Genomic DNA, 144,179 nt, shown 5'->3' on the forward strand with positions numbered 1-144,179 from the left:
ATTGCAGTAATCATTGCTCTTAAAACAAATGGTGGCTTAATGCTCACAATCAGTCTAATATCACTGAGTTGCCATGATATTTACGATATAAATGTCACATGTCTTTGCCGGAAGCTACATTAGGAGAGAAGCCACATTAGGAGAGAATGTTTTAATAAAAAGCAGTTTGAGATGGAGGGAGTAAACACTAGCCATCTGGAAGCATGACCCAATGTTCAATGGTACTCTCATTTTGTTTGTTGTATTGATTTTTTTGTTACTCTGGAAAAGGTGTACATCCGACACACACACAGAGATACACAAAGCAGCATCAAAATTGTTAGTACTATTAGCAGACGCATCAACAACTATTTTTAACATACATCATTAGTGATTAGGAAAGACTTTAGCATCATAGAAACAGACTAACCCTGCTTAAATATTATATAAATCTGTTTATTTCGAACCAGGTCTGCTAAATCTCACCTCTTGACGTCATAATCTTCACAGTCCTTATCACTTACAAAGTGCCGCAGTACTATTGAGCTGGTAGCCTGATATAGGATCATAAACACACAGGATGGGAAGGCTGTACAGGTGCTTTTGACGTAGAATTTAAAAAAAATGTATGAACTACTGTTGAAGTAAATTCTGTCTAATACTTAAAAATCTAAACCACCCTGGTCACAATCTGTTGTGTTTGGCAGAAGAATGAAAATGTAAACCATCCAAATCAAAAATATATATTTTTTCAGTCATCTGCACGAACAGCATTGACCCTATGCACCTGAGTTTATATGATTATCTACAACACATAACAGATTATACAGCTCTGTTAATGCTTTGTGCATTACATGCCATTCTTTTTCACTCGTGCTAAGCATTTTGGAATATATGGAATACTTTGCTATTTTGTAACTGAACATTGTGACCATTGTGCCTTGTATTTTTTATTTTTTTAAACATTAGGGCTGTCCATTTAATGCTATTTTAGTGCAATTAATTATAAAAATAAATAAAACAATAAAAAAATAACACATTTGATCATGCCTCCTGACCCATGCAAAACATATTTTTTCAAGTCCACAGTCGGCCCAGCATCAACTGCTTACTTACAGGCAATGTGACTCATCAAATCACACTTAATAAGAGCAGGCAACACAGAATGAGTAAAACACCAGTCACACAAAATGCATTCTTGCATTCAAAATATGGACTGCAACAGAACACAGAGGTCCCAAGACTAACGTCCTGGTTACTTTCATAACCTCCATTCCCTGATGGAGGGAACGAGATGTTGTGTCGATGTAATGACACTAGGGGTCACTCTTGGGAGCCCCAAACACCTCTGCTTTTTTGAAAAAAGGCCAATGAGAATTGGCGAGTGGAATTTGCATGCCACTCCCCCGGACATACGGGTATAAAAGGAGCTGGTATGCAAACACTCATTCAGGTTTTGTGCTGAGGAGCCGAGACCAGGTCCCGGCCATTTCAGAGGGTAGTTCAGCATTGTGGCGAGGGGGACACAACATCTCGTTCCCTCCATCAGGGAACAGAGGTTACGAAAGTAACCAGGACGTTCCCTATCTGTCACTCACTCGACGTTGTGTCAATGTAATGACACTAGGGGTCCCTATACAAAACACCACAACTATCTGAACTGTGTTACATGATCTGGTGGTGTGTGACAGGTAGACCACTGTGTGCCTCGTGGCTAGCACACCAGGCTGTCACGTAACCTCCCCCAATGCTCTTATGAGCGTTGAACTGTCCATCAGGAACAAGTCAACTGTCCAACTATAGGGACAGGCTAGCCCAGCCGAGGCCTCTTTCCCTCTCTTTTCTCTCCAAAAAGAGTGGAATTTGTTAACTGACTGGGAGCCATAAGTGTCTGCATCAGGGGTGTCCCTCCTAAGGGGAAGACACCGTGGAGACCACACCCCACCCAAAAAGGGGGGGGGGGGTATTTTGAGTGGAATACTTCACATGGTCTTACCGAGTCTTGTCGGAAGTATGTCATGTGGAGAGTTCCCATGGTCCTACCCAAAGGGGGAGGAGTTTCTACAGAGCATGGCAACTGGGGGCAGAGGGGCCTCTTCCCAAGGAAGACGCAGTTTGCCGACAGCGAAACGATTTTGTGGAAAATATCACATGGGGTCGCCTTCGGGGAACCAGCACATGTGGAGCAGCTACCTCAGTACAGGGGCTCATTAGTGCACGTAATGGGCCGGTCAGCGAATTCCTCCGCAAACTCAACTGCCAGAGGGCTAAGGAGGATAGTCATCCAGGGTTCACAGTCTGTGAACACAACTGGGAGTCAAGAGCACATGTCTTAACCTCAAGGGAGGGGAAAGGCGCTATGCGCAAGCGGTACACCCGGCCAGCTGTCCCGGAACTTACCTGCTCGTGCCTGCCAATACACGGGACGAGACCGGCTCAACCCAGAGATTGTAGAACCTCGCAAAGGTGTTGGGTGTTGCCCAGCCTGCTGCTCTGCAGATGTCTGCCAAAGAGGCACCACTGGCCAGGGCCTGTGGCGCCGATGGCATCAATGACCCAGTGGGCGATCCTCTGTTTGGAGACAGCGCTTCCTTTCCGCTGTCCACCAAAGCAGACAAAGTGCTGCTCGGAGCATCTAAGGCTCTGCGTGCGATCCAAATAGATGCGTAAAGCTCGCACCGGACATAGCAACGCCAAGGCTGGGTCTGCCTCCTCCTGGGGCAGCGCTTGCAGGTTCAACACCTGATCCCTAAAAGGGGTCGTGGGAACCTTGGGCGCATAGCCCGGTCAGGGTCTCAGGATCACTTGAGAGTAACCCGGACCGAACTCCAGGCACGATTCACTGACAGAGAACGCCTGCAGGTCCCCTACCCTTTTGATGGAAGTGAGAGCATTCAGGAGGGCAGTCTTCAAAGAGAGTGCCTTAAGCTCAGCTGACTCCAAGGGCTCAAAGGGAGCTCCCTGTAGACCCCGAAGGACTACAGAGAGGTCCCACAAGGGGACGAGGCGTGGTCTGGAGGGATTTAACCTTTTAGCGCCTCTCAGGAACCTGATGATCAAGTCGTGCTTCCCCAAGTACTTACCATCTACTGCATCATGATGAGCCGAAATAGCGGCTACATACAGCTTCAAGGTGGAGGTGGACAGCCACTCCTCCAGCCTCTCCTGCAAGAAGGAAAGCACTGATCTGACTGCGCATCTCTGGGGGTCTTCGCATCGGGAAGAACACCACTTAACGAACAGACGCCACTTTAAGGCATACAGGCACCTCGTAGAGGGAGCCCTAGCCTGAGTGATCGTGTCTACCACCGCGGGTGGTAGGCCACTTAGGTCTTCCACGTCCCGTCCAAGGGCCAGATGTGGAGATTCCAGAGGTCTGGTCACGGGTGCCAGATGGTGCCCCGTCCCTGAGAAAGAAGGTCCTTCCTCAGGGGAATTCTTTGGGGGAGGGGGCTGTCGCGAGGAGCGTGAGATCCGAGAACCACGTCTGGGTGGGCCAGTAGGTTGCTACTAGGACAACCTGCTCCTCGTCCTCCCTGACCTTGCACAGGGTCTGTGCAAGTAGGCTCACTCACTCATAGTCCAGGGCGCGAGCTGTGTGCCAGCGCATCTATACCGAGGGATGCCTCGGTCAGGAGGCACCAAAGCAGGCAGTGGGAGGATTCCAATGAAGCAAACAGGTCTACCTGTGCTCGACCGAACTGACTCCAAATCAGCTAGACCACCTGAGGGTGGAGTCTCCACTCTCCCCTGAGGGCAACCTGAAGTGACAGCGTGTCCGCTGTGGTGTTGAGGTTGCCCGGGATGTGAGTGGCTCGTAGCGACTTGAGGCACTGCTGACTCCAAATGAGGAGACGGCAGGCGAGTTATGACATGCAACAGGAGTGTAGACCACCTTGACGGTTGATGTACGCTACCGTCATTGTGTTGTCCATCCGGACCAACACGTGATTGCCCTGGTTCAATGGCCGGAACCTCCACAGGGTGGGCAGTACTGCCAACAACTCTCGTAACCACGATGCGCCTGGAGACCTGCTCTAGGGGAACCCCTGCCCGTAGAAATGCAAGGTCGGTCCAAGGGCTGAAGAGGCGGTGACAGATCGGTGTGATGGTCATGCGATGTGTCCCATGGTGCCATGCCCATCTCGGGACTCGAGTCTGAAGCCAGTGCTGAAGCGGTCTCATATACATCAACCTGAGCAGTGTGGCCGCCGCTGAGGATGCCATATGCCCCAGGAGCCTCTGAAAAAGTTTCAGGGGAACCGCTGTCCTCCGTCTTAACGTCTTCAGACAGTTCAGCACCGACTGCGCGCTCTTGTTCGTGAGGCGTGCTCTCATCGAGACTGAGTCCAACTCCAAACCGAGAAAAGAGATGCTCTGAACCGGGGAGAGCTTGCTTTTCTCCCAGTTGACCCGAAGCCCCAGTCAGCTGAGGTGCCGGAGCACGAGGTCCCTGTGTGCGCACAGCAACTCTTGAGAGTGAGCTAGGATTAGCCAGTCATCGAGATGCGAGGATATGGATGCCTACTTCCCTTAGCGGGGCAAGGGCTGCCTCTGCGACCTTGTACTGGTACGCCTGGCCTTCGAAGGCAAACCGCAGGAAGGGTCTGTGTCGAGGTAAGACCAAGACGTGGAAGTACGCATCCTTCAGGTCTACCACCGCGAACCAATCTTGATGCCGGATGCTCGTTAGAGTGCGTTTTTGCATCAGCATCTTGGACGGGAGTCTGTGCAAAGCCCGGTTCAGTACTCGCAGGTCCAGGATTGGTCGCAACCCACTGCCTTTCTTTGGTACGATGAAGTAAGGGCTGTAGAACCCTTTCTTCATCTCAACTGGAGGGACAGGCTCTATCGCGCCCTTGCACAGAAGGGTAGTGATTTCTGCATGCAAAGTAGCAGCGTTCTCGTCCTTCACCGAGGTGAAGCGGACGCTGCTGAACCTGGGCGGGCACCTGGCGAACTGAATCGCGTAGCCGAGTCAGACGGTCCGGGTCAGCCATTGCGACAGGTTGGAAAGTGCGAGCCATGCGCCCAAACTCCAGGCGAGGGGGACCAAGGGAATGATCACATCAGACATACCGGCGGGTGGGGCCTCGCGGCGGGGCAGAGCTCGAGGTGCCATGTCGAGGGGACTTGAGCCCCGTGGCTGTGCTGAGTCCAGGGACATCAAAGCACTTATCTGGCTGCTGCCGTCCACCATAAGATTGGCCGAGGAGGGGGGAGGAGGAATCTCATCCCCGTAGTCCACTGGAACCAATCCCGTGTGGGCGTGTTTGTGCCACAGCTGGGCGCACAGGGGCAGGGGGTCCGCCGCTGGAGCGCCATACCTGCCAAAATGGGATGGTGGACGGTGGTCGTGACGACAGTTCAGGGGAGAGTGGAGGGTTCCACTCTAGCCCGATGCTCGCGGCCGCCAAGGAAAGCATGTCCATCATTTCCGCATCGGTGTGAGACTGGGCGACCGTTCCCAAAGGAGGAAGCCCAGCTGAAGCCTCTGCATCAGACTGGACAAGCCCGCTCTCCGATGCTGCGCTTGATAACTCATTGTCTTCCCGAGCTCCAAACGAGAAGTCGAATTCGCGCTGAGACAAACTGACGGTCTCATGCGAGAGCCCGATCAGGGCAAGCGAGCGTGCTGGGGAATGAGAGGTCCATGGGGGGATACCTGGCGGAGGTGGTCCCATTGATGTCCCCAAATCGCCCCCAGTGCTAACCGATGCAACCTCATACCCGTAGGTAGAAGGACCGGTGCGGGGAGCCACTGGGGTGGCTTGCTTTCTTACAAAAGCATGCCGCGACCACAACGTTGCCATGGTCATGTTCTCGCACTGAGGACATGACTCTTCCACAAATTATGTCTCCACGTGGGCAGTGCCCAGACACGTAAGACAGCGATCGTATCCATCAGAAGCGGAGAGATAACGACCGCAACCAGGAATAACACAAAAACGGAAAGGCATCTTTAAAAAGACGTTCCGTGTGTGTGCCACTCTTTTTGTGAATGAAAATATACTCTTTTAGAATATACTCTCTTATTTTCATTCTGAGGGGGAGAAGCCGCTGAAATGCGCCATAAATCCAGCAGTTTTGAGGTGCGTCTTTAGAGGGAATTGAATTCAGTGCACTGAATACAACCGCTTGGCTCTGAAGAGAAAATCTGAATGAGTGGTTGCATACCAGCTCCTTTTATACCCGTATGTCCAGGGGAGTGGCATGCAAATTCCACTTGCCAATTCTCATTGGCCTTTTTAAAAAAAAGCAGAGGTGTTTGGGGCTCCCAAGTGTGATCCCTAGTGTCACTACATCGACACAATGTCGAGTGAGTGACGGATAAGGAACTTCTTCTTTTTTTTTTTTTTATAATTATTTTTATTGAATTTTCAATGTAATACAAAAATAACAAGACATCGCCCAAACAAAACACAAATAGCTCAGATTTTTAGATAAAACAGGACTACCCCATATATAACAGATCAGGGAGAGAGGGGGGGAAAAAATGAGTAGAGCCGAAAAGTTAAATGTCCAGATAGTAACACAATTACAATATTCCTTGTAGTATAATAGGGCGAAAATGAGGTTCCATATAGTCCAAATATGGAGTCCAGACTTTATAAAACTGGCCTGTTTTTTGGTGTAATACATAGGTAAGACGCTCCAGGGGAATCAGCTCAAACATTATCTTATGCCAACCTTTAAGTGATGGAGATTTATCACTAATCCAATTAAGTAAAAAAAAAATTTCTGGCAGCAAAGGAGAGAATATTATACAATTTATTGTTAGCAGATGAAACAATGCATTTATTTGGTATACCCAGTACCAATGAGACTGGGTCAAAATCCAATTGCATATTAAAGATCTTTTCCATTTCCCCCAGCACCAAAAACCAATACCTTTGCAGTCTGTTACATGACCACAGACAATGTGTTAAAGTACCTACTTCAGTTTTACATTTTAAACACATAGGCGATATAGAGGGGTTAAAAAAATGCCTGCGGTTAGGAGAAATATGGAGTCTATGTATGATTTTAAATTGTATTTCTCTTGTACATGAACAAACAGATATTTTCTTAGCATAAGACCAAATGTCATCCCATGTTTCATCATCAATATCAGTAGCTAACTCTTCCTCCCATTTAGTTTTAATTCTCTTCTGTATCAGTAGAAGAAATTGAACACATAGCACCATAAAATCTACCCAAAGACATTTTTCCCGATGATAAAAATAATAACCTCTCAATAGAAGATATCTCACAATTTCTAACAAGTGTTGTGTTATTAGTAATACAATGTCTCAATTGGAGGAATCGAAAAATGTCATGTCTGAACAACTGGTACTTCTGAGTTAACTCCACAAATGACATTAATTTATTATCTGAAAACATATCCCCAAACATAATAATTCCCAAATTACACCAACGTTTAAAACCATCATCCAAAATTCCTGAGGTGAAATCAGGATTGTTTAATATTGGGGTAAAGAAAGAAGTCAATTTAAATCTACCTTCAAGCCTACAGACTGATCTCCATGCTTTCAGAGTATTAACTATAATTGGATTATCATATATCTCGTTTATGTTTTGAAAGCTCTTAACAAAAAGAAGAGCTCTTAAAGGAAATTGTGAAAAGGAGGATTCAATATCTAACCAAGTAGAGGAAGAATCATTCCTAACCCACTCTGCAATGTATCTCAGGTGGGAACTTAACTGATACATCTTAATATTTGGAAAATCCAGCCCCCCCCCCATAGAACTTGGCAGATAAATTACTGATAATTTTAATCTAGGTTTGCATTTATTCCATATAAAAGAAGTCAGCCAGCTATTCAGGCCCTTTAATGCCCTATTTGAGAACAGTATAGGAACCATTCGAATAGGATATAACAATTTGGGTAACACAATCATCTTTACAAGTGCTATCCGGCCCAACAAAGATACTGGCAAGGAATTCCAACGTTCTAAATCCTGCCGTATTATCTCAAATAAAGGAACAAAATTAGATTCATACATTTGCTTCAAAGATGTAGAGATAGAAATACCTAAATAGACGAAACCTAGAGGTGACCACTTAAAAGGAAAACAGGGCACAATGTTAGGTTTAGAAATAAAAGTACCTAAAGGCATAGCTTCAGATTTAGTTAAATTAACTTTATAACCAGAAAAGGTACTGAACCAGTTAATCAACTCAATTAGAGCGGAAACTGACTTCTCAGGCTCAGATAAAAAAAGCAATACATCATCGGCATACAGTGCAATCTTATGATGTATATGTCCTATCTGTAAACCTGAAATAGATGTTGCTGATCTGATTGCTTCAGCTAGAGGCTCTATAGCCATCGCAAATAAAAGAGGTGACGGGGGCAACCCTGCCTGGTGCCTCTATGCATAGGAAAATAATCTGATCTAAAGCCATTCATCAATACAGCAGAACATGGGTCTGTATACAGCACTCTGATCCACTGTACAACATTTTCACCTAGCCCAAATTTATCCAAAACAAAGAAAAGATAGGACCATTCAATCTGATCAAACGCCTTCTCCACATCCAAAGACAGTACTAGCCCATCTATGGATTTCACTTTAAAGGTGTAAATAACATTTAAAAGGTGTCTAATATTATCAGGTGAATTTCTACCCTGTATAAATCCTGTTTGATCAGTCCCAATTATCGTAGGCAGAATTTTTTCAAGGCGCATTGCTAAAATTTTAGAAAGCAATTTCCGGTCAACATTCAGTAATGCAACTGGCCTGTAAGAAGAACATATGTCAGGACTTTTACCTTTCTTTAATATAAGCGAGATATAAGCTTCTCCAAGGCTCTTTGGTAATTCTTAACCACAAACGAATAATTAAACATATTAAGCAATGGGTCTGCTAGTAACTCTTGAAACTCTTTAAAGAACTCTCCACAAAACCCATCTGGCCCTGGTGATTTACCATTCTTTAGAGCATTAATAGCATTAATAACCTCCTGTGTAGTAATAGGGCTATTGAGAAATTATTTTTGTGTAACTGAAATTGTTGGGAGATTAATCTCACAAAAAAAGTCAACCATTTGTCCACAGTATCTTATTTTCTTCTCTGCGTCCACAGTGAGAAGACAATCTAGAGCCGCTCTAACTGCTTGTAATTCTTTCAGTAAATCTGCTGAAGGAGATCTATTTTACATTTTTTCTTTAACCAATAACTGAGCTTCCAAGGCCCTTTGATTCGCCATTCTTTGACGTTTTTTGGAGGAAGTATATGACATAATTAGCCCCCTTGCATAAACTTTACAGGTTTCCCATAATAAATAATAAATGTGGATTATCTGTGGATAAAGAATTAATAGATAAAAAAGATTTAAATTCAGAAGAAAAGTAAGCTGAAAATGCACTGTCTCTAAGGGTTGCAATATTAAGTCTCCTCTGTATAGAATAGTCCACAGTATTCCTAAATTGAAGCTCCATAGGGACACTGGCATGATCTGACAGTAAAATACTTTCTATATTACAAGATAGTACTAAATGCAAATCTGTTTTTGGCATAAAAAAGTAATCTAATCTTGACTGACAATGATAGGAAGTAGAAAAAAATGTATATTCCTTATCAGCAGGGTGAAGAGTTCTCCAGACATCTACAAAACCAAGATCTTTACAAATATTCTGAAGAGATTCTGAGCAGTTAGAGATGCAGAGCTATGTGGGTACCTATCTACAAGAGGATTCATTACACAATTAAAATCTCCCCCAACAATTGTTAAATCTGCTGGCCTGGCAATCATGTCCAAAAACACTTTAGTAACAAAGTCAGATGGATGAGCTGGAGGATAATACATGTTTAGTATGAGAATAGTTTTACCTTGCCACACACCTTCAATAATAACATAGCGACCGTCTCTATCTTTAATACAGTTTAAAACTTTGAATGGTAAATTACGTTTAATGAGAATAGCAACACCTCTACTTCTAGATGTAAAAGATGAAAAATATATCTGCCCAAAAACACCCTGTTGTAATTTTAAATGTTCTACATCACTCAAATGAGTCTCTTGTAAAAGAGCAATTTCGATATTTCCTTTTTTTAAAAAAGTAAGTATCTTTCTTCGTTTTACAGGATTATGGATACCTCGAATATTCCAAGTACAAATCCTAAGCACACTAGACATTAAATACTGTACAGACAATCAGTGGATACAGATAATCACAAAATATATTCTTGTCAGTGTACCCCTCAGAAATCTGAGCTTTAAACAAAAATAAAATAAAATACCAATAAAACACAAAAAACAAGGGAACAAACCTGCCAAACATGCAGGAAGGACTATTCTTACTCTTTTCTTCTGCAGGCAACTGCCTACCCCCCCAAACACCACTCACATCCTTGAACATAGGGTAAACACAGACCTCACCAAGCTCACAGCAACATGATACAACTTCTTCACTCAGTGAATTATTTTGTTCATGTACCACATAACTACCCGCGAAAGTTTGTCATGGTCGAATTCTCCACACCGGCGATCCGCTCCTCCGCTCGCTCGACCAAGGCCTGGAACTGAACTGTTTGATCGTTTATCACGGATAGGACAGTATTCACTTTCTCATCTATTACCTTCGTAATGTTTTCGGTTAATTTGTCCAAAGCTTGAGGAAAGTTGGTGTTGGAGCTTTCCTCCTCATGACTATTCATGCTCGCATCGTCCATATTAACATCCTGCTCGATGCTGCTGATAGTAGAACTTTTCGGCGCAATCTTCCTAGCTTTGGGCATTCTGTCAAATCCTTTTAAAAAATATTGATCTAAAGACATGGCACAGTAACCCTCCAACTAACTAGAATGATTTCACTGAGTGAAAGTATACATTAACCGAATATTTGAACTAATGTCACGGGAGCTCGCCAAAATGCGTGTTTGCTCTACGACGCCATCTTCCTCCTGGGAACTTCTTTTAACTTGACACATAAGGTGCATCCCAAACCGCACACTTCTGCACTATTCTATGCAATTTTTTAGTGTAAGTAGTGCAAGTAGTATGTTAATACTGAAAATGCAACAAAAAGAAGTGCATTACAAGTACCCAAATGATAGTAACCATCAAAACGGAGTTTGGAATGTTGAACATTTCATGCTCTTGGCGCTCGCGGCTTGCCATACATAGTGGAAGGGGCAGAGTTACCTGGCCACAATGCTGGCCTGACAAAACATTGCAGCCTGAACTCATGAAATTTACATGAACATATCAACATTTACGCAATTCAAAATTTATGTGTTGTATAACACTTTTGGCTTCTGGTTTCCAGTTAAATGTCCAGTTGGGGGAGCCAAAAGCGAGTAAAATGGTGTCGTATTCCGATGAGGTTTTAAGGTGAATTTCAGATGGATGTTTGCAGAACATACTGTACCTCCCTAATGTAAAACATTTGCCTAAACCTAACCATTGGTGTTTTGAAATATAAATGAGACGTTAAAAAAGACATCCTTACCAAATCAACGCCTAAACCTAACCAATATTGTTTTAATATATAAACGAGATGTTAATAAAAGACATCCTTACCTTATAAATGCTTAAACCTAACCATTATTGTTTTAAAATGCATAAGAAAAATGAAAAATCACATTTTCTGAACCAACTACATCATTCCACACCACTTCTATGACTCTTGTTAGCTTGAAGTTATGGCTGGACTTGAACTGCAGTCCTCCAACTCCAAGTCCAATGCCCTATCAGGTGAGCTACCACACAAGCTAATCATATTGGAATAAGTGTCTATATGTATGTGGGTCTGTAATACAAGCAGGGGCAGAGCCATTTTAATAATTTTTTGTCTTGGGCACAATTTAGTTAGTCTTTCTACACCAACAACCACCAAATATATCGTTTTTCAAAAGATGCGTTAAAGTGGGTCAATATCATAAAATAGCAGGGTCTGAGTAATAGAGAGATATTTATAGTATTTATAAGTATTTATAAAGTCATAATCAGCCATTAAAGTCATGATTTGAGTGAAAGTGAATAAAACATAGTTGTTGTAACACCTCTAGTGTTCATTTCACCTGGAAACTGCAGGGAATTGTACCTGGAGACACATAACAAGTTTTGCAAAAAATTATATAGAGTCACAGGATAAGACTGTTGATGTTTTAAAATCTTACATGGACTTGACACCCACACACATGCACACACATACACTGATTTATGCCGGCACTCAACATCTCAGTATATCAGAAATGTGTTTTGTTGTTTGTGTGGTGTTTTTGTCCAAAGTAAGAGGTTATTGTGTTTATTGTTTATTTGTTTCTTGTATGTATTTTCTGTTAAAAATGTCTGTTTGATATCATCTTACATTTTCAAATAATTCCACAACACATCATAATTTCAGTCAAATTACCTTTATTTCTTGAACATGCCACCAAACCTTCCATTTTGTTGTTACATTTCCAGTTCACATGCTGCACAACCAAATATAGCATGTGGTCTCAACCGTTCCTAAAGCAACACACACACACACACACACACACACACACACACACACACACACACACACACACACACACACACACACACACACACACACACACACACACACACACACACACACACACACACACACCCACCTCAAATTGGACTGCACCATTTGTTAATGCTGTCAGAGGGGGGAAGTTAATAACAGCAGGTTTTTGTCTTTAGTTTTGCTGTTAAGTACTTTCTGTTAACTAATCATATATTGCCTGTGTGCGTACTGGTTGTTTTGTCATTCTTTGTGCTTTATTGTGTATATTTGATTGTTTTGTTTGTTTTCATTCCTCCTTGTGGGAACTGGTTCATTCGGAGGGAGGAGCTAGACCCTTTAAAAGAGGCAGCTTTAGAGCTGATGTTAGTTCAATCTGATTGACTCATGGTATGAAGGTGTATGTTAACAATGTTGTGAATTTGGGCTGTTTGCTGTTTAGTCATTTTTGTACATTGTTGCATTTTTTTATTATTTCTTTATTTTTTTGTGCAGTTTTGTTTCTATATATTTTCACTGTATATATTTTTGGCACCTTAATAAACACCATTTTGGGATCCACTTAATCACTGTCTGGCACATCATTTTTGACACTAACCGTTGGGCCACTTTACAGTCACTATGAGACCAGGTTGAAACATTTGTAAATGGAGAATGTAGCAACTAGTGAAACTTCAGTGAAGACGGCACCTTACAAATATAAGTTGAATGCTTTACCATCACTTCCGTCAGCTGTTAAACGGCGAATGCTTCTGTATAGTAAAAAAAAAAACATTTAAGTGTTCCATTTGGGTTGATACTACAGTACACTTTGAAATTTCATACACTATGTGGCTGAGTGCATAGTGTATTTTATAAGTGGATAGTGCATCATTTGGAACAAGGCAAGAGTCTTTAAAAACATGGCTCTCATGGTGCAATATGCTAAAAATAATAGTGAGACCTGATGCAACAGCCAAAGACCATCTGACACATTTGTACATAGATCAACAATTAAAAAAAAAAATTGCACAGATGGCCCATGGGTGAACAGTCCCTAAGACACATTGACAAACTCGATTGGAATATAAATATGGAGACTATGGAAATATGGAAATATTGGCTTCTAAAGCCACTTTTTGTAAATATTATTCAATGCTTTACTAGCCTGCCAAAATAATGTTATCTAAATCTAAAGGGCTAAATCATCATTTGGGGGCTTTTATCAGCAAATCTTGATATGCGATTATTTGCAGTTAACTTTATTAATTTTATTATAATGTTTTTAATCGATTGACAGCCCTAATTAATATGATTTTTTTTATTATTATTATTATCCCAAAGTGTTTTGCAATTGTTTAAGTACATGCAAAACATTTTAATCATGTGTCTGCTGCACTTTTCATGCTATGTACATAGATATCTGCTGCTGTTGTACCATTTGTACTGTTTTTCTGTTTGTTTCTTCTCCTGAGTGAAGCATAGTTATATGGACCTTCTATTGCTCTGCTTATACATGGCATCAAGGACATGATATCTTACATTTAAAGGTACATCAGACCAAAACACACTAACAGTCTTCTTTGCTCTCAGTGAGCTGCAGTGGAGAGTATTTCTAAATTGATCTCTCCCCCATGGCTTGTTCATTAAAATGCAGTCAAAGCAATTGTTCTGCATTCGTGTATGATGTTGATTGAACTTGAAGGCAAATGTACCTGCGGACAGACTGAAGACATGGTACAGTGATTTGTATCTTTAGTCATGGTTGCCAGACCGATTTGCTGCAAATTAAATCGCATACTTTATTTATCCTGTTTGCCCATCCCTGGATACTTTGGTCAGCAAGTGTCTAATCTGGTTAATACAGAGTTTCAGCCAGTACTGTTTTTGTCTTTAAAAGAGGAACACTTTATTTAAAGTCTTTGAATATCAGAAAGACAACATTTAGTTTACTTGCTCTTTTGATAGTAGTTTAATGCAAATCATGGTAACTTTACAGTAAGGTTGTTTCTGTCAACATTAGTTAACTACACTATATTGCCAAAAGTATTCGCTCACCCATCCAAATAATTGAATTCAGGTGTTCCAATTACTTCCATGGCCACAGGTGTATAAAATGAAGCACCTAGCCATGCAGACTGCTTCTACAAACATTTGTGAAAGAATGGGCCGCTCTCAGGAGCTCAGTGAATTCCAGCGTGGTACTGTGATAGGATGCCACCTGTGCAACAAGTCCAGTCGTGAAATTTCCTCGCTACTAAATATTCCACAGTCAACTGTCAGTGGTATTATAACAAAGTGGAAGCGATTGGGAATGACAGCAACTCAGCCACGAAGTGGTAGGCCACGTAAAATGACAGAGCGGGGTCAGCGGATGCTGAGGCGCATAGTGCGCAGAGGTCGCCAACTTCAATCGCTACAGACCTCCAAAGTTCATGTGGCCTTCAGATTAGCTCAAGAACAGTGCGTAAAGAGCTTCATGGAATGGGTTTCCATGGCCGAGCAGCTGCATCCAAGTCATACATCACCAAGTGCAATGCAAAGCGTCGGATGCAGTGGTGTAAAGCACGCCGTCACTGGACTCTAGAGCAGTGGAGACGCATTCTCTGGAGTGACGAATTACGCTTCTCCATCTGGCAATCTGATGGACGAGTCTGGGTTTGGCGGTTGCCAGGAGAACGGTACTTGTCTGACTGCATTGTGCCAACTGTGAAGTTTGGTGGAGGGGGGATTATGGTATGGGGTTGTTTTTCAGGAGCTGGGCTTGGCCCCTTAGTTCCAGTGAAAGGAACTCTGAATGCTTCAGCATACCAAGAGATTTTGGACAATTCCATGCTCCCAACTTTGTGGGAACAGTTTGGGGATGGCCCCTTCCTGTTCCAACATGACTGCGCACCAGTGCACAAGCAAGGTCCATAAAGACATGGATGAGCGAGTTCGGTGTGGAAGAACTTGACTGGCCTGCACAGAGTCCTGACCTCAACCCGATAGAGCACCTTTGGGATGAATTAGAGCGAAGACTGCGAGCCAGGCCTTCTCCTCCAACATCAGTGTCTGACCTCACAAATGCGCTTCTGGAAGAATGGTCAAAAATTCCCATAAACACACTCCTAAACCTTGTGGAAAGCCTTCCCAGAAGAGTTGAAGCTGTTATAGCTGCAAAGGGTGGGCCGACGTCATATTAAACCCTATGGATTAAGAATGGGATGTCACTTAAATTCATATGCGTCTAAAGGCAGATGAGCGAATACTTTTGGCAATATAGTGTACATTAGTAAACATAAACAAACAATGAACAATGCTTTTTCAAAACGTATTAGGTCTGTGTTAATTTTAACATATACAAATACATTTTTTAAATGAAATGTTGTAAATGTTAGTTAATGCATTATGAACCAACATTGTATTTTTATAAATTAACATTAACCAAGATTTATTAATGCTGTAAAAATATATTGTACATTATTAACATTCTCGCTTGATTAATATGCCTATAATGGTATGATTAAAAATGAATCATATGAAGTGTGATTAGAGAATTGTTTGCAGTTGTTGAGCATTTGGCTAATTACCTCAATAAAAGCAAGCTTTATCATTCTATTGTGTGGTCTCTGCTAGCATTAACCTTTATATATACAGTGTTTTGATTTACAAAAAACACAGAGATATGCCAAACCTGTGTGGGCGTGCAGTGTATTTATACAAAATTCTGGGTTATGTAGCTACACTGCCATTTTCATTTATTTATAATGTGGGATGTGCTTATCTCAGTAAGGGTTTGTTTAAAAAGCTTAGCTTTTCAGCCAATTGAGACAAAACAGGTTTGGAGGGTAGGAGTGACATGAAACAGAATATGATGGATTTAGGATGATTAAAAATACAGCTTTTAGCACTGGTTAATTTAGCTCAGCTATACTTTCTTTTGCAGTTTGTATTAAATAATTAGTACCCAAAAATGACATTAAATATTAGTATACTATTATACTACTAGTAATAGAATAAAAGTAGAATAGTGTATTTTAGAAGACTTGTGATATTGAACGATTATGTTAGAATGGATACAGTACTTCTAGCAATGATGAAGCCTGGTCACACAACACTTCGTGCTTCATTCACTCCCATTCAAATACACCTGGAAGCAGGAGTCCAATTTTTGCATTCTACTGCTAGGCAAAGTTCAAGTTTGGTGCACACTGAATTGTGAATCTGGATGATGAGAAGACTTGTGATCAGTAGAAGATTAAAACTTCACACAGGACCCTTGGCTCGATACAAAAAATACATATTTGAAAGCTGTTTTATTTTTTTTTTAATTATTTTTTGCAGGAAAGTGAGTAGACATGCAGTGCATTTTAACATTTTGTCATTTGTAATTAATTTTTTATTTATTTATAAAAAATAAAAAAAATGTTTTATTGTTTGCTATTTGTAATGTATTATTTATTGAAAACAAAAGTCCTCACGTGTGACATGATATCCTGGTTCATTGTGGCCTGATATCCTGGTCCGAAATAATTTTGCATGCTCAAAGTAGTGACCACGGCTTAATAAAGATAGGGTACAATGGGGCTAAAGGCACACCTTAAGGAAAATTTAGCTTTTTTCTGGTCATAAAATGTATCAAGATTCAAGAAATACTTTTTTATTGAATATTGATGGAGCAACATAATTTGTGTTTTAACTTAAAAAAAAAAATTGTTTGTTTTTTTACCCCACACCTGGGGTGAAAGGCTCCCTCACTTGGGGTAAAGGGCCCCCAAGGGGGGTTATATTGATATAGTGTTGATGCTCAGGCGCTAGTTATAGGGCACAACTGGTCAACTTATGCAAATACTTTTAAGACAGCAAGATGTTTTTTTTTTTTAGTAACAAATTAAGATAAAGCTTATTCAAAATAACCACTTCAGAAAAGGGTGCATCATTTCTTGTTCATTTCATCACATTTGACATTTCATTACATCTAAAGTATTCTATGAACAAATGAATCTCCATTGTGATTGGATCAGTTAATGTGAGCCCACTTTGAACATTTTTCATAACAAATTTATTTGCACCACTTAAGTAAACCAATGTGTTTTATAGGGGCATTTTTTTACCCCAAATACTATCCTTTCATTAATTGGACAGTTATTGAAATTGTTTTGATATAATCACCTTGAACAAAATTGAAAATGACAAATAAGTATTTTGTCTCAAAATAAATGTGATAATTTCCAGGATATTCATTAAATCAGCAAAATATTAAAAATGTATAAATATTAGATGAAACTGTCTCAAAATCAACCTTTAGACATTACACGCAATGTTCTTATGGATCAGGAAAATTTTGCAGTGTTTAGTGACAAACAGGTGTTTAGAAAAGTACTGTGGTAGTTTTTGTCACTATTTACTGTAGAGTTTTGGGAGAAAATCAAATCAAAGGGGCCTTTTACCCCATGGAGCCTTTAGCCCTGTTGTACCTAAGTGCATGTACTTATGATGTATAATGTAAAACAACTGGTTAATATTATTAATGCCTCAACAATACATATACAGTACACAACAGTAACATTATTACGTTTTAAACAACAATAAAAAATGTCTAAACTGTGCCTACATACAAGGTCCTTGGGTTGGGACCCTCAGTGTGACCACTAGTTAGAGTTTATAATTTGTTTGGTACATAATTGCACCCTTAAGAGGAAAAAAGGTACTATGCAGGTAATTTTTTCCCCCAGAGGAACAAAACATATAATTTACCTTTTAATGGACACAGTAGGTCCTTAGGGTACAGTTATGTACCCAAAACAAGTTAGCTCTAAATAGATAAAGGTCCCCTTGATGGTGATCGTAAACATTTTAATGTTTGAGAGCTAAATTTTGAAATCAACATAGGCTTAAGCATTTTATGTTTAAGGTTAATTTATATTTAATATTCGAAGGTCAGTATACATAATTAGATAATTAAATAAAGCAATAATTTCCTTCAAATAAAATATTAATTATCAAGTCTTGTTATTCAATTTATAAGTTGATTTGATTTTAGTTTTTTATTGCTACATGTACAGTATTTAGATCTAACCTTTAAAAAATAAAACTAATAATAAAAAAAAAATAAAAAAAACATCCAAATCTTGTCTCATTTTCTCTTTATATATTCCATTTTCATATATCATTTTATCATTTATTCAGATGCATGAAATTTGACCACAGCACTGAATTTGCTATTGATCTTCCTTTGTTGCCAGTGACCTTTTCATCCAGTGGTGGGGTGATAATCTTTCTGTTCATTGTACTGGAGAGGATGACACATTTTAGCAAGAAGGCCCTAAACCTCCTGTGATTCAGCCACTTGATCCGGCTTAATGCCATTGGCACTCACACTCAAATTTGGAGATTAAGACTATTCTGATTAAAAAGGACAGATGATGTAAACAAAAGCCTCCGCCAAAACATTTGAGTTTCAGAACAGTTCATCTTCCATTTTGGAAGAGGCAGCAGGATTTTTTCTGTGAAAGTTTCATTTGAATGGCATCGATTAACAATACATTGTATTACAGTAACACAACCAACACGATTTATATTCAGTAATATCTCAACATAGCCTATGTATTTTATATAACCACTTACACAAGTGAAGTGTTTGTGTTTATATGTTCTCTTCAATGTAAGAGAATATAGTTCAATGTAACAATAGTTTGTACACTATGGGCCATTTTGGTCACATTATGCCATTTCATTGCGTTTCCCATTGTGCCTGTTTCAAAACACATTCTCTAACATTCATTTTTGTGAAATCATCAGCTTTACCCTTTAATTTTCCTCTTTCTTTTTGTTCTCTCTCTCTCTCTTTCTCTCTGTCTCTCTTTATTGGAAGAAAGCTGTATGTAATGAAATATGAGAGAACAGTAGAGGTTAGTAATGTCAACTGACATTACAAGGAATAGTTCACCCAAAAATGACTTTCAAACAGCCGCCTTATTGTCTCCTAAGAGTTCTTCTCTTCTTTTTGGCATTTCGCATTCTTCGTGCACATCACCACCTAGGAGGAGAATTTAGTACAAATTAAGCATTTAAATATTGACATAGTTTAAATTCGGTTTTCCTCCCTCTGTGCTTGTTTCATTACAATTGAGTCATTTTCTCTGTTCAAATGAGTCTAATTACCCATTGTTCTCAGTAGTGATATTCTGTCCCACCAGCTAACATACATGAAGTCTGAAACAAGAGTGCATTTGAAAAACAAAGGGATAATTATAGAGCAATCAATTCCACAAACAGATGACAATACCATAATTTATCACAGTTGCAAAAAACTCAATTGCTTATTGTCATGAGCAGTTGCAAAGGCAAGCACAAATGAATATTGCTGGGTTGGAATTATGGGCTTTTCTTCAGGGCATGTCAACACATTTCACTCTTAGCATGCTGGTTCACCAAGCAGGGATGTAGAAACACCATTTGAAAAGCGATTTTTAATTGAAGGCCAGGTTGACTTATTTGATTTGGCAACATTTTCATTGTTTGGGGATGTTGAAAGTTCTGCCTAACCAGCTAATGTTCAGCTCCAAACAGATGGATGCTTATAGGGTTGCTATCAATCAGCAAATGTTTCCTAAATATACAAAACAAGTTTAACAGACAAAAATAACCATTTTGCTGCTCTCTGTGGGTAAGAGAAGGGTTTAGTGAACAGATGATAAATAACAGAAATAACACAATACAGACTAAATTTTGCAGCACTACTCTTGGCTAGCCTTATGCCCAGATGGAATCTGGACTTTTTTGCATTTTCTGCGCTGATTTTTTTGGGAAAATCTGTGGAATTCTGTGGAAGGGGTTTAAACATAGCAGAATTTATTAAATGGGCCTGAGAGTACTACACTCTTATTGGAAGCTAAAGGAATCATGAAATTAGCCAAAATATTTCATAAACAAACATGCACGAGATGGGGAATGCGTAGAAATTTTATGAATGACAGATGTCACAATTCTGCTGAGTTTTCTGTGGAGTTCTGTGCGCACAGGTTCCGTCTGGGCATGAGATTCAGTATAGCGATCATCACAAGCCATCAATCAAAACAGACTGATCACACTGTGAATACAGCAAGAGTTGGTCTAAAGTTTTGCTGCTGAAATCAGTCTGTGCTTACCAAAATTTTATTCACTGCCCCAGTGGCTGAAGCTGGAAGTGTTTTTGAATGTATGTCCCTGTGTGAGCTCCAGTTACTGGGTGAAATGTCCACAAAAGCCAGTTTTGTATTTAGTTGTAAATTATGTAATGCAGTCAACAGGAATGCTTATTTTATAAACTCTCCCCACTCTTATTCCATATGTAACACCTGAAATACTCAAGGTAAAAGTAAACCAGGTAAATAGTACTACACTGGAAACATGTACAGTACCTATGGGCCATTAGAAGATTAGGTACCGAAGGAGGCAGCAGCAAACACACACACTCAATTAGGAAAATAAACCTTTGTTTATGTTGAATATTTTCATAAAGATGAATTGGTATTAACAGGAGAGTCAGTGTTAACCAAAATTACAGAATATTTATCTGTTCAGTTTTCCAATGAAATACAAGAAATGGATAAAAATAAAATAAAATAAAATAAAAAATAACAAATAACAAAAACAATTGATTATAAGAAATAACCCCTTTTGGTATTTAAACCTTTTTTCACTCCTATTTAGGTTCCTTTTTAGTTGTAACTATTATTAGGTTTAGTTCCTATTTAGTTTAATTGCAAATTAGGTTTTAAATTTAATTTAACTAAGCTCTAATTTGTGTTTTTTGTATCTCTAATTTTAAACAACTATATTTTGAACCAGTTTCTACATTTTGTTTATTTTTTATTTTTTTATTTTTTTACCTTGTTACAACCAAATTTAGGCAAATACCATACAATGCAATCAACAGGAATGAACCATGAACATTGATTTAACACATTCACATTAAGAACAATAGTACAGGATTATACACTCAAATATAAGTCTCTGTTCTGGTAAATTTATAAATCACTGGAAAAGCTAAAGTACTCATCAAAATCCTTTTTTAGATCCTCTGTCCATTTAGTTTAAGTTTAACTCTTTTACCAAGAGGAAAAAAACTCTCAAAATTATCCAAACCATTCATGCAAGGACAATGCAAGAGATTGGATCCATGTTCTGTCCCGTGGGTGGCTCGCCATCTTCCTCTCATGTGTGCGAAATGGATGGTTTCACAGCAAACGATTTTGGTCCAGAGTGAAATCCATAAACGAAAAAAAATAAAATAAAAAAAAATACCTGACCTGCACTGCACATGACAGGACATTACACTCAGTTCATGTTTGCTTAAATTATTTTTAACTCAACTCAGCACAGCTTATTTAAATCAGTTTACAATCACAAGGCTTTTAATTAAAATAGACAACATACAACATTATTAATCATGTAAGCAGTGAAAATACATCGTTAAACTTTCAACTAACACAGTAGTTCAGACGTATAATTCAAAATATCACTCAATATGAACATAAAACTCACCAATTCCCTTTTGAAACAATGACAGTTTGTGTGTTGATTCTCTCATGTGTGTCTGTAATTTATTAGGTTTTTACTCCGGTTTTCTCAGACTTTTCCACCTTAAATAAATGTTTGGATCACTCATCGAAGTTAAGTTTATAAGTAATAAACTTTCTAAGGGTCTTTAAGTCTTGATTTAAGGCTGATTTCTCTCCTTTCTTCCACAGGCCTCACTCTGATGCTGTTCCAGCAAGTTCTGTGAACAATCTAACTTTTTTCTGAAATGAGTGGGGCAGGTTAGGATTAAACTGGATCAGGATTAACCTGACTGGTCATTTAACATCTGCAGTACAATTCTTCATTTTTTTTTTTTTTTTTTTTTTTTTGCTGCAGTATTTTACAAGTTAAATTTATTTGAATAACATTTATTTATTCAATTTCACTAACCTGGGTTACACCCTCCCCCTTTAAACCTATACAAGTCCCTTTGAATACTGCTAGAGGTTGCACTAGTGTGGGCTCTGGGGTGTTCCATATGAGTGAAATCTTGAAGAGACTGCAAGTGCCACATTGAGGCCCTGGAGGAGAAACTGGACTATTGTTACTAGAGGGTTTCCTAGTTCAGAGTAGGTCAATATTTTAGGCCTTTATTTTACAACCGTACTGGTTGTATTTGGCTGAGTTGTACTTTGTTCAGCAGCTACATCTTCTTTATAAGGTGGTTCTACACATGGTTTTTGGGACAGAAAGAACTCATCAACAACATCAAATGTGGGCCTAATGCAATAAACCTCATCCTCATCAGAATCAAGCAACTCTTCTTCCTCTTCCTCAGAGGTTTCACATGTTTTATTCCCACAAGTTCTTGGTTTAATAATTGGATCTGGAGACACCTGCTCATCTACCTCAGAAGAAGGAAACCCACTAGGGAGTAACAGATCCCTGTGCAGTGTTTTATATATATATATATATATATATATATATATATATATATATATATATATATATATATATATATATATATATAGATAGATAGATAGATAGATAGATAGATAGATAGATATATTGTCTTATTGTGTATTTCTACATATACTTATATTTTCTATTTACATTTTATTTTTATTCTATTTTTTTATTTTTATTTTTTTATTATTTTCTCTGTCTTGTTGTTGTATTGTCTGTGCAGTGGAAGCTTCTGTCACCAAGACAAATTCCTTGTATGGGTAAGCATACTTGGCAATAAAGCTCATTCTGATATTATATATATATATATATATATATATATATATATATATATATATATATATATATATATATATATATATATATATATGTAAGCTCAGTGGGGTTAAGATCCATAACACTCTTTTCTAATTATCTGTTTTCCAATGTCTGTGTTTTTTTGCCCACTCTAACCTTTTATTTTTGTTTTTCTGTTTCAAAAGTGGCTTTTTCTTTGCAATTCTTCCCATAAGGCCTGCACCCCTGAGTCTTTTCTTTACTGTTGTACATGAAACTGGTGTTGAGCAGGTAGAATTCAATGAAGCTGTCAGCTGAGAACATGTGAGGCATCTATTTCTCAAACTAGAGACTCTGATGTACTTATCCTCTTGTTTAGTTGTACATCTGGCCTTCCACATCTCTTTCTGTCCTTGTTAGAGCCTGTTGTCCTTTGACTTTGAAGACTTTAGTGTACACCTTTGTATGAAATCTTCAGTTTTTTGGCAATTTTAAGCACTGTATAACCTTCATTCCTCAAAACAATGATTGGCTGACCAGTTTCTAGAGAAAGCTGTTTCTTTTTTGCCATTTTTGGCCTAATATTGACCTTAAGACATGCCAGTCTATTGCATATGTGGCAACTCATAAACAAACACAAAGACAATTTTAAGCTTCATTTAACAAACCAAATAGCTTTCAGCAGTGTTTGATATAATGGCAAGTGATTTTCTAGTACCAAATTAGCAATTTATATATATAATATATATATATATATATATATATATATATATATATATATCAGAATCAGAATCAGCTTTATTTCCAAGTATGCTTACACATACAAGGAATTTGTCTTGGTGACAGGAGCTTCCAGTGCCAAAAATATTGCACCCTTGGTAAATATGAGCAAAGAGGGCTGTGAAAACAAAATCTAAATTGTTTATCCTTTTGATCTTTCATTCAAAAAATTCACAAAATTCTAACCTTTAATTGAAGTAAAACAATTGAAAGAGGGGAAATATCTCATTGTTAAATAAATATTTTTCTCCAAAACACGTTGGCCACAATTATTGGCACCCCTAGAAATTTTTATGCATAAAATATATCTGAAGTATATTCCCATTCATATTTTACATTGTTTAGAGCACTGGGTAACTAGAAACATGACTTCCTGTTTCACAGAGGTATAAATATGAGGTAACACACAGGCTAATTTCCCTTAATCATCAGTCACAATGGGTAAGACCAAAGAATATAGTTCTGATGTGCGGCAAAAGGTTGTTGAGCTTCACAAAATGGGAAGTGGCTATGAGAAAATAGCCAAAGCATTGAAATACCCATTTCCGTGGCAACGTGCTCAACAAGCCATGTGATAAGATATGCAGGTTGATGGACTCAAACGCGGAGGCAACTGGGATTTGTCCTCCGCCACCCGGAGTTAGGCGAATCACTACGTGACCACAAGGATTTAAAAGCACATTGGGAATTGGGCATTCCAAATTGGGAGATAAAAAAAAGTTCCAATTAACTGGAGATGTTAAGAACTGGCCTGGAAAAGGACGTGTGTCTATATTGTCTCCACTTACAGTGATGAGGATGGTTCAAGTGGCCAAAGAATCTACAAGGATCACAGCCGGAGAATTGCAGAAATTAGTTGGGTCTTGGGGTCAGAAAGTAAAAAAAATAAAAAAAATAAAAATCAGACATCACCTACATCACCACAAGTTGTTTGGGAGGGATTCAAGAAAAAAAAGCCAGTGCTCTCATCCAACAACAACCTCAAGCATCTAAAGTTTGCCAGACACTACTGGAACTTAAAATGCAACCGGGTTCTATGGTCAGATGAAACAAAAAAGAGCTTTTTGGCAGCAAACACCAGAGATGGGTACACAGAGATGAAGTACCCAATGCCCACGGTCAAATGTGGTGCTGCATCTCTGCAAGAAAGCTTACAAACATCGGCCCTGGTTGGATCTTCCTGCAGGACAATGATCCAAAACAAACATAAAAATCAACACAAAAATGGTTCACTGACCACAAAATCAAGGTTCTGCCATGGCCATCCCAGTCCCCTGACCTGAACCCCATAGAAAATTTGTGGGGTGAACTGAAGAGGAGAGTCCACCAACATAGACCTCTGAATTTAAAGGATCTGTAGAGATTCTGTATGGATGAATGGTCTCAGATCCCTTGCCAGGTTTTCTCCAACCTCATTAGGCATTATAAATGAAGACTCAGAACTGTTATCTTGGCAAAGGGAGGTTGCAAAAAATATTGAATAAAAGGGTGCCAATAATTGTGGCCAATGCGTTTTGGAGAAAAATATTTATTTAATAATGAGATATTTCCCCTGTTTCAATTGTTTTACTTCAATTAAAGGTTAGATTTTTGTGAATTTTATGAATTAAAGATCAAAAGGCTAAACAATGCAGATCTTTTTCACAGCCTACTTTGTGCAAATTTACCAAAGGGTGCCAATATTTTTGGCCACTACTGTATATACGTATGTACAATATACAAATACAATCTGTTATATACAGAAGCAAGGGAATGTAATGGCAGAAGAGGTATGGTATGTTGGATAAATATAAATAGACTAAGCTGTGTATTGCACATTAATTATTGCTCAATGGGGCAATTTTAACTGTTCATGAGATGGATAGCCTGAGGGAAAAAAACTGTTCCTGTGCCTGACGGTTCTGGTGCTCAGTGCTCTGTAGCACCTGCCAGAAGGCAACAGTTCAAAAAGGTAGTGGGCAGGGTGAGTGGGGTCCAGAGTGATTTTTTTCAGCCTTTTTCCTCACTCTGGAAGTGTACAGTTCTTGAAGGGAGGGCAGGGGGCAACCAATAATACTCTCAGCAGTCTGAACTGTCCTTTGTAGTCTTCTGATATCCGATTTCGTAGCTGCACCAAACCAGACAGTTACTGAAGTGCAGAGGACAGACTCAATGACAGCTGAGTAGAATTGTATCAGCAGCGCCTGTGGCAGGTTGAACTTCCTCAACTGGAAGTACAACCTCTGCTGGGCCTTTTTCGTAATGGAATCAATGTGGGTCTCCCACTTCAGGTCCTGTGAGATGGTAGTGCCCAGGAACCTGAATGACTCCACTGCTGCCACAGTGCTGTTTAGAATGGTGAGGGGGTTAATGTTGGGGTGTTTCTTCTAAAGTCCACAATCATCTCCACTGTTTTGAATGTGTTTAGCTCCAGGTTGTTTTGACTACACCAGTGAGCCAGCCGTTCAACCTCCCTTGTGTATACACTCTTATCATCTTCGATGAGGCCGATGACAGTAGTGTCATCTGCAAATTCAGGAGCTTGACAGAGGGGTCCTTGGCAGTGCAGTCATTCGTATACAGGGAGAAGACTAGTGGGGAGAGCACACATCCCTGGGGGGCACCAGTGCTGATCGTACAGGTGCTGGAAGTGAATTTCCCCTGTTTAATTAGCTGCTGCCTATCTGTCAGAAAGCTGGTGATCTACTGATAGATAGACGTTGGGACAGAGAGTTGGTGTAATTTAGTCTGGAGAATAGCTGGGATGATGGTGTTGAAAGCCAAACTGAAGTCCACAAAAAGGATCCTTGCATATGCCCCTGGTCAGTCCAGATGTTGCAGCATATGATGCAATCCCATGCTGCTGCATCATCCACAGACCTGTTTGCTCGACAAGCAAATTGAAGGGGATCTAGAAAAGGTCCAGTGATGTCCTTCAGGTGGGCCAGCACCAGTCTCTCAAATGATTTCATGACCACAGACATCAGAGCGATGGGTCTGTAGTCATTAAGTCCTGTGATTTTGGGTTTCTTTGGGACAGGAATGATGATTGAGCATTTGAAGCAGCATGGGACTTCACACTGCTCCAGTGATCTATTGAAGATCAGTGTGAAGATGGGGGCCAACTGGTTAGTACAAGATTTTAGACAAGCGGTTGAAACGCCGTCTGGTCCCTGTGATTTCCTTGTCGTTTGTTATCGGAAGACATGGCACACCTCTTCTTCACAGATCTTAAGTGCTGGTTGAGTAGCAGGAGGGGGGAGGATGGGGGGTTGCAGGAGGTGTTGATGTTTGTGTGAAGTGAAGGTCAGAGCGGGTGTGAGGTGTGAGATTGGGCCTTTCAAATCTACAGTATAACACATTCAGGTCATCAGCCAGTTGCTGGTTCCCTACAGTGTTAAGAGAAAGTCTCTTGTAGTTAATAATGTCTTTCAGGCCACTCCACACTGATGCAGGGTCATTAGCTGAAAACTTGTTTTTTCAGCTTATCAGAATAGCTCCTTTTAGCCACTCTAATTTCCTTATTCAGTGTGTTCCTGGCCTGATTGTACAAGACTTTATCCCCACCTCTGTAAGCATCCTCTTTGGCCTGACGAAGCTGCCTGAGTTCTGCTGTAAACCATGGTTTGTCATTGTTGTATGTTAAATAAGTCCTTGTAGGAATGCACATATCCTCACAGAAACTGATATATGATGTCACAGTATATATGAGCTCATCCAGATTATGTCTGCAGCCTCAAAAACACTCCAATTAGTGCAGTCAAAGCAGGCTTGTAGTTCCAGCTCTGCTTCATTGGTCCATCCTTTACAGTAGTTACTACAGGTTTAGCTGATTTTAGTTTCTGCCTATAGGTTGAAAGAAGATGAACCAAACAGTGATCAGAGAGTCCCAAAGCTGCTCTAGGGACAGAACGATCTGCATCCTTTATTGTTGTGTAGCAATGATCCAGTATATTTCTCTCTCTGGTTGGGCATGTAATGTGCTGTTTGTATTTGGGCAGTTTACGTGTGAGGTTTACTTTGTTAAAATCCCCAAGAATAATAATAACTGAGTCTGGGTATTGTTGTTCCGTGTCTGTGATTTGATCAGCCAGCTGTTGCAGCGCTGCGTTCACATGCGTGTGGCGGGATATAAACACTCACCAGAATAAACTAGGAAAACTCAGAGTTGAAAGGCTTACAGTTAATAAAGAGCGCTTCCAAATTAGGACAGCACATCTTCATTAATGTTGTTACATCTGTACACCAACTTTCATTGATGTAAATGCATGTTCTACCGCCTCTCGTTTTCCCCGTTAAATCCGTGATGCGATCCGCTCTGAACAGCTGAAAGCCTAGCAGATGTAACGCGCTGTCCGGAATGGCTTCACTCAGCCAGGTTTCTGTGAAGCACAAGGCAGCAGAGTTTTAAAAGTCCTTGTTTGTATGGGTAAGGAGATGTAGTTTGTCCGTTTTGTTAGGAAGAAAGCGGAGATTCGCTAGATGAATACTCGGCTGTGCTGTTCGAAAGCCACACTGACAGAGCCTGACCAGTGCACTGGCTCGTTTCCCTCGCCTGCTTTTCTTAAACAACACAGCTGCGCCTCTGACTAAAATGTCCAGCAAAGTGTCCGAATAGTCAAAAACCTGGAAAAGGTCATTTTCAAATGTTCATAAACTTGGCAAATAATTCATCACAGTCTTCCATGGTGGCTAAAGCTGAGTCAAGTAACTGAATGTCAGCTATAGGTGAAGCTACAGGGCTAACAGACCTGACAATTTCAGCAGCTGGTGGAAGAAGGCTTTCACATATTTTACCTATTCTATGGAAATCAGACACCATTGGTTCTTGAAAGAGCAGTTCAACACTAATGTGCCAAGTTTCATAGTCAACATCATTTGGAGGACAAAGCATTCTTCCAGAGATAATTTGGAGCCTTACTGGTGAATTGCCATGCGTTACAAGGTCATTACTGTGCACAATGTGCTCCACTACAACCCTTTGGATTTCAGGTGGGTTAAGATCATTCCAGTTGCTGGTATCAATGGAACAGATTTACTCTGTTAAATCTCCTGTTAAACTGCAGTAGCTGATGCTATTTGAGCCTGCTTAGGGAAGATGGGATCAGCCATAGAGTGGACTAGAGTCTCAGCATGTGCGTTGTCAAGGGTTACAGCAATAGCTGACTCAGGATTCTGCATTGGAGTTACAGTTTCACAAATCTGGGTTAAAATCTCTTTGAAATTTATGCATTATCTTTTCCACTGCACTTTGCCAAGGCTTATAACTCATTAAGGTAAGTCTCATTTGTGTCTTTTCCCACTTTGTGAGTGAAGATATCTGACAGGGCTGCTACATGAAAGGAAATTTCAGGATCATTGCTTGCTTTTTGAGTGTATATGCAACAGTGGTTGGAGATTCTGCACAGCCTGACTAGAGTTGTGCTCCACTATCACAGACTTCTGAGACTCCATGTGAAAGGAATGTGATCAGTGAAAGGAATAATTCTAGCAAATGAACCATATTCCTTCACAAAATCTGTTATTTCTTTATCCGTTATACCATTAATTAGGATTGCATTAGGAATTTTGACACATTTTGCCTCTAATATTTCCATCCTTTTCCACTTAGATTTTGTTGCGCTTAACAAATTTTCAGTATTTTTGGGTAATAATCAGAGTGTGGAATTATCTTAAGTGCTTATCTGCCTCCTGGCTGGTGACTCACCAAATTTTATGTAACACCTGTGTGTCATTAAAAATACTCAAGGTAAAAGTAAACCAGATAAATAGTACTACACTGGAAACATGTACCTATGGGCCATCAGAAGATTAGGTACCAAAGGAGGTGGCAGCAAACACAAACACTCAATTAGGAAAATAAAACTTTGATTATGTTGAATGTTTTTGTAAAGATGAGTTGGTATTTATAGGACATTCAATGTTAACCAAAATTACATATTTCTCTCTTCAGTTTTCCAGTGAATTTCAAGAAATGGATTACAAAAAAGAAAAAAATGAAAACAATTGATGAGAAATAACCTCTTTTGGTTTTTAAACCTTTTTCACTACTATTTAGGTTCCTTTTTAGTTGTAACTATTTTTAGGTTTAGTTCCTATTTAGTTTAATTGCAAATTAGGTTTTAATTTTAATTTAACTAAGCTATAATTTTGTTTGTTGCATCTCTAATTTTAAACAGCTACATTTTGAACCAGTTTCTAAGTTGTTTTCTTTTTTTTATTTTTTTTTTTTTACTTTTTACTTTGGTACAACCAAATTTAGGCAAATACCATACAATCAATAGGAATTAACCATGAACATGAATTTAACACATTCACATTAAGAACAATGATTAAGTACATGATTATTACTATGACACTCAAATATCAGTTTCTGTTCTGGTAAATTTATAAATCACTGGAAGAGTTAAAACACTCATCAAAATCCTTTTTTAGATCTTCTGTCTGTTTAGTATAAATTTAACTCTTATACAGTACCATGAGGAAACCATTCATGCAAGGACAATGCAAGAGATCGGATCCATTTTCTGTCTCGTGGGTGGCTTGCCATCTTCCTTTCACGTGTGCGAAATGGATGGTTTCACAGCAAGCGATTTTAGTCCAGAGTGAAATCCATAAACAAAAAAACAAAAAAACCTGATCTGCACATGACAGGACATTACTGTCAGCATGAACAAGGAGAGAGATGTTAGTGAATCCAATAGCAGTTTTTTATTTATTTTTTTATTTTATTTTGTAAATACAATTTTTTATTGATTCAAAAATACACAACAGAGAAAAACACAACACATACACATCGAATTAACATTTAACCCCCACTAATATCCCTCCCCAATCACCAACCCCACCCTAACCCCCAACGAACACCCCTATGTTCACATATAACAATACACACACAAACAAAAAAACTAAAAAATGTTTTTTTTTTTTTTAAATATATAATAAAGACACAATTAAACTAGACTTCTCTCTCCCCATCCCCTCCCTGAGAGTCCACAAAAAACACTAAATAATTACCCCATTTCCTGACAAACAAGTCCCCAAACCCCAGACTTCTACTTGCCACCTCCTTGAAAGCTGCCACCCTCCCCATATCTGCTCACCACTCCGGAAATGATGGCGCTCCGTCCGACTTCCAACCTCTTAAAATAATTTGTCTGCCAATCATGATACTGGTCAAAACCCAATTTTTTGTATGTTTATCCCCCAAATTTATGACAAAGTTACATTTGAGTGCCCAAAACGTCACACAAACAACTATGAACCTTCAACCAAAATTCTTGGATATTAACACACCCCCAAAAGACATGGGTTGCGTCTCCAACTTCTGATTGGCATTGCCAGCAGGTGGGTGTGTCTTTAAGACCAAGCCTATACAATCTAGAGGGGGTCCAATAGAATCTATGTAAAATCTTGAATTGCATAAGGTGAACCCTTGCATCTCTAGATGAAGACTTGACATTTTTTAGAATCCTAGCCCACACTCCCTCCTCCAATACCAAATTTAAATCTTTCTCCCATGATCTCTTGAGGGAAGTTGAAGCTCTGTCCCCCAGACTCTGAATTAGCAGGGAGTAATACACTGATGCCTCATGACCCTTTCCAAAAGCAGTAATCACCTCTCCCAGAGTATCTGCCATTTTAGGGGGGTGTGTGCTACTCCCAAAAACAATACAGAGCAGGTGGCGCAGCTGTAAATATCTATAAAACTTAGATCTGGGAATCCCAAAATGTTGAACCAAATTCTCAAAAGATCTCAACACTCCGCTCTCATACAGGTCACCAATTGTAGTAACCCCCCCCACAAACCACTCTGACCAGCAGAAAGGGGACTTATTAATACATAATTTAGGGTTCAGCCATATGCTTGAGGCAACATTTAAATAAATGTCCGAATTAAGCACACTGGACACTTTTGTCCATACTGAGTGCAAATGCGAGATAACGGGGTGTAACTTAACTTCTCCGATTAGTTTAATAGAAAGGCTTTGCGATGGCAAAATAGGGGCAAGAACTTCCTGTTCAATACAAAACCAGGGAGGGGCTCTTTCAGGTGGAAGCGACCAATGAGCCAAATGTCTGAGACCGAATGCATAATAATAAAACAAAATCTTGGGCAGGCCTAACCCACCTTTGACAATCAGCCTAAATTACTTATTAAAATGCAATCTAGGATGCTTACCATTCCAAATGAAGGACTTCACTATGCTTTCAAATTGCTACAGGGAGATATTGTAGCAGGTAGTTGAATTTTGGAATACAATTCATTTTAATAACATTAACCTTCCCAATCATAGAAAAATGTAATGAAGCCCATTTACCCACATCGCTCGAAAAACTTTTTATTAAGGGGTCAAAATTAACTCTAACTAAATCAGACAAATTTGCTGGGAATAAAATGCCCAAATACTTAATGCCCTGTTTGGGCCACTGGAAGGCGCCTGGCTGGAAAGCCGTTACTGGGCAATATGCTGTCAGAGCCAAAGCTTCAGATTTAGTCCAACTGACTCTGTATCCTGAGAACTTAGAAAAGGAATTAATAATTCTATGGAGGCAAGGCATAGATCTAACGGGGTCAGAGATGAATAATAAAATAACATATGCATAAAACAAAAGCTTATGCACCATACCTCCCACCACCACCCCTGGAAAATCATCTTCCCTTCTAATCGTGGCTGGTAATGGTTCCAGGGCAAGACAGAACAATAATGGGCAAAGAGGGAAACCCTGCCGGGTGCGCCTTTCCAGAGTAAAACAATCTGAAATGAATCCATTTGTTTGTACCACCGCTACCTGGTGTCTATAAAGTAACTTAATCCATCCAATATAAGTATTCCCGAAACCGTATATATAGAAAATCTTAAAAAGATAATCCCATTCTACCATATCAAACGCCTTTTCGGCGTCAAGTGAGATGGCAGTGACCGGAGTCTGATCATTCACCACTGACCACATAATATTGATGAAACACCTAATGTTATCAGAAGAGCTGCGGCCCCGAATAAACCCCACCTGATCTATATGTATAAGGGATGTCATAACTTTACTAATCGGTTAGCCAGAATTTTTGACAATATTTTTACGTCTAGCTGGTTCGGGGAAATTGGATGGTAACTCTTACACTCGCTTGGATCTTTGTCCTTTTTAAGAATCAGACTGATCCGGGCTTGTGTCATGGTTGGCAGAAGCTTTCCATTCTTTAATTATTCCGTATAAACTTCTAACAAAAGTGGAGCCAATTCTGAAGCATAAGATCTAAAAAATTCAGTGGCAAAACCATCTGGCCCCGGAGCCTTGCCTGTAGGCAAGGCCTTAATTACCTTGTAAAAAAGAGAAAAGGGAATCTATATAAATAATTTTCATATCCGTTCCGGAGCGGAACTTCAATAAATTGCCCTTGAAGGTCTCTGCGTTGTTCTGTCTTTTCTGAGCACTGAAGTAAATCAATTATTGTTAATTCACACATTTAATTCCGTTATTCATTTTATCTGACTCCAATTTTATATTAATCTGACTCCAATTTTAAGTTGACCTCTAATTTATATTTAAGCTCAAATTAATTTCTGATCATTCTTTTAATTTAACATTTTTAGGTTATTGATTACTCTAAATCCTCTTCTATTCATTGTCCTTTTGATCTTTGGAGACTTACGCCGGCCATTATTAAATTACGTAAACCTCCCGAAAATGGATAGCCAGTTCCGTTCTTAGTCAGTGGTTGTAGGGTTAACTAATACCGTCTGGTTTGGCTTTTCTCATAACCAGATGATATTGCCGCTTAGTCACGTACATACAACTTGCTAAGACGGGCGGTGAGCAGTGACAGAGTCTTTAAATGGCTTTCTCCTACCCGGTTGTCCTGAGTGGTTTCTCCTATATTAAAGCTCCAGTTTGGTCTACCCTGGTCTATTGAAATTCAAATCCTACCCGGCTGTCCTAGGTGGTTGTCCTACCTGGTTGTCCTAGGTGGTTGTCCTACCTGGTTGTCCTGAGTGGTTTAAATTCAAACTGAGAGTCTTTAAATGGCTTCCTCCTATATTAAAGCTCCAGTAATGATTTCAGAGGAATTCCGAATAAATCAAATAATAACAATTTATTTGTCAGGTAGGATATAAAACATTGTTGCAGAAATTCAAATCAAAGCCAATTTCACATGATCAGAATAAACAAGCATTACTAAAAATAAAAGACAAGTCAAAGAAACATACCTGACAAAACTACATGCAGCGGTACAGCATGGGAGATCTGTATACAGATTCCAAGAGCTTCATGCCAACTTTCCTTAAATATCCAGACAGAATAAACATTGTGTACCAAATGGTATTATCCTTTGAACAATGAGGATTTGGGGGTGAATGGGTTCTTGACTTCCTGGGGTTTAACCTTGTTAACATACAGGAGATAATTTCAATTGTAGGTCAAGGAGGGGGAGCCACCTCCAGAATTATGCAGTATTTGGCAAAGACCTTATAACTTTGTTACCATTAGTTTTATCAACATGGGAAAGAGACCACTATACCAGTCGCACAGAGACCTCTTAAATGATATCAAACGCATACAGTTGCATTCTTTGTTTTCATGTTATTTGTTATATTTTTTTACATATAAATCTTATGTCTTTGTGTTGGTCCAGAGCTGTTGAAGGGGAGAAGGGGAGAGAGAAGGGGGGGCAGCAAGGTGATTTGCAATTTATCACACTGTGGTGATATTCAGGTGTAGATTTCAGCAAAAGGCGATTTGCACTTTATCACACGTGGTGATATTCAGGTGTAGATTTCAGCTTTTGTGAGAGAGTTCTATGACGTTGATTCTCGCAGAGTTCTTTGACTTTTACCGGAAATGGCGCCTTTTGGTTGTAGACATTCTGGTGCCAGCCTTACAACCTCGCCAAGCTCTTCCAAGGTTATCTCAGAATCAAAATAATTTTTTTGCTCATTCGTCAATTTAGGGAGTTCTAATGTTTCCACAAAGTTTCTAATGTCTTCGTCAGTAGACAAAGACATGGAACTATAGAGATCAAGATAATAATGCTTTTAAAGAATTCTAATATCAATGGTCGATGTAAATATTTCACCATCAGCAGCTTTCACTGAGGGAATGGTAGAAAAATACTCTCTCTGCTTTATCTAGCCAAAAGCTTCCCTGCTTTGTCCCCGACTCAAAATATGACTGTCTTGCCCTGAATAGCCAAAACTCCACCTTCCGCAACAAAATAGTATTAATATGTATTTCAATTGGGTCAATTCTCTGAGGCCATCAGAGGACATTCGGCGCTTCAGCTCTGCCTCGGCACTTTTAATATTCCCTTCCAACTCCACGATTTCCCGTGCATTGGATTTTTTGATGAATGAGGTATACTGTATGATCCGACCCCTAAGAACTGCCTTAAGTGCCTCCCAAGCCACAGAGGATACTGAGGACCAGTTGGTCTCCATATAGACATTGATTTCAGCCTTTAGCATTTGTTGGAATTCAGGATTTTGCAAAAGGGATACATTAAAGTGGCAACTATATGATTTCTTTTTCTCCATATGTGGCAACACCTCTAAACTCACCAGGACATGATCTGAGACTAAAATGTTTCCAATTGAGCAATCAACAACAGTTAAAATGAGGGACTTAGATAAAAAATAAAAAAATAAAAAAATATTTTAGAATATATCTTATGGAGTGATGAAAAAAAATTATAGTCCCTACCAGATGGGTTCAAAATTCTCCAAATATCTGTAAGACCAAGATTTTTACACATCCTATGAAGCGTCACTGTTGCTCTAGGGGGCTTACACAAATTTTTGCTTCACTATGATCAAGGACTGAGTGCATCAATAAATTAAAGTCTCCTCCCAATAATATATCATGAGGGGTGCCAGCGGCTTGCAACATCCCTTCAAGATCTATAAAAAAGCCCTGATCATCAGCGTTAGGTACGTAAATATTAGCCAAAATCAACATTTGCCCCTGAATTTCTGCTAAAACAATAATGACTCTTCCTAATTTATTTTTAATCTGTTTGAGACATTTGAATTGTAGATGTTTACTTATCAATGTAATGACTCCCCTGCTCTTACGTGAGCCGGCACTAAAAAAAACATGTCCACCCCCAAATTTTAAGATGCGTTTTTTGAAGAAACACTATATCATATTTCTTACGTTTAAGAAAATAAATAACCTTCCTTCTTTTTATGGGGTGCCCCAACCCATTCACATTCCATGTGAAGAGAGACAATCCACTCATATTAACATATGACATTTTGACATATTGGAAAAAATAGATTGTGTCAAAAAAAAAAAACATTATAAAGGCCACATTCCACATTGGTGCAACATTCAACCCCCGAACTTTCCCCAGAACAAAAAAAAAAAAAAAAACAGAAAAAGAAAAACATGCGCATTAACCCCATGCATGACAGCACCAGCCGGCGTCCATCCCTCTTAACTCAAATAGTCCATGTACGCCTACGAAAGCCCCCGCGACAACTTTGCCATCAGATTGCTCAAGTCCGGAGTTTCTATACAAAAATTTGTAAAACAGAATTATACAACAGAAGATAATTTATAAAACAAACTCCAGCCATTAGGCGGGATAAACACAAGGAACATGTAGATTCATCCACATAACTGTCCTGAAGGTGTGTTCCTCCACAAAACAAACTCCAGCCTCTAGCGGAACCAGCACACACACACAAAAAAATATATATATATATATATATATATATATATATATATATATATATATATATATATATATATATATATATACAGTGCATCTGGATAGTATTCACAGCGCTTCACTTTTTCCACATTTTGTTATGTTACAACCTTATTCCAAAATGGATTAAATTCATTATTTTCCTCAAAATTCTACAAACAATACCCCATAATGACAACGTGAAAGAAGTTTTATTAAAAATAAAAAACGGAAAAAAAAATCACATGTACATAAGTATTCACAGCCTTTGCTCAATACTTTGTTGAAGCACCTTTGGCACCAATTACAGCCTCAAGTCTTTTTGAGTATGATGCTACAAGCTTGGCAAAACCTATTTTTGGGCAGTTTCTCCCATTCTTCTTTGCAGGACCTCTCAAGCTCCATCAGGTTGGATGGGAAGCGTCGGTGCACAGCCACTTTCAGATCTCTCCAGAGATGTTCAATCGGGTTCAAGTCTGGGCTCTGGCTGGGCCACTCAAGGACATTCACAGAGTTGTCCCAGAGCCACTCCTTTGTTATCTTGGCTGTGTGCTTAGGGTCGTTGTCCTGTTGGAAGATGAACCTTCACCCCAGTCTGAGGTCCAGAGCGCTCTGGAGCAGGTTTTCATCAAGGATGTCTCTGTACATTGCTGCCTTCATCTTTCCCTCGATCCTGACTAGTCTCCCAGTTCCTGCCACCGAAAAACATCCCCATAGCATGATGCTGCCACCACCATGCTTCACTGTAGGGATGGTATTGGCCAGGTGATGAGCGGTGCCTGGTTTCCTCCAGACATAACGCTTGTCATTCAGGCCAAAGAGTTCAATCTTTGTTTCTCATGGTCTGAGAGTCCTTCAGGTGCCTTTTGGCAAACTCCAGGCGGGCTGTCATGTGCCTTTTTACTGAGGAGTGGCTTCCGTCTGGCCACTCTACCATACTGGCCTGATTGGTGGAGTGCTGCAGAGATGGTTGTTCTTCTGGAAGTTTCTCCTCTCTCCAGAGAGAAATGCTGGAGCTCTGTCAGATTGACCATCAGGTTCTTGGTCACCTCCCTGACTAAGGCCCTTCTCCCCTGATCACTCAGTTTGGCCGGGCGGCCAGCTCTAGGAAGAGTCCTGGTGGTTCCAAACTTCTTCCATTTACGGATGATGGAGGCCACTGTGCTCATTGGGACCTTCAATGCTGCAGAACTTTTTATGTACCCTTCCCCAGATCTGTGCCTTGATGCAATCCTGTCTCGGAGGTCTACAGACAATTCCTTGGACTTCATGGCTTGATTTGTGCTCTGACATGCACTGTTAACTGTGGGACCTTATATAGACAGGTGTGTGTCCAATCAACTGAATTTACCATAGGTGGACTCCAATCAAGTTGTAGAAACATCTCAAGGATGATCAGTGGAAACAGAATTCACCTGAGCTCAATTTTGAGTGTCATGGCAAAGGCTGTGAAAACTTATGTACATGTGATTTTTTTCATTTTTTATTTTGTAATAAATTTGCATATATTTCAAACAAACTTCTTTCACGTTGTGATTATGGGGTATTGTTTGTAGAATTTTGAGGAAAATAATGAATTTAATCCATTTTGGAATAAGGCCTTAACATAACAAAATGTGGAAAAAGTGAAGTGCTGTGAATACTTTCCGGATGCACTGTATATATATATATATATATATATATATATATATATATAATTAAAAAAAAGGGCCGCTCAGTTTCCTCGGACAGTCAGACGAATGTTCAGCGAGCCGGCCAATTCGGCCGTTACATGAGTGGAACAAATGCGCTAATCACTCTAATGATTTGCAAGAAATATTCCACAAAACAAACTCCATCCAATAGGAGGCATAAGTACAAAGAACGTGCAGATATCTCCACAAGTAATGTTACTTCACAAAACAAACTCCAGCTGCTAGGCGGAACCAACACAAAAAGAAACAAAGAAGACGATCAGCTTCCTCGGACGGTCAAGTGAATGTTCAATGAGTCAGGTCCACTCAGCTGTATCAAGAGCATCACACAATAGCTTCCTCATTCCATTGACTTTATGAAGGACAATGCTTGTTGTGGGCATGTAAATGATTTGCAGCCATCGTTAGTATCTATTCTCAATTTGGCCGGGAACATCAGTGCAAAAGCGACCTTTCGTTGATGTAAGAGTTTCTTGCATTCCTTGAATCAATCATGTTGAGGGGCAGTGGTAGCTCAGCGGTTAAGGCTCTGGGTTACTGATCAGAAGGTCAGGGGTTCAGGCCCCAGCACCGCCAAGATGCCACTGTTGGGCCCTTGAGCAAGGCCCTCGACCCTATCTGCTCCAGGGGCGCCGTATCATGGCTGACCCTGCACTCTGACCCCAGCCTAGCTGGGATATGTGAAAAAGAAGAATTTCACTGTATATGTGCAAATGTATAATGTGTGATAAATAAAGAAAATTATTAAATTATATTAAATTATGTTTCTCTCTTGTCAAATTCGCAAAGTCTGGGAACAAGAAAATGTTGTGGTTCTTCCAAGAAAGCCTTCCTTTACTCCTCGCCACGCGTAACACAAGATCTTTATTCTTTATTCGATTCTCAAGGTCTTTCAGTTTTTCCAAACGTGTTACAAGTCTGTCTTGGTCGCTAACAGATTAGCAACTAATTCCCTCTCCAATGACTCCAGATAATTGATCCATTTCTCAACATACCCCATTCTTGTAACCAACTCAGAGAATTTTGTCTCCATGGCTGTGATCGATCGACGTATTACAACAAGATCCTCCAAATCTGCAACGACCTTCGCCAGCATTGCCGACATGCTCGACAGTTGACGCTGAATCTCTCCCGCCGCACCGTCCAAATTTAGTCCCTGGCCTGCGGCCCTGTCAGCGGGACAGCTTGAGCACGTATGTGTCTTTTAATGTCTCCAGAGCCCAATGATTTTGAATTCTTTGACATATTGTCTTCATAGAACAGTTATGGATCAGTGTGAATCGAATCTCACCGGTTTATGATACAAAAATTATTAAAAACTAGCAAAGTGCACAGAGCTCTCTGTTCACACGTCCAACCCTCGCATGGCGCCACGTGACTCCTCCAATAGCAGTTTTTAATTATGAAGAGAATATACAAATAGTAATAGCACAAGGCTTAATAAACAAAAGAACAACTTAGCTCAATGCCACTATAGACAAGACTAGACCACGAGTGAGGAAACACGAGGGAATATATACAGACATGGGAATAACAACGCAAGGAACAGCTGGGAACACTGATGGGAAATGTAATGATGACAGTGCCTGCTGGGAAATGTAGTGTGGGGGAATAACTACCTCATACAAGTCCATGAAAGTGTCAAACTAAGAGTCTGTGAACATGAAGGGATGTGACAATTTACACTCAGTTTATGTTTGCTCAAATTATTTTTAACTCAACTCAGCACTGCTTATTTAAGTCAGTTTACAATCACAAGGCTTTTAATTAAAATAGACAACGTACAACAGTATTAATCATGTAAATAATGAAAATACATTGTTAAACTTTCAACTAACACAGTAGTTCAGACATATAATTCAAAATATCACTCAATATGAACATAAAACTCACCAATTCCCTTTTGAAACAATGACAGTTTGTGTATTGATTCTCCCGTGTGTGTTTGTAATTAATTAGGTTTTCACTCCGGTTTTCTCAGACTTCTCCAGCTTAGAAGAAGAAAGAAAGTAATACGAGTTTGGAACAACATGAGGGTGACTAAATGTTGACATATTTTTTTTATTTTTGGGTGAACTATCCCTTTCAAGGAATATTCCTGGTTTAAAAAATTAGAGAGCGGTGGATTAAGACAGTCAGATGGGAGAAGATGACAAATGTACTGTCACTCTCTCAGCAGTTGTAATCGAAACCCCCTTGCAGCTGTGGTAATTCTTTTTTTTTTTTTTTACTAATTCCAGGGTAATATAACACAAAGAATAATTTTGTAAACTTACACTCAATATTTTATCAAATTAACATATAAAAAAGTTTGCTAGATTTTTGCTGCTAAATAAGGCAGAAATGCGTCATCACATGTTTATGGTAAAAAAGTACTTAAATATTGATCTGTTTCTCACCCACACCTATCATATTGCTTCTGAAGATACTGTATGGATTTAACCACCAGAGACATCTGGAGTACTTTTATTTTGCCCATATGTGGATTTTGGAGCTTCAAAATTTTGTCACCCATTCACTTATATTGTATGGACCTACAGAGCTGAGACATTCTTCTAAAAATCTTTGATTGTGTTCAGCAGAAGAAAGAAAGTCATACACATCTGGGATGGCATGAGGGTGAGTAAATTATGAGAGAATTTTCATTTTTAGGTGAACTTACCCTTTAACCATGTAAAGCCTGATTTTCTGCCAAAGAATTGTCAGAAAATTCTAATTTTTTTAATAAACTGTTCCCATACATGCTACAGAGGTAAATCTTGGGGTATTATCAGAGGACTCCCTGGGCTTTTCATAAAAATGGATTGAAATGTATCACAGTTCAATTCAGCACATCAAATACAATATGAATAAAATATTTGTTTTTTCAATAAAAATTTTTATCATATGTATTTTATGCACCAAATATTATATTGACATTTAAAAAAGCAAAATTGTAAAACTTTTTTTTCCCTGGGTCTCAGGAACTTATGGTAAGATGACATCATCATAGCTTGTAATGTAAAATAATAAGATCATTATAATGGCAGAGCAGGCTGCATATATGAAAATACACATAAATATTAGTTCTCACTTTAAGTATATATTAAAAAAAGGGATATGTCAGAATTGTTAAAGCTTTGTGATTTTATATATATATATATAGTGGGCATGAATGGAATGGAATGTGATTGAGAGATATACCTCAAAAGCTTGTTGTATCATATTTGATACATGCAATTTCAACATGCTTTTTCAATAAAATAATATAAAAAAGATTAACCAAGTATAAGTTACTTATATTCAGCAAGTACTCATTTTAAAATATCAGTAACAATATAATAATTACTGTCACTTTTACTTTATTAAAATAAGCTGTCATTTATCCCAACATAAGAGTAACTTTTTATGCGGAAGTCCACCGCCATTTAAAATAAATCAATATAAACATTGAAACCACTTCTTTCACAAATAACCAGTAGATGGTGCAATGTAAACAATATGCATGTTAACATGATTTTAGTGTTATAAAATCACTAATCTTTTTCTGTGTAAATTTATAACTTACAGTGCTGTGGAAAAGTATTTTCCCCATCCTGATTTCTTTTCTTTTTGTGTATTTCACATACTAAATTGTTTCAAAAATTAAAACATAAGCTAACATAAAACAAAGGCAATTTGAGTAAACAAAAAGTACAGTTTTTAAATGATAATGTTATTTATTGAAGCAAAAAATTAATCCAATACCAACTGGGCCTATGTGAAAAAGTGTTTGCCCCTTAGTTACTCAATCCCCAAATCTATGAAACTGCATTCATAATGGGGTTTAGCTGGACTAGACACACCCAGACCTGATTACTGCCAACCCTTTTCAATCAAATCAACACCTAAATAGAAATTTTTCAGCAGCATGTAGTTGGCTAAAAGGTCTCACCCAGTAGCACAATATACCAAGTTCGAAAGAAATTCCAGCAATGGTGAGGAAATAGGTGATTGAAATACATCAGTCTGGGAAGGGTTACAAAGCTATTTCAAAAGCTCTGGGACTCCAAAAAACCACAGTGTGAGCCATTATCTCCAATTGGAGAAAACTTGGCACAGTAGTGAACCTTCCCAGAAGTGACCGACCAAACTTCTTCCAATGTGAGCACATTGACAACACATCCAGGAAATCACAAAAAAAGCCAAGGACAACATCCAAGGAACTACAGGCCTCTCTCGCATCAATAAAGGTCACTGTTCATGACTTCACAGTCAGAGAGACACTGGTCAAAAATGCCATCCATGGAAAAGTGGTGAGGCGAAAACCACTGCTAACACCTGATGATCCTCAAGGCTTTTGAGACAATGTTCTGTGGACCAATGAGTCGAAAGTGGAACTGTTTGGAAGACAAGGGTCCCGTTACATCTGGCGTAAATAAAACAAAGATTTCTACAAAAAGAACATCATACCTACGGTCAAGCATGGTGGTGGTAGTGTGATGGTGTGGGGATGCTTTGCTGCCAAAATTCCACCACAGCATTGTGAAAGACTAATCTCCAGTTATCGGAAGCATTTGGTTGCAGTTGTTGCTGCTAAAGGTGGCACAAACAGCTATTAAGTTTAAGGGGGCAGTTCGTTTTTCACATGGGTGATATAGTTGTTTGAAAACATTTTTTGCTTCAATAATATATATATATATATATATATATATATATATATATATATATATATATATATATATATATAATTTGATATTTGAAAACTGTATTTTGTGTTTACTCAGGTTGCCTTTGTGTTATGTTATATCTCGTTTGAATATCTAAAACAATTTAGTATGAAACATACACAAAAATAGAAGAAATCAGGAAAACATACTTTTTCACAGCACTGCATTTTACAACTTCGTTGCCATGACAACCTAAAGCTCTAAACACTAAAACCCTAAAACGACAGTAAAAATTACGATTTAAAGAAATGTACAGCTCAAATAATACACAAGTTTTAACAGAAGAAATAATGTGTGCTTTGTAAAATTATAAGCTTCACATTTCTGCCTGGAAACCCTCCAAAAATGGCCTATATTGACTTCCGTTGTACAGTAAGTGCCTTACTATAACGTCAGTTTTTGCTTTCTTTAAAGAAAAAGAGGGACAAAATTTATATTTGTGATCATCAACATTATGCCACAAATGCTGTCGATTGAGCTTAACTTGAATTGAGCCCGAAATATTAACACACATTCTTTTCACACCATCTCTCTTTCTCTCTCACACACATGTAAATACGCTAAAAAGTCACGGTACCTTACCATGACATCAAATCAGTGTTAAATGAATGAATGAATAAACAGACACTGTGGGGAATTGTGTTCTGTTTGTGACTCATTCCCATCTTTCCTCTGTAGCCATCTGCTAAACACCAATAACTGTGTTCTCCCTAGAGCTATGTTTATTCAAAAGCCTCTATTTGCATCTCTTAAGACATGCTTTGTTTTCTGCACACTTCAATAATATGAAGACTTGAGGCTTTACATAAGTAAATCCATGCTTGTTCCATGTTTAATTATTTCATTGAATTATTTTAATATTTAAATAAAATTACGTAAAATTAGATAACAACTCTTCATCTGCTCTCAGATATGCAGTTAATGAAACGTTGTGATTTCACAGCCACTTGTAAATGCATTTAATTCTGAGCTGAGTGGCGATGTGCGAGCAGACACGCTGGTCCAGCTCTGTCTTCTCCTGCAGCTGTGTCCTGATGCATGCACTTCACTTAGAGGCTGATCAGCAGTCCACCTCTGCTTCTTTTCCATTCCATTAACATTTAATGCTGTCATCCCCATCCACCGATAAGCACGTCTCCCCACACAAAGATGATGAAGGCCTCTCATCCACCACACTTACTGATACTCTTTTATTTGATCATATGAATGCACAATTAGGTGATCAAGATAGAGGGGGGAGCGAAAATGGGGTTGGAGGTGAAATTAAAATGGATTAAGTTAAATGAGTTCCCATAATGATCTTTATACAACCGACCAAGTTACACACAGCATATGTTATATATTTTTTTACAATATAAAGATGTGATTAAATAATTACAGCATGGCAACCCATGGCATCACGTTCACCATAATGTGTTTTTTATTTTTTTTTTATCTCTTTTTGCTCTCTTTTTTTCTTTTCAACAGATATGAGGTCAAAATCTTTTCAGTTGGCATCACCTTACAATAAGGTTGGACTTGTTAACATTAGTCAACACAATCATTAACGTGAACCAGCTATGAACATTGCATTTACAGCCTTTATTGATCTCATGTTAATTTCTACATGTACTAATATTTTTTTATATTAAACTAGCTACAACCGGCTAACCATCTTAAGCTGGTGTTAGCTGTATATGTAAACAGCATACCCTCATGCGACCCCATGTCCACAATGCATTGACATTGTATTTTGGCTTTGATACATGCAATGCATAATTTAAATTAAATTCAGTTGACTGAATACTGTTTACAACACTGTAGACTGTCATTTAAGGGTTAAAATTATGACGCACTGAGTCATGTGACACAACAAAAAATATAAATTTTGTTTCCTATCTGTCACTCACTCGATGTTGTGTCGATGTAGTGACACTAGGGGTCACTCTTTGGAGCCTGAGACACTTCTGGTCTTTGATAAAAGGCCAATGAAAACTGGTGAGTGGTATTTGCATGGCACTCCCCCAGTCATACGGGTATAAAAGGAGCTGGTATGCAACCACTCATTCAGATTTTCTCTTCGGAGCCGAACGGTCATGCTCATTGAGCTGAATCCTACTGTTCATTCACCTCTGCTGGATCTGACGGCGCATTTCAGCGGCTTCTCCCTCCTCTGCACTGGTGCACTGCAGAGAACGCCCCTGGGCGCTTCAACAGAAAAACAAGAGAGTATATTTTTTGAAAGAGCTTTTTTCTCCTCTAAAAGACTATTTATTTCTCTAAAAGAGCGCACACATGGAACGTCTTTTTAAAGACGCGTCTTTTTTAAAGATGCCTTTCCGATTGTGTGTTATTCCTGGTTGCGGTCATTATCTCTCAACTTCGGATGGTCATGATCACTGTCTTTCGTATCTGGGCGCGACCCACACAGAGGCAGCGTTTGTGGATGGTTCATGTTCTCATTGCAAGAACATGACCATGGCAACGTTGCGGTCGCGGCTTGCTTTCGTAAGTAGGTTCACGTCATCCCTGACAGCCAAAGCCTACAGCGCTGCTGGACAAGCCACCTCTGCCCTGCACGCCACGGCTCAAGATCCTGCACCTCTCGCCAAGGGCGTCCCCCTGCGGTGACTGCACCGGCTCTGCCGCAGCCCGCCCCTTCGGCCCGGCCCCGGCGTGGAGCCCACCGCAGGAAGTAGATGCCACCTATCTCACAGCCGGTGCCTAAGAACCCACGGATGTCCACAAAGCACCCCTGAGACAGGTGACCCAGGGATGAGGGAACCCACTCACTTGGAGCTGGTAAAAAGACCACTCCATCCCCTGGTGGAGGGCCAGGCTTGCCCAAGTGGTCAAGAGCGAAAACGCTGCTACCTTGCGTGCGGCGATCGCTACCCTCCTACGGAAGGGCGCGATAGAACCTGTCCCTCCAGCCGAGATGAAGAAAGGGTTTTACAGCCCCTACTTCATCGTACCGAAAAAAGGCGGTGGGTTGCGGCCAATCTTGGACCTGCGAGTACTGAACCGGGCCTTACACAGACTCCCGTTCAAGATGCTGACGCAAAAACACATTCTGGCGAGCATCCGGCATCAAGATTGGTTTGTGGCGGTAGACCTGAAGGATGCGTACTTCCATGTCTTGATCCTTCCTCGACACAGACCCTTCCTGTGGTTTGCATTCGAGGATCAGGCGTATCAGTACAAATTCCTCCCTTTCGGCCTGTCCCTGTCTCCTCGCATCTTCACGAAGGTCACAGAGGCTTCCCTTGCCCCGTTAAGGGAGGTGGGCATTCGCATTCTCAACTATCTCGACGACTGGCTAATCCTAGCTCACTCTCGGGACATGTTGTGCGCACACAGGGACCTGGTGCTCTCGCACCTCAGCCGACTAGGACTTCAGGTCAACAGGGAAAAGAGCAAGCTCCTCCCGGTTCAGAGCATCTCTTTTCTCAGTTTGGAGTTGGACTCAGTCTCCTTGATGGCACGCCTTACGAGCGAGCAAGCCCAGTCGGTGCTGGCCTGTTTGAAGGCATTCAAACAGAAAACAGCGGTTCCACTGAAACTTTTTCAGAGGCTCCTGGGGCATATGGCATCCTTGGCGGTGGCCACCCCGCTCGGGTTGATGCATATGAGGCCGCTTCAGCACTGGCTCCAGACTTGAGTCCTGAGATGGGCATGGCACACGGGACAAATCGCATGGTTATCATGCTGGTCTGTCACCATCTTTTCAGCCCTTGGACCGACCTCTCGTTTCTATGGGCAGGTGTTCCTCTAGAACTGGTCTCCAGGCTCGTTGTGGTCATGACAGATGCCTCCAAAACGGGCTGGGGCACTGTTTGCAATGGGCACGCAGCCGCCGGCCTCTGGACGGGTCCGCGACTGCATTGGCACATCAACTGCATTGAGTTGTTGGCAATTCTGCTCGCCCTGCGGAGGTTCTGGCCATTGATCCAGGGCAAGCACGTGTTAGTTCGGACAGACAACACGGCAATGGTAGCATATGTCAACCGCTAAGGTGGTCTGCGCTCTCGTTGTATGTGACAACTCGCCTGCTGTCTCCTTCTCTGGAGTCAGCAGCACTTCAAGTCGCTGCAAGCCACTCACATCCCGGGCAACCTCAACACTACAGTGGACGCGCTGTCATGGCAGGTTAGCCTCTGGGGAGAGTGGAGACTCCACCCTCAGGCGGTCCAGCTGATTTGGAGTCGATTCGGACGGGCACAGGTGGACCTGTTCGCCTCCCAAGAATCCTCCCACTGCCCACTCTGGTATAGCCTCACCGAGCCTCCCCTCGGCCACTGGCACACAGCTGGCCTCCTGGCCTATGCAAATATGTGTTTCCCCCAGTGAGCTTACTTGCACAGACCCTGTGCAAGGTCAGGGAGGATGAGGAACAGGTCGTCCTGGTAGCACCCTACTGGCCCACCCAGACGTGGTTCTCGGACCTCATGCTCCTCGTGACAGCTCCCCCTGGTGAATTCCTCTGAGGAAGGACCTTCTTTCTCAGGGACGGGGCACCCTCTGGCACCCGCGCCCAGACCTCTGGAATCTCCATGTCTGGCCCCTGGATGGGACCACAGACCTGTGGTGGTAGACACGATCACTCAGGCTAGGGCCCCCTCTACGAGGTGCCTGTATGCCTTTAAGTGCCGTCTGTTCGCTAAGTGGTGTTCTTCCCGACGCGAAGACCCCCAGAGATGCACAGTCAGATCAGTGCTTTCCTTCCTGCAGGAGAGGTTGGAAGGGAGGCTGTCCCCTTCCACCTTGAAGGTGTGCATTGCCGCCATAGCAGCACACCACGACGCAGTCGATGGTAAGTCCTTAGGGAAGCACGACCTGATCATCAGGTTCCTGAGAGGTGCCAGGAGGCTGAATCCCTCCAGACCGTGTCTCGTTCCCTCATGGGACCTCTCTGTAGTTCTTTAGAGTCTACAGAGAGCCCCCTTTGAGCCTTTGCAGTCAGCCGAGCTTAAGGCACTCTATCTTGAAGACCACCCTCCTGACTGCGCTCACTTCCATCAAGAGGGTAGGTGACCTGCAAGCTTTCTCTGTCAGCAAAACGTGCCTGGAGTTCGGTCCGGGTTACTCTCACGTGATCCTGAGACCCCGACTGGGCTATGTGTCCAAGGTTCCCACCACCCCTTTTAGGGACCAGGTGGTTAACCTGCAAGCGCTGCCCCAGGAAGAGGCAGACCCAGCCCTGTCATTGCTGTTTCAGGTGCGTGCTTTACGCATCTATTTAGATCGCATGCAGAGCTTTAGAATCTCTGAGCAGCTCTTTGTCTGCTTTGGTGCACAGTGGAAAGGAAGCACTGTCTCCAAGCAGAGGATCGCCCACTGGTTCATTGACACCATAACTATGGCATATCTTGCCCAGGACATGCCGCCCCGGTAGGGCTATGAGCCCATTCTACCAGGGGTGTAGTGGCATCCTGGGCCCTGGCCAGAGGTGCCTCTCTAACAGACATTTGCAGAGCAGCGTGCTGGGCAACACCCAACACCTTCGCAAGGTTCTACAACCTCTGGGTGGAACTGGTTTCGTCCCAGGTAGTGGCACGCAACACAAGCGGATAAGCCTGGGATAGCCGGCCGGGTATATCGCTTGCACATAGCGCCTTCCACCTCCTTTTGAGCTGAAGACATGCGCCATTAATTCCCAGTAGTGTTCACAAACTTTGTTCCCTGGCTGACTTCCTCCGAGCCCTGTGGCAGTCAAGTTTTCAGAGAGACTCACTGATGGCCCAGTACACGTGCTAACTAAGAGTCCTGTTCTGGGGTAGGTTCTTCGCATGTGGTTGTTCCCTTTAAGGCTAACCCCATGCGATATATATCTTCTGCTAATTCGTTTCCCTGTTGGCAAACTGCGTCTTCCTTGGGCAGAGCCCCTCTGCCCCAGTCTCCATGTTTGTAGTAACTCCTCCCCCGTTGGGTAGGATCTACCTTGAAGACTCTCCACATGGTTGGAAAGACCATGTGACATATTTTTCCACTTAAATATCCCCCCCTCTCTTTGGGCGAGGTGTGGTCTCCGCTGTGTCTTCCCCTTGGGAGAGACACCCCCCGACTAGACCTGGCGGCCCAGTCGGATAATCCCCCTTCTTTTTTAGGGAGTGGAAAAAAGAGAAGGGAAAAGAGGCCACGACTGGGTTAAGCCTGTCTCTATCTCTTGGGTAGTCGACTTGTCCCCAAAGGGCCGTTTGACACTCATAAATATGTTGGGGGAGGTTACGTGTCGACCTGGTGTGCTGGCTATTAGGCACACAGTAGTCTGCCCACCACACACCACCAGTTCAAGTAACACAGTTCAGCCAATTGTGGCGTTTCGTATAGGGACCCCTAGTGTCACTACATTGACACAACATCGAGTGAGTGACAGATAGGGAACGTCATGGTTACTTGTGTAACCTCCGTTCCCTGATGGAGGGCACGAGACGTTGTGTCCCTCCTGCCACAATGCTGAACTACCCGCTGAAATGGCCGGACCTTATATCAGCTCCTCAGCATAAAACCTGAATGAGTGGTTGCATACCAGCTCCTTTTATACCCGTATGTCCGGGTGAGTGGCATGCAAATACCACTCTCCAATTTTCTTTGGCCTTTTATCAAAGACCAGAGGTGTCTCTGGCTCCCAAGAGTGACCCCTAATGTCACTACATCAACACAACGTCTCATTCCCTCCATCAGGGAACGGAGGTTACACAAGTAACCATGATGTTATCACTGTACAATATGGTTCTATTCATTAACATTAGTAAATGTATTCCTTTATTTACTGTGCAGTATCACTTTGAGAATCAATGGGTATGTCCAAAAGCTGAAAATGTTGCTTTAAGAGGCTTTATATGGAGTTAGGATGAAAATAAGGTGAATTTCGAACTGTTCTGAGACCAGTGCAGACAGACAGCACACTGGATGTTAAGTCATTCACTAAATAAGGAGCAAGGGAGCAAGGAGACATCCAATAGCTTTCTATGCAGCTAAGTGCATCCACTCCTAAAATCCTTTTCAGGCTGCAGATGGTGTTTGGCAGACATGGGACAATGGTAATCGTACTTAGATTCAGAATTTATAATGCAATATTTTATTTTAACATGGTTGGCAGTGATTGGATGATGCTGACCATTATTTTGAATAAGAATTATTTATTCAGCTTTACAGAAAATCAGCTGTAATGTCTGTAACATCTCAAAAACATGAATAACCAACCAAACATAATAAACAAATTGATGAAATTTTTTTACATTTCACATCTTTGTCCCGCTGTCCACATATGTGGACATACATTTTTAGGAAATCTATTTACTCTAGAAATTATTATTTTTTGTGCTTGTTTATTAGGTGCTATTAGTTACAAATCAAAAAGGGAAATGGAAAATGCACACAGAAGTCACACTTGGGTCTCAGGAGGTTAAAGTAGGCTATACATTTAGTTGTATACACAACTGTGGTGATGTGGGCATGGCCGAGCGACGTCTGTGGAGAGCGAGGCCGGGAGAAGGAGAATGGTAAGAATTGACACCTGTGGGAAATTATCTCTAACAGCTGTTCTGTGTTTCAGTGAGAGCTGGAGGGGGATAAAAAGGGTGTCTAGACTGCCAATGGAGAGGGAGAGACGCACAATGCTGACTGTGTGCGCTCATGCATTTTATGTTGTGCTGAAAAACAGTTTTTTGATTGACACTGAAAAGAGTAGAAATAAAACTCACGTTGGATTGCTCACCCAGCTCCCGCATTCTCCTTCAAGAAAGACATAGATTTGTCACAACAACTTATTTTAAAATGTAAAATTTATATTTATATATGTATACATCAAACCAGTTACAGCCTTCTAAAACCAGCTAAGACCAACCAGCCATCTTAGGCTGGTTTTAGCTGTATATATGAACAGGATATAGTATAGGCTTATAAACTCAGCAAAAAAAGAAACATCCCTTTTTAAGGACACTGTATTTTAAAGATAATTTTGTAAATATCCAAATAACTTTACACATCTTTATTGTAAAGGGTTTAAACAGTGTTTTCCATGCTTGTTCAATGTACCATAAACAATTAATGAACATGCACCTGTGGAACGGTTGTTAAGACACTAACAGCTTACAGACGGTAGGCAATTAAGATCTCAGTTATAAAAACTTAGGACACTAAAGAGACCTTTCTACTGACTTTGAAAAACACCAGAAGAAAGATGCCCAGGGTCTCTGCTCATCTATGTGAACGTGCCTTAGGCATGCTGCATGGAGGCATGAGGACTGCAGATGTGGCCAGGGCAATAAATTGCAATGTCCATACTGTGAGACGCCTAAGACAGCACTACAGGGAGAGAGGAAGGACAGCTGATCATCCTCGCAGTGGCAGACCACGTGTAACTACACCTGCACAGGATCAGTACATCCGAATATCACACCTGCGGGACAGGTACGGGATGGCAACAACAACTGCCTGAGTTACACCAGGAACGCGTAATCCCTCCATCAGTGATCAGACTGTCTGCAATAGGCTGAGAGAGGCTGGACTGAAGGCTTGTAGGCCTGTTGTAAGGCAGGTCCTTACCAGACATCACCGGCAACAATGTTGCCTATGGGCACAAACCCACCTTCGCTGGATGAGATAGGACTGGCAAAAAGTGCTCTTCACTGACGAGTTGCAGTTTTGTCTCACCAGGGGTGATGGTCGGACTCGTGATTATCGTCGAAGGAATGAGCGTTACACCGAGGCCTGTACTCTGGGGTGGGATCGATTTGGAGGTGGAGGGTCTGTCATGGTCTGGGGCGGTGTGTCACAGCATCATCGGACTGAGCTTGTTGTCATTGTAGGCAATCTCAACACTGTGCAATACAGGGAAGACATCCTCCTCCCTCATGTGGTACCCTTCCTGCAGGCTCATCCTGACATGACCCTCCAGCATGACAGTGCCACCAGCCACACTGCTCGTTCTGAGCGTGATTTCCTGCAAGACAGGAATGTCAGTGTTCTGCCATGGCCAGTGAAGAGCCTGGATCTCAATCCCATTGAACACGTCTGGGACCTGTTGTATCGGAGGGTGAGGGCTAGGTCCATTCCCCCAGAAATGTCTGGGAACTTGCAAGTGCCTTGGTGGAAGAGTGGGGTAACATCTCACAGCAAGAACGGGCAAATCTGGTGCAGTCCATGAGGAGGAGATTCACTGCAGTACTTAATGCAGCTGGTGGCCACACCAGATACTGACTGTTACTTTTGATTTTGACCCCCCCTTTGTTCAGGGACACATTATTCCATTTCTATTAGTCACATGTCTGTGAAACTTGTTCAGTTTATGTCTTAGTTGTTGAATATTTTTATGTTCATACTAATATTTACACATGTAAAGTTTGCTGAAAATAAAAGCAGTTGAAAGTGAGAGGACGTTTCTTTTTTTGCTGAGTTTAGTATACACAAAATATAGGTTTAAACCATTACACCTGTAAAAAAAAAAAAAAAGTTAAAGCTGGTTTAAGCTGGTTATATTTGGTTGAATAGAATAGAATAGAATAGAATAGAATAGAATAGAATAGAACTGGAAATTGTTGTAGGTACAGCGATGTAGCATTCATGGAACAAAGTGCACATGTGTAAATGTGTGACTATACAACAATGCAGTAAATGAAATACAAAAAGACTACAATACAATGACAATAAAATATACATTCCATTCAAACACAAGGAAAGACAATACAGTATACCACCACATATACTATACAGACCACTTAACACTATACAGTATATTAAAGTGCAAGATGCAATGATAAACAATATCCATTATACAGAAACAATACTGTAGTATACATACAGTTTATGGAGTGTATAGGAAGCCTAGGAGATGACTGATTGAAAAAGATCTTCAAAATGCTAAGTAACAGCATTATGGGTACTTTGGTTATACAGTGCAACATGAGTTAGAGTACTATAAAGGTTCATTTAGAGTGTTTTTAAGTAACCTGACAGCTGTTGGAAAAAAAATATTCCTTAGTCTGGATGTTTTGGTTGGCAATGATCTCAGGCGTAAGCCATCGAATACAACCATATTGTAAAGTGCTACCTTTCAGTTGTTGTGAAAATAATGGCTGTGGGTAGGCTCACTCCAAGCCCTGCTTTGTTGATTTATGTGGTGCCGGAAACTGTGGCCAATAGTGGCACACAGCCAGCTAACTGGGGTTTTGATAGGCCTGGCATTTTACTCTGCGCTGTGGCAGAATGACCATAACAAGAGTGCCCACATCATGTGCTGACTGGATGGCTTCAGAGGTCTATTTTTGCATCATGCTGCTTCTATTCTGTGTTTTCAGATGGGTAAAGCGAGCACATGGGAGTGCATGCTAGAGAGAATTTAAAAATCACCAAAACTCTTTTGTGCTTCAGCATTACCTACAGCGGAACACAGTGACATTTTTAAACCTCTCCTCTCTCACATTTTCCCTGAAATCCTTAACTTAATGGCTATGTGTCCTGGCGACAGTTTGGTTGCTGTGGTGTCATAAATGTGCCAGTGTTTGTTTGGATAGCATGTAGAGCTGATGAATGCATGTACATCTTTCTCTGAGGTCAGAGGTATGTTGTTTATGAGTTCTGGTAAAGATTAAATGTAGTTTTGAAATTTTCTCATATTTTACTGTGTAGGAGAGGCATTTGTTATTGGACCATTATCTGACATCAAAGACCATGTAGTGCTCAACAAATATGCTTTAAAAAAACTGTTCCACTTTTACATGTAACCTATCACCTTCGCACTCTAGTCAGTTTCAGTTGAAAACATCTCTGTATATGGATTACATATATATATAGTATATTATTAATCACACAATTGTTGCATGCAATAAACAGATTTTGAAAGTGCTTAAAAATTTTTTCTATACTTCTTTTCCTGTCAAAATGAACTTGTTCCTTCTTAGAAAAGAAAACACTATCTAACAACATTTTGTTAACATTATCCAAACATAAGACCATAAGACAGTGGTTTAATCCATGTCTTCTGAAGTGATCCAATCGATTTGGGTGAGAACAGACCAAAATGTAACTCCATTTTCACTATAAACATTGATATCAGCGGTCTCCTTGGCAATCATGATTTCAAGCTGGAGTACACTTTCTAGCACTCTGTGTATGCGTCAAGCACTAGGAAGTATAATCAAGCTTGAAATCTTAGAGAATGCAATGGCAAGATGTACAGTGAAAAAAGAGTTATATTTTGGTCTGTTCTTACCCAACACTGATTGGATCACTTCAGAAGACATGGATTAAACCGCTGAAGCATAATGGATTATGTTAATGCTGCCTTTATGTCCTTTTTGGAGCTTAAACTTTGGTCTCCATTCACTTGCATTGTTTGGGCAAAGAGACAACATGGCCTCATCCGAAAGCTGGATAATGCTGCCTTGGGAGGCTGTGTATGGAGGTAGAATGAAATAAGGTGCCTTTTGAACTGTTCCGAGACTAGTTACCTTAAGAGTTCAATTTATTCAAAAATGCTTTTGGTTAAGCCGTTAACTGATTAGGCATCAATACAGCAAGTCAGCTGCTTAAGCTTTTGGATGCAGCCCATATCTTCATTAAATATCTTTGTTATCTGTGGAAGAAAGAATGTCATACAAGTTTGAGATGATGTAAGAGTGAGTAACTGATGAAAGAATTATAATTTTTGGGTGAACTATTCCTTTTTCCATCATTTGATCATAGGCACGGAATCATTGTTGCTTGTTGTTGGTGTGTACTTTAGTGTAATGTCCTACATCGCAACACATCGTAAAGATGTCCTAAAAAGCAGGAACACATCGCAAAGGTTCTGCCCTAAAGGCAACTAGTATTTAGAACTCACAAGGAGCTGAATAAAATGTAAGAATTTCATGTGAAATTAGCAAATGCATTAATCGTGTAAAAAAATACAATAAAAACATATATGCGTTAAACATTTTAAATAAATCACATGCATTAGGGTGTTAATTCCGACAGCTTTATTTATTTTACAATACCAAAATGCCCGACAAACAGCGACATTTTCACTGAACAACAAATTAATAAGGAAACAAAAAGGGCAGTCATTGATGATTGGGCTATAATCTACATTTACATATTTGGCAGATGCTTTTATAGTAAGCGACTTAAGCTAATTTATAGAATAGAAGATGACAAACCTTTTTCCTCCTGAACGAACTAAAGCACGTTGGCGAACAAAGCCTGTGTCTAAGGGTTAGTTCACCCAAAAATGAAAATTCTCTCATAATTTACTCACCCTCATGCAATCCCAGATGCGGATGACATTCTTTCTTCCACAGAACACATTTGAAGAAAAATATCTCAGCTCTGTAGGTCCTTAAAATGCAAGTGGATGGTGATCAGACTTTTGAAGCTCCAAAAATCCCAGACAGTCAGCATAAACGTCATCCATACTCCACCAAATCCAGTGGGTAATTTATTGGCCCAGTCATCAGGTTATAAAAACCGATACGATCACTTTTGCTGCCAAAAAAATAAATATTTAAGTATGTTTTAACTATAATCCATCGCTTCTGGTCAGCAGCAGTATGCGTGTGTGACATAATCGCATTGGCACGTGAAACACACGAAAACTGATGCACCTGCAACACACCCGGAAGAGCAGCGCTGTTTACAACTGAGTGGAAGGAACGCTGCACAGAAGCTTTGTTGGTTTTGGTTTAGATCTGTATTGGTATCTGTATGTTCCCTATCTGTAACTCACTCGACATTGTGTCGCTGTAGTGACACTAGGGGTCACTCTTGGGTGCCCGAAACACCTCTGGTTTTTGAAAAAAGGCCAATGAAAATTGCCGAGTGGTATTTGCATACCACTCCCCCGAACATACGGGTATAAAAGGAGCTGGTATGCAACCACTCATTCAGATTTTCTCTTCGGAGCCGAATGGTCGATGTTCACTGAGCTGAATTCCCACGGCTATTCATTCACCTCTGCTGGATCTGATGGCGCATTGCAGCTACTTCTCCCCCCTCTGCACTGGTGCAATGCAGAGAATGCCCCTGGGCGCTTCGGCAGAAATAAAAGAGTATATTCTAAAAAAAGAGTATATTCCTCTAAAAGAGCGGCACACATGGAATGTCTTTTTAAAGACGCATCTTTTTAAAGATGCCATTCCGTTTGTGTGTTATTCCTGGTTGTGGTTGTTATTGTGCTCCCCTGAACCCTCGCGGCTCGATGACTGGTTCCTGGGCTCGCGGCGCCGCTCACAGCCACGCCCCGCCCCAGTTCCTTTCTTCCCGGAAGCGCACGAGGAACTGACAAGGTCATGGGAGGCACCTTTTACTGCCCGGTCCCGATCTTTCAGCTCCCCCCAAGGGCTATTCGGCGATCCCACCTATGCCCGCAGAGCGCCGCCACTTGGCGCGGGCGCCCAAAGCTCCTGTCCAAGGCCTGTAGGTTTACGTCGTCCCTGATGGTCAAAGCCTATGGTGCCGCTGGACAAGCCGCCTCCGCCCTGCATTCCATGGCTCTCCTGCAAGTCCACCAAGCCAAGGCGCTAATGGAACTGCACGAGGGTAGTTCCACCCCGGAATTGATGCAGGAGCTGCGCTCGGTGACCGACCTCGCTCGGGCGGCGAAGGTCATGGCGCAGTCTCTCGGGCGGGCGATGTCCAACTTGGTGGTCCAGGAGCGCCACCTTTGGCTCAACCTGGTTGAGATGGGAGAGGCCGACAAGGCACAGTTCCTTGGCGCCCCCATTTCCCAGGTTGGCCTGTTTGGCGACACCGTCGAGGACTTTGCCCAGCAGTTCTCAGCGGTGAAGCAGCAGAAGGAGGCTATCCGGCACATCCTGCCCCAGCGCGGCTCAAGATCCCGCACCCTGTCTGCTCATCGCCAAGGGCATCCCCCTGCGGTGACTGCACCGGCTCCACGGCAGCCGCCCCTGCGGCCCAGCCCCGGCGTGGAGCCCACCACAGGAAGCAGACGCCACCCGTCTCACGGCCGGACGCCAATCCGTTTTGGCAGGTTTGGTGCTTCAGCGATTGACTCCCCGCCCCTGCGCACCCAGCTGTGGCACAAATCCACCCCCGATGTGACGGTCTCCATGGGTCACGAGGACAGGCCTCTTCCTCCCCATCCCAGGCTGTTCCGGGGGTGGTCACAAGGAGCCAGGTAAGTGCTTTGATGTCTCTGAACTCAGCATGGCCACGGCACGACGTGGCACCTCAGGTTCCGCCCTGCCGCGAGACCCCACCCGCTGGTACATCCAACGAGATTGTCCCCTTGGTTCCCCTTGCCCGGAGCTTGGATGCGTGGCTTGTGCTTTCCATCCCATCGCGATGGCTGGTCCGGACCGTCTGACTCGGCTACGCAATTCAGTTCTCTAGGCATCCGCCCAGGTTCAGCGGAGTCCACTTCACCTCAGTGAAGGGCAAGAACGATAGAGCTGTCCCTCTGGTCGAGATGAAGAAGTGGTTTTACAGCCCCTACTTCATCGTATCGAAGAAAGGCGGTGGGTTACGGCCAATCTTGGACCTGCGAGTACTGAACCGGGCTTTACACAGACTCCAGTTCAAGATGCTGTGCAAAAACGCATTCTAGCGAGCATCAGGCATCAAGATTGGTTCGCGGCAGTAGACCTGAAGGACGCGTACTTCCATGTCTTGATTCTACCTTGACACAGACCCTTCCTGCGGTTTGCATTCGAGGGTCGGGCATATCATTTACATTACATTACATTACATTTATTCATTTGGCAGATGCTTTTATCCAAAGCGACTTACAAAAGAGGAAAACATAAGCGAATCATCTTAAGGAGACAGTGGTATGAAAAGTGCTGTATTACAAAGTTTCACTAGCATCATAATAGTATTCAAAACAGAATAATGTGCAACAGGAATTTTTTTTTTTTAATGACTGGTTAAGTGCTCATGGAAAAGATCAGTATCAGTACAAGGTCCTCCCTTTCGGCCTGTCCTTGTCCCCTCACGTCTTCACGAAGGTCGCAGAGGCAGCCCTTGCCCCGTTAAGGGAAGTGGGCATTCACATCCTCAACTATCTCGACGATTGGCAAATCCTATCTCACTCTCGGGATGTGTTGTGTGCACACAGGGACCTGGTGCTCTCGCACCTCAGCCAACAAGGGCTTCGGGTCAACTGGGGAAAGAGCAAGCTCCTCCCGGTTCAGAGCATCTCTTTCTCGGCTTGAAGTTGGACTCAGTCTCGATGATGGCGCGCCTCACGAACGAGCATGCACAGTCGGTGCTGACCTGTTTGAAGGCGTTCAGACAGAAGACAGCGGTTCCACTGAAACTGTTTCAGAGGCTCCTGGGGCATATGGCATCCTCAGCGGTGGCCACTCCGCTCGGGTTGATGTATATGAGACCGCTTCAGCACTGGCTCCAGACTCGAGTCCCGAGATGGGCATGGCGCTGCGGGACACACCGCGTGGCCGTCACGCCGGTCTGTCACCGCCTGTTCAGCCCTTGGACCGACCTCACATTTCTACAGGCAGGCGTTCCCCTAGAGCAGGTCTCCAGGCATGTCGTGGTTATGACAGATGCCTCCAAAACGGGCTGGGGCACTGTATGCAACGGGCATGCAGCCGCCGGCTCCTGCCTCAAGGCAATTCTGCTTGCCCTGCGGAGGTTCTGGCCATTGATCCAGGGCAAGCATGTGTTAGTTCGGACAGACAACACGGCAACGGTGGCATACATCAACCGTCAAGGCGGTTTACGCTCCCATTGTATGTCACAACTCACCCGCCGTCTCCTCCACTGGAGTCAGCAGCACCTCATGTCGCTGTAAGCCACTCACATCCCGGGCGACCTCAACACTGCAGCGGACGCGCTGTCACGACAGGTTACCCTCAGGGGAGAGTGGAGACTCCACCCTCAGGTGGTCCAGCTGATTTGGAGTCGATTCGGGCAGGCACAGGTAGATCTGTTCGCTTCCCAAGAATCCTCCCACTGCCAGCTCTGGTACGCCCTGACCGAGGCACCTCTCGGTATAGACGTGCTGGCATACAGCTGGCCCCCTGGACTACGCAAATATGCATTTCCCCCAGTGAGCCTACTTGCACAGACCCTGTGCATGGTCAGGGAGGATGAGGAGAAGGTCGTCCTGGTAGCACCCTACTGGCCCACCCAGACATGGTTCTCGGACCTCACACTCCTCGTGACAGTCCCCCCCCCCCGGCCAATTCCCTGAGGAAGGACCTTCTTTCTCAGGGACAGGGCACCATCTGGCACCCATGACCAGACCTCTGTAATCTCCATGTCTGGCCCCTGGACGGGACGCAGAAGACTTGAGTGGCCTACCACTCAGGCTAGGGCCCCCTCTACGAGGCGCCTGTATTCCTTGAAGTGGCGTCTGTTTGCTAAGTAGTGTTCTTCCCGATGCGAAGACCCCCAGAGATGCACAGTCAGATTGGTGCTTTCCTTCCTGCAGAAGAGGTTGGAAGGGTGGCTGTCCCCCTCCACCTTGAAGGTGTATGTAGCCGCTATAGCGGCACACCACGACACAGTGGCTGTAAGTCTTTAGGGAAGCACGACCTGATCATCAGGTTCCTGAGAGGTGCCAGGAGGTTGAATCCCTTCAGACCGCACCTCATTCCCTCATGGGACCTCTCTGTAGTTCTTTAAGGTCTACGGAGAGCCCCCTTTGAGCCCCTGCAGTCAACTGAGCTTAAGGCACTCTCTTTAAAGACTTCCCTCCTGACTGCGCTCACTTCCATCAAGAGGGTAGGAGACCTGCAAGCGTTCTCTGTCAGCGAAACGTGCCTGGAGTTCGGTCCGGGCTACTCTCACGTGATCCTGAGACCCCGACTGGGCTATGTGCCCAAGGTTCCCACAACCCCTTTTAGGGATCAGATGGTGAACCTGCAAGCGCTGCCCTGATATTGCTGTGTCCGGTGCGTGCTTTATGCATCTATTTGGATCGCACGCAGAGCTTTAGAGTCTCTGAGCAGCTCTTTGTCTGCTTTGGTGGACAGCGGAAAGGAAGCGCTGTCTCCAAGCAGAGGATCGTCCACTGGGTCATTGACGCCAAAACAATGGCATATCATGTCCCAGGATGTGCCGCCCCCGGCAGGGCTACGAGCCCATTCTACCAGGAGTGTGGTGGCCTCCTGGACCTTGACCAGTGGCGCCTCTCTAACAGACATTTGCAGAGCAGCGGGCTGGGCAACACCCAACACCTTTGCGAGGTTCTACAATATCCGGGTGGAACCGGTTTCGTTCCGTGTAGTGGCAGGCACAAGCAGGTAAGTCCAGGACAGCTGGCCAGGTGTATTGCTTGTGCATAGCGCCTTTTACCTCCCCTGAGCTGAAGACATGCGCTGTTGACTCCCGGTAGTGTTCACAAACTGTGTTCCCTGGATGACTGTGGCAGACAAGCTTGCGGAGAAACTCGCTGCCGGCTCAGTACATGTGCTAACTAAGCCCTGTACTGGGGTAGGTGCTCCGCATGTGTTGGTTCCCCATAGGTAACCCCATGCGACATATATCTTCCGCTAATTCGTTTCCCTGTTGGTAAACTGCATCTTCCTTGGGCAGAGTCCCCTCTGCCCCAGTCACCATGTTTGTAGAAACTCCTCCCCCGTAGGGTAGGACCTACCATGGGACTTCTCCACATGACATACTTCCGACAAGGCTCGGCAAGACCATGTGATGTATTTCCACTGTGACCCCCCCCCCGACTTAGACCTGGTGGCCCCAGTCGGTTAAGTCTTTTTTTGGAGGGGGGGGGGAGAGAAAAAAAAATAGAGGATAAGAGGCCACGACTGGGCTAGCCTGTCTCTATCTTTTGGGCAGTCGACTTGTCCCCGAAGGGCCGTTCCCAAGAGTGACCCCTAGTGTCACTACATCGACACAACGTCACGTTCTCTCCATCAGGGAATGGAGGTTACGCAAGTAACCAGGACGTTTTTCACAATGATGCATGTGTGTGCTTATGCTGGATGTCTCAACCAAAAGAAAAATGTGAGATTACATCTGTAACATGCCAACGCGAATACGTAACATGAGAGACCACGTGAACTTAGCCCTTTCATGACATGAATGTGCATACTGCTTCTGACCGGAAGTGAGGATTTATAGTTAAAAAAGGACTTAAATATTTATCTTTTTCAAAAAAGCTAAAAAGCGATCATGTCACTTTATATAATAATAATTTAACCATTGTCGAATGGATGACGTTTGTGCTGACTGTCTGTGATTTTTGGAACATCAGAGGTCTAGTCACCATCCACTTGCATTTTAAGCAGCTACTGCATGAAGATATTTTTCTATTTTTCTTCAAATGTGTTCTGTTGCAGAAAGAAAGTCATACACATCTGGGATGGAATGTGGGTGAGTCAATTTTGAGAACATTTTCATTTTTGGGTGAACTAACCCATTAACACTACCCGCTGCATTGTTTTAAAAATAAATTAATTGAAATGTGACATTCAAACCCCACCCACGATTCGTTGTAAACAATCATCAATGCTCTTCGACTAGCCAAGTTCTCATAGGTCAAGATATATATCACCATATTAACACCTTAGTAGAAGGATAAAGTCAGTGCATTTCATCATAATTTTTAGGCAAACTTAAAGAAGGCTGTTTGCCCAAGAAATATAAATTAACTTTTACAGTGCATTAAAGCTATAATTTTTTTCCACATGCATGTTTCCTGGGAATTTAACTCATGACCTTGGCATTGTTAGCACCATGCTCTAGTTTAGCTACAGGAACACATAAGCAGATTGTCGTTATCAGACAGCAGCAATCGTGCAATGCTCAATGAAAACTCAATGAGCACAACAAATAAGCTTTAAAAAAAACACTTAACCACTTTTACATGTAACCTTTTGCCTTACATCATTTTGGAGCATCACAAAATACATAGACACTCTATTCAATTTCAGAACACAATGTCTCTGTATATGGACTTTTTTCAGAAATCATTATTTCGTACTACCAATATGCCCGACAAACAGCATGCATTAAAAATCCTGGCAACTGACAACTTCCTCAATGAATAATAAATAAATAAACAAAACAAAAAAAGCTTCTTGCATTGTGGGTGCATGCTGTTTTCTTTTTATTTTTTATTTTTTTTTTTTTTTCTGTAGTTTAACAGTGTGGGCTTGATGAGTCCTTTTGTATTCTCTCTGCGTGTTAGGGAGGGGAATGTGTGCCCTGCTCTCAGTGGTGTGACTCGAGCATCCATTAACCATTCTTAATCACATTGAGAGCTTCCAAATATTCAGAGCATCTTTGGGAGGTTGAAGGAAACCTGCTGGGCTATTACTGCCAATGTTGTAAACACGCAATACCCTTGGAGCAAAAATTTCACAGCTTACTGTTTAAATCAAAGTTTATCTATGCAACCTTAAGAAAATACTATGCTGGAGGTTGCAGACATCTGGACTGACCCCCACCCTTTGTTACATATCCACTTGTACATGGATGGGAAATAAGCAATGACATGCAAGGTTTTTCCCTTTCATTTTTCAAAATGCTCCTTTCTCTGACGTTCACAACATTGCAAAAGCACTTCCGTGTTCCCAGCGATGAGATTTCTTTTGTTTGTTTCTTTCCTTTTCTTTCTGTTTCTTTTTTGGGGACTATATTCACTCTCCTGTTGTTAAAGGTTATAAAAGACTGTTTGAGAACATAGCAGTGAGTGTATTTGTCAATGTCAAAGAACTTTCACTGTTTGTTTTGCCCCTGGGGAAGCACAATTCTATTGCAAGATCCTACAGGAAGTGCTACCTTATCAAAGCAGTGTCCATCTGAGGAACATGGCTTTGCTCTTAGGTTATGCAACCTTTTATTTAATTGAATATTAGGGAACATGTTCCAGTTTTTGACCTTCTGACACACAGTACACATCTTGTTTTCAGTCATCATAAGAATCAACACATGCAGTATTCACTGTGTGGTGTAGAGGCAGCTATATAGCTAAATATAATGTGTGCAAGCAAAACAAATCACAATTCAGTTCAGTTTGCAAATAGATAAAAAGAAGACCAATTACAATTCAGAATATTACATTAATTAAAATGATGTTATCATTGTCGGTTATATATATATATATATATATATATATATATATATATATATATATATATATATATATATATATATATATATACACTGGTGACCAAAAGTTTGGAATAATGTACAGATTTTGCTCTTATGGAAAGAAATTGGTCATTTTATTCACCAAAGTGGCATTCAACCTATAACAATGCATAGTCAGGACAATAACATGAAATGTTTTCAAATTACTATTACAATTTGAAAAATTAAACTACTTCAAAGAGTTCTCATCAAAAAATCCTCCATGTGCAGCAATGACAGCTTTGCAGATCCTTGGCATTCTAGCTGTAAGTTTGTCCATATACTCAGGTGACATTTCACCCCACACTTCCTGTAGCACTTGCCATAGATGTGGCTGTCTTGTAGGGTACTTCACACGCACCTTACAGTCTAGCTGATCCCACAAAAGCTCAATGGGTTACGATTCATAACACTCTTTTCCAATTATCTGTTGTCCAATGTCTGTGTTCTTTGCCCACTCTAATCTTTTATTTTTGTTTTTCTGTTTCAAAAGTGGCTTTTTCTTTGCAATTCTTCCCATAAGGCCTGCACCACTGAGTCTTCTCTTTACTGTTGTACATGAAACTGGTGTTGAGCGTGTAGAATTCAATGAAGCTGTCAGCTGAGGACATGTGAGGCGTCTGTTTCTCAAACTAGAGACTCTGATGTACTTATCAAACAGCTTTCAACTGTGTTTGATATAGTGGCAAGTGATTTTCTAGTACCCAATTAGCAATTTAGCATGATTACTCAAGGAGAAGGTGTTGGAGTGATGGCTGCTGGAAATGGGGCCTGTCTAGAATTCATCAAAAATGACTTTTTTCAAATAGTGATAGTGCTGTTTTTTAAATCAGTAATGTCCTGACTATACTTTGTGATCAGTTAAATGCCACTTTGGTGAATTAAAGTACCAATTTGCAAAATCTGTACATTATTCCAAACTTTTGGCAAACTCAGCAAAAAAAGAAACGTCCCTTTTTTCAGGACACTGTATTTTAAAGATAATTTGGTAAAAATCCAAATAATTTTACAGATCTTTATTGTAAAGGGTTTAAACAATGTTCCCTATCTGTCACTCACTCGAAGTTGTGTCGATGTAGTGACACTAGGGGTCACTCTTGGGAGCCCCAAACACCTCTGCTTTTTGAAAAAAGGCCAATGGGAATTGGCGAGTGGAATTTGCATGCCACTCCCCAGGACATACGGGTATAAAAGGAGCTGGTATGCAACCACTCATTCAGATTTTCTCTTCGGAGCCAAGCGGGTGCATTCAGTGCACTGAATTCAATTTCTCCCTACCGTTCACCTCAAACTGCTGGATTTACGGCGCATTTCAGCGGCTTCTCCCCCTCTGCACCCGTGGAGTGCAGAGAACAAACAAAAGAGTATATTCTAAAAGAGTATATTTTCATTCTAAAAGAGTGGCACACACGGAACGTCTTTTTAAAGATGCCTTACCGTTTGTGTGTTATTCCTGATTACAGTCGTTATCTCTCTGCTTCTGATGGCCACGATTGCTGTCTTACGTGTCTGGGCGCTGCAAAAGCGGAGACATCGTTCGTGGATGGGTCTTGTCCTCATTGTGAGAACATGACCATGGCAACGTTGCGGTCGCAGCTTGCCTTTGTAAGATAGCAAGCCACCCCAGCGGCTCCCTGCCTCGGTCACTTCTACCTACGGGTATGAGGCCGCCTCAGTTAGCGCTGGGGGCGATTTGGGGACTTCAATGGGAGCTCGCGGATGAGACCACCAGCTCGTCTCAGGGTGAGTTCGACCTCTTATTCGGAGCCGGGAAGACGATGAGTTATCGAGCGCAGCATTAGAGTGTAGGCTCGTCCAGTCTGATGCGGAGGCTTCGGCTGGGCTTCCTCCTATGGGTATGGTCGCCCAGTCTCAAGCTGACGCGGAGATGACAGACATGCTTTCCCGGCAGCCGTGAGCGTCGGGCTAGAATGGAACCCTCCACTCTCCCCTGAACCCTCGCGGCTCAATGATTGGTTCCTGGGCCCAGAGCACTGTTCACGGCCGCGCTCCGGTCCCTTTCTTCCCGAAAGTGCATGAGGAGCTGACAAGATCGTGGGGGGCACCTTTGACTACCCGATCCCAATCTTTCAGCTCCCCCGCTCTCACTCGATGGTGGGGCAGCCAAGGGGTATTTGGTGATCCCCCAGGTGGATAAGGCACTCGCGGTGCACTTGTGTCCGCAGAGTGCCGCCACCTGGTGTGGGCGCCTGAAGCTCCCGTCCAGGGCCTGTAGGTTTACGTCGTCTCTGATGGCTAAGGCCTATGGTGCCGCTGGACAAGCCGCCTCCACCCTGCACGCCATGGCTCTCTTGCAAGTACACTGAGCCAAGGCACTATAACTGCACTCGGTGACCAACCTCGCTCTCCGGGCAATGAAGGTCACGGTGCGGTCTCTCAGGCAGGCGATGTCCACCCTGGTTGTCCAGGAGCGCCACCTTTGGCTCAACCTGGTCGAGATGAGAGAGGCTGACAAGGCAAGGTTCTTTGATGCCCCCATTTCCCAGGTTGGCCTGTTTGGCAACACCGTTGAGGACTTTGCCCAGCAGTTCTCGGCGGTGAAGCAGCAGACAGAGGCTATTCAACACATCCTGCCCCAGCGCAGCTCAACATCCCGCACCCCGTCTGCTCGTCGCCAAGAGCGTCCTCCTGTAGCAACAGCACCGCCTACGCCGCAGCCCACTTCACCTCAGTAAAAGGCCAGAACACCACTACCTTGCGTGCAGAGATCGCTACCCTTTTACAGAAGGGTGCGATAGAGCCTGTCCCTCCGGCCAAGATGAAGAAGGGGTTTTGCAGCCCCTACTTCATTGTACCAAAGAAAGGTGGTGGGTTGCGGCCAATCTTAGACCTGCGAGTACTGAACCGGGCCTTGCACAGACTCCCATTCAAGATGCTGACGCAAAAACGCATTTTAGTGAGCATCCAGCATCAAGATTGGTTCGCGGTGGTAGACCTGAAAGACACATACTTCCACGTCTCGGTCTTACCTCGACACAGACCCTTCCTGCGGTTTTCTTTCAAGGGCCGGGCGTACCAGTACAAGGTCCTCCCCTTCGGCCTGTCCTTGTCCCCTTGCATCCTCACAAAGGTTGCAGATGCAGCCCTTGCCCCGCTAAGGGAAGTGGGCATCCGCATCCTCAATTATCTCGATGACTGGCTAATCCTAGATCACTCTCGGGATGTGTTGTGTGTGCACAGGGACCTGGTGCTCATGCACCTCAGCCGACTGGGGCTTTGGGTCAACTGGGAAAAGAGCAAGCTCTGCCTGGTTCAGAGTATCTCTTTTTCTCGGCTTGGAGTTGGACTCAGTCTCGATGACGGTGCGCCTCACGAACGAAGGCGTTCAGACAGAAGATAGCAGTTCCACTGAAACTTTTTCAGGGGCTCCTGGGGCATATGGAATCCACAGCGGTGGCCACACCGCTCGGGTTGATGCATATGAGACCGCTTTAGCACTGGCTTCAGACTCGAGTCCCGAGATGGGCATGGCACCACGGGACACATCGCGTGGTCGTCACGCCGATTTGTCACCACCTCTTCAGCCCTTGGACCGACCTTGCATTTCTACGGGCAGGGGTTCCCCTAGAGCAGGTCTCCAGGTGCATCGTGGTTACGATGGCACTTCCAAGATGGGCTGGACTGGCCCGCGGCTGCATTGGCACATCAACTGCCTCAAGTTGTTGGCAGTACTGCTCGCCCTGTGGAGGTTTCCGGCCATTGATCCAGGGCAAGCACGTGTTGGTCCGGATGGACAACACGGTGACAGTAGCGTACATAAACCGTCAAGGTGGTCTACGTCCCATTGCATGTCACAACTCGCCCACTGTCTCCTCCTCTGGAGTCAGCAGCGTCTCAAGTTGCTGCAAGCCACTCATATCCCGGGTGACCTCAACACCGCAGCAGATGCACTGTCATGACAGGTTATGCTCAGGGGAGAGTGGAGACTCCACCCCCAGGTGGTCCGGCTGATTTGGAGTCGATTCGGTCGAGCACACGTAGACCTGTTCGCTTCCCGGGAATCCTCCCACTGCCCACTTTGGTACACCCTGACCGAGGCACCCCTCAGTATAGATGCGCTGGCACACAGCTAGCCCCCGGGACTACGCAAATATGCATTTCCCCAAGTGAGCCTACTTGCACAGACTCTGTGCAAGGTCAGGGAGGACGGGGAGCAGGTCGTCCTAGTAGCACCCTACTGGCCCACCCAGATCCTCGCAATATGAATGAGTGGTTGCATACCAGCTCCTTTTATTCCCGTATGTCCGGGGGAGTGGCATGCAAATTCCACTCGCCAACTCCCAATGTTCTTTTTTCAAAAAGCAGGGGTGTTTGGGGCTCCCGAGAGTGACCCCTAGTGTCACTACATTTACACAATGTCTCATTCCCTCCATCAGGGAATGGAGGTTACGAAAGTAACCAGGACATTTTCCATGCTTGTTCAATGAACCATAAACAATTAACGAGCATGCATCTGTTGAACGGTTGTTAAAACACTAACAGCCTACAGATGGTAGGCAATTAAGGTCACAGTTATAAAAATTTAGGACACTTAAGAGACTTTTCTACTGACTCTGAAAAACACCAAAAGAAAGATGCCCAGGGTCCCTGCTCATCTGCGTGAATGTGCCTTAGGCATGCTGCATGGAGGCATGAGGACTGCAGATGTGGCCAGGGCAATAAATTGTAATGTCCGTACTGTGAGTTGCCTAAGACAGCACTACAGGGAGACAGGAAGGACAGCTGATCATCCTCGCAGTGGCAGACCACATGTAACAACACCTGCACAGGATCGGTACATCTGAATAATACACCTGCGGGACAGGTACAGGATGGCAACAACAACTGCCCGAGTTACACCAGGAATGCATAATCTCTCCATCAGTGCTCAGACTGTCCGCAAGAGGCTCAGAGAGGCTGGACTGAGGGCTTGTAGGCCTGTTGTAAGGCAGGTCCTTACCATCACCGGCAACAACATCGCCTATGGGCACAAACCCACCTTCGCTGGACCAGACAGGACTGGCAAAAAGTGCTCTTCACTGACGAGTCACGGTTTTGTCTCACCAGGGGTGATGATCGGACTCGCGTTTATCATTGAAGGAATGAGCGTTACACCGAGGCCTGCACTCTGGAGCGGGATCGATTTGGATGTGGAGGGTCCGTCATGTTCTGGGGCAGTGAGTCACAGCATCATCGGACTGAGCATGTTGTCATTGCAGGCAATCTCAATGCTGTGCGTTACAGGGAAGACATCCTCCTCCCTCATGTGGTACCCTTCCTGCAGGCTCATCCTGACATGACCCTCCAGCATGACAATGCCACCAGCCATACTGCTCATTCTGTGCATGATTTCCTGCAAGACAGGAATGTCAGTGTTCTGCCATGGCCAGTGAAGAGCCCGGAACTCAATCCCATTGAGCATGTCTGGGACCTGTTGGATCGGAGGGTGAGGGCTAGGGCCATTCCCCCAGAAATGTCCAGGAACTTGCAAGTGCCTTGGTGGAAGAGTGGGGTAACATCTCACAGCAAGAACTGGCAAATCTGGTGCAGTCCATGAAGAGGAGATGCACTGCATTACTTAATGCAGCTGGTGGCCACACCAGATACTGAATGTTACTTTTGATTTTGACCCCCACCCCTTTGTTCAGGGACACATTATTCCATTTCTCTTAGTCACATGTCTGAGAAACTTGTTCAGTTTATGTCTTAGTTGTTGAATCTTTTTATGTTCATACAAATATTTACACATGTTAAGTTTGCTGAAAATAAAAGCAGTTGAAAGTGAGAGGACGTTTCTTTATATATATATATATATATATATATACTCTATATTCTATCAATCAGTAGCAGCTGCTGCTTTTTAAAAGTGGGGAAGTGCAGACTATTGTTTTTGGTATCTACAATGTTGCTTTGTGCCGTTTTTAAAACAAAATAGGCAAAATATCTGATTATGAAAGCTGAAATAAATGTAACATCAGAATGCACATAACTGTGCATGTAATTCCGAGCTGCCAAACACTCTGCAGTAGACAGCGTTGCTTTTACATTTCATATGCTGTCAATCACGTTCATTACCTCTTTAATTATTGGCGGTTAATTGAAAATATATAAAGAAGCCAGGATTCCAGGCGGGACAAAAAAAATATTTAAAGCTGCACTACGTGAGATTATTTTTGCTTACAATGAACAAAAGTTCATTATTGAGTGATTACATAAAAAAAATCCATGTGCAAATCCCTATCCTTGTCTTACTCCGATTCACTACAGTAAGCCTACAATAAAGATTGTTATTTAGAGCTGTCGAGACGGATTTGGTGCTAAATCGCAGGCATCGGTGTTGTCAACTTAGCGACTTGGTCGCTAGATTTAGCGACTTTTCAGACCCATTTAGCAACTTTTTTTTCTAAAAAGCACCTAGCGACAAATCTAGCAACTTTTTGGACAAAGCTTAGCTACATTCCGAAGAAGAGTCGCACACCTCTCTCTGCATCTACTCTATTCACTGAATAGCAGACAGAGGAGCAGCACATTCAGTTGACCGCACAGCAGCTGACACTGACGTGAATGAGCTGCGTATGTCAAACAGAGTTGCCAAGGACCAATCAATAATTTGTATGGTTTGCTCCTCTGTTTTCATTTAAACAATTTAATTTGACCATTATTTTTCTTGCTTATCACTCACTGTTACACAGACAGAGGCTGTGCGCTGTGCGAGAGAAAAGATGACATTATGTCGCTTCTAACTTTCTCTCCGAGTGAACATTTAACATGTAAATATAGCCGAAATCACAGCACAGCCATTGTCTGTAACTTATGTTATAAAATCAGGATTTTAGCAGTGCAGAACAGCAGCTTGTAAATTGCTTGGAAGTGACCACTAGTTAACATTTAATCTTAATGGGCAGTGTTTCAGTCACTAATTCATACTCGTTCTGTTTTCTGACAACAGAAACAGAACAAATATGAAAATGAGAACAGCTTTATTGGGAATATGGCTGTATTAAAATACAGTATGTGAGCACAGAAAGTAGGAGAGAAGCACACAGATTTAAAGGGCTGACACAAGGCAGAATGCAAATACGACGCGATGATGTCATGAATATGCTAATTAACGCATGACGTCATCTAGTGACATTTAGCTACTTTTTGAGTAGGCTTTCACTACTTTTCATTGAAAGAAGTTGGCAACACTGGCAGGCATCCATCATTCGTCCTTTCGTGTTTACGTCATGTTTGTATAAGCTCAGAAAGAAGGCCCAGCTGTGTCGCAACTCGAGTGAGTGTCGAGAAAATAGGATTTGAGTGCAACAGCTGTTAAGCAGCATCAGAGTCCTGATCAGAGTGTCTGCAGCTGTAGGACTGTATGCACTGTGTGTACCATGAGCGCTCCGACTGACCTGAGAAATATTTGCTCTCAGAATATTTCACCAGTCATGAAATGTGTCCCGTATTTCTTTTTTGCTGTTTAAAAACTAGCAATGCCCAATTTGCGAATGAATAATTCTTTTGAGTCGGTTCTTGTCAGTGAATTGTCCAAATGGGCTTGCAAAACGATCGATCGTGATTCAGTACAATTTGTTCAGAGCGCTCTCTCATTGAATCATTTGGAGTGGTTTCTCACACAGTAAAATATTATCGAGATATTTACGAATACAGAGAACAAACAGAGCTGGATAAATTTACCTACAGTCAACTGAAACAAAAGGCTGTCTTTTTGAGAGGTAACTTTGAGAAACTTCAGCTAGTGCTGTGTCATGTGAGCAAGGGGCTGTTCAAACTGAACGTGTTTTTGCAACTGCTTCCGCTGTTTTTCAATCATTTTCCATGTAAAAATTCACTTTTGACAACTGCGTCACGTTTCACTGTGTTTTTAGCATCTCTCATGAGAGTGCTGCATTTTTAGACGCTGTATCAAGTTAAAAGAACTTCTTCAGCTAATAAAAACGCGTCTTGAGACACTTGCATTCTGCTCTATTCGTTGTGGTGTATTTTGCTTTTTTAGCGCGAAAACGCATCTGTCTGAACGGTTACTGGAAGAAATGCTTTAGCCAATAGTAACATGAATGCTACTCATATTCGAGAAAGTAAATAAATGCTTATCTCAAAGTCACCAGAATTGAATGCTTTGGTGTTGTTTTTTGCAACAACGAAAAAACATCTCACGGGGAAGCCTTTCCCTCGGACCCCCCTAGATATAAGTTTTGTTAGGAAGATTTCGAGGTCTGCAACCCGACCCAGGCCTGACGGGACACGAGATCCCGACAGGTTCAGGTTTGTAACTAATGAAAAAATAAACAGGCCTAACGATCTTGTTTCACGCCCTCACTAGCAGACATGCGCGAATGGACGAGTTAGGGGTTGTTCACACCGAATGTGTTTTTGCACACGTCTGTTGTGTTTTCCCATTGTTTAAACACTTGCTGGACGAATGTCTTTGACATTAGCACCACGTCTCGCTTTTTCTTAAGCATGTGTTCTGCTGAAGAAAGAAAGAACGTTCATTTTGGGGAGAACTCTCCCTTTAAGCATATAGCAGCTAATTAGGAAGTTGTCTTCATTTGATGGATTTATTTCAGGATTATGAAACTCAAATTTAGCATAAACTTTTCCTCAGATATGCTCCTCACACATGCTGTAAAAACTTTTAAGCATTAAAATTGTGCCTGTTATATCTGGAGATAGACTTTAGACCCCTCTGGGAATCAGCTGTGAGCTTCCAGATCCCAAAGGCACAATAAGCATGGACCAACTGACAGTTCAAATGCCAAAGAAGAATTCTTTGGGGACTTTGGGAGAATTGGGAGTGAAGAAGTGGGTCGTGTTTGTAAATATTTGTGAGGTGTGTGTGTGTGCTTGTCTTTATGTGTCAAACTAAAGTTTGGGTTCTGACAATTCTTGACAGTCTTCAAAAAGAACACTGGGTAAAGCACTTCTACCGCTAAACGAAAGGAAATTCATCTTTAAGATGTCAGCAACTAGAGTGAAACTAGAGCCCACAGACTTTGCACAACTCTACTGGTTATGGTGTGTTTTGTTTTCCATAATTAGTGTCTAAACAATCCCTCCGGATCTCGTAAACTAGAATGATTGAACTGTACATTCAGCTGAGACAACAGATAGACAGTGAAACAAAGCCTGTGAGCATATCAACACAGCAGAGCTCTCATTGAATGTGTTTGCACTCCAGTCTATCTTAGACCATAAAGATAAAACAGGACTGTCAGTCTGCCTGGTAGCCATGTGCCCTGGGGCGCACCCTGCAGTAAATCAATTATGCTGTTTAAGAGAACAGGCTAATATTTCCTTACACTCTACTCCTTACAGGATTTTGCCATTCTAAACATCCCATGTATGGTGGATTTAGTTTTTAATTCAATTACAGACTCCATGAATTCGAAATTTGAGCTTTTAATAATTATACTGTATGGCAAATACTGCATTTTACAACAAAACTCAAAATGTCTGATGACCATAAATAACAGACATAGGAAGACTGGATATAATTGAACTCTGTTTGTCCCTAGGATCTATGATTTTTGGTCAAACAATTTAGAAGTTATTATTACCACATGTTATTATTATTATTTTCATATTTCTTGACCAGTAAGTCTCCAGACTGCTCATGTACCCTCAGGACATTATGGTTATGATAGATACCAAGTTCCGTTGTGTTGATGTAGTGACACTAGGGGTCACTCTTGGGAGCCCGAGACACCTCTATTCTTTGATAAAAGGCCAAAGAAAATTGGAGAGTGGTATTTGCATGCCACTCCCCCGGACATACGGGTATAAAAGAAGCTGGTATACAACCACTCATTCAGATTTTCTCTTCGGAGCCGAGTGGTCATGCTCACTGAGCTGAATTCTCACAACTGTTCATTCACCTCTGCTGGATCTGAAGGAGCATTTCAGCGGCTTCTCCCTCCTCTGCACTGGTGCACTGCAGAGAACGCCCCTGGGCACTTCGGCAGAAAAAAGAGAGTATATTTTTCTGAAAGAATATATTTCTCTAAAAGAGCGGCACACACGGAACGTCTTTTTAAAGATGCCTTTCCGATTGTGTGTTATTCCTGGTTGCGGTTGTTACCTCTCAACTTCAGACGGTTACGATCACTGTCTTTTGTGTCTGGGCGCAACCCACACGGAGGCAGTGTTCGTGGATGGTTCATGTTCTCACTGCGAGAACATGACCATGGCAACGTTGTGGTCGCGACTTGCTTTCGTAAGGTCCTTCTACCTATGGGTTTGAGGCCAGCGCGGCTAACACTGGGGGCAATTTGGGGACCCCAATGGGACCGCCTCCACCAGGTATACCCCCGCGGACCTCCCATTCCCCAGCACGCTCGTCTGCCCTGATCGGGCTTTCAGATGAGTCCGCCGGCTCGTCTCATGGTGAGTTTGACCTCTTGTTCGGAGCCCGTGAAGCTGATGAGCTCTAGAGCGCAGCATCGGAGAGCGGGCTTGTCCAGTCGGACGCAGAAGCCTCAGCTGGGCTCCCCCCTTCGGGGACGATTGCCCAGTCACAGGCTGATCAGAGATGAATAGTTCAGCAAAAGAGCAGTTTCCTCCTTCCCTGGGTCACATACCCGGTGTGCACAGTCGTCATCATGACCACCGTCCACCTTTTGTCCCTTGCAGGATTGGCACTCCAGCGGCGTTCTCCCCGCCCCTGCGTACCCAGCTGTGGCATACATCTGCCCCCGATGTGACAGTCTCTACGGGACAGGCCTCTTACTCCCCCATCCCAGGCTGTTCCGGGGGTGGTCACAAGGAGCCAGGTAAGTGCTTCGATATCCATAGACTCAGCACGGCCACGACATGGTGTGGCATCTCGAGCTCCGCCCTGCTGCAAGGCCCCACCTGCCGGTATGTCTGACGACATTGTCCCTTTGGTCCCCCTCGTGCGAAACTTGGATGCGTGGCTTGCGCTTTCCAATCCATCGCGATGGCTGGTCCGGACCGTCCGACTCGGCTACACGATTCAGTTTGCCAGGCAACCGCACAGGTTCAGCGGTATCCACTTCACCTTGGTGAAGGACAAAAACACAGCTACCTTGCGCGCGGAGATCACCACCCTCCTACAGAAAGGTGCGATAGAACCTGTCCCTCCGGCCGAGATAAAGAAGGGGTTTTACAGCCCCTACTTCATCATACCGAAAAAAAGCGGTGGGTTGCAGCCAATCTTAGACCTGCGAGTACTGAACCGGGCCTTACACAGACACCCGTTCAAGATGCTGACGCATAAACGCATTTTGATGAGCATCCGGCATCAATATTGGTTTGCGGCAGTAGACCTGAAGGACACGTACTTTCACGTCTCGATTCTACCTCGACACAGACCCTTCCTGCGGTTTGCATTCGAGGGTCAGGCATATCAGTACAAGGTCCTCCCTTTCGGCCTGTCCTTGTCCCCTCGCATCTTCATGAAGGTCGCAGAGGCAGCTCTTGCCCCGTTAAGGGAAGTGGGCATTCACATTCTCAACTATCTTGACAATTGGCTAATCCTAGCTTACTCTCAGGACACATCTCGCACCTCAGCCGATTAGGGCTTCGGGTTAACTGGGAAAAGAGCAAGCTCCTCCCAGTTCAGAGCATCTCTTTTCTCAGTTTGGAGTTGGACTCAGTCTCATTGACAGTGTGTCCTCATGAATGAGCGTGCACAGTCAGTGCTGACCTGTTTGAAGGTGTTCAAACAGATAACAGCAGTTCCACTGAAACTCTTTCAGAGGCTCCTGGGGCATATGGCATCCTCAGCGGTGGCCACCCTGCTCGGGTTAATGCATATGAGACCGCTTCAGCACTGACTTCAGACTCGAGTCCCAAGATGGGCATGGTGCCGCGGGACACATCGCATGGCCATCATGCCGGTCTGTCACCTTCTCTTCAGCCCTTGGACCGACCTCTCATTTCTACGGGCAGGTGTTCCCCTAGAGCAGGTCTCCAGGCACGTCATGGTCTCGACAGATGCCTCCAAAATGGGCTGGGGCGATGTTTGCAACGGGCACGCAGCTGCCGGCTTATGAATGGGCCCGCGGCTGCGTTGGCACATCAACTGCCTCGAGTTGTTGGCAATTCTGCTCGCCCTGCGGAGGTTCCGGCCGTTGATCCAGGGCAAGCACATGTTAGTTCGGACAGACAACATGGCAACGGTAGCATATGTCAACCGCCAAGGCAGTCTGCGCTCTCGTTGTATGTCACAACTCGCCCGCCATCTCCTCCTCTGGAGTCAGCAGCACCTCAAGTCGCTGCAAGCCACTCACATCCCGGGCAATCTCAACACTGCAGTGGATGCGCTGTCATGGCAGGTTACCCTCGGGGAGAGTGGAGACTCCACCCTCAGGTGGTCCAGCTGATTTGGAGTCGATTCGGACAGGCACAGGTAGACCTGTTCACCTCCCAAGAATCCTCCCACTGCCCGCTCTGGTACGCCCTGACCGAGGCACCTCTCGGCATAGACGCGCTGGCACACAGCTGGCCTCCTGGCCTACGCAAATATGCATTTCCCCCAGTGAGCCTACTTGCACAGACTCTGTGCAAGGTCAGGCAGGACAAGGAGCAGGTCGTCCTGGTAGCACCCTACTGGCCCACCCAGACATGGTTCTCGGACCTCACGCTCCTTGCGACAGCCCCCCTGTGGCGAGTTCCCTGAGGAAGGACCTTCTTTCTCTTCTCCATTATTTTATAAATCATTTATTGAATATTTTTCAACATTTGCCATGATTTGTTGGTTTTATGGAATAAATGTTAAATGTAGATCACAGATGCACAAAATTGTGAATTTGCGGTCAAATATTATAGGTGCAGTGCTCTATGTGAGAAAGGGTCCTGAAGAAAATAAGGATCATCTCATCAGTATGTTTTTTCCAAACTTCCTGTATTCATTTGAAATACGTCAGCATACGATAGAAAACAATCATCAAGCAATTTCCTGGAGTGTTTTTATGTAATGAATTCTGTGTCATGGCAAATTACCAGTATAGTTAAATGCCATCTGATGACCCACACTTCATTCTTCATGGAACCAGCGAATGCTAATGTTTATAAGATTGTGTAAAGCTGTTAAAATAAAAGGCAAAATAATAGTATGATCCATGTAAGGATTAATTGAAAAGGAAAGAGGAATCAATATCCCTCTTAATTTGATGTCTGCACTTCATCTCATGTATTGGAAATGCTGACACACAAATTCTCTATGATCCTATGTATATAACAAGCCTCCAGCAAATGAAATATAAATCTCACAGTGGTTGTGAACCTGGCCCCTCTGTGCACTGTCACTGTAAAATTGACTGCTCTGATTATTGGATCTGTTTGCTGCCTTAACTCCACCAGATTGCACAGTCTGTTAAAAATCATGCAGTTATCTCATTGAACAGAGTGATAATGGAGACAGAAAGGGAGAGTTGTTTGGGGCTCCACTGACAAATTGAGCAATTTTTGGAGAGTGCTGCATCTATTATACCAACGTATGGTAGGCTATGTTAGATTCCAGCTGGCCTGGAGTTGGATGTGAATTTCAACCTGACATTGATATGGTGAGGAGAATTAAGCAAAGCCTGTTCCAAGTGCAGTGACTACCAGTTATTTATTATTAAGTGGCTAATATGATACATGATGCACATATCTTTGCATACATGGAGTTGTCATAATCGTATTAGGCAAGTTATTAAATTAGCAATCTAAGTTATGATCATTTGCATTCAAGTAAGCAGTCTGGCCAATTGAGACACTCACTAAAATATCTCAAATTATTTAATCTACCTCACCCGTGCGGGTTTATTCCTGGATTAAAGGAACGTTCCAGGTTCAATACACATTAAGCTCAATCAACAGCATTTGTGGCATAATGCTGATTACCACAAATTTAGACTCGTTCCTCCTTTTCTTAATAAAAACTAAACAAAAATCAAGGTTTTAGTGAGGCATTTAAAATGGAAGTGAATGGGGCCAAATTTGGAGGGTTTAAACACAAAAATGTGAACCTTATAATTTTATTGAAGCACTTGCATTAATTCTTCTGTTAAAACTTGTGTATTATTTGAGCTATAAAGATGTTTAAATTGTCATTTTTATAGTTGTTTTAGGGTTTGAAGGTTTGTTGACATTACATCGTCATGGTGACAAAGTTGTAAAATTGGCTATAACTTTACACAGAAAAGGTTAGTAAGCGATTTTATCACACTAAAATCATGTTTACATGCATATCCTTTATGTCTTGTGACTATAATTTTGAAACTGTGAGTATTTTAACAAAAAAAAAAAAAAATGGTCCCCATTCACTTCCATTGTAAGTGCCTCACAGTAACCTTGATTTTTGCTTTTTTTAAAGAAAAGAAGAACGAGTTAAAATATTTTTTTTTTTGGCAATCAACATTATGCCACAAATGCTGTCGATTGAGCTTAATATGTGTTGAACCTGGAACATTCCTTTAAACTACCAAGGCAGACACTACTGTAATAACCTTACTATTTCTGCAGCATATAGTAGGTGCACTGTGCATAGTATGCACATTTTCTATATGTATGGAATACCTGGATGACCTATTGAACTTCGACATTTGCCAAATGTGCAGTAAACAACAGAACAAACTGCGCTGGGAACTTCCCGCTTGACGAATGATTTGGAAGTAATTTCAGCAGCAAATATCAACATATTTTTCTTGACGCACTATTTGATTGGTATGCTAAATTTTAAGACATTTTGACACAAATTTGGATTAAAAAAGCGAAATCCCATATATTTATTTTTCGAGATGACTGGATGGACCGAGCTGAATTAAACATGCAATGTGATGAGGTCATGTGTCAATATTGTAGCATACCACTTGTTGAAACTTTCTCATTGCATTAAAAAAGTAGACAGTACTGTTTAAACTATGCATTAAACACTAGATATGCCACTGCTTGTTTTTGGGGAGACTTGTCTTGTTGAACCCTTAGATCTAAAACCTTTTATTTTTCATACTTTCCAGCATCTGATGCCAACAACAAACTCAGCTTTGAACTTAACTTTAACCTTACCTATCCTAAACTAAGCCTTTGCTAATCTAAGTTCAAACCTCATCTTATCAAAATAGTAAGTCTTTGCCCCGAGAAGCCAATTTAGACTCTTTTAAGAAGCTGTTTGTATTAGGCTTGAAATGCTGCTCATATCAGTCCATTCCCACATGAGTCAAATATGTTTTGCGTCCTTTCATCTCTTCAAGAGGAGGTGAATGAGTCACAGTGGCATATTAGTGTTTCCTTGGCAATGCAATATCTTTATTAGAACAGGAAGGAACAGGAAACACGGTTATTGGTCTCGTATCACCTTCTTAGCCTTTCCCTAAGCAACCCATAGGAGTATTTCCAGGAAGATAAGTTATCTTAAAGTTACTCCTCTATGGACAAAATGTCAGTGATACTTCATGGGCATTATACTTTTTTTTTTTTTTTTTTTTTCTTGAGAGTCTCATAAAAAATAAATAAAAAAAACTGGATAATTAGAGGCTACACATTTTATTAAGAATGCATAATGTACAAAACCTCTTAGGGCATTTCAGACCTGCAGCTTGTTTGATTTGTTCCAAAATGGAGTAAAATTGTTACAATGTTGCATTTTCTCCTTCATTATGTTCACTTAAAAAAAAAAAAAGAAAGAAAGAAAAAGAAAATCCATTCTTCGATCCATTTTCTTTAGACACTTATCCTGGGTCATGGGGAGTGCTGGAGCCTATCCCAGCATATCTCGGGCCGAAGGCAGGAAAACCCTGAATAGATAGCCAGTCCATCTCAGGGCACAAAAATAAATAAATAAACAAATAAATAAATAAACAAATAATTCTTAATTAGTTGTCCAGCAAAATGACATATCTTAGATGGGAGAAATCTTATTATTCTTACCCACTTGGCAAATAGTTGTTTTTTGTTTCTGTATGCACTAAACTTCACTTAGTTTAAGATTCCTCTGAAAACAAGACTTAATATCATGTAATTTTGCTTCTCATGTAAATCTAAATTTAAGGATGTTTGTTTAGATATTTCTTACTGGAAAACAAGTATACAGAGTAAGAAAATATTTATAACTAATGAAGTGGAAGTAGACAAAGGAAGTTGAAGTCACTAAACCCAAGATATACACTCATACATTCAAGCTATTTTCTGGTCTTGGGCATATAGATGAGGAGAAGTAGAGATCTTTGTTAGTGGAATGGTGTGTAGTGAAAGGGAATGGTCTATAGGTCAGCTTGGTTATGGGCAGCCATTTAAACACCACACTGAAATTTGATGCCAGGGAATGTGTCCTGTAGACAAACTTATTTTGATGTTACCAGCTTTTCATGAACAATACAAGCGTCAGGTAAGTAAGATATGCCACCAGCACAGTTCTATGAATTTGGGTAGCAACTTTCTTTTTCACAAGGGAAACTGCAATTTCAGTGTCTTTTCTTGCAATTCCCCAAAATACATTTTTGAATATAATTTCAGTAGTCCATTTCTTGCAGGCTCTTTGATGAAACCATTTTTTTATTATTTTACCCAGCAGTTTGAGCTCTAAATAATAAGAGCAAACTTTATTTTTTCCACTGGCACATTGTGGCATTTCAGTCTGCACGCTATTGCACAACAGCATCAGTGCGGTAATTCTAGATGATCCGTTCATATGCGAGTCACATCCTCATTCGTTAGCGAGTGCATTGAGCTACCTGGCTCTAACATGATGGGAGGTGAATGAAGGAGGACCACTTGACATTAAAAGTTGTTGTCATTTTAAGACACACCATTACCTGCGCAATTACCAGTGCATTTATTACCAGTAGTGTAATCAAGATTTTCATCTTTGCCATATGCTAGAGTTGGGGTACTCGAGGTTGGACTTGAGTCCGTGTCAAGAGTCCAATTTAATGGACTTGGACTTGTCACAAACTCGGATGCATTTTTACCCAGACTTGACTTGGACTTGAGCCTTTGGGACTCTGGAATTTTTTCAGAGTCCAGCCGAGTCCATGGCATTTGTGATGCAATGAAAAGAAAAAAACAGTGAAACAGAAATAAATGAACACATCTCTTTCTGCATGCAACTGTAGCACCCCCTGAAGTCATAGATGTAGCCAGAGTTTGTTTCACCATGTTAAGTAAACACATGCACACACACATACACACGCACAGTCACACACATCAGTCAACCAATATGCTTAAATGTTACTACAGAGACTACTGTTTAACATCAATTACTGAGGTGGTTGGCACGACGAAAACAAAGACAGGTATATAGCGAATATACTAGAAACAAGGCAGTTTCGCACAGCACGGGACCTGACAATTGGTAAAATTGCACATGCCATTTGTGCAGCCAAGAAGGTGCTCGCACTGCGGTTTAATCGTGGTTAAGAACTTTAAATAAAGAACTTTGAGTCACCCACATCATGACAGTTTACTAAAAACAACATTTTGAAATAAAAATTAAGAAAAATAGTTTTAATATTGGTCTATTAAGTCTTTTTAGGCATAATATATCCACATATGTAGGCTTCTGTAGTCTCTTGTGGTCCACATAGTGTGTCAGCTTGAAATGGTCCATAATAGCTCAATGTGTAACTTTAGTCGAAAAAAAATAAAATCATTGTTGCTAAAGCAGACAGCAACTCTAAACAGATAAACAGCACCTATTTATTATTGATTTACTATTTTCAAAGCATTCAAAGCATACACTATAAGATTTATTATTCGATGGCAGAGTTTGTGTATGAAGCTACTTCATGTAACAGGTTGAATTTAGTTGGTTATTACATTTTTACTTTAAAGTTTTTATTTTATTTTTACTACCGGGTAACTTATTGTAACGATGTTGGCTGCTGACAATGACGAAGACGATGATGAGGAACCCAAGTGCAGTTTATTTACAAAGTGAATGCCCTAACTATACACATGAACTAAAACAAAACATGAACATGGACTAGACTAGACTAGACTATGGCTTGACTTGACTACAGCTTACCAAACACATACCATCGCATTCAATACTTGACAAATACACAATGGAAAACATGAGGCTTAAATACATGGACATGGGGGAACATAAACCAATGAACAAACAGAACTGATAACAAGATAATTAAATAATAAACCAATGAAAACATGACACATGAACATGGAGGGAAAACAGGAATCACATGACAAGGGAAACAAGAACTAAACATTTCAAAATAAAAGACATGAATCAACAGAATACACATGACATATCCCCCCCCACTAAGGGGTGGCTCCTGACACCCCAACACATAAACAAGGGGGGGGGGGGGGTGTCTTGATGCGTGGGGCGTGGCGTGGCGAGAAAGGGTGAGGGGAATGGGACCAGGGCAAAGTCCGTGGGGAGTGAAGCCATGAGAGGCTCGAGGGGCGGAGCCATGGAACATGGTGCCCGGAGAGTAGCCGAAGACTCGAAGGGCCAGGGTGGAGCCGATGGCAGGGAGGACCAATGTGGTGCTGGAGGCTCGGAGGAGCAAGGCGGAGCTGAGGGATCGGAAGACTGAGGTGGAGCCGGTGGGACTGAGGACCAAGGTGGAGCCGTAGGGAAGGAGGTCCCCGGTGAAGCTGACAGATCGGAGGGACGAGGCACAGCCAGAGGATCAGAGAGCCAAAGCGGAGCCAGGTGACCAACAGACCAAGGAGGAGCCGGAGGGACGAGGGACCCCGGCACAGCCGACAGGCTGAAGGACCATAGTGGAGCCGAGGGAACGCCGAGCTGAGGCAATGTCGAGGGACCGACAGGCCAAGGCGAAGTCCAGGGCTCGGAGGGTCCAGGCGGGATCGGAGGGCCGAAAGTTCCCCTTGCCTACTCAGGAGAACTAAGGGTGGGTATAAGGGTGGGAACCATCTCCAGGTCCCACTGCTCAGATGTGGCTGTGACATGGCATGGAGCAGGCTGAGGCGTTGCAGTGACGTGGCATGGAGCAGGCTGAGGCGTTGCTGTGACGTGGCATGGAGCAGGCTGAGGCGTTGCTGTGACGTGGCATGGAGCAGGCTGAGGCGTTGCTGTGACGTGGCATGGAGCAGGCTGAGGCGTTGCTGTGACGTGGCATGGAGCAGGCTGAGGCGTTGCTGTGACGTGGCATGGAGCAGGCTGAGGCGTTGCTGTGACGTGGCATGGAGCAGGCTGAGGCGTTGCAGTGACGTGGCATGGAGCAGGCTGAGGCGTTGCTGTGACGTGGCATGGAGCAGGCTGAGGCGTTGCTGTGACGTGGCATGGAGCAGGCTGAGGCGTTGCTGTGACGTGGCATGGAGCAGGCTGAGGCGTTGCTGTGACGTGGCATGGAGCAGGCTGAGGCGTTGCTGTGACGTGGCATGGAGCAGGCTGAGGCGTTGCTGTGACGTGGAACTCTGGCTTGGTGGCGGCCATGTCGTGGAACTCTGGCTCGGCATCCGCCTCCCCCACAGTGAACGTGGAACCAATGATCCGTAGGGCGAGGTCGATATATTGAACCAGGCTGAGGGAACTGCGACCGCCAGGCATCAAAAAAGAAATGGACTCATTCAATCCAAATCTGAAACAGTCTTTGAGGGCAACCTCATTAAAGTCCACCTGGCAGGCTAGACCGCAGAAGTCCTCGACATAGTCCTCCAGGGGACGATTGCCCTGACGAAGGCGCAGAAGTAAAACTGCTGGGTTCATGGGTGGTCAAGTATTCTGTAACGTTGTTGGCTGCTGACAATGATGGCAATGACGAAGACGATGATGAGGAACCCAAGTGCAGTTTATTTACAAAGTGAATGCCCTAACTATACACGTGAACTAAACATAAACAAAACATGGACTATGACTTGACTATGACTTGACTATGACTTGACTATGACTTGACTATGACTTGACTATGACTTGACTATGACTTGACTATGACTTGACTATGACTTGACTATGACTTGACTATGACTTGACTATGACTACAGCTTACCAAACACATACCATCACATTCAGTACTTGATAACTACACAATGGAAAACATGAGGCTTAAATACATGGACATGGGGGAACATAAACCAATGAACAAACAGAACTGATAACAAGATAATTAAACAATAAACCAATGAAAACATGACACATGAACATGGAGGGAAAACAGGAATCACATGACAAGGGAAACAAGAACTAAACATTTCAAAATAAAAGACATGAATCAACAGAATACACATGACACTTATGCACATATTGTTTTTAGCCTATGTCTCTGACACTTTTGAAGGACAATTCTGTTAAATTTAAGACTCAATATTATAATTTTTCATGTTTTTGCAGTTAAAGAAGACCTCAGTGAAATTCTTTGGTTGGTATTTAAAGATTTCATAATGATTGTAGACGAACATGACTGCCGCTCAAGCAAATATCAAATATGTTTTATCTTCGGTGTCAGCTACTGCTAGACACACATGGACGCATCAGGGTTTTAGGTGCACAAGCAGCACGCAGAACTGTTTTTTTGCTAATTAACTATGTCTGTGTTAAATAGCCCTAATATTAGCAGTTGGCATTTCCACTGTAATCAGCGAGTGCTAATTATTACTGTGTTGACTAATTTGTATTTTTTCCCAAACCAGTTGGCAGATAGAGAATCTCAGTATAGACATAGATAATTTTAGATAAAACTAAACTAAATTGAAAAGACAAATTGAAAATGTAATAGAAATAAAAACTAAATTAAAATTCAAAATAATAATAACCCAGGTTGTAATGACTCACACAAGTTTCACTTACTTTAGTCTATGTTTGTATTTGTCAAGTTTTTGTTACATTTATATATTGACAAATTGTTTTTCTTAGTTGTGAAGGTTAAAATAAGCTTAAAATATTGATGTTGAGTTTACAGTTACAATTTTCAGATTCATTTGGACTCGGCCCCTTTTGGACTCGGACTCGATTGTTCAAAGACTCGGACTTGACTCGTATTCGACTAAGGTGGACTCGAACCCAACACTACCATATGCAATTACAGAATTTCTGTAGCAGGCGATATATCTGCAACTAATATCTTTTCACTACATACTAAATTTAAAGGAATAGTTCAACCAAAAATAAAAACTAATTTACAGAACTGTGCTCAAGTCTTAGGCACATTATATTTTTCACAAAAACCTTTGTCTTAAGATGGTTATTTTGTATGTTCTGCTTTTAGTGTATCAGTGGAAAATATCAATTTTAGATTTCAACAATCCCTTTGCAAATAGAATTGAATAGATTAAGAACAAGGATCCCTACAACAGATGGTTTGGCCCCCACAGAGCCCGGATCTCAACATTACTGAGTCAGTCTGGGATTACATGAAGAGACAGAAGCCTGCCAACAACCTAGAAAAACTGTGTCTGTGACCCTTGCCTTCACCTGTATATAGGAGAATTGGTGCTGTTTTGAAGGCAAAGGTTGTCACACCAAATATTGATTTAGCTTTTTTTTATGTTTATCAGGCTTTGTATGACGTTAAATGAAAACTATTTATGGCATTATTTTTTAAGACATCCTACACAAGTGCCTAAAACTTTTGCACAGTATTGTGTGTACTCACCATCATGTAGTTTCAAACATACAGTATATATGCTAGAAAGACTGGTGTCATTAATTTATATAAATATTACTTAATAGTAAAATATATTCATATTTATTATCAGTTTGATACCAAAGCACTGGTACTTTTGACATTACTATAAGATAATAAAAAAACAATTGGCTTTACTGAAATCAATAGGGGCTTAAACCCCGGAAGACTACCCCAAGTGCCGCCCATGGTCCATATGTCTCATGTGCTCTATTCTAAGTCTTCTAAAGCCATATGATATGTTTGACAGAGAAATTAAACCTAAATTGAAGCTCGCATCTAGCCTGCATCCGTATCCAGATTCAAAAATTGTGTGCTAATGTTATTGGCCCTAAAACGGCATTGGTTCTCGCATGTGAAGTAACCATTCTGAACTGAATGCAGGCAAGTTGTTCAAATGTCGGGGGGAGAGTAAGATTATCTGTAGATAATGAAATTTCAGTCTATTTCTCACACAAACCTGTCGTATGGCTTCAGAAGACTTGGCTTCTGGAGCTTGACATAGAAGCATACAAATTCTGCAAACATGTCTCCTTCTGTGTACCACAGAACAAATAACAGCATACTGTATGGGTTTGGAACAACACGAGGGTGAGTAAATAACTACAGAACTTTCATTTGCTGCTGTAGGGATGCAGGAATATTTATCCAGCAACATTCCAAAATGTGTGAAAATATAAATCGTAGTTGTTTTCTTAAAGACTCTAAAAGTGATACAGTCCTTTGAAGTAGGTGCTGTTCTCGTAAAGGCCAGCCAGTAGAATTTCACTCTTAGATGTGACCTGCCATGTAGCCATTAGCTGACCTTTTGATTGGTGACCTAACCAGTATGCAGATGAGTGATTTCCACAAAACCAACCCAGAGCAGGAAGAGACAGGGACTTTTCCAAAACCCAAGACAGCTGCCTTGCCCTCTCACTGCCCAGCGAGTGAATGACTAAAAAAGTCAGGGCTTTTGTATAAAGGTACACTGATAAAAAAAAACACTAAAATTCAGATAACTTCAAAAATATATTTAACTTGAATAAATTAAGATACACTAACACAACTAATGTGTAAGGGTTAGATCAAATCAGGTAGAAATAGCTCCTTTAGGTCACACTTTTTTTAGTGTACCTTCTTAGGAAACTATTTCCAGACATCCTTCCACAGCAACATAATGTTACATCTAATGATCTTCAAATTAACTTTAGAGATAACCAAGTAAATATTTAATTACTACAATTCTTATTTGTTGGTAGAAATTGAATTGTAAGTTAAAAAAGGAATGAATGGGCATTTACACATAAATGTACTCCTCCTAAAATAAATTGCCCTTTCAGACAACATTTTTATACTTATACTATACCAAAAGAATGTGGGGTGTCTGTGCTTCCTACCTCTGTATATTGCCTGCAAAGGCAGTATTTTTCAACTTTTGTACACAGCCTGTCCAGAGAGGTCTAAATTCATGAGGCTTTTAATGTAGTCCGCAAAACACCAGGCACATGGATGGTACCCACCAAGAGAACAATCAGTTTCTTTTAAGCACCCCAGCCAGGAAAGCAAGTATAAGACACAGTGGGAGAGCTAATATTCAGCCTGACAAGGAGAATACAAAGTAAGAAATGAAAAAATGAGATTCCAGTGGGGTTCCAGTGATGTGCAAGGAAATATAATTCACACTAATGTATTAGATAATTACATCTGAAATGGTACACACCAATGAAATACAAAATGGTATTCAGTTAGGTGGTTATGGGCTTCATATGAGGGGTATAGTTTATTCAAATGCTTCATATGAGAATCATAATGTGATCAAATTTGAAGTATAAATTAGTGCTTCAAAGCATTCAAGGCTTATTCATACCTGTTTCCAACAAGAGCTTTAGGAGGGCAAATGGCATTCCACATGACAGCATTATAGTTTTTGCAAATCTGATGTGATGAAAAACAGCGTATTTAGGTATCTACGTATTTAGGGAGTGGTTAGATAACTTACCAGTTGCATTACTGCTTTGCTAACTGGACACCATTATATTTAATGGATAATCAGAATTCAGTTTAAGGAAGTCTATAAATGAACCAGAAAACTCTATACAGTGGCCCCACAAAGTATTTGGACACTTGAGCCACACTTGAAAATGTACATCACACATAAAATGTATTTGTCCACTAAAAGAAAACCACTTAAGGCAATAATGCTTATTAAATGTATTGTTCACCCAAAAATTTAAATGTTGTCATCATTTACTCATCCTGATGTTGTTCCAAACCCATATATAAGGACTTTATCCGGGAGTTCACTTATTTTTTAAGTGAAATTGTAATGAAGTATGATAAATTGTTTTTAGTGGGTGACGTTAACATACATGTTTGTTGTCCAACACATCCATTGGCAAGAGACTTTGTGAATGTGATTGATTCTTTCAATCTTACCAAACATGCGCATAAACCTACACATGTCCATGGACATATTTTAGATCTAATTTTAACTCTTGGCTTATCCGTTGAACCACAGATTAAGTCCTTTCAGCTCATAAGCCAGTTATTTTTAATGTGTTGATACCACATAGAATTGTAGGACCCAGAGTTTTCAATCACCTTGTCAGATTTTAAATACTGCTGCTATTGAGCAGTTTAAACATTTATTTCTTGAGGTTGATATTTCTTATTTAGTGGAGAGTCTTTCCTTCAATATGGATTTAGATTCCTCACTTGATGTGTTACATTCTATTTGTTTACCCCTTTTAGACTCAGTTGCTCCATTGCGGGTCAAGAATGTCAAATCCAGACCTGATCCCTGGCTGTTATCTTCGGTGTGACTGTTATGATTGGCTCTCTGCTCTTGATTGACCTGTTCTTTCCTTGCCATCTCACTGCTCACTGCTACTGGGCGGGGTTACGGAGGTGAAAAGGTAAATTAGGGGCTTTGATGTGTTGTTGTGGAGGTGGCCATATGCAACTGTCTACCACAGTGTGACTTCACAATTTGGAGGAAGTAGAGAATGTGTTGTTTTGCCAGCTTGGTTTAACATATGCTCTTTTTGCTGTAAGGAGGAAGTTTTGAGTTCTGAAACTTACAGTATGTTGCAATGACCTCTTATAGTTCAAAAGATCAAGGATTCCTCATGTCATGACCCCTTTAAAGAAATTATTTGCATGGCCAAGAATCAGATAAACAGCTTATCTTGAAACAAATATAAAATTCAAGCTTGCTCTTTTCCCAGTTGACCCGAAGCCCTAGTCGGCTGAGGTGCGAGAGCACCAGGTCCCTGTGTGCGCATAACACGTCTCGAGAGTGAGCTAAGATTAGCCAGTCATCGAGATAGTTGAGAATGCGAATGCCCACCTCCCTTAATGGGGCAAGGGCAGCCTCTGCGATCTTCGTAAAGACGCGAGGAGACAGGGACAGTTCGAAAGGGAGGACTTTGTACTGATATGCCTGACCCTCGAATGCGAACCGCAGGAAGGGTCTGTGTCGAGGAAGGATCGAAACGTGAAAGTACGCATCCTACAGGTCTACCGCCGCGAACCAATCTTGATGCCGGACGCTCGCTAAAATGCATCTTTGCGTCAGCATCTTGAACGGGAGTCTGTGTAAAGCCCGGTTCAGTACTTGCAGGTCCAACATTGGCTGCAACCCACCGCCCTTTTCCGGTACGATGAAGTAGGGGCTGTAAAACCCTTTCTTCATCTCGGCTGGAGGGACAGGTTCTATTGCGCCCTTCCGTAGGAGGGTAGCGATCTCTGCGCGCAGGGTAACAGCGTTTTTGCCCTTGACCAAGGTAAAGTGAATACTGCTGAACCTGGGCGGGCGCCTGGCGAACTGAATCACGTAGCCGAGTCGGACGGTCCAGATCAAACACCGCGATGGATTGGGAAGCGCAAGCCATGCGTCCAAATTCCGTGCGAGGGGGACCAAGGGGACAACGTCGTCGGACGTACCGGCAGGTGGGGCCACGTGGCGGGGCGGAGCTCGAGGTGCCACAGCACGTCGTGGCCGTGCTGAGTCTAGGGACATTGAAGCACTTACCTGGCTCCTTGTGACCACCTCCGGAACAGCCTGGGACGGGGGAGGAAGAGGCCTGTCCTCACGACCCGTGGAGGTTGTCACATCGGGGGTGGATTTGTGCCACAGCTGGGCGCTCAGGGGCGGAAAGGGCACCGCTAGAGCGCCAATCCTGCAAGATAAAGCCCGTGGACGGTAGTCGTGGTGACGACCGTACACACGGGTATGTGACCCAGGGAGGAAGGAAGCCGATCTTTTGCTGAAATGTTGGGTACCACAGCCACTTGGGCGTGCGGCGCAATCAAACAAAAAGGCAACAAAATTTTCCACCCGGCCCTCCACGTGAGTGGGTTCCCTCGTCCCTGGTTTGCCCATCTCAGGGGCGCTTCAAGGACCTCCGTGGGTTCTTCGGTGCCGGCTGTGAGACGGGTGGCGTCGGCTTCCTGCGGTGGGCGGGCCGGAGGGGCGGGCTACGGCGGAGCCGGTGCAGTCACCGCAGGGGGACGCCCTTGGCAACAAGCAGACGGGGTGCAGGGTCTTGAGCCGCACCGGGGCAGGATGTGCCGGATTGCTTCCGTCTGCTGCTTTACCGTCGAGAACTGCTGGGCAAAGTCCTCAACGGTGTTGCCGAATAGGCCCGCCTGGGAAATGGGGGCAGCAAGGAACCGTGTCTTGTCGGCCTCGCCCATCTCAACCAGGTTGAGCCACAGGTGGTGCTCCTGGACCACTAGTGTGGCCATCGTCCGCCCGAGAGACCGCGCCGTGACCTTCGTCGCCTGGAGGGCGAGGTCGGTCGCCGAGCGCAGTTCCTGCATCAAATCTGGGGCGGAACTACCCTCGTGCAGTTCTTTCAGTGCCTTGGCTTGGTGGACCTGCAGGAGAGCCATGGCGTGCAGGGCAGAGGCGGCTTGTCCAGCAGCGCTGTAGGCCTTGGCCGTCAGGGACGACGTGAGCCTACAGGGCTTGGACGGGAGCTTAGGGCGTCCACGCCAGGTGGCGGTGCTCTGCAGGCATAAGTGCACCGCGAGCACCTTATCCACCAGGGGAATCACCGTAGAGCCCCTGGCCGCCCCACCATCGAGGGTAGTGAGAGCGGGGGAACTGCGGAGTCGGGGTTGGGCAGTAAAAGGTGCCTCCCATGACTTCGTCAGCTCCTCATGCACCTCCGGGAAGAATGGCACTGGAGCGGCGCCGCGAGCCCAGAAACCAATCATCACGCCGCGAGGGTTCAGGGGAGAGCGGAGGGTTCCACTCTAGCCCGATGCTCGCGGCCGCCCGGGAAAGCATGTCCGTCATTTTGGCATCGGCCTGTAACTGGGCGACCGTCCCCAAAGGGGGAAGCCCAGCTGAGGCTTCTGCGTCCGACTGGACAAGCCCGCTCTCCAATGCTGCGCTCGAGAGCTCATCATTTTCGCGGGCCCCGAACAAGAAGCCAGACTCACCTTGCGACGAGCTGGCGAACTCATCCGGAAGCCCGACTGGGGCAGACGAGCGTGCTGGGGAATGGGAGGTCTGCGGGGGGATACTCGGCGGAGGCGATCCCATTGAGGTCCCCAAATCTCCCCCAGTGCTAGCCGCGCTGACCTCATACCCGTAGGCAGGAGGACCGAGGCGGGGAGCCGCTGGGGTGGCTTGCTTCCTTACGAAAGCAAGCCGCGACCGCAACGTTGCCATGGTCATGTTCTCGCAGTGAGAACATGAACCATTCATAAATGCTGCCTCCGTGTGGGTCGCGCCCAGACACGAAAGACAGCGATCATGACCATCCGAACTTGAGAGAAAACGACCGCAACCAGGAATAACACATGAACGGAAAGGCATCTTTAGAAAGACACGTCTTTAAAAAGACGTTCCGTGTGTGCGCTCTTTTAGAGAAATATACTCTTTTAGAGGGGAAAAACGCTCTTTCAGAAGATATACTCTCTAGTTTTTCTGCCGAAGCGCCCAGGGGCGTTCTCTGCAGTGCACTAGTGCAGAGGAGGGAGAAGCCGCTGAAATGCGCCGTCAGATCCAGCAGAGGTGAATGAACAGTGCTATTCAGCTCAATGAGCATGACCGTTTGGCTCCGAAGAGAAAATCTGAATGAGTGGTTGCATACCAGCTCCTTTTATACCCGTATGTTCAGGGGAGTGGCATGCAAATACCACTCGCCAATTTTCATTGGCCTTTTATCAAAGACCAGAGGTGTCTCGGGCTCCCAAGAGTGACCCCTAGTGTCACTACATCGACACCAACGTCGAGTGAGTGACAGATAGGAAACTTGGAATTCACTACTTCCTACTTAAAGTCCACACAAATTCTTTTTTTGTTGAAAATGCATTGATATTTACACCTCTCATCCACACTTAAACAGCATTTTCCTCCACCCACCACTATCCACAAGCCTGCACCAATGAGGCATTGACATCAACAAAAGCATGAACATTTTAACTTTATATTGCTCGAAACACACAATTTTTTTTCGGAACACACAATTTGCTTCAAAAATGTTCTCTGTAATCAGTAAGTGGTGCAACAGTGTAGTGCACATAATTCCAAGCGCATGTGCATTCTGCGCGTTCAAAGACGCGCGGTTAGAAAAATCAGGCTGTGCGCGTTCAGTGCTCGAGCACTCTGCTGATGACGAGAACTTGCGTCGCTCATGCTGGGAGCGTTCACATTTGACCGAAGTATACTTTGGTCTTAACTAATAGGTTTTTGGTTGAAAACCACACCGAAAACAAAGACTGTCGAAAAACGCTCATCAGTACTGCATACTTTGGAAAACAATGATTTTAGGAAACAGAAAACATATAAGTGAAGATGTGGCCTAGGAAAAGTGCAATAGAACAACACTTGAAGTTGCACTTCCTACTTGGAAACTTGTGCGGAAATTCAAAAATCAGATTTCATGCAGATGTGGGAGTATGACGTCAGTCGGACATGGCGGCACCCAGGGAGATATACAAAGTTTATGTTAAACATCCACTTTTAAAAGCATAAATGAGTCGAAGCTTCTAGATTACAAGTTAATAAAACTGTTTGCAGATAGAAGTGTGGCCTGAGGCATTAAGGAATCTCCTACATGCAACTTTTAATGAAATTTTGGAATACTTTACCCATTTTACTCTACCTGTTGCCCTTGAAGCATTACAAGTACTGTATTTTAAAGTGCAAAGTATCCTACTTTAGTTGATGTCAATGACTCATTGGCCCAGGCATGTGGATGTATTTTTACAGGTTAGGGTCAGAATGACCTCAAAGGTCAATATGCATACATATGTTCCTTTTCGCATCAACACCTCGAAATCTGAAAAACTTTGAACAGTTGAAAGAGGCATTCGGTTAAAGCCAGTCTGGACATTACTTATCCTGACTACATCCAGTGTATACTTTAAGTGTGAATGTTACTTTTGTTCTCCCTCAGCTAAGAAAAGCCAATCAGAGAAAGCAATGACCCCCTCAGCAACCTGTTATTACATGGTCTTGACTCACTTTGTTGCACTTTTGTTAGCAGGGCAGAGACTGCAGTGCTATTTAAGGTTATCTTTTGCATATGAAACAACTGCATGAGAGCATTGCTAATTATGCCCTTTATATATACTAAGAATTTCCTTTGAGTTCCTTTCATATATTTTAGGAATAACCTATACACATACAGTATGGATTGCGTGAATGATCACCAAGACTTAATCTATAAATAGCACAAAAGTACCAGAATGTATATACTATAATTCAGCATGATATATTTTAGTACTTCTTATGAGAACTTTCAGTTTACTTTAAAATACATAGGGGAGACCAGGGTTAATTGTCAAATGTCCAGTTGCATATAATTGGTTTGTCTTTAGCCCTTGTGTTGTCTTAAGGGTCAAAAATGACCCGCTACTATGTTTACCAGCAGAGTAAACCAGCTAAATGATTTTTTTTTTTTTTTTCAACTTGAAATTTGATGACTTTTCCTAGAGTGACCCCAACATTAGAAAAAGTTAAACATTGCCTTTGTTCATATTTCCATGAAAGCTGTACACCACCAGGGTACAAAGATTGTCTTAGGGTCATTTTTGACCCAGCAGTTATAAAATAATTTACACACCACAAAAACCACAAAGAGACACACACACACACACACAATGAGAAATTGAGATTATGTGTGCTACTGATTGAACTCAGACAAAACTAAAACTTTCTTGTGCATGTGCAGCATCTCCCCTCCACGACCCCACACATGACTCAAGTTCACAGACAAAATAAAAACAATTTCAGACAATATAAACATTTCTTGAAAGCATTGTTTACTAATGGGGAATGCAGTCAGAGGCTATAAAGGTGCTGCAAATGACAGTACCCCCAGTTCTCTCTTTGCTGAAGCCATGAGTGCACATTTCAGTGCCCAACAGGTCGTAGATCTGATTTTTTTCAGATGTCCAGGAGGAACAAGAGAACAATGATTTAGAAGAGGAGGAGGTATCTGAAGAAGAAGATGGGGAAGAATACAACCCAGAGCACGATGCATCATCTTCAGATGAAGAAGAAATCCCCCAAGCTGAAAGAGAGACATTTTTGTCAAAGAACAGCAAAATAACATGGTCCTTGTCACCATATGACAACCAGGGCAGGATGGCAGCACAAAATGTCATAAGGATGACCCCAGGGCCCACAAGACATGCAGTTGCCCATGCCCAGGACATCACCTCAACATTCTACATGTTCATCACACCAACCATCGAAAATTTGGAGGGTTTCTGTAAATATGGAGACAACTGGAAAAGGATGGATGAGATTGAACTGCGTGCCTACATAGGGCTGCTAATCTTAGCGGGTGTGTATAGGTCCCAAGGCGAGGCTACATGTAGTCTCTGGGATGCAGAGAGTGGAAAGGCGATTTTCCATGCCACGATGTCACTGAAAGTCTTTCACACTTTCTCAAGAATGCTACGATTTGATAACCGTGAGTCAAGACCTGCAAGACGTGTGAGAGACAAACTGGTGGCCATAAGAGAGGTCTGGGAGAAGTGGGTGGAGCATCTGCCAAACCTCTACAACCCTGGGCCTGAAGTAACAGTGGATGGGCAACTGGTTCCATTCAGAGGTACATTTTTATTTTCATATCTGTAATGTAAGTGATTTTCACTATTAATTTTATTATGTATTGCTGTAATATCATTGATTTATGTGATTGTTTTCTGTGACACTGATACTAATTACTGATAGTAATCTCTTTTGTCAAAAGGTCACTGTCCTTTCCAGCAGTATATGCCCAGCAAGCCAGCAAAGTATGGCATCAAGATATGGGTGGCCTATGATGCACAATCCAGCTACGCTTGGAAGATGCAAGTCTAAACAGGGAAGCCAACCAGTGGAGGCCCAGAGAAGAACCAGGGGATGCGGGTTGTGCTTGATGTGACAGATGGACTGAGGGGGCACAATGTCACGTGTGACAATTTCTTCACCTCTTATGAACTCAGCCAGCAGCTCTTGAAGAGGAAGATCACCATGCTTGGCACAGTTAGAAAGAACAAGCCTGAGCTCCCCCCTGCACTCTTTGCAACAAGGGGGAAAGAAGCCTTCTCATCAAAGTTTGCCTTCACCCCCACCACCACTCTAGTTTCTTACCTTCCAAAAAGGAACAAGAATGTGGTCCTCCTGAGCACACTGCACAAAATGGCTGAGATCAGTGATCGTGAGGACAGGAAGCCAGCCATCATCCTGGACTACAACCACAACAAATGAGGCGTGGACAACCTGGACAAGGTGATTGGAACTTACAGCTGCAGGAGGATGACTGCCCGCTGGCCCCTGGTCATCTTCCATAACATCATTGATGTGTCCTCATACAATGCCTTCGTGATATGGAACAAGATCAACCCAACCTGGATGACTGATAAGCGGAACAAGAGGAGGGTGTTCCTGGAGCAGCTGGGAAAGGCACTTGTAACCCCACACATTCAAAGAAGGGAGCACCTCCCCCGCACAGCAGCCTCTGCAGCGCTTGTGAAAGCTGTTCAGGGGGCTGAATCTTGTCCTGATCCACCTGAGGCTGCAGCTGGGGCAGGCAAGAGGAGGAGATGCCAATTCTACCCCTCAAAGAAAGACTGTAAAACAAATACTATGTGCTTCACTTGTGAGAAATACATCTGCAAAGTCCATGAGCACACACTTGCATACTGTCCTACATGTGCTAATTAGAGTTGATTGATTTATGTTCTTCACGTTTTTGTTTTGTATCTATTATCTTATTTTATTCATATTTATTGTTGTTGTTTATACACCTTGTGGGTGGGGGCAATGATTCGAAAAATGGGAGAAGACTAGTATTCTGTAGTTGAATTCCTCATTGTACAGTATATAAGAATATATCACTATGTTGCCAAAAAAGTTCAAGACTGTTATTGTTTCCCTTCAATAAAATGCATTCAAAACTACTTTCTGCACATTTCTGCTACTTTCTTAGGCTATACAAGTGCTATCTCTTGCTAAACAATTAATGTTTACACCTATGCAGTACCTTTAGCAATAATAATAATAATAATAATCATAATAAACCTCTACTTTAGTAAAGAAAACAATTATGACAGGTGTTTTTAAGAAAAATGAGTGGTGTCCACTGATTAAATGGAGTCTTTCTGCACTTTGAAGAGGTAAAACCCACATATTCACAAAGTTTGTGATGAATGACAGGTTGTTTCTTCATGCAAAATAGATTTGGGTTTTAAAATTCAATTAAGCTGCTGTATTTTATGTGTTTGGTGAAGGTGGGTCATTTTTGACCCTTAGGACAAGGGGAGTATACAGAATGTTAAGACTACACCTTAGCAGAGATGTGTGTTGTTTCCAAACACCTAGTTTAAATCCCTCTTAAATTAGAATTTTTGTTAATTCTACCCTCCAAAGTAAATTTAATATCATCATGTTTGTAACTAAGATAACTAATACATTCATAATTTGTATTTAAAAATTACTATCATCATATTTCTGTTAGCTCTTGGGCAAACAAGCAAACATGATCAAACCACACTGGCATGCATTCAGCTATGGGTCAGTTATATTATAAAGTAAGCACAAAGGTATTTTTCATGAAAGTCTAGTTGGGGCATGTTGTCACATGTGTTGTGAAAATTGTCAATTACTTTATTTGGTATGTTACCTTTTCCATGTTTGTTTCATAATTTGTTTTGTGCCACATAATAGATTTACATTGGCTGAAAAGCCTATGATAGGCTGTTTAATGAAGACGTATATTTAAAGAGATGCCTAGATTTTGTTTTAGTGGTGGTGGTGGGGTTACAGTGTCAATGTGTGTTCAGTGAACTATATATATTTTCCTGGGCAATAAGGGTGGAAATGTTCAACAGCTTTTTTGGAGCCAAGGCTTTAAGGTATGTCCCTTTACTGAAATGGATTTCCAAAAATAAACGTACCCTGAGAAATATGTACTGGAGTAAAAAGTGTAACAACTAGCCCCGGTTTCCCCTAAATGACTGCACTGTTTTGTTGATTTAACAATACAGGTCAAAGACAAATTTGTGGAATTACAAGTGCCTCAAGAACAGAAAAAATATATAATTAAATAAAATAATAATAATAATAATAATAATAATTATAATAATAATAAAATATTTTTACTAAGGAATATTCATTGAAGAACATCACAATTCTTTTTTCACAATTGTTTTATTGATTACAATTTATGCAAGGTAATTTCTGCTGATTTTAGGCAAATATGATACTATCATAAAGTATATGAGAGACATAAAATGAGGAAAATGAGCACAATTCAATGATCTAAGAAGCTTTGTATTTTCAAATAGGGTAAATTTTGTACTTTAATATATTTTTTATAGTTGAAATATGAGCTGAGTTATAATAAGAAAAGAGAGGGATAACACTAATGCTTCAGTGAGTGTGAATATTTATGTCTCTGTGAGTGTGTGTGTGTGTGTGTGTGTGTCAGGTTTTACCTATACACTATGAGGACCAAGTGTCTCGACAAGGATAATAATAATAATAATAATAATAATAATAATAATAATAATAATAATAATAAAACACACTAGGGGCCAGCTAAAGGTTTCCATTAAGAAAAATGCAAAAAAGCTACTGTGAGAGTTAGAATTAGGAGTAGGGTGTAGAAAATATAATTAGCTCTGTATAAAAATTATCAATTGAACTAGTGTCAAACTGCACTTCAACAGATGACAAATATATGGTATGAATTCACCTGTTCAGTTAAAAAAGTTTGAAGTGATACATTTAACTTTTTAAGGTTATCGCCTCCAGATACCTTCAACCTATCAATATTCCCAGTTTAGCAAACTTATAATTGTCAAAAACATTATGAAGGATCAAGGTGATATTTAATGTAAAGTTTATTATGTAAAATTATTATTATTATTATGTACAATTATTATTATTATTATTATTATTATTTATTTATTTATTTATTTTTGTTTTTGTTTTGGAGAATGGTCTGCAGTGAAGTTGTAGCTCATACAGATAGGCTTACCTCACTTTTAAAAAGAATGTAAAACATAGAGAAATATGTTGATTTAGATCACATATCAATGAGAGATTTCCACTGATTCACTCCTGATCATTTTGTCTTCACTTCTCAGACTGTGCTGACTTTGAGACTTTAAAAAAAATGAGTGTTAGTGTGTGTAAGATATTACTTGTTGTTTCAGCTGTCTGTGGATATTGTTTCATGGTCACCAACATTCTTTTTCCATTTGAAATGTGCATGATTTCAGTGCTTGTAGCATTTCTGACAGAAAAACACTAGACCAGCAATAATTTAATTTGAGAGTATTAGGAATTGCAGTCCTGCCCTGTATAATTGAATGTTTTGAAGACAAGCTAGACATGGAGAGCTAAGACTTTTATATCACTTCACATTTTTGTGTGAGCGTTTAAGTCTGCGGTATTTTTGAACATCACGTTTTGATGGACTGGAAAAATGTACATGTTTTCCAAGAGTAACAGGTTTCTCTGTCTTTAATTTTGTGTTCCACTGTGTAGCCTGCAGAAGACTAAAATCCATATTGATTTTCATAATTTGTCTTGTTTGCTGCAGCAAACAGTCTGTCAAAGGCATGTTTCACAGTTCTAAGCCAAAATTTGTTGAAAATATTAGAAAACAGAGTGTTAATGAAATGTACAGTATACGTACTGTATATTCGTATAAAACCCAGAAAGGATTATTTCATGCATACTAAAGACAAAACTCCTTATTTTTGAGAGGCAGCATTGGTAGTTAAATGAGCATTCAGTGTAAACAGCTATTTATTTGTATTCCAGACTTTATTCTAATAGACGCCTGGATGTTATACAACGTTGCATCCTAAAATAGAAATACAAGCAGAGTGTACGGTTATCTCCTCTGGGTCAAGTGTTGACATAAATGGGGCTGAATTGGGCTGTAGCTGTTTACATTAATCAACCCTGTCCTGCCTAAGCCTTTTCTTCTGACTCCTGGTGTCAGGGGACCTTTGGTTCAGTTTAACATTCTCTTATTCTAACCATATTGGACCCTTAGGCTAATGCTGGATTTGTCTGTTTGTGTTCTCTTTTTCTTTTTGCAACTTCTATCCAGCTAGACAGGGCTTACAAAATGAGAAAAAGTTTTGGGATACTGTATGTCAACTTTTCACACAGGAAATTGACATGTTGCCTCCAAAAGTTCCTGTACCCTGAAATTAACCTGATTCAGCTGAATAACTGACAAGCACCATCTGACATTTTTGCATCAATTCATGCAAGATCACATTTCCCTCTAGTGCTACTGATAGCGTGTCGCATGAGCAACCTCAGAGACACGAGTTCTGGTCCTGTGGGAACCAGGAATCACGTTCACATAAACAATGGTGAGCATGATTCGGAGGTTGGATTTTTGCTCTAAATTACAAATTTTACTCCACTCACTGTTAGGTTTAGGGGTTGGGTTAGAGGGTAGAGTTAATAAAATATGCATTCCTGTTGACTATTACATCATTCACAACTTTAAAATACAGCTTGCTTTTGGCGTCAGCTCACACGTGCCCATAAGTTCAACAAAACTTCCAGCTCCGGCCACTGGAGGGCAGTGAATCTAATTTTTGTAAACACCGACCAATTTCAGAAGCAAAACTTTCGACCTACTGTTGCCAAATTCACAGAGTTATGAGTCTGGGTATTTGATGTGTCACAATTGTGGGTAATGCACAATGTAAACTGTACTTATGTTGCTTCTTGTGGATAAATAAGCACAGATTTTAGCAATATTACTCACACTAATGCAATAATTGATCCATGATATAAATCATTAGCATTTGGTAAACTTATATTTCATAAATTCATAATACCCATCATCATATAAATTCTTACATTTATTTATTTTTTCTTAAAAGAAAATAATATTATAATTATATTATAAAACTATATTTTCTTAAAATCTTTTTCTTCTTAAAATTTTTTATGGGTGTTTGCCTTTTAAAAAGACATGATTTTGGGGGGTGGTGTGGTATCAGGATCTGATGCAGGCCAGATTCGAACCTGCATGCCCATGAGCACATGCACTACGTGTCAATATATTTTTACAGTATATTTCCTGGACACTGCACCAAATGCAGTGTGATGGCCACTAATTAATTTTGTTAGATAAATTCTGTCACTCACATGCATGTGTTTGCTGAAATCAGTTTTGTGGTCATGTATTCATGGAGCACATAAACTTGTATGCATTGATAAAATGCTTTTGTTATAGAGTCAATCTTAGGCTTAAACACAATTAATTGTTTTTTTTTTTTTTTTTTTTTTTTTGCTTGCATCTTCAACCACACTGTTTGTTAGTGCTCTTTAATATATTATGTTTCATACAGTACATTTGTTGACAACCCACTTCCCCATATGGAGTGATTATTTATTGTTACCAGAGAGGAGGAGGGAATGGAACAAATGGCTGTTCTTTCTATAGAGCTGTGTCATTTATCTTCTGACTGGGCATCTACCCTGCGTTAGAGCCTCCATACACTCATCTTAAGATGTCTTTACACAGCCTTACACAGTTTACTTATACAGAAAATTCAAAGGCAGTTCCGAAGTTGCTTTGGTTCTGTGTAAATGAAATGCAGCATCAGAGCAGCCTTGAACATTCTTGTTGCCATGATTTACAGTATCATGTATTTCATAATTTATTTTCATATTAAAACTATAACTTATCATTTTCATTCATTTCATATTTCTATATTCATATTTTTATAATATTCATCTCATAACATTATTTACGCATTTGTAACTGCTGTGTAAATGCATTTATGCCTGCTATGAGCAGCATTAAACAGTCAGTGTAAATACAACTAAATGCAACTTCAGATGCAGCTTCTGTGCCACCTTTGCAGTGTAAATATGGCTTTAGTGAGGGACACAAATGGAACCAAATGACAAAGAACTAAAAGGAGCTCTTATTTGGTGTTTCACCTGGACACTCATAAACTCAGTGTGACATACTGGCTTTTTTTTTTTATTATTGTCATGGTAATACCTGTGACAAAAAACAATATCCGAGGCCATACACCTTAGCCAAATACATTTAAACTCAGTTTTTCACAATTCCTGACATTTAATTGTAGAAAACATTCCCTGTCTTATGTCAGTTAGGATCACTACTTTATTTTAAGAATGTGAAATGTCAGAATAATAGTAGAGAGAATTATTTATTTCAGATTTTATTTCTTTCATCACATTCCCAGTGGGTCAGAAGTTTACATACACTTTGTTAGTAACTGGTAGCATTGCCTTTAAATTGTTTAACTTGGGTCAAATGTTTTGGGTAGCCTTTCACAAGCTTCTCAAAATAACTTGCTGGAATTTTGGCCCATTCCTCCAGACAGAACTGGTGTAACTGAGTCAGGTTTGTAGTCCTCCTTGCTCGCACACGCTTTTTCAGTTCTGCCCACAAATTTTCTATTGGATTGAGGTCAGGGCTTTGTGATGGCCACTCCAATACCTTGACTTTGTTGTCCTTATGCCATTTTGCCACAACTTTGGAGGTATGCTTGGTGTCATTGTCCATTTGGAAGACCATTTGCGACCAAGCTTTAACTTCCTGGCTCATGTCTTGAGATTTTGCTTCAATATATCCACATAATTTTCCTTTCTCATGATGCCATCTATTTTTTGGAAGTACAGCAGTCCCTCCTGCAGTAAAGACCCCACAGCATGATGCTGCCACCCCCATGCTTCACGATTGGGATGGTGTTCTTCAGCTTGCAAGCTTCACCCTTTTTTCTCCAAACATAATGATGGTCATTATGGCCAAACAGTTCGATTTTTGTTTCATCAGACCAGAGGACATTTCTCCAAAAAGTAAAATCTTTGTCCCCATGTGCACTTGCAAACTGTAGTCTGGCTTTTTTATGGTGGTTTTGGAGCAGTGGCTTTTTCCTTGCTGAGCAGCCTTTCAGGTTATGTCGATATAGGACTTGTTTTCCCGTGGATATGGATGGTACCTGTTTTCTCCAGCATCTTCACAAGGTCCTTTGCTGTTGTTCTGGGATTGATTTGCACTTTTCGCACCAAACTACGTTCATCTCTAGGAGATAGAATGTGTCTCCTTCCTGAGCATTTATGATGGCTGCATGGTCCCATGGTGTTTATACTTGCATACTATTGTATGTACAGATGAACGTGGTACCTTCAGGCAGTGGCAGGCCATGCATTTAAAGTCTAGGCCTTCAGTGTGATTCATGCCATTAAGAAAACACAGTTTCACAATGAATAAGACACCCTATGCCTTTGGGCATCATACATTATGTCACAGCTACAGTAACTAGTAATTCCAACTGACATTTTAAAAACACGTGAAAGCCAGAACTTGAAACAACACAATGCTCAAGCAAGCCTAATTTTAACTGCAGCATGACTGTTTTGTGAAATGAACGTCTCCCGAACAGACATTCAAAAATCATAATTTTTCATATGAATCTACCAAGGAGGTCTATGATACCTGGAAAAATCTATCTAATAATATTTGCGATTTAAACATAGCTTGCAATAAATTTCATTTCGTCAGGTACACGGTTATGCTGCGTTTCATTGAGGTTGGAAAGTGGGATATTCCTATTTGATATCTCCAACCATAAATGCATTCCATTCCCTGATATTCGGAAGATGAACTTTAAGGAAACAAAACTGCAATGCTTCCGTTAGTTTAGCAGGGGTTTGACTCTCATTAGAGATGTCTCCTAGCAACCCAACTGATAAACAGGTGTAGGATTGTCAAAAGAGATTATAATTTACCATGTTTTATATACCTGTTTCTGCAGGGGTTTGTTAAACAAACTTTAATATCATGTAATGTGGAAACGAATTCATTTATCGATATTACTTAATAAAGTGAATGTTTATCACTTACTTTGTATATCTCCCTGAGTGTCAACATGTTTGTGTGACATCATGCCCCTGCATCTCGGTGAAATCAGAGTTGAGAATTTCTGCACGAGCATACAAGTTGTAATTCTGACTTAAAGATGCATTCCATTGCACTTTTCCTAGTAAGTAGTTGTAAAATCCGACTTTCCAAGTTGAATGGAACGCAGCACTACTTTTCAAAACTTGATCCAACACTGAATGCTCCAGCAGCCTAATTTACACTTAGAAAACTCCTGATGTTGTTATAGCAATGCAAAAAGCACTTACCAATTTACTTGAAGTGAAAATCAGTCCTCCTTTCCTGTTTAATAAATTAAGCAATCACACAGTCATGCAGAACATCTCGTGTTTTTAAATCCATAAGGATCTCTTTCTCAATGGCAATACCAGCAGTGATGACAGCCGACTCGTCAGACAGCTTGATCTTATGCTTTTCGCTCTTGAATTACAAACATCACTTAAAGCATGATTGCGTCACTCAAGGCCAGCTAGAAGGCCTCGACTGGGACATATCCTAAAGATCACACCCACCAAGAACAAAAAAATCAATCTGATTGGCTGATGAATCGGACGTTTCCTAGCTGCTTAAAGGCACAGTTAACTTAGTGTATGTAAACTTCTGACCCACTGGAATTGTGATGTAAATTCAATGTGAAACAATCTGTCTGTAAACAATTGTTGGAAAAATTACTTGTGTCATGCACAAAGTAGATGTCCTACATGACTTGCCAAAACTATGGTTTGCTAATATTAAATCTGTGGAGTGATAAAAATGTTTTAGAGTTTTAATGACCAACCTAAGTGTTTGTAAACTTCTGACTTCAGCTGTAGCAGCCTCCGCATTAGCATAAATTCTGAATGTGAAATCATATTTTGTACAAATGGGATGTTGAAGCATGACAATTAAATCGGGCAAAGAGATATTCCCCAAACTTCTACCATCAGTTTATTTTTAAACAACAACTGTACAAAATACATACAAAACATGTCTTAAAACAGAAAGGCTATTTAAACATCAATATACTGAATTTATTTACTTATTATTATTATTATTTTGCTCACATCACAACAGCAGCCATCTTTTTCCTCTAAAGTCTACATGCTTAAACTGATGGTGATTTTAACCATAAATTAAACTCTTTTGGCCAGTTTGAGTCATATGATTTTTATAATGCTACATCAAAAGTCAGCAAATTTTCACTCAGGCATTTTTACAGCAAACAAATTTCAAAAACTACAGCAAATACAATCGAAAGAGAAAGGGTGAGATATCAAAACAAATTATTTACATCTTAATGTAATAATTCAATTACATTCCATTGTTTAACAAAAATGGCAATGATACAGCTGTAGACATCCAATATCATTCATTAAATTCTTCTCCAAATTATACTTTTGCAGCTAACAATCGTAATGCTGTTCATTTACGTACTTCATGTGCACTGCTCTGCTAGTTAAACATGACAACTATGTGAAAAAATGTCAGTCTAAATAGAGTGAAGATGTGGAGTGGAGCAGAATGCACTATGTGCAATATATGTAAAGCAATGGACACTTGTTTAATGTTGTTTTAGATTGTCATGGGACAATAAGGGTGTGACTAAAAATGCAGTCTAAAAAGAGTGGAGATGTGGAGTGGCTTAAATGGTTAGGTTTTGATGGTTAGAATTTTATACTCCTTTGCAAAAGAAAGCATTATTGGGCAGGCTATTTACAACTTATTTTATAAGGGTGAATGTTCAAATTCAGCTTGCAATTTCAACAAATGTGAGCTGATAAGTAATCAACCATCCATTTTCAAATCAGTTGAGTGCGGTGTATCTGTGTGAAAGCCATCCCTAGATCAAGTTTCCCAGGGTGATGATTTGGCAATGATACATGAAGCTGTTGCCACAGTTACCAATGGGCAGTGCTTTGAGTACACAGTGCTAAAAGAAATCCTCTGTGTGAAAGGACCAGAGAATTCACCCCTGAGCTCACACACTTAATCACCCTCAAGTCAATAAAATCACCCAGTCAAGTTTAACCCAACCAATCAAGTGTCTCTAAATCCTCACCTATGATTGCTTTAGGAGCTGTGACTAGACAGGACAGTACTCAGAGCAGAGCAGAAGGAAGGCCTATTTTGGTCTTCAGTCAACTCTAGTATATTGGGCTTTGAACATCCCTGTCTCATGACATTAGTACGAGATGGTGAAATCATAAGAAATCGTACATGTTGGCTCATACAAAAACCTTTCCTCCCATAGCAAAAAATAAACAAACCAACGAACAATATTATTAAGATTTTTCTAAATTTAACCCCTAACCCAAACCCTAAACCTAACCATGAATTTATTAAGTTAATTCACTGTTGTGTATCACAGAAGACATAAAACATCTGGGTTTGGAATGAGACAATGGAAGTGTGTTACAGGTCAGACTGATCTCACAGTGAATTCGGACACAGTAGGTTGACTTTTCTTTAGCTAAAATCGGTATGTGCTAATCAAAATGTGAAACAGTGCCACCAGTGGACAAAGCGGTTACTGTTGTTGGGCGGATGGGCATGTGTGAGCTGGATTTTCTGGGTGAAATGTCCACGGAGGGGCACCAAAAGCGAGTTGTGAAGCGAGTGGTTTTTAGCTGTACAGGCTGTAATACAGTAAAGAGGAATGCATATTTTATAAACTGACCCAAACCTAAATCTAACCATCAGTGGATTAAAAATGTAATGTTAAAGGGGAAAATGCAACTTCTGAATCACACTTGTCACTGATTATGCGAAAGCGATTACTTCCTAGTTTTAACATGGGATCCAAGCCTGGGTCTCCCATGCTGCTGATGCAACATGCTTATGGTCACACCACAGGGGAAAGTAAACATGCTGCAGCTGTTGCAAAAATGTGATAGGAGACAGGGAATTAAAACGTTCCAGGGAATTAAAACGTTCCAAGGAATGAAAATGAAAAATGTTTTTTGTTTTGTTTTGTTTTGTTTTGTTGCAAAACATAACTGAAAACGGGAGCTAAGTCTCTTTCAATTGTTCCGGAGTGAAAACTTTATTTTTAAATGTTGGTAATCAGTTAAGAGCTGGTTAATTTCATTCCATATATATATATATATATATATATATATGTATATATGAAACCAAGGTCTAAATGACTTACAGTACATTTTTGGAAGTACACCACTTCCTGTTGCCCCAAAAACTTAGGCTTCTCTCTTTTTTGTTTCTGAAGGAAACCACATCAACTCTTTTCTTTGCCTTCATGCACATTGTGGATGAAGCTTTGTGACATGCTGAAGACCTTTTAGACAAATATACTGTATATAATTACTATATAAACATGTGTTAATTCAGATACAAGGAAAGATATTGAGGTAAAAAGTAAATTTCTCAGTTGTTTCCAAGTCTTCACTGAATTATGTTAGATATGATGCATTAATACAGATGTGATGCTGCTGGATTCTGAATCGAGAAGCAGATCTGTAATTAAAATAAAATAATAAAATAATTATTAAATAATTATGACATGTTTTAAAAAATAATAATTCGGCCCTTATAAGATGACGTTGAAGCAATATGTGCATGCATGCAGGAGAAAAGATATTTGTGGTATTAATTGATTTTAGACAGCCAGATGTATTTTTGACATATTTTACATATTTTTGGGGACATATTTAATATTAAGAATACATTACTGAAAATACATTATTTTATGTAGGCTACTGTACACTTTGCTTGTTATGATTTCTATGCTGATAATTTCCCCACATGGGAAAAAAAAGAATTTAATTGCTTATAATCACTAATTTAGTAACACTAAAAGTCCCTTGTTTTCAGTGTGTTTTTCTAGACCAGGTCCCTTTTTGTTTTTGAGAGATCTGGTAACACGGCAACTGGTATCACTCATCTTTAGCACAGAGTACTGTCATTTTTTTAAAAAAAGAACGTTATTACCATTCCTTAATTTCATTCTGACCAGTTACCAATTGGAAAGGAGGAGGAACCGGAATGAAAAATACCTTATCTGCTCAGAGTGAACCAAAATGAAAAACATTTAGTTTTTAGTGCCTGATATAAGATGCACTTGTGAGTAGGCATAATGTGGTTGATCCAAGGGTACTGGAACTCTCAGAAACAACATGCAGACTTTCCGTGTGATCATGTTGTACGAGTTATTGACATACATCAATAATTTTTAATGCATAAATAAATATGTAACAAACCAAATTTATTGACGTTTCCTTTCTTTAAAAAAAAGTGTTGGATAGGAAGCTAGCTAAAATGTAATGCCTGTACTATATTGATTTGAAATTCTGTTTGTTGTTTGGTTGGTCTCTATGGGAATAAAAGTCATACCATATTTTGCCATGTTGTACAAATTATGACGAGTTATCATGAGACTATGTTGGCTATAAATAAATCTGCTTGTTTAAAAACTGCTAATTAAAAATCTTTGATTGTCAAAATGCGGTTTCCATGTGGCAGCTAGCTACACTCCTAGTCCTTGTTCTCAGAGGCACATTTTCTCTGTTAAACTGTTAACACTGTAGACAGTAAACTAATACACCCTGCCTCATCAAATTTGCTAATAAGGAGCTAAGCACTAGTCAGTGTACCCTTACAAGCCAGTGAGGGCTCTTTAAATGATAACCTTTTCCTCCCAGGCAATAGCTCTTCGGCAGCTCCACGGATGTCGTCTATCTCTGTGGTGTAGTGATCTGGGCTTTCTCCATTGGAGGTCTCCTTGATGACACTGTACGTGAGGGCCACACTGTAAGTGGGGGGCTTCTCAGAGTGCTGAGCCCCGCAATGGCACAGTTTGTGGAAGGCGGCACGGAACTTCTGTGACATGGCATTGTAGATGATGGGGTTGATGGCGCTGTTCATGTAGATGCAGAGACGGCAGAAGAGAAGGAACCAGGTGTCCAAGTAGGCCTCCTTGAGGAAGGAGTTGACCACTACCAGCGTCCGATAGGGCATCCAGAGCAGAGCGAAGAGGATCACCACCACTGCCAGCATCTTTGTCACCTACACCAGCGACAGATCAAAATTAAGATCTCAAATTCGGTTTAAAGGCATAGTTCGCCTATGTTTGTTTCACTCACCATTCACTTTTTTTTAAAATTATTTATTTATGTATTTATTTGTATTTCCCCCCCCATACAAATGGAGAAATGCATAAAATCAAACATGTGTGGATTATCTGTAATCTTTGTAATATGGGTGACTTGTTGGCAACATGAAGCCTGTCTTCTCATTACAGAGAGGCACCGACGCGAAATCGTGTTTATTTTCATTTCTCACTCAGTCTTAAGCTTCTGTAACAGAATAAACCTGATTATCACGGTACAGGTGTTGCATTGTTTCCATGGGGTCCCATAGGTGAACCGTCCTATGGGACAGACAAATGTGAAATCAAATGCTTTTTCAAAGGTCATGAGAGGTTTGTTTTCTCCACAGCAATTTACAGCCTGACAGCCAAAGGACCGTAGGGCAGCACAACAACACAAGTGCAGTCTCTCCGAATTTTTCAGATGGGGGTTGGTTTCACATTGCATTTAAACATTTACTTGCTCGAGGCTGTGTGAGCAATCAAAACAATTTCTCAAAAAACCAGACAAACAATAGGCTTACAGACTGTTGTTCTTTCACGTATTTACCGACAATAGTGATTTTGAGTCTCGCCAATAGTAGAGCCTTCGCCCGCCTTCCAAGCGCGCAATTACGCACGATCGTGTTTTGTGATGAAAACACACTTGTGAGTTCAAGAAACTAAATAAAATCAGCACTTTACCTGCCTCCGAGAAGCTGCAGTCGTGCTGCTGGATGAACTCCTGGAGTTAATTGATTTATTCCCCGCGGTCGACTCCTTTTTCCAGTTCCTTCTACTTTCCTTGGGATCTGACGGGAGTGGGTTGAGGAACAGAATTCTTGCGATCAGCCCGTATAAAACAATCGCCAACAGAAGCGGGAAAACGTAGAACACGGCAAAATCTGTGAAATATATCGGCAAATACAGGTTTCTGGACACTTTGTAGGCGCAAGTCATTAGGATAACGTTTTCGTAAGCCACCTCTTTTGTATCGGAAAGGTAAAACCACATGACGCAATATAGGGACGTAAAAAACCAAACGAGAACAATGATCTTTTTTGCTCTTGAGAGGGTGCACAGGAATTGCGCTTTTATAGGGTGACAGATGGCGATGTAGCGCTCAATGGTGAAGGCTGTGATGGAGCAGGAGGACGCGTTGATGCCCAGGTACTGAAAGTAAGTGATGGAGAGACAGCCGGCGTATCCGTACACCCACTGGCCGAAGAGGCTGTCGGTGATGTTGGGCAGCCCCGCTGCCGTCAGGACCATGAGGTCGGCAACCGCCAGACTTACCAGGTAGCAGTTAGTTGGGGTGCGCATGTGCTTGGTCGTTAAGACCACAAGAATGACCATGACATTTCCGACAATTCCAATTCCACAAATAAGAATCACTAATAATATGCTTACGATTTTGTATTCGATACTGTTATCAGTCCACGTCGGGAGAGTCGCGTTGGGGAATTGGAATAAAGTGCTGTTCTCCATGCTCCAATCGGCTTTTTCCGCTCTAGTCTTCACTTTTCAAAATAGAAAAATCCTGTGTCCATAAAAATGTCATGCTTCAGAATTCCGTTGAAACTCCAGAGAAAGTAAATTACATAAAGTTAAACAGTCTCTGTTAGGTAGTATGCTGTTTTAAATGTCCTTCTGGAATAAAGCACCACTTACAGGAGACTTTAGACTTCAAGGATGGAAATTAAAATACAGTTGGTGCAAAGCCAAGAATGTGTCCGGGGTAATTTGTGTGATATGTAAAAATCCTCTCCCTGATGGCGTGCATAACTGCGGAGAGCAGACAGAGGTGTTGCACCGCCCAGGGCTGAACAGGCTGATATGGTCTCACTAAGCCCCCTATACGAGACCAAGAGCGTCAGGAAGGGCAGGCTGTGCAGTGCGTAATTCTGCAGCAGGCATGAGAGGAAGGGTTTCCAACACAGTACGTTCAATTATAGGTTTCTTAGCTAAACTGCCAAAAAATCATTTCAAATGCTGATTATAGTGTACCACCTAAATATGGTGTTTGTTTAAAAGTCAATTTGCCTAGTCAGTTTGTTTCCAGTGTTATGATAATGACAAAGATTGATCCGAGCTCAGGAAGGCTGGCCTAGTTTGATTTCACCTGCAGAAGGAGGTCCACACCCAGGAGAGCCAAGCCATTATTGACTCTTAACTCAGTCTATTGTGGATCAGGGCTGTTTGTATCCTCACTAATGCACTGGTTGCACTTAAAGGGATTAAATAGTCTGTAATTAATCTTTGTGTTGTGCCTTGTTGCATTAACCTATACCATAAATAGATTACATTAAACAGCTATGAATTTAAGGATTTTTTTAATTTTTTTACATATTGTTAACTTACAATAAAATGTGTATAAAAAATAAATAAATAAAAAAAAGTAATAATAATAAAATGGGGGAAAAGTTACATTTTGAGAAGGGATGGGAAGAGATAATGTGTATCAAATAATACACAAGTTTTAACAGAACAATTAATGTAAGTGCTTTAATACAATTATAAGCTTCAGATTTCTGCCTTGAAACCCTCAAAAAATTGGCCCCATTCAATTCCATTGTAAGTGCCTCACTGTAACCTCGATTTTTGCTTTTTTATTTTTTTAAGAGAATGAGGGACACGTCAAAATTATATTTATTTGGTAATCAGCATTATGCCACACATGGTGTTGATTTAGCTAAACTTGTATTGAACGCAGAATATTCCTTTAATAAGTTCATTGGTTGAGATATGGAATAATTTGTATGTTTGCTGTGCATAGGGTATTTTTTTCCAAAAAGGGTCTTCAATATATTAAGGCTTTTTGCCTTTTAACCAGTTATTTGATCTATTCTCATTGTGTTTTTAACTGTTATTTTTTATTTTTTATTTTTTTATGGGTATATTGTGTTTCATTTTGGCAGTTGCAAAGGAGGCTAGAGGAACAGAATGATAAAAAAAAAATATCATGTAGAAGATAATCCCTAATAACGGCAGCCTTTATTGTTGGGTGAACTTGAAATAATTTTTGATGACTTTTGTGCATGCTCTCAAAAGAACTGACAGGTTTGTGAGGAAAGTTAATAACAGTTCATCACTTTAGTGAAAGCTGTCATATTCTCTGCATTAAATGGATAGTTCACCCATAAATGAAAATTCTCTCATCATCTACTCTCCCTCATGGCATCCCAGATGTGTATGACTTTCTCTCTTGTGCTGAACACAAACAAAGATTTTAGAAAAATATCTCAGCTCTGTTCGTCCATATGAAAGTGAATGGTGGCCAGAACATTAAAGGTCTAAAAAGCATATGAAGGCAGCAAAGAAGTAATTTGTTATACTCCAGTGGTTAAATCCATGTCTTCAGAAGCTATATGATAGTTGTGGGTGAGAACAACTATCATATTGTTTTCTATAAATCTCCACTTTCACGTTATTCTTTTGTTTTTGGCAATTCGCATTCTTCGTGCATATCGCCACCTAGCATAGAGAATTTATAGTAAAAAAGGGACTTAAAAATTGATCTGTTTCTCACCCACAACTATCATATCGCTTCAGAAGACATGGATTAAACCACTGGAGTCATATGGATTAATGCATTGAATGGACCAACAGAGCTGAGATATTCTTCTAAAAATCTTAATTTGTGTTTAGCAGAAGAAAGAAAGTCACACTTTTGACTAGACTAGATTTTGCATCATGAAAGCCATTACAGGCCCAAATGTGCTTCAAGTCATTGGACTTTCCATTAAGAGAAGGTCAGATGCATTTGTGGAGTTTATGGCACTGTTAGAGGGTGATACATGATGGCCATAAAGACACAATCCTTTATGCACTCATAAAAAATGTAGACCAACAACATTTCAGTAGGAGTTTCATGCACTGAAATGTTTTCCTAGAGATCTATCTTTCCAGACCTTTGGAAATATACACAAGGGTAGAAAAATAAAGCACAGGCTGACATGTTTTTCTGATTTATTATTTGTTCTGTAGTTCTGGGTAGATAATGTATTGTTTGTAGAATGTATTTACAACCATAAATGATCTTAATATACACTAGTTGACCACGTGATTATGGCTGTTTTGGGCTAAGTGTTCTACTGCCATCTTGTGGACGTTCAACTTTTAAAATCTAAATAAAGATCCCAGAATTCTTCCCTATGACGATAATGTCGTTCTTTCCTTCAAGAAAAATCTGGGACCTAATGTATATAAGCAGATAAAACACATTTCTGTTGAACAATGGAAGGATACTGTAAAACAAAGTTCTCACAATACATAGCCATGTATCACTGCCCAAAATCCTATTGGGATATTTCTTGACACATAAGATGATCAAGATATTAAACTTATTTTGGGAGTAAACAGGCCCTACAATCTGTCCTGTTATATTGCAAATTGTGTTGTGCATGTGTGTAAATTGTATAGGAGTGAAAACCAGTGGAGAACAATCTCTTTATTTATTCATAATTATAATAATAATAATAATAATAATAATAATAATAATAATAAAAATAAAAAAAATTAAAAAAAACGGAAAATGATAAATTACAGTAATTTTACTCAACTCATCTAAATTCATTTGCAAAAGGCACATCTGTCTGATTGGAAGGTATTATTTGGCAAATATCCCTTTCAGAAACAGCCAAAGGAGCTCTTATTGCATTGATCAAAGTTGACTTCCTGCAGTGGATCATCTCCCAACTTTTACTCTGAAAAGAACATGCAAAGACTGTGAGAGATCTGAGAGATCTGATTATTAAGCTGAAAAGAGTTTATGAATGTGGCAAGCATTCATAAAGACAAGGCTCTTATTTCATCATTTGTCCTGGAAATGTAATGAATAATTAATCATCTGCCGGACTCTATGAATCATACATTCTCTAATTGAATTTGATTTCAGAAAACGTCAAAATGTAAAACATAAAAATGTCGTTTTGCTTTCCATTCGTTACAATGCCAACAGACCACTCAAAGCTTGGCAGCCTGCATCCAAATGATTAAATACCTTTTCTGGCTGAGAATCAGGAATCTTTAATTTTCCTAATGACAAGAGTCTGTTTCTACATCTCACCTTGCATGTCTCGCATCCATAAGGGCTTTGCTGCACAGCCGTGTGCACAATGGGGTGAAACTAGTCATTTTCTATGCTCTGGTTATGGGCTGTACTGAGAGACCGTTCATATAAAAAATGGATCTGCTGGTTGGAAGTGATGACATCATCCATCCATCTATCTATCCACCTATCTCATAAAACCATTTAATAAAATATATTATAATAGTAATACTCATTTGCAATAGACAAAGGACAATGTAGGATCTTGAGTCACTGTAAAAAATAAAAAGTTGAATAAACTTAAAATAGTAAAGCAATCAGCCCCACCCGGCCCCGCCCTCCTCCTCATCACGCTCCTCCCTCCTTTGCCTCAGGCTGGGGTATGATGTACATCACCCACCCCCTTCTGGGGATGGGGAGGGGGTGCTGTCCTTTTGGGTCTGCCTGCCAGCAGGCTTTTCCCCACCTCTCTAGAGCTGGGAGGGGGACAACAAAGGGATGGAAAAACAAAAAAAAGAGGAGAGGGAAAGGGCAAGGCGGAGCGACAGTGAGAGAGAGAGAGGAGAGAGAAAAAACTTGCTCGCCGGTTCCCAGGCATGCCATCGCCTGGTCCTCGATCACTCCTCCACCCTCTGGCGGATGACAGCCGCTCCTCCCCAGGCGGACCGGAGCCAGTCCTCCGACCCCTGGTGGATGGAACGCCCAGGGAACTCCTCCGCCTCTGGAAGCGGCTCCACCACTCCAGGCAGCCGGCAGCGAGCCCCTCCTCCCCTCGTGGACGGCGGCCATTCCTCCACATCCAGGCGGCCGGCAGCAACTCCTCCGTTCCCCGGCGGATGGCTGCGGCTGCTCCTTTGGGTGGATGGCAGTGGCGAGGACTCCACGAAAGGCGCATCCCTCCTCCTTCCCGGGCTTCGGAACCACTGTAACAAGGTTGCATTGGGAAAGGGGGAGGCGGGAACTGGCTGAACAGTCAAAATAATGTTTTAATAAGAACTTTAACAAAAAGACACAAAAACATAAACGCACAGCTGCATGTGGCTCTCTCTCTCTTGAACTGCTGCATCCTGCTGCACTTATCCCTCTCCTCGGCTGATCAGCCCGATTGGGGGCCGGGCATGCGTAGTCACGGCCCGGCCCTGCCCTCCTCCTCCTCACAATTCTCTCCCAAAAAGATGAGGTTTTTAAATTCAATGCTCAATTGAGTTTTAAAAATCAACAAAACTGACCTCCCTACTCTAAACATTAAACCTTAACCATAACTGATAGTGTCATAAAAGCAAATGGAGAGGGAAAATACAATTGCTAAAGAAACCACATAATTTTGTGCTGCTTCCATTACACTTTTGGCTCAAAAGTAGATTTGCATGCTCTTCAAATCTCATACCCTGGTCCACTGAATCGCAAGTACAATGCTCAAGCAGTTGAGCTATCGTGCAATTTGATCGTGTTTGAACAAGCTTGTAAATGTAGTTGGTTATGAAAAGCAACATTAAAAAGTATCCTCTAGCAAGTCATACACTATAGTAAAAGTGTTTTGATGTCCTAAGATAGCATTGTGTGACGAACAGAGTGAAAAGTTAGTGTTTATGAACTTATAATCTACCCTTTTTGCCATGATTTGTGTGAAAGTGAACAGAAACCATTTTTGTTGTAGCGCCTCTAGTGTTCATTGCACCGGGAAACTGTAGCGATACGCACAACGAGGCTCGTAAAAATAATTTCGCAAAAATGTAGGTATTGTAACATGATTCTATAAGACCAGATTGGTAATATTGATCAGTGTTTCCCAGTGTCCTTGTTTTCTTTTAAAATAGTAAATAAAAAACTTAAAGTTAGTAGAAGCTGTGATTTAATGGTTTAAAATGGACAGGGAAGAGCTCACATTATGGTGCAATAAAAATTCCACTTTGTCAGCGCAAGGACACAATGCTAGTGAATCAATATCTTCAATGACCTTCTAGGACTGGATGTTTAATAATTAAAAGAGCTGTCTGTCATATTGTGTACATGTCTCACTTTCTTTTGTCCCCTTGGTACTCTGCACCCTCTCCACAACCCCAAGTACTATGTGTATCTATGTGTTTTTTTTTATTTATTTTTTTTTTTTTTTTGCCGTTCTTACTCAGTTTTACAAAAAAACAAAAAACAAAAAAAACAAAAAGAGGCTTAGACTTGTGTTTAGACTTTTTTTTTCTTAGTATAACTACCCATTTTGTTCTACTTTTAAAGCTATAGTTCACCCAAATATTACAGTTCTGCCATCCTTTTCTCACAAGCATGTTGTTCCAAAACTATATGATGTTTTTTTTTTTTTCTTTTTTTTTTTTGTGGAACCCAAAAGATGTTAGAAAGAATAACAGCCTCAGTCACCATTCACTTATGGAATGGAAAAAATTTTAATTTTTGTGTTAACTATTCCTTAAGAAGATTGCATGCAGACAACTCATGCAGAGTTTGGAATGCAATACTACCCATACTACTCTTACTACTTCTGTCACTGGTGATACTGAATATGGATCACTCCTGGATCCCATGCCATGTGACTTTGGATCACAGGACTTGTGACAAACTTCTGTGGGCACCATTGATCTCTGTCTCAGCTGAGTTCTGAAGGATTCACCACCTTCAGGACCATGGACAGCTCCTTCTCTACCTTCTTCGATTTTCTTACCCAAATGTGATTCCAAGAGGCTCCCTGCCAAGGGCAGAATCTTAAACGGTCTGCCTTTAAGAAATGCCTCTCATCTACATTGCCTCACACCCTTTAAAAGCTGTTGTCATAGAGACAAAGAGATAAGCCTCCTCCAGCATCTGGATCAGTTACACTATGGCCAACAGTATCCAGTACAACTGATTCTTTTACTGGCATCAACTGACCAATAAACTAGCAAAGCTAGTAAAATCAAAAGCTTGCAGGACAAGAAAACAGATTTTATGTATTTTCGAAGCCACTTTTATGTATTCCGTCATGGAGAAATTGAGAAAAATGTTGTTACCGCTCTTTTTTTTTTCCATATAATGAAAGTGAATAGTGACAGAGGCTGTAAGTCCCTAACATTCTACCCAACATTTCATTTTATGTTCCTCAGAAGAAAAACATCATACAGCTTTGGAAAAGCTGTATGATGAGGGTGAGTAAATGATGACAGAATTTTCATTTTGGGGTGAAATATACCTTTAACTATAAAGCTCTATGGTCAACTTCTGTTGCTGTAAACATGCTAAAAAAAATAAAATAAAGTTGTGCTGTATTTTAAGGAAAGTAAGCTCATCTGATTTTGTAGTGTAGATATTATCTTATTTTCACTGCCAACCTCTTCCAGTTCACTGCACCACCACATACAGTACACCTGAAGAGCCTACTGTAGCTTCGATCTTATGATGCAGCACATACATCAGCAATTCATAGAGCTGAGGATAGTAAAGGAATGTGACAGGAGGGAAGCTGCTTTTGCTGCAATGTTGTTCAGTGACTATGTGACTCTATGTCTGTGTAATCACCTGCTCCCAACATGAGGATAGATTGACAAGCCACAACATGCTTTTGTACATTTCAAGATGACTTAATTGGGATCCAAGGCTCAGTGTTGAAACTCAGTTTTGTCCTTGGCAAAGCACAAAGGACTGGCTCAGCTGACGGTATGGAAATCTTATAGGGGCATGCAGCACAACATTAGCTGTGCAGCCTTCTAGGATTTCTATCCTGCTGAAAATTGTCCTAATTGACTGCTTCGTCTCCACCCATGTTCACAAAGCCAGCAGTGACAGATGGGAATTCATGACTGTGCACTTTGTACACCCTGAGCTGAGCCTCCACCAGCCCAGGACATTAATCTCTGGCTGAGTAACCCCCACATCTCTGCAGACTCATCTATTAAATGGGAACTTGCCTGGATTCCAGCCAAAGACATCCTTTGTATTGGTGAACACAATGTCACATAGGGAAATCATATTGATTGCATGTTGTTAAGGATAGGGATTATATCTGACTGCACTTTTAAAATGTTTTAGGATTTTTTATAAAAGCTCAAAATTATGTGGATAAGATATTGAGAAAGGTATTATCATTATGAAGGTAGTACATACACTGTATTTACAATATGTTGAAGGCCGTTATGAAGAATATGAGCTGAAATGGGTTGGCTCGGGCAGATTAACAACAGATTATATTATACAGACCTTGCTTAAACTAACCAGTAATCTTCCAAGCTTTCAAAAGAACCCCGGAGCAGATGGTGTGGGATGGGTGTGGTTTAGCACAGTCGCAGCTCCTTACTGGTCATAAAGTAGGAAATGTCTCAAGGCTGTAGTTTTACTGGCTGTCCATGCAACAGCGGTAGTTTTATCCATACAAATATTACTTTTCGCTCCAAAGAACTTCATTTCCCATAGTTCTAATACAATTTTAAACCTCTTATCGTTAACTTGACAATGCTAAAGTGATGCAAATCAGCAACCGGCAGGCGTTGTACAGATTCTACTATGGTGAAGGCACATTTCTTAATATTCATGAGCCATACGTTCGCCATTGGAAGGATACCAAACAACGTCAGCCACACCTATCAATATTCAAGATACAACCCTTGGCCATAGGACGATAACGAAGGAACGTCGGGACAATCTTATTAATGTTTATAAATGGACCATTTCTTTTGCTTCTCTTTTAAAAGAATTGATCAATGAACAATATAGTAAGTAATGATTACCCATTACCCAAATTAAAGAAAATGACACGATTTCAGGATCTGAAATGAGATACATACATACATACATATATATATATATATATATATATATATATATATATATATATATATATATATATATATATATATAACACACACACACACACACACACACACACACACACACATATGTGTATATATTAAATTAAGTAGGGAAAAAGACAAATAAATAAATAATTGAAAATCTGCAAAAGACAAGCAAAATAGTACGAAAACAAGACATAAAAAATAAGGCTTTTTTAAGTGAAGTTATCAAAATCATTTAAAGTGTTATTTTATTATTATTATTATTATTATTATTATTATTATTATTATTATTGATAATCAAGTTTAAAGACTATATCATGAGACCCATTTCGCCATAGGAAGGTTACCAAGCTACGTCAGCACGCCTAAATTAATATTAATGAGCAAAGCCTTCGTCATAGTATGATATGTAATTTCGCTATCAGGAGCTCAATTCTGCTTTAAAACGGAGCGTGGGAGGGAGCGCGGCGGAGCGAAGCAGCCGGGAGGCCAAATGTTCGTCCAACGAGAAGGTATTAAGCAAGAATACATTTTAAAAATAGCAAACAGATAACGTGTGATGTGCTTTTTGATGTGCTTATCCCAAAAATTGGTAGAAAATGTGTCCTGTTTGTTCTCTACGGATAATATGTGTGATCTATCGATGTATGTAAAACGATGCAGCCCTATAGGCACGTGCCAAAACTATAGATTTATCATGTGAAAACGGTAGATTGATAAATCATTTTGTTGATAACATAACACTTTCCGGCTGTTATTAGAGTATTGTGTGTTTGAAATTGCAGATGTGACGATATAGTGGGCTATTTAGGATTATTTTATTATCACTATTTATTATAAGAAGTGTTGTTCTTCCTCCTGACCTGACTGCGGTTTAGCCATGCGTTTTAAACTGACTTATAGCTTATCTAGGGTTTTATACGGATTGCTTTGGTAATTGGATACTGAAGCAGTAGGACTAATCAGGAACTTAATCGTCTTTCATTTAGAAAGAGGAAATGGATTTCGTTCAAATACAATCATTAACTTTGGCCAGCGCGTAACCAGGAGCTCGTGCTCTATATAGTATGCACAAGTATACTATGTTAATAGTTAATTTCTCATCTGAGATATTTTACTTTGTGTTAATAGGTAGAGTGTGGATGTGCGGTGGAAAATTAAAGTGATCCGTGGGAGTGGATCTGATGGCCTCGGTGGAGTTACTTTACATAGATAATAGAGGAGGAAGATCCAATCCTCCCGGAGTACTGGACTGGTCTTCTAGCCCTCTTCATGTTCACAAGCTGAGTTCGCTGGAAGAAGCTTCTTGTGGACAGTGTAATTCAGCACCAAGGACAGGACAGCATGGCCAGCACCGCCATCATCAGCGCTCAGAGAAGGTCAGAGTGTGCTGCGACGAGGAGCTGGAGACCTCGTTTACTTACGTCGACGAAAACGTCAATCTCCGGCTGGCGACTCCGGACACAAGCGAGAAAAGTCTTCGTCACGCGACGCCGGCTCTCCACGATCCCGCGAGCGAAATCCGTCCCGATGGGCTTCAGGAGTTATCGCTGATATCCGACATCGACCTCAGCTCGGAGAGTTCGGGGAAATCCGTGGATTACGGATTCATTAGCGCGGTCACGTTCCTCATTACAGGCATCTCGCTCGTGATCATATCGTACGCGGTCCCGCGGGACGTCAGAGTGAACTCGGACAACGTGTCCGCGCGCGAAATGGAAAGACTCGAGAACGAGATCGCAAGGATAGGCGCGCACCTGGACATGTGCGTGATCGCCGGCCTTTGCCTTCTCACCTTGGGCGGCGTGGTGCTGTCCACTTTGCTAATGATTTCAATGTGGAAGGGTGAGATGTACAGGAGAAAAGCCTTCGCGTATTCCAAGCACTCCGCAAAGCTCTATGGCTCTATTAACTTAAGAACGAGATCGAGTCCAAGTCGGTCGTCGCCAACACACAGTTTTGTCGAGGAGGAGAATAGCGATGCCATAAGTTGACTGAACTCTCAAGTCATTTATCCCTATAACGTTGACATTTCCAGCATGCCTAAAAAAAAAAAAAAAAAAAAAAAAAAAGAAGCTTTTTCGACCTTGTATCACTGACTATGTAACAACTGCTTACTCATCCAGTAAAACAGAATATCACATTACAGAGGTCTCAGCTCCACAAACATACAGCATGAATATCTGCATTTTTCATACTATTTGAGAGCAAAATGAAGTCTAGCACAGTTGCTGACCAGTGTTGGGTGAGTTACTCTTAGTTTACTCAGTGTAATTAGATTACTATACTAATAACTCTGTATGAAAAGTAATTACGTTACTTATTACTAATTTCTTTCTAAAACCCTTATCAATGTCGACCAGATGAAAAATACGAGGAGATACATGAAATTGTTCTTTTAATTCTTTCAAATAAAACATATAAAATCAAATAAATTATTCATGAACTGGCCAAAGAATTTAAGGGTGCTGCATTAAATTAGAAAACATACATCTTAACATTAGATGTAAAATTTCGTTTTTAAATTCACTATTGTTTTATATAGAATTGGTTTATAGTCTATACAGTATTTAACACAATTACATCAGAAGAAACTGTAAATAAATTACTGAAAAATTAAGAATAATCTTTTTTCATTGAAAAAGTAATTACAGCAATTAATTACTTAGTAATGCATTACACCCAACACTGTTGCTGACTTTATGAGCTGAAAATGCTGAGAAAGCAATGTGAATTCAGTAAATGTCCAGTTGTACGAAATCCTGCTGCTAATACTGACAATCCCACTGCCTCTTTCTTACATTTTCAGAATCCTACCAAAACCGATATACAGTATATGTCCACTTCAGCCATTTCATCATGGTATGTTGAGATTTTGTGTAATCGAGGGCTGCAGTCTTTGGTTTGGAACAGTGAGGTTGTGAGCTGTGCAATTACATGCTGAAATAACATTGTCCTGTGGTCCACTGCAAAAATGCCAATATATTCTAGATGTTTTTGCCATTATTTTCTCATATTGTCCTTGTTAGTTTATGCAAGGAACGGTGCGTGCAGATATGTAATACTTTTTCTCCAAGCACTAAAAATATAATTATTTAATAGAGGTAGCTGCCACACAATTTGCTAACTTTTGGAAATTTAAATCCATCTCTGAAAAAGCAAAGCATATCCATATTCACTGACACTGTATACACAGTAGAACCCATAGGCCTATAAGATCATGTTGACTCACTGGAAACATCCTCTATACTCACAGGATTTATTCTGAGATTACAAATATATATGTTCTAATAACATCGCTGACATGTTAATGACCATTTATTATACTCAGATTCACTTTGATATTAAAATAAATGTAAATAATTCTTGGTTTTGTCTGTTTCTTTGCTTTTAGTAGTGAAAAACCATCATCATTATATATTTGCAGTACTTGAAACTCAATTTAACAGGCTGTCTGAGCTAGTTTTGTGCATCCTGCTGTGGTTGCATAGCAACAAAAAGACAAAAACGTGAAATCAAGCAGAGGCTAAATCAAAGGTTTGTCTCCAAAAACACTGGCTGGTCACTTGCTGCTAAGTTGTTGCTTGGAGATGATGCCCTTTTCTTGCAAATAATGTGGATTTTATGGTGTTACTGAGTTTTATTTAGCACTACAGAAGTGTGGAGGATTTACATTTATGCTGATATACAGTAATTAATAATTAGGAAGAAATAAAGTGGTATTGTACATAGATTTACTGTACATCTTAGTTTTCATGGACACAAAATGTCAAAAGATCCTAGTGATTGTAACAATGGACATTCTATTTATAGAAGAAAATGACTCTATTCATATAATCTTCCTCAAACAATGAGTAAAATCAGTATATTTTTTTCTTAATATAAGGGATATGTCATTGTTAATTATCTAGATCGGTGCTACCAACAGTCAAAGGGAAATAAAAAATAAATAATTAAAACACATTTAACAAGATATTTTAAAGAGGAACCTTTAAAGAGCATTTGAGAAGATTTTGGGGGATTTTTAATAACTTTTAAAGGGGCCGTTCACCAAAATTGTTCATTAACAATGTATTGCCAGCTGTTGGGTTGAATTTCATAATGCTTTTTATTAATGTTTCATTACATTAAATTCAATCCAAGACAGAGTTATCAGTTGAAAATATCATTAAATCTATTATCTAAATTGATTTTAAACTGTCTTTAGGTTTTCTAAATCTATCAGTTTCATGTGCCTTATAGCCTTTTTGTTTCTTGTTTTTGAGTTACTTTAGATTTAGACATTTTAGTCAGGTTTCAGATGTGATGGATGAGGATCTTTAGTTAAAGTTTTGGGGTCTGGTTTTTCTCCCTCTCTTTTTGGAAGTTTTAAAATATCAAAGGGGTTTGTCCTCGCCTTTAATAATAATAATAATAATAATAATAATAATAATAATAATACGTTTAATTTATATAGCACCTTTCCAGAGCTCAAGGGCACTTGACAATAGTAACACAATAATACACAAACAAAGAACAGTCACAAAAACACAGTTCAGATAGCGCAGTCATTGAGAGTGAATACATAACTCATTAAGATAAATAACACTGAGAAAACAAAAAAGTTTTAAGTTGAGATTTAAACTCAGAGATAGAAGAGATGCTGCGAAGAGTCAGGGGGAGTGAATTCCATATAGTGGGTGCTACTACGCTGAATGACCTGCCACCCATAGTAGAGAGACCCAGAAGACCTAAGCGAGCGGATCGGGTTGTAGGGGAGAAGCAATTCACTAAGATAGTGAGGTGCCAGACCATGAAGTGATTTAAATGTAAGCAGGATTGGTTTATATTTTATGCGAAACAAAACTGGTAAGTGAAGTTCAAACAGGAATGGAGTAATATGAGCTGAGCGCTTGGTATGTGTAAGAATTCTAGCAGCAGAATTTTGAATATATTGCAACCTAGTAATAGAGTTAGCAGGTAAACCAGTGAAGAGGGCATTGCAATAGTCAAGATGTGAGGATATAAATGCATGAACCAGTGTTTCGGCGTCTTTGAGACTGGTAAAGGGTCGAAGGCGAGCAATGCAGCAAAAGTGAAAGAAGGCAATTTTAGATACAGATTTAATATGAGCTTCAAAATGAGGGAGGGATCAAAGATGATACCTACATTTTTTACAGTATTGGAAGGTTTGATGAAAGTGCCATCAATATCACAACCAAAGTCATAAGGAATTGTTTTCGTAAGTGTTGGTGTTCCAATAATAATGATCTCAGTTTCATCCATGTTCAATTTTAGGAAGTTGGAGTTAAGCCATTTTTTTATTTTTTTATTTCATTTACACATGTTGATAGTGGTCTGGAGAGTGGGAGGAGATCTACAAGCTGTACATATTTGAATGTCATCAGCATAACAGTGGTAACTGAAACCATGGTGGCGAATGAGTTGACCCAAAGGCAGTATATGTATAATGAATAGTAGAGGTCCAAGAACCGATCCCTGAGGGACACCTAATTTCAGGGAATCAGTAGGTGACTGATAATTTTGCATTGAAATGTAAAACTGTCTATCCATGAGGTATGAAGAAAGCCAGGAGGGAGCAGCACCAGTGACACCAACATCCGAGAGGTGGGAGAGAAGTAATTCATGGCAGACAGTATCAAAAGCAGAACTAAGATCAAGTAATAGAAGAATGGAGAGAGAACCAGAGTCACCAGTGAGTAGTAGGCCATTGACAACCCTTACAAGGGCACTTTCAGCACTGTGAAGTGGGCTAAAGCCAGACTGAAATGGGTCAAAATGATAATTTTGAACAAAGAAAGATTGTAACTGGGAGGCAACAACTCTTTCCAGTATTTTTTAAATGAATGGTAAGTTAGAGATAGGGTGAAAATGAGAAAGAGTCACTGCTGCAGTTTTAAGTGGTAAAGGGAGAGAAGCAGAAGCTAGAGATCTGTTTATGAAATGTGAGATAGGTGCGGAGATGACAGAATGACAGAGTTTGAGGAGGGATGTGTGAGCAGGATCAAGTCGGCAAGATGAAGAATTGGACTTCAGTATTAAGTCACTGATTGAGGAGGGGTTTGTAGGAGTAAAACTAGACAAATATTGACAAGAGTGGTCTGGCATAAAACTAAAATCTGAAGCCTCATCTATAAAGCACTGGCAGACAGCATTCAACTTTTCCTGGAAATAATTCAGGAAAGAACAACAAAGCTCATCAGATGCATGGACGTCATGAGCTGGAGGTTGGGTGAGCTTATTTATCATGTCAAACAAAACCTTGGGCCTATTGCTTGCTTTATTGATAATTGTAGAGATGTAGTTAGACCAAGTTAGACCTTTGACTAGCTCACTTGCTCACTTTCAGACAAAGGCATGATTTTCCAAATAGTTGCTTTGAAGCAGTATGCACTGTGAAAGCACTATACAAATAAAATTTATCTGACTTCAGGATCTTAATGACATGTCTTTTGAATAGGAGTCAATACAATGTTTTCAAATGGCATTCTGTATTCCTTCCAGCCATTTTGGGGTGATATCAGGAGTTGTTTTTAACGGGATAGTTCACCCAAAAATGTACTCACCCTTATATTGCTCCAAACCCATATGACTTTCTTTCATAGAGCTCAAAAGGAGATTTTAGGCAGAATGTTAGGCACTGTCAGCCTCTGTCACATTCACTTTCATTGTATGGATAACTAACATTGAATGGGGTAACTGATGATAGAATTTTCACTTTTGGAAAATCCCTATCCCCTTAAGAAGTAAAAAGATATTATTACACATGGATATGTCTATTTTTATATGCTGACTAGGTAAGTAAACAAATAAGTTGCAGTAAAATAAATGGACATGGCTCTGATGGCCGGTCTGTTCATGGATAAAATGCTAGCCATTTTAAAGAGCAGACACCGTCACACACAGCCTGTAAGGGGACACCTTTAAATAGTACAAGACATCTATGTCAATGTGCCTCCATCAGCAATATGTTCTTAGAAAACTGGACTCTCCTTCACTTTCAGTTTTACACATCTCTGAGATCATACAGTCTAATGGAGGCAAATGGAATGTTTTCCTGAAAGAGTGCTTAGTACTGCAGAGTTTACAGACAAAACAAATTTGAATCAACCATTGCACCTACAGTGTTTCAAATAATGAAATAAATGTGTGTGCATTTGTTTGTTGTACTCTTCAAGATGGAAAATATTAACCTCATTGGAAGCTTTTAGTCATCTAGTCTTCCCTGGACAACCCAAGGACATCATTCACTTGCACAAACATGTTAACTTCTTAAAGCAACTTGTTTCTACAGAAATGCTCCAGTACCTGACGGAAAGCTGAAGTGTATGCACTAGTACTGTTGGAAACCCTGTGGAAAACTTCCAGTGACTGATTTCTCAGAAGAGCACTCCACGGTGACAGCCTCAGGGACCTGACCCCAGCTCTGTCTGCTCTTGGCTTAATTTCCTCTGCATTATTTTTAGTAGCAGCACAATGTGGGTATTTGTATGGCTTACCAAGGTTTATTAACATTAGACTTGATAACTATTTGTAATGTAAATTCAATCCTTTAAGCTCTTTAGCTGAAATGGAACTTTGCTTCGCTGCACTCTACGTTAGCACCTAAATTTCTTTCTCCCATCCAGCATGATTAGCCAGAAGCATTTGTCATCATAAGGTGGAATAGGGAAAATTCGAAAAGGAACCCTGGGAAATCTTTGAGAGACCTCTTCGGCTCTAAAAGGCTTCTACCTGTCTATAAACTATGTCGATTCCATTGCAAATTGAAAAGAGGCAATGTCGCATTTGCAGGGGTACCAAAGGCTACTTTTGTAAGTTCCTATAATGCTTCTCATTGCTAGTCAGAGTTAAATAAAAGTGAATGAATGACAATTTTGTTGACACTTTTGTGATGTTTTGGTGTAATTTGTCAGCATCTAAATGGACTTACACTGTCCAGTTTAGTTCAACATGCAGCAGGAACACTTTTCAAAAGAGGATGGTTATGCCCATATGATGCCACTGTTTTACAGGCGTTAATGTGAGATAGTTGGCAATAATGTCTCCAGAATGGCTGGAAAAGAAAGCTGTGAAGAAACTAACTCTATTTACATCAGACCAAGGCAGTTGAAAATAACGCCTGGCAGTGTCAATACTGACAAGAGCTTGGAGACATCCGGAGATGATTGCTCTTGTCACATTTCATTTGCACCAAGTGTTTGGTATCTACTGTGGAATAAACAAGCAGGCAAACAAAAGCAAACAGACAACAATAGTCAGGAGTGCTTACAATACAGTAAGGGGATTTTAGTTCATCTTTTTTTGCGTTCCCCTCACCTGCCATGTGAGACAGTTGTAAATTATTTCCTTAAAAATCAGACATTATGTAGATCTGATTTTCATCAGAGGTTCTTCATAAGGATCAGAGTAATCTGGAATATGTCTATTCAGCTTTTGATCTCACCGGCCAGACTATCTACATTATTATGATAATTAACAAAAACCAAACAGCACATCCCAAACATAGGACAATAAATAGTTTCAAGGTATGTCAGTAAACAGATACTGTATTTCATTCTAATAGAAAGTTTGTAACTTTTCTTCCTTTAGTATATGCTGGGGTGCCAGACAAATGAGTTTTGTTTTGGTCAAGTGTAGGTTGTGTGAAAGGAATCAAATTTAGGCTATAAAGGACCTATAAAATATAAAAAAAAAATAAATAAATAAATAAAAAAAACGTTTTACGAAAATACTTTTATGAACCCCATTCTTATAGGAAGATCTGAAAAGTTAACCCTTTAACAAACTGTCAGCTTTCAGCATCTTCACTTAAAAATGTCTTAGCTTATTTTAAAAATGTACACATTTAAAGTTCATAACAAAATTCCATCAAATTGAATTGTGTAATGTCTAACAAATTAAATTAATAAAGCATAAAACAATTAAATCTTAAAATTATTCTTTTTGATTGTATGAAAAGTAGTTAGTCCATACACTAAAATATATTTGAGCTTATTTGTAATATTTACACATTCGAATTTTATAACAAAATCCTTTCAAATTGAATTGTGTAATTTTTAACAAAATTTAATTAATAAAACAAAATATTTAAATTTAGGTTTATTTATTATTTATTTACGTTTTTTTATTTTGTTAAAGATTACTTAATTCAATTTGTTGGAATTTTGTTACGAAATTAAAATAAAAAATCTTAAAATTATGTTGCGAGTGTGTTATACAACAACAAACAATATAAAAAACTAACTGAAACACAATTTCAGTTCAATACAGATCAAGTCCAAAAGTTAAGTTATGTAAATTCCCTGAAACAGAAAATCAGAATTCATCTACATAAGCATCATAGAGAATTAATTGAAAAATCTCTCCAACTGAGCATCAAGAAAACAACAAACAATAGAAATACTAAATGACACCCATCATTTCAATTCAATTTAGTAATTTTCCCAAAAAGTCCAAATATAGTCCAAAAGTAATTCATCTACATAAGCATCATAGATAATTAAGCTGGCAGCCAAAAGTTTGGAATAATGTACAGATTTTGCTGTTTCGGAAGGAAATTGGTACTTTAATTCACCAAAGTGGCATTCAGCTGATCACAAAGTATAGTCAGGACATTACTGATATAAAAAACAGCCCCATCACTATTTGAAAAGTCATTTTTGATCAAATCTAGGCAGGCCCCATTTCCAGCAGCCGTCACTCCAACACCTTATCCTTGAGTAATCATGCTAAATTGCTTATTTGGTACTAGAAAATCACTTCCATTATATCAAACACAGTTGAAAGCTATTTGGTTCGTTAAATGAAGCTTAACATTGTGTTTGTGTTTGTGCAATAGACTGGCATGTCTTAAGGTCAATATTAGGTCAAAAATGGCAAAAAAGAAACAGTCAATCATTGTTTTGAGGAATGAAGGCTATACAGAGCTTGAAATTGCCCAAAAATGTTTTTTAAAAAAAAAATGATTTCATACAAAGGTGTACACTACAGTCTTCAAAGACAAAGGACAACTGGCTCTAACAAGGACAGAAAGAGATGTGGAAGGCCAGATGTACAACTAAACAAGAGAATAAGTACATCAGACTCTCTAGTTTGAGAAATAGACGCCTCACATGTCCTCACTGAATTCTACTGCTCAACACCAGTTTCATGTACAACAGTAAAGAGAAGACTCAGGGGTGCAGGCCTTATGGGAAGAATTGCAAAGAAAAAGCCACTTTTGAAACAGGAAAACAAAAATAAAATGTTAGAGTGGGCAAAGAAACACAGACATGGGACAACAGATAATTGGAAAAGAGTGTTATGGATCTTAACCCCATTGAGCTTTTGTGGGATCAGCTAGACTGTAAGGTGCGTGAGAAGTGCCCAACAAGACAGCCACATCTATGGCAAGTGCTACAGGAAGTGTGGGGTGAAATATCACCTGAGTATCTGGACAAACTGACAGCTAGAATGCCAAGGATCTGCAAAGCTGTCATTTCTGCACGTGGAGGATTTTTGATGTGAACACTTTGAAGTAATTTTAGAAGTTCTGAATTTTTTTTTCAAATTGTAATAGTAATTTTTCACGTTATTAATGTCCTGACTATACATTGTGATCAGTTGAATGCCACTTTGGTGAATAAAAGTTCCAATTTCTTTCCATAAGAGCAAAATCTGTACATTATTCAAACTTTTGGCCACCATTGTAAACAGAAAATCTGTTCAGCTGAGCATCAAGAAAAGTAAACTAGTCAAGCAGTCAGTTTTGTGCCAGCATTATCAGATTTACACACAGTATTTAAATAACGATTATTCAGAGATTATTACATATTTCAAGCCTTCAACAACCGTTATACTTTCCCCAAACCAAACCTTACCTACATATTCCATCAAGCTGGTCACTTTTGAAGTGTAGTTTCCACTAATGACCAGAAGGTGGCACCTTTAGATCTGAATAAGAAGAAATCTAGGTCCATTCACTAGCTTATTTGATTTCATAAATTGCATGATGGTATCAGTTCCTCTCTGTTATCACTTTACAGACATTTTATTTTGCTCCCACGTGGTGAACTCCGTGATACCAGATTTTTAGATTAGAACACATGTAGAAAGAATTCACAGTGTTGCAAGGAAGTGTTTGCATGCGAGCTAGTCACATTGCATTAATCACATTAAACATAGCCAATACAAACATCCAAGTCTAACGCTTCCCGTCATATGCATCTGGAAAACGGCCTCATTAAAAGTAACCCATGTAACCGCACAACAACGCGTTCCTTTAACTTTTTTGTTGTAAAAACACAAACACATGCAGGCTATGTGGCCTGACCTCCCTCTCGTGTCAGAAACTTGCTTTGGCTGTATTTAGGATTGTATGTTGGTCAATGCACACTTCGCATCAAGTGTTTCTCTCTGCCCAAAGAACCCTCAATGGAGCAACAAACAAAAAGTTTGAATTATTCATTCCCGTCAATAAAGCATTAGAGACCAGCAGGCATGTGTAATGAAGGTTTCCTCTCATGTATCACGAGAATCAAGGCGTCTTTTGTTTGCATGTTGTGCTCACGCACCATGTCATGGATTACTGCTGCGTCATGTTTTGTTTAGCAGTGATGTTGACAAGGTGATGCCCTGATGTGATCTCAGCCTGGCTCTGTCTCCCCCTCCTCCCCCGCTGGCTATCTGTGGAGTGGAGAGGACTGTTTGTGGGAATTACTGGTGAACGATCGTATCTGGGCCGATCTCGGGTTTCTCAGCTGCACCAAGACGTGATGCTTTGCCCTGTCATCACTCTTAACTTTGAAGTTGGACTCCACTTTATGGCTCTGACTACTGTAAACACAAAGGAAGAATACAGAGAGGGTGATAATAAAATGCGCTCAAAATTAGGGCTGGGAGTCAATTCCAAATAGAATCGATTGTTCGACTGTGAGGCATTAGGAATCAAAAGTGACTACGCTGAGGTGAATCGATTTCGTTCAGGGATGTGACATGATCTTTTGTCATTTATTCTAAATCTGTCAATCATAAACAGTGTTAAGGATGCTTTAAATTGCACAGTTTGATATAAAATTGTAAAAGAAATTTCAGGTTCAATACATGTTAAGCTCAATCAGCAGCTTGTGTGGTGTAATGTTGATTACCAAAAATAAATAAATAAATATTTCAACTCGTCCATCCTTTTCTTTAAAAAAAAGCAAAAATCCAGATTATAGTAAGGCACTTACATAGGATGTGAATGGGGGCCAGTTTTTGGAGGGGTTTAAAGGCATACATTTGAAACTTTAATATTTTATAAAAGCAGTTGCATTAATACTGCTGTTAAAACTTTTTGTATTATTTGAGCAGTAAAGTTGTTTAAATGATCATTTTTATGGTCGTTTTATAGACATTTTAGGGTTTACACCGTTATATCGTCACGGCAACAAAGCTGTAAAATTGGATGTCTGTTGAACCCAGAATATTCCTCTTATAATTGAGAAAATTAGTCTGGAATCGACCCTTGGAATCGATTCCATCAATTCTGAACACCTGGAATCAAACAGGCCTATTCACAATACACAAGCACGCACATATTACCAAAAACATGTGTGCATAGCACACGAGTTCACACATACATGCTCTGTCGCTTTCTTTTCTCCTTATCTGTCCAATCTCTCTCTCTCTCTCTTTGCTTCACACACACACCGACACAAATTGAAATCATGATCCCCAGAGGAAGGGAACGGATATGTGCAAACATGTGCTCTACATAAAAGAAGGCAGTAAAACAATAACTCAGTTGAATGAGAATGAGAAAGGATGGATTTGACCTGACATCATTGGTGGCCAAAAACAGGAAGCGCCCTTTCTGATTCTTCCTAATTGACATTGTATTCTTACACCTCCTCTCCTGTCCACAAAAATAATCTGGAGCTTCTGAATACCAGCTTTAAAACTTTTTCCATGAAGTTCTCTTTCAGTGCCTCATGGATGGGGCATTAATATTTACAGTGAACAGCTTTTAAGGTTCATGACATACAGGGATGGGCAGTATTTCAGCTACATGCATTTGAAATACAAAATACTATTTAAAAAAAAAATCTAATGTAATTTGTATTTAAATATATTTAAGTTTGGTATTACATCAAATACTTTGTGCCAGTCAACCTCTTTATTTGGCTGCTGATTTCCTGTATCAACTAATTCAGGCATGCCCCCCAACTCCAAATTTCATGTGCATGAGCTGCAGATGTCAAAGAAAACTGCTCCATCTAGCACTAGGTTAGCTAATTTTTTGCATTCCTGCAAAGAAATATGGAGTCATGCTGCGTTCCATTCAACTCAGATGTGGGATATTCCTACTTGGTAACGCCGATGTCTGACCATAAATGCTTCCCATTGCCAGATGCTCAGAAGATGACGTTTAAGGAAACAAAACTGCAACTCTCCCGTTAGCTTAGCAGCTGTTTGACTGTCACCAGAGATGTTTCCTTGCAACCTAATTGATAAACAATGCTGCAACACTAGCATTTGTACTACAGGTGTACAATTATCAAAAGAGAGTATAATATACCATGTTTTATATGTCTGTTTCTGCAGGCGTTTGTTAAACAAGATTTAATATCATATAATGATACTTAGACTCATTTATCGATATTACTTAATAAAAGTGAATGCTTATCACTTACTTTGTATATCTGGTGCTGATGTGTTTGTGTGATGCCACGCACCTGCATCTCAGCAAAATCGGATTCTGGCTGGTGAGAAGTATCATAGCTACCTTAATATTTTAATGGAAATTAAATAACAGTTGCCAGCAATTATTATGTTTTTGCCACAAGTAAAATCGACTATCACATCCTTATCTTATGCTACATTCCATTCAACTCGTAATGTCGGATTTCCCAACTTCCTACTAGGAAAAGTGCAATGGAATGCCACTTGAAGTCAGAATTCCAAACGGGAAACTTGTGCGGAAATTTTCAACTGCTGAGATGCAGGTACGTGACATCACACAAACATGTCGGCACCAGGGGAGATATACAAAGTAGGCTAATTGATAAACATTCACTTTTATTAAGTAATATCGATAATTGAGTCACAGTTCCTACATTACATGATATTAAAGCTTGTTTAACAAACGCCTGCAGAAACAGATGTATAAAACATGGTATATTATACTCTTCTTTTCATAATCGTACACCTATAGCACAAATGCAAGCATTGCAGCATGGTTTATCAGTTGGGTTGCTAGGAGACAGCTGTGGTTACTGTCAAACACCTGCTAAGCTAATGGGAGCGTTGCAGTTTTGTTTCCTTACACGTCATCTTCCGAACATCGGGGAATGGAATGCCTTTATGGTTGGAGATCGGAGATATCAAGTAGGAATATCCCACATCTGAGTTGAATGGAACGCAGAACAAGTGTATCTAGGAAGCTTGTACCTCCAAGTCGGGCATTTGTTACAACGACATGTCATGCGTTCATGTGGGAAACAAAAAAGGGAAGAAGCCAAACTTAAACAATTACACAATGAACTGACAGCAAAAGCCCCTATTCTGTTTGACCAGTGAATAAACATTAGTGAATAAACCTGCATCACTTATAAGAACGACATACATGATTTATTAATGCATGGTATCTAACAAATTATTAATTAATTTGCTTAAAACAAACTGTGAAGGGTGAGTCATTCGATGACTGTCATATATAACAAATTAATATTATTGAAAGAAATTACGGAAGTTGAAATAATTTTGCAAAATCATTGCTTTTCATCATCTTTCATGTTGACACGCCTCATCCAATGTCCCAACTCAGACACTCTAATCTAGAATTCCGAATTTCCCACTCGTTATTTCGACTTTGCGGGGTCATTCATGTGCTCGGAACTCATAATTATGATATTTCCTACTCCATTTGAAGGGCACATGTGTTGAAACTTTCCGCATGAGTCTCCCAGTTGGAATTCCTACTTGAAGTGGCGTTCCATTGAACCTTTCCTAGTAGGAAGTTGGAAAATCCGACTTTCCGAGCTGTATGGAACCCAGCATAAGATAAGGTGAGGATGTGATGGTCGATTCTACTTGTTGCAAAAACATAATAATTGCTGGGAACTGTTATTTAATTTCCATTAAAATATTAAGGTAGCTATGATTCTTCTCACCAGCCAATGCAATGCATGTCAACAGTGAAGAAATCAAAACTAGTCAGCAGCCTGCTAGTGAGCTAGTCTAACTATTGTTAGCAAGTTCATTAGCTATCATTAGCTAGATCGCTAGCTAGCAAGCTAAAATGGAACATCATTCAGATTTGCCTTCACTTAACATGAAGGAGTAAAAGAGCACTGGCAAGGGGGAAAATAGCATTAGCACTGGCAATGGACATTAGCGCTATCTAGACAGTCTTGCTAGCTAATCGGTTGTTGGATATAGCAACTGCTTGTGTATTTACTAGCTAGTCAAGTGTGTAAAGCATTACTTCTTACTAGATAGCAAGAAAAGTACCCACTGTTTTACACATGATTTATTTAATAGAGTTTGCCAGAAGTAATAGGAGGCTGCAGTGTATCCTGGACAGAAATAAGTATAGAAATGGCTGCTATTTGGCATTTTGCACTACGTAACTTTGTAATCATGTACCTTTTTATATATCATTGTCTTTATTTGATTGAAGAGGTACAGTAGGTGAAATGAAAACAAAAGTTTCAAAGCAGTTGTACACCAAAATGTTCTTTGCATTCAGAATAGGTCCAGATAGATTTCAGTCTAATAGTGATACTTCATTGAATTGCCAATTTTACATGTATTATGTGTATTTTCAAGATACAAAATAATGTATTTTATTTTGATAATTTTTTTCCACACAGTATTTGGTATTTATTTTGATATATTTAAACTGAGGTATTTTGTATTTTTATTTAAAATACATTTTCATGTATCTATCACTGATGACATGTAGCTACCCAGTACTCATTCATGTTTTAGGAGACTTTAGGGGGTTTTCACTTATGTGTATGTATTGATGTTCAGTGTTGGGTAGATTACTTCTGAAAATTTATCTGGAAGTGATTACAAATTATTCAAATACAATTGTAATCAGTAATGGAATCCTTTAGCTTTACTTTTAGGCAGTCTAATCTGATTACTTTTGAATTACGCTACTTGTATGTTTTGATGAAAATGTAATTTTATATGAACCTCTTCAACTCTGCAGTGGGCCCATCAGTGGGTCCAAAAGGGGGCGCGATATCTCAAAAAAAGTTTACGCTTAAAATCTTCAAGCCCCAGTATACATAAGTCAGGAATATGGGGTATCGTTTGAAAGCTTAGAATCTGAACTTTTCATCAATAACCATTACTTCTGCATTTATGTTACATAAAAGAACAAAATAAGGCCTGAAAACATCCGCGTCGCAAAAAAGTGCCACCTAGTGGTAATGTGGTAAAAATATTAATGTGAAAATAAAAGTCTTTTAAATAGCACTTAAGTAGACAAATCATATACCAAATGGAAGCTCTAATTCTCAGGAATGTGTTAATTCAGAAATTTATGAAATATGATTTCTCTAAGACATCAAATACATACATTTCTTTTATGTGCCAATCACTGCTGCTGCTGTCCCCAAATAGCTATAACATTTATATCTGCTCTTACCGTAGGCAGTTTTATACAAAATGAGCTTGCTTGTGTGAAAAATACAGTGTTATATCTTAGATGTTTAGAGCAAAATGTGCTGTCCAGCAGGAAAAGCATGCTAAACAAATCATCTAAAATATAGTTACTGACTATTGCATTATAATAAAATGCTGTACCATCGCAAAGGGGAGGATCTCAGCTTTTTAATGGCACCTAGATTGAGCTTCTAGTCCTCTCAGAGGCAGAGATATTTGATGAAACAATGGGGGTGGTGCATGAACTAAAAATTAGACTGAATGTCTATGGCGAGCACATCTGTGAGGGTTAAAATGCATTACAGCGCCACCTACATTTCAGATCTGCATATTTTTGTGGAAGGAGATAGAAGAAAAATTCTAGTGGAATAAAATAAGACTTTTTGGAGGGAGCAAAACCAGAATTACATGCTTACAAAGTTGACAACAACAAAAAAATATATAGCCTATATAATTTAAAATTCTATTCATCATAACATTGTAAACATATACAATATTATTCATGAATAATTGGAGCCTTTTTTATTATTTGTATGGTTTTCTGGAAAATTAGTTCACAGTATGTGTGAATGGTGAGCTTTTAAATTTGAAAGTGAAAAATTGCAGGCAGCAGCCCAAAAATGCCCCAGGGTGAAACACCTTTACTCAATTTCATTTAGGGCTGGGTAAAAATAATGATTTTCCAAACTTCATTTGAACAATCTCAATATTGATTCTAAAAGAGTAAAAGTTTGGTGTGACTCGTTCTGTGTAATGTGTGTCCAAAGACAAGATCCTTGCAATCCATCTGTCATTGAATAATGTCTCTTTTAACACCCTTTCTGTTCTTTACAGCCACATGTTGATAAAAAATAAAAATAAATAAACATTTAATTCTAATCACACATAGCAGGGATCGGATGCAGCAAAGAAGCAACTCCACTCTCAATAATATGCGCTCATCCAAAACACTTCTGTAAGATGCTTGCTGAACTGCCATTTTTCTTTGAGAGATATTACTGTTTTAGCATGTGTTCTACAAACCAATGTAAATACTTGTAAATGGGACAATTTATGCAGTAAAAACAGTATTATATACACTACTGGTCAAAAGTTTGAAACACATTCTTTATTATATATATATATTTATTTTTTTTTCTTCACATTTTAGAATAATAGTAGTCATCAAAACTATGGAATAATATAAATGGAACTATGGGAATTATGTTGTGACTAAACAAAATCCAAAATAAATCAAAACTGTGTTATATTTTAGCATCTTCAAAGTAGTCACCCTTTGCCTAGAATTTGCAGACATGTACTCTTGACATTTTCTCAACCAACTTCTCGAGGTATCACCCTGGGATGCTTTTTAAACAGTATTGAAGGAGTTCCCATCTATGTTGGACACTTATTGGCTGCTTTTCTTTATTATTTGGTCCAAGTCATCAATTTCAAAAACGTTTTTTTTTTTTTTTATAAAATTTTAGTTTTATAAAGAAATAAATTAATATGGTGGCACAATTATATTTTTGTCTACAAAACTAATTTCAAACATTTAAGCATACACCTTCAGATCATGAGAAACATTTCAGTCAAGTGTTTCAAAAGTTTTGTCCGGTAGTGTATATCTTGGAAGAATTTGATGAAAAATGTATTTTGTCCCGAGAAAAAGAACCACTTATCTAACATGTCTTCTCTAGAGTTCATACTGAAATCTCTGATTGCAGTCTATGGTATCTTGGCAAATCTGAGCACAGTTTCGAACCCCATGAGGACAACTGGTATTGAGTGAAGATGATCTGTCTGTGATATGACTACAAATTATTTAGTCAAGTAATAATTTACTCAAATTGATCATCAGCCTTAAACTTCCAAAGTTTGACATTCTTTTTTTTTTTTTTTTTTTTTTTAAATAATAATAATTTTTTGCTATATTTACACCTCTCACTGACACTCGAAAGGCGTTTTCCTCTACTGAAAAATGTTAAACTATTAGTACCGTATACTGTGGAAAATGATGCATTTAGGATATTGAAAACAAATTAGTATGAATGTGGCCTTTATCACAGTGAATTAGTGTCAGGTGGTCATCTCTGTGATCGCAAAATTTATGAAAAAGCTGCACAGAAAAGCTCTGGCTGTTTTTGATTGACAGTGTAAGCTTTATCCAAATCCAAACCATCTTGTTATTGTTGGTTAGTCCAGCTGGTCTGATGTGCCGCATCACTCCAAGTTAAGTCACACTACTGACACAGAGCTTTATGAGTGCCTGATGGTGATTGCTTTTGAGACAGTACAGATGATAAATCAGCAGAATGGAAAGGGGAGAGTATGTACCTGGAGCGTAATAAAGAGAACTGACAGGTGATTGTTATTTAGCACTGATGTTGGCCCATCTCTCTTTGCTTGCCCTGCTTGTTCCAGACACTCTTAGAACAATAAATGAGTCACTAGGATGAGAAAGCAAAACACGCTATGAGTCATCGGCCTTGTTTATAGATAAAACAAAGGACTACCCCTTTTGTCCGACTGTGCCAGTACAGGGTTCTTCTGCTTTCTCCTTTGGACTCAAGGTTGGCAGAAGTTCCGTTAGAATGAAAAGGGTTGGGCTGGAGGGTGTACTGAACAAATCTCTGTCCTGACCGACGTCCTCTTAGCTAAGGTTTGTCTGAAGCTGAAGTTTTGTGTGTGTGTGTGTTGGGCAGGATAGGATGACGTGATCCCCTTTATCCCAGCCAATAAAAGAGAGTGGCCAGCAAAGATCCGGTTCTGTACGTGCCATCAAATTCAATAAGGTAGTGCTTTAATGTTTTCTTTTAATCAACCTAATTGCATTATACACCACCGGCATGCTGTACCCCCCAACGGCTGCTCAATGGAGGAGTGGAGGAATGGCAGGGGACACACAGGACATTTTGTTTCTCTCACTTTGAATAGCGCATGGATATGATGTCTGATGGAAACAAGTGGGATTTTTAAAGAGTCATGCAAATACAATTGTAGGTCAAATGAGCCTTTAAATCAGCTCGGTCCTGTCCTCTCCAGTCTTTCTTGGCGGTACAAACTCTAAGGGACTTAATCGGTGTATGAGGAGCCAGAACAGACTAAGTCCACCACCTCTGGGGCATGATTGTAAATAAAACACAAATGTTCAGAGCACATGCTCCAACACAGTGAGATGTAGTGCTCATTTGAGCACTGTGAGAATGTGAGATTGAATCCAACTTGCAACACCTCTCATCACTGTCAAGTATTGTAAGTCACATTGATGATAAATAGTCTACCAAGAATGAAAATGTTTATATCATTCACTCAGTCCTGTTTTATTAGTTCATGTTGGTGGAAGGAACCTGTTGTGTTCAGAGGAGGGTATTTCTTTAAGGATTTCATTTAATTTCACTTTTCCTAAAGGTTTCAGTTTTATAACATAAAAGATAAGGTAATACTTTTAAAGGTGCCATTCAGACCAAATACATTCTTGAGCTAAAAAAACTAGTCACAGTGCAACAAATAGAACAGAATGCAGATGTCTTGAGACACATTTTTAAAAATTGAAGTTCTTTGTAACTTGACACAGCATCTTAAAAACATGCTGCTCCTGAGCAAGACACTGGAAAAACAGTGAGGGATGGTGCAATAGTCAAAGATGTTCTTCTAATGCATGTAAAGGCCCAATCAAACTCCCAACTGGGCCTTTTCCCCCCTTATGGATGCAGATGGACACAAAAATGCATTTGGTGTGGACGGCCATTAAGTCTGGTTTACACTGCCCCAACAAACTGACAGCAGGCGTCTTGAGACATGTTCCCTCTTTTGTTAAATGGGAAATTTCCATTGTTGGAACACCACAGACATGAGTTTGAGGGACACTACTTTTTCTTAAAATATCACAGAATATCTATTTTTATTAATATAATTAATACTGTACATGTGAATTTAAATTTATTTTCATAATATAACCACTTTATTTGTGTTAGAAATGTTCCATTGTTGCAATTACATCCCAGGATACCTCTGAGATATTAGGGGCAATGCAGATTTTGTTACACTTGATAACTCTCAAACTCAATGTGTTTTAAGTCAAAAACATAACTTCTAACAATGCACAAATTGCTTTCACCTTACTGAATACAAATGTGCAAATATTTTATGATTTATTGATATTTAAAGTTGATTTTTATTGTTGCAAACTAGAGGGACACCATTTGCCACTACAAATGAAGAATGAACCCCCTACAAACACCGACAAGGTTAATACACTGATCCAACAAGACCCATGAACCACTGGAATTTGGTATTTGTATGTGTTTGCAGGATGAGGTTTGTTGGGACAGTGTGAACTAGCCTTTAGTATCAGAGCCACCCTGCAGGAGACATGGTTTTAACCACTACTACATAGTGTTCCCTCAAGATATTTGTGGTTCTTCCACCGTAGATAATGGATTTAGGATGATAAATAACATAACATTAATCAGAGATGTCATTAAAGAGAACATGCAGTGCTCTTTTCAGCTTGTGGTACATTCTGATTGATTCTCTCAGCATGATATATCAGCACTGTGTTGATGAAGCATGTTTGCTGTCTCACAGACAGAGCTCATGTAATCACCAAATGCTTGTACAGAACGAAACAGACTCTCCCTGCAAATACATCTGATCCCATCATTGGAGGTGGAGAAGAAACTAAAGGGATGACTTCAGCCACAAAGTCACTTTGACACAGTGAATGAGGAATCAGGTAAAGGGATCAGGCTTCACTGGGTGACTGCAGGCGAGCTGGATGTCAGCCAGGTGAGTTGGATGCACAAATGGACATTGATTTTTCAATAAGGGCCTTCCAAGCTGACAGCCAGCCATACCACACTGATATCTCTTCTCCTGGGGATTGTCCCTCAGCTATCTGAATTGTGGGACTTACTGGCACCCACAGACAGCCCACTGTACCCCACCTGCCTCATGAATCTCCATCCTAACCAAGCAGCAAGTGTGTATACTGTACATCTGGTCATCTAGTTATGGGAAGTCTGACTCATTTCCATGAAATGGTTCATTTAGTGTACCGGTTTAAGTAATTGATTCATCAGTTCTTTTACGTTATCACACAATATAGTATAATAAGATTTTGTAATATATACTTTTACATATTTTTTTAATATATAATTATTATATAATAATATAATTACACATTCCCTGACATCCCAGTTTGGCATATTATTTGTTAAAAAAAAAATTCAGATAAACCCTTATTAAGGCACATATTGCTGTATTTTTTTATTTTATTTTATTTTTTATGATAAAGTTATATTTATTAGTGTGTTTATTGTAATTTCATGTTTCCTAGTTCAGTTTTTGCTTCCACAGTATTAGTGTTTATACCACAAAATATTCTCAGTGTTACAGTCATTATTTCTTTTCACGTTGAATCTCACAGCTGAAATATTTTTGCATGTTTTTAACTGCTATAACAACAACACAAAAAGATATTTGATATATATATATATATATATATATATATATATATAGACTCTTAAAAGCTCAGCCATAATTCTGACAGTGTGTTCTGTACCAGTTGTGGTGTGGTTCCTCAGCTTCAGGGCTGCCAGGGCCAAACAGCTTTAATGTGTCCCATCCATCAGGATATTTCCTTGGCTGTGGGGCACTGCTCTTACTAGGCTGCCCTCTACCTGAACCCCCTCATCCAGTGGGTGGAAAACATTTGCAGAGAATTAATTCGTTTATTTAAAAATGAATTTGAGAGCAATTTTCAAAGTGTGCCATAGAGCATAACACCGTGTATGCATAGAGGAAGAAAGAATGACACAATAAACAGATGCAAATCCAGGATTGGGGAGTAACGGGATACATGTAATGGGATTACATATTTAAAATACTAAATATTAGTAACTGTATTCCACTACAATTACAGTTTAAATCGTTGGTAAAAGCATTTTGATTACTGAGGAGATTACTTTGTATTTTATAGTCATTTGTTTCACTTAATATATAGACTATTCAGTTGGAAATCATTTATCCATGTAAATGATGCGATCCGAGGAGCGTTTTAACAGCACTGAAACACTTTCTTATGATGTGCTACATTCATACAAGTTCATACTGTTGTGAGTGAAAAGATGGATATGACGTCATTGAGGAACATTCCCTTGAAGCTACATAACGTTTCTACAGCTTAACAAAAAACAGTTAGAAACGCTTTGATAGATGAAACATAAATCCAATAAATACAGACGTTGGTGTCGATGTAGTGACACTAGGGGTCACTCTTGGGAGCCCGAGACACCTCTGGTCTTTGATAAAAGGCCAATGAAAATTGGCGAGTTGTATTTGCATGCCACTCCCCCGAACATACGGGTATAAAAGGAGCTGGTATGCAACCACTCATTCAGATTTTCTCTTCGGAGCCAAACGGTCATGCTCATTGAGCTGAATAGCACTGTTCATTCACCTCTGCTGGATCTGACGGCGCATTTCAGCGGCTTCTCCCTCCTCTGCACTAGTGCACTGCAGAGAACGCCCCTGGGCGCTTCGGCAGAAAAACTAGAGAGTATATCTTCTGAAAGAGCGTTTTTCCTCTCTAAAAGAGTATATTTCTCTAAAAGAGCGCACACACGGAACGTCTTTTTAAAGACGCGTCTTTCTAAAGATGCCTTTCCGTTCGTGTGTTATTCCTGGTTGCGGTCGTTTTCTCTCAACTTCGGATGGTCATGATCGCTGTCTTTCGTGTCTGGGCGCGACCCACACGGAGGCAGCGTTTATGAATGGTTCATGTTCTCACTGCGAGAACATGACCATGGCAACGTTGCGGTCGCGGCTTGCTTTCGTAAGGAAGCAAGCCACCCCAGCGGCTCCCCGCCTTGGTCCTCCTACCTACGGGTATGAGGTCAGCGCGGCTGGCGCTGGGGGCAATTTGGGGACCTCAATGGGATCACCTCCACCGGGTATCCCCCCGCGGACCTCCCATTCCCCAGCACGCTCGTCTGCCCCAATCGGGCTTCCGGATGAGTTCGCCGGCTCGTCGCAAGGCGAGTCTGGCTTCTTGTTCGAGGCCCACAAAGATGATGACCTCTCGAGCACAGCATCGGAGAGCGGGCTTGTCCAGTCTGACGCAGAAGCCTCAGCTGGGCTTCCACCTTCAGGGACGGTCGCCCAGTTACAGGCCGATGCCGAAATGACGGACATGCTTTCCCGGGCGGCCACGAGCGTCAGGCTAGAGTGGAACCCTCCGCTCTCCCCTGAACCCTCGCGGCTTGATGATTGGTTTCTGGGCTCGCGTGATGCTCAAACCAACCGCGCCCCGCTCCAGTGCCATTCTTCCCGGAGGTGCATGAGGAACTGACGAAGTCGTGGGAGGCACCTTTTACTGCCCGACCCTGACTCCGCAGTTCCCCCGCTCTCACTACCCTCGATGGCGGGGCGGCCAGGGGCTATATGGCGATTCCCCCGGTGGATAAGGCGCTCGTGGTGCACTTATGCCCGCAGAGCGCCGCCACCTGGCGTGGACGCCCTAAGCTCCCCTCCAAGCCCTGTAGGCTCACGTCGTCCCTGACGGCCAAGGGCTACAGCGCTGCTGGACAAGCCGCCTCTGCCCTGCACGCCATGGCTCTCCTGCAGGTCCACCAAGCCAAGGCACTGAAAGAACTGCACGAGGGTAGTTCCGCCCCAGATTTGATGCAGGAACTGCGCTCAGTGACTGACCTCGCCCTCCGGGCGACGATGGTCATGGCGCGGTCTCTCGGGCGGATGATGGCCACACTAGTGGTCCAGGAGCGCCACCTGTGGCTCAATCTGGTCGAGATGGGCGAGGCCGACAAGACACGGTTCCTTGCTGCCCCCATTTCCCAGGCGGGCCTATTCGGCGACACCGTTGAGGACTTTGCCCAGCAGTTCTCGACGGTAAAGCAGCAGACAGAAGCAATCCGGCACATCCTGCCCCGGCGCGGCTCAAGACCCCACACCCCGTCTGCTCGTCGCCAAGGGCGTCCCCCTGAGGTGACTGCACCGGCTCTGCCGCAGCCCGCCCCTCCGGCCTGGCCCCGGCGTGAAGCCCACTGCAGGAAGCCGACGCCATCCGTCTCACAGCTGGCACCGAAGAACCCACGGAGGTCTTCGAAGCGCCCCTGAGACGGGCAACCCAGGGACGAGGGAACCCACTCACGTGGAGCTGGTAGAAAGACCACTCCATCCCCTGGTGGAGGGCCGGGTGGAAAATCTTTTGTTGCCTTTTTGTTTGATTTCACCGCACACCCAAGTGGCTGTGGTACCCAACAGTTCAGCAAAAGAGCGGCTTCCTTCCTCCCTGGGACACATACCCGGTGTGTACGGTCGTCACCACGACTACCATCCACGGGCTTTATCTTGCAGGATTGGCACTCCAGCGGTTCCCTATCCACCCCCGATGTGACAGCCTCCACGGGTCGCGAGGACAGGCCTCTTCCTCCCCCGTCCCAGGCTGTTCCGGGGGTGGTCACAAGGAGCCAGGTAAGTGCTTCGATGTCCCTAGACTCAGCACGGCCACAACGTGCTGTGGCACCTCGTGCTCTGCCCCGCCACGAGGCCCCACCTGCCGGTACATCCGACGACGTTGTCCCCTTGGTCCCCCTCGCACGGAATTTGGACGCATGGCTTGCACTTCCCAATCCATCGCGGTGGTTGATCCGGACCGTCCGACTCGGCTACGCGATTCAGTTCGCCAGGTGCCCGCCCAGTTTCAGTGGTATTCACTTCACCTTCGTCAAGGGCGAAAATGCTGTTACCCTGCGCGCGGAAATCGCTACCCTCCTACGGAAGGGCGCGATAGAACCTGTCCCTCCAGCCGAGATGAAGAAAGGGTTTTACAGCCCCTACTTCATCGTACCAAAGAAAGGCGGTGGGTTGCGGCCAATCTTGGACCTGCGAGTACTGAACCGGTCTTTACACAGACTCCCGTTCAAGATGCTGACACAAAGACGCATTTTAGCTAGCGTCCGGCATCAAGATTGGTTCGCGGCGGTAGACCTGAAGGACGCGTACTTTCACGTCTCGATCCTTCCTCGACACAGACCCTTCCTGCGGTTCGCGTTCGAGGGTCAGGCATATCAGTACAAAGTCCTCCCTTTCGGCCTGTCCCTGTCTCCTCGCGTCTTTATGAAGATCGCAGAGGCTGCCCTTGCCCCGCTAAGGGAGGTGGGCATTCGCATTCTAAACTATCTCTTTTCTCGGTTTGGGGTTGGACTCAGTCTCCCTGACGGTGCGCCTTACGAACGAGCGTGCCCAGTTGGTGCTGACCTGTTTGAAGGCGTTCAAACAAAAAACAGCGGTTCCACTGAAACTTTTTCAGAGGCTCCTGGGGCATATGGCATCCTCGGCGGTGGCCACCCCGCTCGGGTTGATGCATATGAGGCCGCTTCAGCACTGACTCCAGACTCGAGTCCCGAGACAGGCATGGCGCCACGGGACACACCGCGTGGCCATTACGTTGGTCTGTTACCGTCTTTTCAGCCCTTGGACCGACCTCTCGTTTCTATGAGCAGGTGTTCCCCTAGAACTGGTCTCCAGGTGCATTGTGGTCATGACAGATGCCTCCAAAACGGGCTGGGGCGCTGTTTGCAACGGGCATGCAGCCACCGGCCTCTGGACGGGTCCGTGGCTGCGTTGGCACATCTACTGCCTCGAGTTACTGGAAATTCTGCTCGCCCTGCGGAGGTTCCGGCCGTTGATCCAGGGCAAGCACGTGCTAGTTCGGACAGACAGCACGGCAGCAGTAGCATATGTCAACCACCAAGGCGGTCTGCGCTCCCGCTGTATGTCACAACTCGCCCGCCGTCTCCTCCTCTGGAGTCAGCAGCACCTCAAGTCGCTGCGAGCCACTCATATCCCGGGCAACCTCAATGCTACAGCGGACGCGCTGTCACGGCAGGTTTCCCGCAGGGGAGAGTGGAGACACCACCCTCAGGTGGTCCAGCTGATTTGGAGTCGATTCGGTCAGGCACAGGTGGACCTGTTCGCTTCCCAAGAATCCTCCCACTGCCCGCTCTGGTACACCCTCACCGAGGCCCCCCTCAGCATAGACGCGCTGGCACACAGCTGGCCCCCTGGCATTCGCAAATACGCGTTTCCCCCAGTGAGCCTACTTGCACAGACTCTGTGCAAGGTCAGGGAGGATGAGGAGCAGGTCGTCCTGGTAGCACCCTACTGGCCCACCCAGACATGGTTCTCGGACCTCACGCTCCTCGCGACAGCTCCCCCCTGGCAAATTCCCCTGAGGAAGGACCTTCTTTCTCAGGGACGGGGCACCCTCTGGCACCCGCGCCCAGACCTCTGGAATCTCCATGTCTGGTCCCTGGACGGGACGCGGAAGACCTAGGTGTCCTACCACCCGCGGTGGTAGACACGATCACTCAGGCTAGGGCCCCCTCTACGAGGCGCCTGTATGCCTTGAAGTGGCGTCTGTTCACTAAGTGGTGTTCTTCTCGACATGAAGACCCCCAGAGATGCGCAGTCAGATCAGTACTTTCCTTCCTGCAGGAGAGGTTGGAAGGGAGGCTGTCCCCTTCCACCTTGAAGGTGTACGTTGCTGCCATAGCAGCACACCACGATGCAGTTGACGGTAAGTCCAAAGGGAAGCATGACCTGATCATCAGGTTCCTAAGAGGCACTAGGAGGCTGAATCCCTCCAGACC

At 41.3% G+C, this 144,179-nt stretch overlaps 2 protein-coding genes and 1 pseudogene across 2 annotated transcripts; 2 read left to right on the top strand and 1 right to left on the bottom strand.

Moving 5' to 3' along the window:
* Positions 1-11,631: 11,631 nt before the first annotated feature.
* On the top strand, positions 11,632-94,759 carry LOC127453394 (piggyBac transposable element-derived protein 4-like; annotated as a pseudogene).
* An 8,148-nt stretch (positions 94,760-102,907) lies between these two features.
* Positions 102,908-108,543, bottom strand: LOC127453506 (thyrotropin-releasing hormone receptor-like). The gene is made up of 2 exons (XM_051719923.1): positions 107,761-108,543; positions 102,908-106,994 (listed from the first exon to the last, which is right to left on the bottom strand). The coding sequence occupies exons 1-2, from the start codon at positions 108,541-108,543 to the stop codon at positions 106,563-106,565; spliced, it is 1,215 nt and encodes a 404-aa protein (XP_051575883.1). The 3' UTR covers positions 102,908-106,562.
* Positions 108,544-117,334: 8,791 nt separating this feature from the next.
* On the top strand, positions 117,335-118,955 carry LOC127453507 (transmembrane protein 74-like). The gene is made up of 2 exons (XM_051719924.1): positions 117,335-117,392; positions 118,012-118,955. Exon 2 carries the CDS (start codon positions 118,065-118,067, stop codon positions 118,872-118,874), a length of 810 nt encoding a protein of 269 aa, XP_051575884.1. The 5' UTR covers positions 117,335-117,392; positions 118,012-118,064; the 3' UTR covers positions 118,875-118,955.
* Positions 118,956-144,179: the final 25,224 nt, after the last annotated feature.

This window comes from Myxocyprinus asiaticus, chromosome 15 (assembly GCF_019703515.2).
Source record: "Myxocyprinus asiaticus isolate MX2 ecotype Aquarium Trade chromosome 15, UBuf_Myxa_2, whole genome shotgun sequence".
Taxonomy (NCBI): Eukaryota; Metazoa; Chordata; class Actinopteri; order Cypriniformes; family Catostomidae; genus Myxocyprinus; species Myxocyprinus asiaticus.

What these genes read in the sequence shown, in the direction of transcription:
- LOC127453507 (XM_051719924.1), top strand. Translation starts at nt 118,065, where the DNA reads ATGGCCTCGGTGGAGTTACTTTACATAGATAATAGAGGAGGAAGATCC.
- LOC127453506 (XM_051719923.1), bottom strand. Translation starts at nt 108,543, where the DNA reads ATGGAGAACAGCACTTTATTCCAATTCCCCAACGCGACTCTCCCGACG. An exon ending in CTGCAGCTTCTCGGAGGCAG is followed by an intron (nt 106,995 to 107,760) that starts GTAAAGTGCTGA and finishes TCGCTGGTGTAG; the next exon opens with GTGACAAAGATGCTGGCAGT.